At 38.6% G+C, this 144,179-nt stretch overlaps 1 long non-coding RNA gene across 1 annotated transcript; it reads left to right on the forward strand.

Annotated features, from left to right (window-relative positions):
* The first annotated feature begins 37,531 nt into the window (after positions 1–37,531).
* Positions 37,532–120,003, forward strand: LOC145987135 (uncharacterized). The gene is made up of 3 exons (XR_014441623.1): positions 37,532–37,630; positions 110,342–110,473; positions 119,902–120,003. It is a non-coding gene; the product is annotated as an uncharacterized LOC145987135 (long non-coding RNA).
* Positions 120,004–144,179: the final 24,176 nt, after the last annotated feature.

The raw sequence follows: 144,179 nt of genomic DNA on the forward strand, positions 1-144,179 counted from the left end.
AATATCCTTGTGAATTATATCCAAAAGCTCTCGATGTCCGAATGTCAGGATTGAGAGATGCTTCAAGTGTACCCGAATTAGGATATCAACCAGAAGCACTGCACCCAGTGCAAGAAAACGATGACTTTGTAGAGATTAACCAGATCTCGGTGAAGAGAAATTTCGCACTAGAAGATTTGACGCACACAGACAAATACAAAAGTACGTCAGACAATCTTAGGAACATATGCGAAGCAAAGAAGCATAGTCATCAACAACATGATTCAAATGAACGATTCGGTGATGTAATGTTGCCCTCAAGCAACGAAGATACCAGCATTGCTTCTCACGGTGAAGCAAGGGCTGAATACAGTAATATACAGAATAAAATAGAAGTCAGCCAAAGAGAAAGATTGGTTAATAAGAATTCCGATTTTGAGCATTTGAACAATATTGCTGATCAAGACCACAGCACTACATCAAAGTTACAACTTGACAACGATGAAGCAGAAGATCTTTCATTTGCGGAAAGTTTAAAGATGTTGATGGATTCGTGTAGTGAATTAAAAAATGACATAGAATACAAAATGACAGAACATCCAACAATTTCCAACATGTTGCTAGTAGTTGATATGCTGAGAAAGAAGGATATTGACACCCAACTCGAATTCATCTCGTTACTAGATGATCTTATGAAACTTACGCTAACACTTGGACGTGCTGTCGCAGAAAACACACAAAAAATTGGACAATTCGAGAAATTTATTTTTCCTTACCCGAAATATACTCCGAAAAGAATGACAAAGAAAAAGCAAAGATTTTCTCGGTTTTCGAAGTATTTCCCTTCCAACAAGTCAGTCACATCCTCAACGCCAGCAACGCTGCAAAAGGGGCTTAGTTGCAGTACACTGAGTAATGAGGAAAATGAACAATGGGAAGAGCAAGATAGTGAGGAGACAGGGAAAGATCTCGGAAGTTCATCGATGTATCATGAAGAGTTGGAGGGTAATCGTCATGAACTGTCGACAGAAAATTTACGAGGAAGTCTGGATTCAGATAAATCCATGTTAACCGGATTAGGAAGTGACTGTAGTTATGATCATAGTAACGATGAAGTAGCAGAAGCATCACATCAGAAAGGAAGTTGTAAGGAAAGCAAAATGCGTAAAGATTATGTACAAAATTCATCTAATAAAAAGTACAAAGACTACCAACACGATCACACACAAGGTAGAATATTTTCAGGTAAAAACTGCCTTTATCAGCAGAAGTTCAAGTCATCAGGGGCAAATTCAGACTTTGAAACTTCAGCTGCTTACGAACCTGTGTGCCCGGAGTCAAAGCCGTACAAATGCAACAAACACCAACATCTTACTAAGGAAGAAACCGTATTTACTACTCATGATGATGATAATTATGTCATTGTGGGCAAATCATGTAGTAGGAAGATAAACGGGACAATGCGAGGAGTTCTTAAAAACAGATTATCGCAGGAATTACTAACTTCACAATATACAGACTTACTTCAGAAGAACAGAAGTGAAACTTCGGATGAGAATGAGACTAGATCCGTAAAACACCCAGAGGTGAAAAAGCATCGAATGACATTAGGGGGTGTCTATTCGCTGCAAAGTTCATCGACAGGACACAAGTATTTTGAAGATGACAGTTCTCATCAACCGAAAGAATATTTGCGAAGTGTGGATGCAGATAAAACTTCAGTGATCAGTTTACAAAACTACGATAGTCTTGAACCATATCACAGTAACGATGAGGAAGTAAAAGAGACAGTAACATCAAAAAAGATGACAGATTGTATCAAAGATGAATTGCGTACAGAGATAGATCAAGATGAATCTAATAATAGGGAGAAGTCTAACTATGAAGATGATCATGCACAAGGTAGAATAATATCAGGTATAAACTGCCTTTATCAGCAAAGGTTCAAGTCATCAGGGGCAAATTCAGACTTAAAACCTTCTGTTGCTGAAACACCTGTGCATGTAACATCAACAGAAACTAGAATGGAATCAAAGATGCATGGGGTGGATTATAATAACTCATATCAACGCAAATGTCGAACTGAGGGAAACTCCACCATTACAACCGATGATGATGTTGCTGATGTCATGGTAGACAAATCCATTAGCAGGCACATGAACGTGACAAAGCAAAGAGTCCAGAGAAAGGGTTTATCGCAGGATTCAATGCCTTTACAAACTACGGATTTTGTTCAGAACAACAGGAGTGAAACTTTGGATGAGAACGAGTTTAGATCTGTTAAACGCACCGGGATGAAAGACCATCGAATGGCATTAGGGGGTGTCAATTCGTTGAAAAGTTCATCAACAGGTCATGAGTATTTGGAAGGTGACCGTTCTCATCAACACAGAGGAAGTTTACGGAGTCTAGATGCAGATAAAGCTACAATTACCAGATTACGAAATGATAATAGTCTTGAACCTTATCACAGTATTTCCATCATTAGTACAGATGATGATGTTGCTGATCACTCTTTTGAGTTCAGATCTGTTAAACACACAGGGATGAAGGAGCAGCGAATGGCATTAGGGGGTGTCAATTCGTTGCAATATTCATCGACTGGTCATGAGTGTTTGGAAGGCGACTGTTCTCAACAACCGAAAGGAAATTTACTAAGTCTAGATGCAGATAAAACTTCAATGAACGGATTACAAAACGACAAAAGACTTGAACAATATCACATGTTCTATGAGGAAGTCATAGAAGGGGAAGAAATATCAACAAACAAAAGAGATTACAGTAAAGGTGAAATACGTAAAGATTTAGATCAAGATGCAGTAAATACAAAGGACTCAGACTACGGAGACAAGAACGCACAGAGTAGAAGAAATTCAAGTACAAGAAGCCGTCATCCGCAGAAGTTCAAGTCATCGAGGGCAAAATCAGACTTTGAACCTGCAGATGTTGAAATACTTGTGCATCTGGAGTCAACACAGAATGTACTGGAATCAAAAACCAATGCAAAGGATTCTTCTAACAAATATCAACGCATACTACATACTGAGGAAAAGTCTGGCCCAGCTGCCGATAATAATGCTGAAGTTATTCAGGACAAGAATTTGAACGTGACAGAGCGAGACGTCTATAGAAACGAGTTGTCACAGGAAACTCTGGTTCCACAAACGACGATGTTCATTCAGAATAACAAGATTCAAAATTCAGATAAAAGCGGGATTAGTTCTCGTAAAAATACTGAAGGGACGATAGGACGAAGGATGGCATTGGATGCTCTCCATTCATTGCCTCGTTTTGACAGTGATGTCCAGCCTGGAGTACAGACGTGTATCTATACTCTCCGACAGCAAGGGCATCATATTTCTCGTTTCAGAAAGAACTTGTATAAAATAACTAGTGACCAGCTTGGGTGTCAAGTTCTTGAACAACCATTGCCTAAAATTGAAAGTCTGAAAGGAATCTACGATGATGCCGGAAGAACACGTAACAGACAAAGGGCACTAGTGACAGTCCATACGTTGCCACCTATCGAAAAGGCTGACAGAAGATTGTATTCTTTAATGACCGAATTTAAGAAAAAAGAAAACCTGGACGTATCTCAAACAGTACAGAAGGATGACCAGATTCACCGTGATGATCAATATCACCCATCACAAGCAGATGCAGGTCAGATAGGTAACATGCACGAGAAGTCTAAAACATTTACCACTGGCACCACCTTGAGAGGTGAAGTACAAAAAATATCTTTGAAACCTTGCCCTAATGAAGGCACAAAAGGTAGCACACATGGACCATCTTCCATTACACCTATTATGAATCCTGTAAGTCAGGTCGGGAAGAAAATTTATCAGAAGTACAATGCCTTGCAATCGAACAAGAACGAACCTTCTTCCGTCGGTCTGGAGAAGAAAGATGATGGTGACAGAAATCATGTACAACAGGAAAGAACAAGCGAAGACATTTATGGTGTGACAATGATAGAATCATTAACTCCGCCAGCAATAGATGAAAAGATTTTTGATCTCGTCCACCACAATCTACACAAATTCGGAGCAAATTCTGATAGAAAGGGATATGTGGAAAATGAGACAAATTCGAATGAAACTTTCAGTGTTGAATTCGACATACCAGGACTAGTGCCTCTTGGTACGAGCTCTGATAACGCAGCAATGAAACCGAAGAGTTTCTCTTTATCAGACCTTCACGCAAGAAGCAAATGTGGTGAACTGTATTCAGGAAGGATTCCCTTGCATCCGCTGCGAAAAGATGAAGGTAACAAAGAGGTGCTTTCTATAAAGACTGATCCGGTGGTTAGACGGAACACCTTCAGAGAAAAACAGTCGCCAAAAAGGTATGAAAGTGCATCGAGGATTATAAGGAACGAGGAAAGTGGTGCTACTAAGAGAGACTCGGAGCCACTCCAAATGTCGCAACCAGCAATGAGTAATAACCACAAGGAGGACAAGGAAGCTGCAACAGACATTAGAGACAAAGATCGCCAACCGAGAAGGACCACACTAAGGAGCATCTTGTGCCCTTGCTGCAATGCAGTATCGAGTCCGGAAATGGCTCGAAAGAGCTAATACGCTCAAATATATATATATATAATAGTGATGTGATTTCAAGCATGTGATGCCTTCTTCCCACGTGCAAAATGGTACTACACTTTAGAATCTCTGAATGATTTATAGATGAAGCTACAAGTGAAATTACAAATGATGATGGATTAAATTTTTGTTACTTTATGGAATTACATTTGGAACTGTTCCTCCTAGAGGGAAATGTCTAACGGTGATTAACATGTGATGTCTCTTCCCATGTGTGCATAAGTTATATAAGTTTGGAACCTACATGTAGAAAATTGTATTGAATGTTGTTGACAATAAAAGTTAATTACTCAGATAAATGTTATTGCAATTCATAAACTTACTTTTGAAGGTATGTAGTGTTTTTATTTCAAATGGTGTCCTTATTCATGTTGCAATGTGGCAATATGGCAATGTGGCAATATGGCAATGTGGCAATATGGCAATGTGGCAATGTGGCAATATGGCAATGTGGCAATATGGCAATGTGGCATTTTTCGTTTTATTGATGGTTTTTTGTACATTACGATAAGAGTAATGAGGAAAATGACGTTTATATGATAGGACAAACATCCACATTCTGCTCACCTATTGCAATATGGAACAATAATGTCCATATAATATAAATTGCCTGGTTCGAGCCAAAGTCAGGCCTGGATATTGGTATTTGTCTCATGGCTCATTTCATCCTTCATATTCATCGAGGTTAACCCACGTTGTAAAAAAGGAACTTAAAATAAACAAATAGAAATTTGAATAATCTGTGTACCAATTGGTGTAGATCGCTTTATATAGTCTCCACCTACATTTTCTTGGCCCAAATAACTCTGTTACAGTTACACATTTTATAGACTAACTCACCTAACATGTTTTATGCATGAATTGCAAGAAAGCTGTTTTTGCACGGATAACAATCAGGAAAATATCAAATTATAATTATTTTCAATATAACAATGTAGAGTTAAGTTAATTAAATTCTAAATTTATTTTAACTTCTAATTTATACATCTTCATTTTTCTCAGCAAAATGGAAGCTGTGGCATGTTCAGGCTGAGTGCCTGAGATTATATGCGTGTATTATGTGGTACATGTTCTAGAAATAAATACACTTGGGGTTGCGATTTAGTTGATGAGAGTGTAACATTTTTCTATGTTCATGTATCTGGAAAGAGCTTAGGGGACTCGGGCCCTCTAAATTTGTCACCTCACTCTAGAGGAATTAGGGTTCATGATTTCTCGCATGTGAAATGATACATTGTGGCCCCAATATAACCAGGGAAATAACATTAATTGAAGGGCTCAGGTGTAAAACATGGTAAGTGACATTCAAGTCATTTATGAGTTCATTAAGACAAAAGGCTATTAGAAGGTATACTGTATATAAATTGTTTTCGTGTTGTGTTTACCAATTCCACAAGGCTTCACTGAGTTCAATGCAAATTGTATGAGCTGGCAATTTTACTCGAAAATTGAAGAATGGCACATTTTACTTTGTAACTCAAAAATTGCCAAAATGTCACTTGCCATGTTTTACACCCGAGCCCTTCAATTGATATTTTTTTATTGAGTATTCAACACCAGCTGCCGCTTCAAAACATGTACCTCACCTGTTAGTAGGGTGGAACAGGCCTGGTCAAAGCAAACTATTGTAGGTGGCAGCACTCCTGTTGTGTCCCCATGCTTTTGGTGGGCATTTGTTCTTCCATTTAAATACATGGGGAATTTAATGGTGAACGTGCTGTTATTAAATAAAATTGCATGTTGAATTTCATCTTATCCTCAGAAATTATGTCGGAACATGATAGATAAATAATCAGTGCTGTGAACCTAAGATTTATAATAAGACGATCGTTAACAACAGAAATGATATAGGAACTCAAAAAGCGTTAAAATTTTCACAGCACTTGTTTACGCCACTTGCAATTATCACAATTTAAGTTCATTATTCTTGTGAATCTGGTAAAGAATAATACATAATAATTCCACGAGACTGTACTTTTATTGTTATAGTTGTTATTAATAATTGACTCCTTTATTTATGTGTTATAATACTTTTCCTCATGGCTAGTAAATATGGTTCTCTATTTTATACATACATACATATTTATCGAGAAGAATACTTATTAAAAAAAATATTTTATATTCTGTTTCATCTCTCGCAACCTCTAGGGCTTTCTTATTTACAGGAATCATAATTTTAAAATTGTTGTAACCCAAAACAAAAGGACGTAAATACGGGGGGAATGTATTCTTAATACAAAGAAAACACGTGTTAATATAAAGTTATCGGATAGGGCATAGTTTATAATAAAAAATAAATATCATGCGCTTACTCACTCAATACATTTTTTCTTTGTAATTTGGTGAGTTTCTCCCATTCCTACTCTCGCCGTGGAATTACACCTATTCGCAAATCGTAACAAGAGAAAACATAAAAGCTTAGTGTAAAGATCTAAATTTATGTATTACAGACCCATGGCAGCTAGGGCGACCAAAATTACGTCAACTTTAGCCCGTCTGAGCTACCCTGTCGTTGCGCTTTAAATATATTAATTCTTAGGTTCAGGAGAATGTAATTTTCGGAAATTTATAACGTGCAACATAATCTTCAATGTTTTCTAAACACATTTTTGTTATCGGTTTACACGAGAAATCGTAATCTTCGTTGAAAATAACGTTTGAATAGCTATCTTATTGCGCTCCAATATAAAGCTTAGGGCAACCAGATGACGAGGGAAATTCTTTAGGGACACAAGCATGGAGGCGTCTCTAGCGGAAAAGTTTCCCAATAAACAGCCAAGTTAGGATGGAACCCGGAAGTAATTACTACAGAAATGACGTTTGGGGGTGTTGTACATCTACTTCAGGTTAACTACTAGCCAGAATGCCAAAACCGTACACCTTGGGGAACAATAGATATCCAAGGAACAATAAGAGGGACTAAATAGGCTTTGTCATGAATATTTTGTAAAATACGTTTTGCCACAAAACCTTATCAGAAGGTTATTAGATATCCATACATTGTATCAGTAGCTGAAATGTTACATTTCAATGTATGAATGTATAATAGACCGTAAAATTTGTATTTTAGAAGTACTGGATGGCGCGTAAGTTATCTTACACATTACACATGGAAGTAGTGACGGAATGAGGAAACAATATCGAATGAGTTCGGCGATAGGCCTAGTGATATTTCGAGATCACTGATAGGTTGGGGTGCTATGCGATTTTGCCTTATGGGGAATGGTTAAGGACATGGTGTGCTTCTCAGAACCGACAGACGCAGTGTCATTATGACTTATAGGGTGCGCTGAAATTCGGACCACCCTGTATTAAAGTGAAAAAAAAATGTAGTGAAACTTATATGCTGGTACGTTGTAACATGAATGTTTTGAAATGTTTGAAGTCTATAGGAAAATATAAATTGGCAGTGGCGGGGGACACTTGACCCCAACCCTCCACCAAAATTTTCAGCTTCATGAAAATTTACGGGTTAAAGGTAATTTTTTTTAACCTCCTGGAGAATTAGGTAAGGAGTATTTTTTAATAATTTTTCAAATGTAACAATTATCAAAATTGTCGTGGATCATATTTGTTTTGGTTCGAAAGCTTTCTGATTCTGTCCTCGAATGTTAAGCATGCTATATGAAACAGACTGTGTGGTGCCGGTGGTTCAATGGGTAAGATGCTCTTTTTGTGTCCAGCCCCATATTACTGGGTCTCACTTGCTAGCTGATAAATGGATGTACTGTTACACTTGTATGTATTCGGGTGAACTATGGTAACGAATTGTTCTGGGTGATGGAGATGAAACGTTGGAGGACATTAAAAACTTCACATTTCGTAAGAATGTGCTGAACATTTAAAATAACATTAACTACAGGGAAGATCCGAGGGTCCAGTTCTTTCAGCTAATGACTATTGACGAGACGGCCGTGTCCAATGAGAAGCGGATTTAGTATTATCCTATCTCTGCCTTAGAGACCGTGTGAGGAACGACATATACTAGTGTAAGGTGTGACAGGGTGGAGTTTGTTCCCCTTTACCCCAGCCTGCCAAACACCAAGGAGGAAAGAGCCGAACACATTCTGAAGGTCCTGGTCGATGCAAAGTGGAAAGCACTTTGCTATCTCCATCAGCAGACTTTGGCAGCACCAGAAGCTGCTTCGTTGCCTTTGATGACCACACTGACAGAGAAGGACGCTAACCGTCGAAACATTTACTGCAGTGTAGGGTGTCCGGAGCAGAGTGGTGCCAGACTATAGAGCACACTGAAGGAATCCTAATAAATTAGGACTCTCTGCAAAGTGTGAACATCAGTAATGTACAGCGTCTTTAGTATTGTACACAGTTCTGCCATGTAAATAGAACAAGCAGGTTGTAAAGCAAAACTGTAACTGTGAGAGTTGACAACAAGGCACAACCCACTGATTCAACCGATATGGACTCATCCGTACAAAAACAGTAAAATTGGTGTATTATGATGGATACTCTAAAAACCTTAGGTTCTCCTGCCTTTGGGAGAGTAATTATGAGACATGTTAATGGGATATGCAGGCATTTCCCAAGTAGAGAGGGGCGGAAAAGCGGAGAGGCACCAACACCAAGTTCTGAGCTCATCTGCATGAACACAGAGTAGCCTTGTGGCACGAGGATGTTTGCGGTAGACAGTCAATACTCTTTTGTCAGATAGGTTGGATGGAATCGAGCGCAGATGGTGGCAATGATGGAGACAACGAGGGCTTCGATACCTCCCTAAATAAGTACACGACTGGACCGGTACGAATTCACAGGAACACAGATGAATAGCAGCACAATGAATAGCTTTGAGGATGCGAAGTTCAGAAAAACGGGCAGTGGAATGCACAACACATCCACAATCGAGCTTCGACCTACTTGCCCCGTCTAGTTCGCTGCACTTATTGACTCTCTTTGCACCGAAGCTTCTAGTTGGTTACACGGTGCAACACCGAGTCGTCTAGTTCCTTGATTTGGAGTCAAGTAGTGTATTTGGTGTCTGCACTACGTTCTGGGTCGGTGTATGTGTGGTATTGTCACGTGGTGAGTTCTAACTAATCAAATGAACGTATAAAGCAACAGACAGGCATTTGTTGAATCTTCTGCACTTTAACACAGCTTTCCGTCTACGTGGTTGAACGTTATTTGCTTTCACTACCCTGACACTGGAATACACCTGCACTACACCGAGTGTCAAAAAGTGCAGCGAACTAGACGGGGCTAATGAGTGAACAAACTCGAAAGACAAAAATGCGATCAGAACCCCAAGATGCGTGACTTAACAGTGGAAAAAGTTCTGAACTAGCAGACAAGAGTACTTCAACTGGTAAAGTTGAGATTGACAGGGGCCGAAATTGGGGAAGTGCTAACCACGAGAAAGTACGCATATGTTCGAATGGTTTGAGAAGTTAAAAAACGGTTGGACAAGTGTTAAGCGCGAAGGAACAGCAGAATCGCCATTCACGTCTACTACTCACGGCAACAGTGAGCAAGTCCGTTCCATGATTCTGACCAACGAGTAACCATCGATGAAGTGGCAAGTCATCTGCGCATTAGTCCTCTATATTGTGATGCAAGTCTTCGGCAAATTTCGGTCACTGATACACCTTCAGACCACCAAAGAGAGATTACTCATCGCCGTTCATCTTTGGTATAAATGGAGGGTGGCAATGTAAACATTGCCAGAATAGAAAACAATAATTGAAGACTAAAATTGGTAAACGATGTAAGTCCCAAAATAATTCAAACACCGTTTTCCACGTTAAACTGTGAAATGTACCATGCTTTATAATGTGGTAAACGTGAAAAGTGAATGGTAGCCCTTTACGTAGTTCAAAGGGCGCGTAAAGAGGTCACTAGTGTGAACGTTCTTACTGGCTGATGTGCTGAACGATTCGATTTCCCAACACTTTCGCTTTTGGCACTTACAATGTTTACCACTTTTAGTCCTCAATTGTGAATCTTAAAAATACACTAAACCAACAACAAATGCACACTTCATTGACATGCCTCCATAGAAAGCAGTGTGGACAACCTAAAATATTACGGCAAGAGGGCGATTTTCTACGTGATGCACGGGACATTCGTACATGGTAAAATGAGTCTGGTATGCTGGTTATTAGATATTACACTGGTCTTTCATATTCATTGTTTTAATACTGGGTGGTTGTTTACCATATGCCAGGAAATATTTTTTTTTTTTTCAAATTAACAATGCAAAATCAGGTAAATAAGCTATGTGATGCACGGGACTCAGAAACACATGTGAGAAGCACATAGTTGTTTTTAATTAAATATTTATGTGATTTGAAGAAGTTCCAGGGTATCAAATTTAGACACCGTTTGCTACAGACTTTGTACTACAATATGCAATGACCAGCATTTTTATATTTATAAAAAACAATTTTTAATATTTGTTTTCCCTTGTGTAACGCACGGGGCATTTAATATGTGATGTACGGGACATTTCTATCCCTTATGTTGTCACTCCACTGCAGGCAATGTCTGGCTCCATAAACTCTATCAAAAGGTGGCAACACTTTTAAAGTGGATTTGGTATTTTAAGCCTGTAACCTCATAAATATATTCTAGTATATGTTATTGAATTCTGCATAATTGTATAGCAGATTTGCAGATAACAGTGTAGCACTAATCTCCTATATCCTGTACATTGTTCACAGATGCTTCAATTTTCTTGGGTGAATGTCAGACATACCTTGCGTGTTTAGATATAAGGTTTAATGTAAAAATCCCGTTACTTGCATTGTAGTGTTACTTGCTATGTTGGTGCTCTGTATGAAGCAATTGATTCAAAATCACAGACCATCACCAATATTGATGAACATATTCAGAATTCCAAAGTAGAAGAGAAGTCCTTGTTTTTGCAAGAACTTTGTTGGAAATACAGAAAAACATTAATCCGGAAGTATTTTACAAGTTCACATATGCCGGTCGTTGATTTGGATTTCAAATTCTTAATGGCAGCTTCTACTTCGCTTACGCGGATGTTGCGCAAACTGAAAATATCAAGTTGTTCGTTAGAAATTGCTATTTTCAGATTATTTACGTCATATTTAGCACTTTCGGCTGCGTACACAGAATGAAAGAAAATTTTAGGTCCAGTCCGATTAGCCTTACTGTGCACAAAGTGGACTTGAAAAACATCAACTCCATAAGTGAGTCTCCCCTCGTACCATTAAACAGCAAATCGTGCTTTGGTAGTTACTTAAAGCACCACGTTGCCACATGAAGCAATTTACTGTCGACCTGTAACTATAAAACATCTTCTGTAGAAATAATTTTGGAGTAATGGGGAGATAATGTAGATTTGATCTGATTAAAAAAAAAATAGTGCCGCTTTTCTGTCACTTTTCGCTAATCGCGATGATGAGGATGAGTGATGGCATGATGAGAAAGATTATAAGAGACACTCACAAAGTACAGAAATGTTCAGGTCGGGATTTGAATCCTGGATCCCTGGCGTCGTTATTTATAGGGACAATCCAAAGGTCAGATAAAAATATCCAAACTGGAGAAATATAGGCACCTCCCAGAGACACTGTAGAAAATGCATAATTTTTGAAAAAGTAATTGCTTTTTAACCGTTTGTACCAACGTTGTACAAACTCACGAGTTTGAAAATCTCAAGTTCGGATCATCTTCCATTGCACCAATCTGAATGACATGGCAGTCCGTGCAAATCAAGTCAAGGGTTATCTCTGGATAGTAGCTAGCCTGGAAGCAACCACTTCAATTACACTCACTCACTCACTCACTCTGTAGCCTTCTTAAACCCAAAGGTTCAAGGCTGCAGCAACACATACTTCCATCTGTCCCTATCTTGAGCAAGATCTATATACTCTTTTCCATCCCTACCGATTCCCTTTAGGTTCATCTCAACGTTGTCCCTCCATCTTCGTCTTGGCCTTCCTACAGGTCTCTTACCATCAGGTTTCCCAACAAGAATCCTGTAAACTCTTCTTTCCTCTCCCATTCGTGCCATATGGCCTGCCCACCTAAGTCTTCTTGATTTACTTAGTCTAATAATATCTGGACATGAATACAAATTATGTACTTCTGAATTATGTAACCTTCTCCACTCACCTGTCTCCTCATTTCTTTCAGGTCCAAATATTTTCCTAAGGATCTTATTTTCAAATACTTTCAATTTATGTTCCTCTTTCAACGTAAGGGACCAAGTTTCACATCCATATAATACTACAGGCAAAATTACTGTTTTGTATATTTAAACGAAAAGACAAAAGTTTATGAAGAGAGAAGTAACATGCATTTCCTGAATTAAGCCTACTTTTTATTTCCTCTTTAATATAATTTTCATTTGTTAATATTACTCGTAAGTGTTTGAGTTTGTAAACTGGTTCAAACGAGTTGCTACCAATAATTAGATTTTGATAATTAACTAACACTTTGTTTCGGCCTGTAAACATATATTTAGTTTTCTCTTTGTTAACTTCCAAACCTATCTCTTTAGCAGTTTTGAAAAATATTTTAGCATTATTCTAATTGTATTTATATCATCCCCTAATAAGTCTACATCATCTGCATATGCTAAGAACTGAGTCACACCATTTAATTTTAGTCCTTCGTTAGTTTCTTTTACCTTCCTAACAGCATATTCTAAGGCAAATTAAAGAGCAATTGAGATAATGCATCTCCTTGTTTTAACCCATCATGAATTGTAAATTTGTCAGACACATTAATACCCACACGAATTTTACTTTGTGTTTCACTGGTGCATACTTTTATCATACTAACAAGCTTCTTAGGTGTTCCAAACTCTACTAATATATTATATAATTTATATCTTTTGACCGAATCATATGCTTTTTATTTAAAAATCAATGAATTAGCTGATGGATCAAACCAATTACACGCTCCCATTAAACCCAAATATTTATTTCTTTAACGAAACTTCACACGGGAGGCAAATGTGGTGCACCATATACAGAAAGTATCTCCTTTCACTTGCTGTGAAGGATTTCTGTAACAAGCTGGTGCTCTCTATAGAGACTTATCCTGTGGTTAGACCTTCAGAAGGAAACAGTCTCCCCAAATGTATGAAAACGAATGGAGGCAAGTAGGTTCGAGTCAACAAGCAACTAGCAATAACTACAGAGAAACAAGGAAGCTGCAACAGATGTTAGAGACATAGACCGCCAACAGATGCGGACCACGCAAAGTAGGATCCTGTGTCCTTGCTGCAATGCAACGTCTAGTCCCGAAATGGCTCGAGAGAGCTAATCCGCTACACATATGCTCATAAAATGAACATTTGTTAATAGAGCTGCTCCTTAATTTGAGAAATATTTTTAGTTATGTGATTCTAGGCATTTCAAGTATTCTTCCCACGTGCTAAATTGTACTACACTTTAGAATATATGAATGATTTACAGATGAAACTACATGTGGAATTAAAAATGAAGATGGATTACATTTTTGAAAATTTATGAAATTATGTTTGGAACTGTTTTTCTTCGATGGAAATGTCTAGTGGTGATAGGCATGTGATGTCTCATCTCACATGTGCTTAGTTATGTAACTCTGAAATGTATATTCTCCACAGGCTTTGAATTTCAGATATCTAAGAACCTTTGACTGAATACGTTCTAGTTTATGAATTAAGTCTATTTGAGTGGGATTCCAGATTACTGACGAATTTTCTAAGTTTCTAAAAGCGTCGTTAGTAACAGTTTCAATATGTTTATTAAATTTGAGCTTGGTGTCGAAGGTCACTTAGAAATCTTTAATTTCATTTTTGCGCGTGATTTGTACATTTTTAATACGGTATGGAAATACACAAGCAGCTTTGCGTTTTGTGTAAGTGACTACGCTGCATTTTGTTGGGTTAAGATCCAACTTGTTATTTTTACACCAAGAAATCACTCTGTCTACATCTTCCTGTACTTTCAAATTCCTGTACTTTCAAACATTCTTCATACGTACTTATTTCGTGGAAAAGCTTAAGATCGTCGGCGAACAGCAACTTTTGAGAATTTTGTATGCAATTGGTAAGTCGTTCATAAGTAATAAAAACAAAAGCGGTCCCAGATTGGACCCTTGGGGAACACCAGAAATTGGCGTGAAGGGACGACTTTTGATTTTCCTGTATATTACAGTTTGCGTTCGGGCTAAATATGAAGCGAAGAAATTTAAAATATTCAGTGAAATATTGAATGATGCATTTTCTGTAGTAATATATCATGCTCATTTTTGTCAAATGCCTTAGTAAAATCGGTGTATATTGCATCGACTTGTCCTGTGTTATCCAGTACATTGCATGCGTAATGGGTAAAGTTAACTAAGTTTGTTACGGTAGACCTCTTTGGAGTTAATCCATGCTGATAGAGAGAGATAACTGGATTGACGTGTGCTAACATCCTCTTGTAAATGATTTGTTCAAATACTTTAGCAAGACTAGAAAGGATTGCTATCGGTCTATAATTTTCTAAGCTTGATCTTTGGTGAGACTTGGGGATAGGACAGACTGACGATGTTTTCCATCTTCAAGGAAAAGTATTGGTATCAAGGGATATTTTAAAATATCGCAACATCCTTTTACTATATATGGTGGTATGTTGTCGGGGCCGGTCGTTGATTTGGATTTCAAATTCTTAATGGCAGCTTCTATTTCGCTTACGCGGATGTTGCGCAAACTGAAAATATCAAGTTGTTCGTTAGAAAATGCTATTTTCAGATTATTTACGTCATATTTAGCACTTTCGGCTGCGTACACAGAATGAAAGTAAGTTGCAAAGGGATTCGCGATGTCATTTTCGTCTGTCAATATGTCTGCGCCGACTTTAATAGCTTCGCAGTTTTGATGGAACTTTTTACTTTTGATATAGGACCAGAATCGAGAAGGGTCAACACTTATCTGTTCTTCAGACTGCTTTATGCAATTTGTGTGAGCTAGAGTTATGTCTTTCTTAACCTGTGCGCGGAGCAGAAGGAATTTTTCCCTATGGTATTCTTTGTTTGTAATACTTGTCTTCCATTTTAACCTGTGGTAAGATTTAGCTTTAATTTTTTTCACTATAGCAAGGGTAAACCAGCACGAATATGTTGAGTTGTGTAACTTTTTAAGGGGAACGCACTCATCAAATAAGTCATAAATTAATCCGTAGAAAATATCAACAGCTTCATTTACGTTATCGGCGCTATTTATTCGTTCAATCCGTTTGTGATACCAAACTGTAGTGTTTTGAATATTCGGCTTTCTTAAAATTGTAGGTGGAAATGTTTTGTTTCGACTTTTTATTTGATTTATTCGATGATGAAAGCTGTTGGCAATAAACGTTAATTGTATAGAGAAGTGTTGTTTTCGCCATTCGTAAACTTAATTTTGAAGGCATGTAGTGTTTTTATTTGAAATGGTGACTTAGTTTCATGTTGCAATGTTATTTTTGCTGCTTTTCTGTACATTGCGTTAATGGTGACAATGTTGATCGTGATTTTTAGATCGAAGGACAAACACCCACACTCTAGTTTCCTATTGCAATATGGAACAATCTATATATACTGTATAAAAATGGATGTATTTGTGTGTTTGTTTGTTCCGGCATAACTCTCGAACGCCTGAAGCGATTTCAACCACACTTGGTACACGTGTGACATACAATCTGGAAAGAAATATTGTGGGGGTAAGAAAACCCTAGCATTCCTAGGGGTGGGGATAGGAGGGGTGACATATAAAAATAATCGACAACGACCGATATTAGTGTGGAATAAATAGTTTTCGGGGTCGCTACGATGAATAGTGACACTCCCAATGCCGTTCAACTCCAAGTTCATCACCTATCGGGATAGAGGGTGAGAGGAGTTGAAAAATAAAATGTCAAAAATGACCTAAATTAGTGTCAAATCCATAGTTCTCGCAGTCTCTAAGCTAATTGGTGACATTCACGATGACCAAACTTGGTACACATATGACTTACAATCTGGAAAGAAAACACTGTGGGGGCAAGACACCCCTGGCACCCCTAGGGATGGAGGTGGAAAGGGGTGACATGTAAAAATAATCGAAAAATACCGATATTAGTGTAATCCATAGTTGTCGGGGTTGCTAAGATGAATAATGACACACCCAATGTCGTTGAACTCCAAGTTTATTTTACACTATACTTAGAATTCATTATATTCATGTCTAATAGAAGATTGGGATAAATAAAAACCCGTTCAACGCCGGCAATCAGCTAGTATTGCATATAAAATTGCCTGGTTCGAGCCAAAGTCGTTACGATTTCGGCAGGTTGATACGTTCTTGAAGCTTAGACGCGTCGTATTATTATACTATTAATATTAACTTAATAATACTCAGCGGTGAACGATGAGACTCAGTGAAGTACACAGACTCCTCTCAGGTACAGGGATAGTGTTAGGGAAAGACAATATTCACAGCACAGAGAAATAAAACCACATTACTGCAGTATGTATAAACTGAAAGGTCTTATTCTTTATTTATTGCAATTATAATGCAAATGTACTTGAGACGGAGGCGAGGATTTCGCTTTGTCGATGAATTGACTCAACTAAAACGCATAAACTCAATGCGTGGCTATCGGCAAGCCTATGATCACATATAGATAGCTTGCGCCCCGAACTACCACACCAAGAGATATGCAATGATAACTGAGCCAATATTTGCTCCTTAGCCTTTTATTTCCAAATTAATCCTTAGGCTAGCTTTATTATTTAACGTAGAATGCTTGCAGTATTGTGCATATCATCAATGCATGGCTATCGGCGTACCTATGATCGCATAGGCCTAGCTTGCGCCCCGAACTACCATACCAAGATGTATGCACAACACCGAGGAGTTATTTTTAATTTTAAAAGCTTCGTCGATCCGTGGCGAGAAAGTGTGATGATTCTTACGCGATATCCTCGCTTTTATAATATTTTCGAGAACACAGATTAAAGTACAGATGAATCACTCACTATCTACAAAAGGATACTATCAACAAAACTGACATCTATACATCCTTAGAAATACAAATTCGTATAGTGCACTCTTGCAAACATGAAGATACATTAAACTACTCATAACAGAGCATAAAATACAATAAACATTAAACAAAAGATATACATTAGAAACAAGGTGCATTATTACATATAATAACAAAGAAATTACGCTTTCTTTTACAAAAATAAATACATTAGTGACATATTTTCTACTGGTGACGTCACATAAAAATGTGGATCATATCAAGGTCAGGAGGTGATGTAATCAGTACCACGATCCTCCCGCCTTTACCCTTCCTCCTAAGGTTGCCTCCAGATACTCCGTATATTAGAGACTGGGTGAATCCCAGAGTTATTAGCATGAGATCACGTTCGCGGGTCTCGTATGTCGTGGTAAACAGGTAAGTGTTACTAACTTGACGAAAGTTTCCTTCATGCACTCCCCATCGGGACTTGACTCACACTGATACTAACATGTCCTCCTCACATCATCGGGAGTCGAACCTTGGAGCCCTTGAATACAAGGGAAATTTCCTACTCCAGTTCCTACGCAGGTCTCTTTCTAGCTGTACAATAACTACATGAGGGTATTACCGAAGTAACGATGCTCTAAAAGGCATCACTTAATACCATAGATATATTGTATGATGCGTATTATGCGTAGAATAAGGTAAAAACAGAGGCAAACAATCGAGAGTGTTCTTCAAATTAGGTCATCTACATATAAGAACATAGACACGAGAATTTCGAAAGCTTTGAAGTCGACTTTGGCAGCAAAATCTCCTTCAGTGAATAAGGTAAATTATAAGATTTATCTAGATATTGAATATGGCTTCAAGTATCACATGAATGGAATGCGTGGGAGTTTCTGTGAGAGACGTTCCCAAGGCATACAAACATTGGAGATGAAGTTAGGTAGTGTGAGTGCGCCGTGTTAGGAAATCTTGGATAATCAGTTAATGTCGAAGGCACCATCATACAGTTACATACTCTAGTATGTGTGAGAAACTGATATATGTAACTTGCACGATCTTTTCACTACTTAAAATGGAATGTGGAAAGCATTCCAAACATGATACTATACACAGGAATGATATAAATCGACATGCATCAAGATCTAGCAATCAGTAAAGTTTCAAAGAAAATCAAACCTCAGAGACGAATCCGCACACACACACACACACACACACACACACATAACTAAATGCATTAACTGAAACAAAAAATACATAAATTCTGTATCTCAGACGAAATGAGATGCAGGAAGGTACGTCAAAAAACGCATCAATCAATGCATTATTCCAACAAAGTAAAACCTTAATAAAAAGCAAGAAAAAATTTAGGATTATACATTACTTGTTCTTTACCTGTAGTTTCACGTAGAACTTGTAATCGAGATTCTATTCTGTAGGTCTAAATATAATAACAATGGTACTTTATTACCATGCAATATTACAGATTCCCTTTTCCATTTTACCTATTTCTATTACTCTTCGTTTCTACAGAGTATTTAGCTCCATTTTTTGTAAATTTGTTTTGGCTTTTGCTAATGATAGGGGTCGAACCTCCGACCCGGTGATTACCGTTCCTGACCATCTCTTCGTCTTAACACAAACATCAAAAAGTCTAACCTACTAACAATAGCCTACTTCATTTGTTATTGCATTGGGTCTTGGACTAACGATCATACAAAATACAAATTCACCACCGATGATTACAGGTTCGAGTCCTGGCATGGGCCTTGGTGTTTCTATGTGGGTGTACCTTCCTCAATTGCAATTATTATTCTTCGTCGGTGCGACTTGCCAAAGGTGTCAGAAAAGCAACAAACAAATTCAGATTGGATAATTGCGACTTACTTGGTTTCATACGGAGGAAACGTTGAAAAAGGAATAATTTAAGTAACTATTCGTATGTAAATTTTTAATAATAGACCAACGTAATGTTCCCATTCTGATAAGAAGGTGGTTGAGTAAAATGTAGATAGAGTTTAATTCCATTATCTTCCTAATTCCACAATCGCTAGACTTCGAGCACAAAAATGGGGAAGCCGCACTTTCCTGAATTCGCCAGTGCACGGGTTGGTTTGTAAAGTCATGGACACTTGTGGGTTGTAACGATTTCATTGAAAGTTAATTGGATTGTTACAACCCAGACAAGTCTGTGACTGTACCACAACTGATGTTCCGTAATTCACCAATGTCAAGTCCACCAAAACTTTCACCAGGTTAAACCATGAGGCACCATTTAGCACCAGTCACCAGAGCTGACGCATCAAGATCGCAATGCTACCAGGAGGAAGGAACGTTACTAGAGGCAATAGTCAAAATAGTAGAACGCAAGAGACACTCGCTTTTACTTGTACAGGGTTTATTCTGACTAAATATATGTTAACATAACAGTTTCTACATATATAGATATTCTATATTGTGACTCGATCTCATCCTACTTATCAGTATGGAGACCATCTAAGTACCAGGAGGAGAGGCTGATAAGCCTTACCCAGAAAAAAATGAGCCAGCAGGCTGACATTTTTAGGGTATCCTGGTCAGTTTTTCAATGTGTAATGGTGCAAAAATCGACTTTCCATGATTTAGCTTCCCTTTGTTTTACAGGTCCAAAGTGAAAAATGGCAGCACCTCTAGACAAGTTGCATGACTGTTACGCTGACCTACTAAGGCTTTCAACTGTTGCCCCATCCAACTTATTCGCCTGAACTTGCTCCATCTCACTATCATCTGTTTCCCATCTGAAAAAACACCTAAGGGGACAACGATTGTAGAGTGTTCAGGAGGCAACTAATGCTGCAAATTAGTTGTTCCACCAGCAGTCAGTAGATTTTTTTTTATTTGCAGGGACTTAAAAGCTGCGGGACAGATGTCGCAAATGCATTGACTTCCTGAGCGAGTATGTAGAATAGTATGGCAGTTACAGCTTCCGAGATCAATTTTTCTGGGTAAGGTTCACAACTTATCAGCCTCCCCTCGTAGCACTCTACTTAGATCAGTAATCTCTTACCCTCTATGTACGGAGTAGCGGCGAATTGGACAGCAGGGCGAGCCAAGCAGCAGTCAAAGGAGTCAAGTCTCCATACGGGATGTCGATCAATAACAAAACTTAGAGTATTCAAGTAAACGTTGAGCCTGGTCATAATACTAAGCACATCTTTGATACCATCTATCCATGTGGCTACTTTGGTTATCAGCCCATTCTGGAAGAAACGGGCTTGCAAGCCTTGGGGGAAGTTTAGTGGTAATTTGGTCTCCTTTTAGGGAGAGAGAAATATGATTTCATGGTCCCAGAATATCCATGGTCAAAGTTCTAGCTTTGTCCATCGCAACTTCCTGTCCTCAAATCTTGGCCTCAGACTCGGCAGTAGTACCCAGAGGAAGGTAAGGGTTGCAACTGATTCAGACAATTGTGTGTGAGCTGAATACGTCATCCTACTTCTTTCTAAGCCACCGCCCTCTTATGTGACTGGCAGAAATCTGCCCGTCACAAGATGACATTATCTGCTTTTAAACTTGTTTTGATTCACAATACCTAAACTGTAGAGAATTTCCAACAGAATTTGTTGCACTAAAGTTCAATAAATTGGAAGCAGACATGTTCTGTCGATATCTTAAAGCGGCACTACGCCTACACTTGCAGGCAAAACAGGGGCGTAACTAGGGTAGGGCACACGGAGCTGCCTCCGAGGTAAAGGTGCCCCAACAGGCTGGAAGACAGTGAATTTTTCTCATTTCCTTTTTTGTTAGACTGGCCCGTTGCAGGCACATTATAGCTAGTGACGTGTGAGACCCAAAGATGGTGATTTCATAGAGTTGAATGTCTGCAGTAATTAAACCATGATTTCCCACTATCCTAAGCAAAGAATGCCAGTGTGGTAAAATTACAGAGGAAATTCTTAGAACCAATGATAAGCCAAGCCCGATAGCAGAAGAGGAATAATCTGAAGCCTGTATCTACGAGACTTGTCCGTAAAGTAAAGATACAAACACATTTGTACGTTAGGGAAAAAAAGTGTGGGTCGTTACCCCCACACCCCCTATACGCCTTCATGGCGTTGTGCTATGCACAGGGGAGCACTTTATCTTTTACTTTACTTTAGGGGAAAAATGTGTACCAAAGTTGGCACCACTGGCAGTAACCGTGATCCATACGACGAGGATTGGGAGTGAGTCGTCAGTGCATCGCTGAGTCTTGTGCGAGGAACACGCGTTGGAAATGGCCACGGCGATACCGAATGCCGCCAAGTGCGAAATGCGCGCCGTGATCAGGTTTCTGCAGGCATAACGAAAGCGTCCATCGGAGATCCACCAAGAAATTGTGACTGTGTACTGGAACGTAACGAATCGTCAAAATGTGGCGAAATGGTGCCGTGCCTTCGCAGAAGGTCGACGTGATGTTCATGATGAAGAGAGGAGTGAGAGGCCGTCCGTGATCACTGACGACCTTCGCAATCGTATTGAAGCAGAGGTGCCTGCGAATAGGCGGGTGACAATTCGAGAATTGTGTGTGATGTTTCCTGACAGTTCGAAAACCACTATTCCTGAAGTTGTGAGTGGGTTAGGGTACAGAAGGTTGTGTGCACGCTGGGTCCCAAAACATTTGACTGACGAACACAAAAACAAACGACTGGGATATGCACTGGACTTACTTCTTACGCAGAAGAGGGAGATGCATTCCTGGACTCCATTGTGACAGGTGATGAAACATGCGTGTTCCACCATACGCCTGAATCAAAGCAGCAGTCACTGCAGTGGCGCCATACCCATTCTCCACAAGCCAAAAAATTCAAAACGTCAATTTCAACCCGCAAGCTGATGGCAACCGTTTTCTGGGATCGCCAAGGCTTCCTGCTGGTGGAATTCATGCCGCCTGGAAGAACGATTAAAGCTGAAACCTTACGCCAGACTTTGAAACATCTTAGACGTGCAATTTAAAACAAACGGAGAGGCATGTTGTCAAGTGGAATTCGCTTTATTCATGACAACGCCCGCCCCCATGCAGCGAATGTCACCAAGGATCTGCTTGCACAGTTTCAATGGGAGATCCTTCATCCTTTTCACTTCCATTCCTTTGATTTCACGTCTATGGTAAGTGAACATGCTGAACATAAAATTCTCTGGATAATAAAAAAAATGAATTCCTGTTTATCACTATCACCTTATCCACTAAAGTTTTCAAAGGTTCTTCGAGGTACCTTGCCAGCTTAATTACCAGACACAAGTGCCTAGTGCCATCATGAATAAATCATATTGAGCTTTCTCCAATTGTTTTCAGCAAGTGTGGAAATGGTAGCTTATTGAAATGCATGAGACGAATTGACCACTGTAAAGGTCTTCCAGTATGACTCTCGACGAATTTTATGAGTTTCGGACTGTAAGCATATATTTAGTTTTCTCTTTGTTAACTTCCAATCCTATCTCTTTAGCAGTTTTGAACAATATTTTAGCATTATTCTAATTGTATTTATATCATCCCATAATAAGTCTACATCATCTGCATATGCTAAGAACTGAGCCACACCATTTAATTTTAGTCCTTCGTTAGTTTCTTTTACCTTCCTAACAGCATATTCTAAGGCAAAATTAAAGAGCAATTGAGATAATGCATCTCCTTGTTTTAACCCATCATGAATTGTAAATTTGTCAGACATATTAATACCCACACGAATTTTACTTTCTGTTTCACTGGTGCATATTTTTATCATACTAACAAGCTTCTTAGGTATTCCAAACTCTACTAATATATTATATAATTTATCTCTTTTGACCGAATCATATGCTTTTTTGAAATCAATGAATAGCTGATGGACATTTTGATTATATTCCCACTTTTTTTCAAGTGTCTGTCTGATGTGAAAAATTTGATCTGTAGTTGATCTGTTACGTTTAAATCCACGTTGATAATCACCTATAATTTCATTAGCATATGGTGTTAGTCTTGTTAAAAGAATGTTAGACAATATTTTGTATGTTGTTGAGAGTAGAGAAGTTCCACGGTAATTATTGCAGTTCATTTTATCACCTTTTTTAAACACAGGAACAATTATGGATTCTTTCCACTGTTGAGGGATTTCTTCTTTATGCCATATTAAACAAATTAATTTATGAATTTGATATATTAATGAATTTCCACCATATTTAATTAACTCAGCTGGTATTAAATCAATGCCAGGTGCTTTGTTATTCTTTAGCCTTTTAATAGCATCTTTAACTTCAGTCAAGTTAGGTTCTGGAACTAAAGGTTCTGCTGTGTGTACTTCATTTACTTCTGATTTATCTCCTACATGTACATTTAAAAGGTCATTAAAGTAGTTCTTCTATCTATTTAGAATATCGCTTGGGTCAGCTAGAAAATCACCGTCTTTATCTTTTATCAAGTTTACTTTAGGTTGCCACCCCTTTCTAAACTCATTTACACCTTTATATAAATCTCTGATATTTTTATTTTTGCTGTTTGTTTCAATTTCGTTAATTTTGGTTTTCAAGTAATCTCTTTTTTTACTTCTAAATGTGCGGTTAACTTCTCGCTTTATTATATTATAATTGTTTAGATTTGTATCATCAGAGTTATTTAACCACCTAACTCTAGCCTGATTTCTTATTTCTATTAGATTATGACATTCATTATCATACCATGGATTACTTTTTCTCGGTTTATGGTATCCTATACTTTCTTTAGCTGCTGATTCTATTGCATTACGTATGTGCTCCCGATTCTTATTTACGTCTGTTTCATTTATATTTTCATCATCATTTAAATCCTGCAAAACATCAAATCTATTTGATAGTTTAATTTGGTAATCTTTCTTAATTCTTTTATCAGTAAACTTTCCTGTATCAAATTTTATAACTTTTAGATTTTGTTGCTTATGATTCATCACTGAGAGTCTTTCTCTTAATTTAGCAATTACTAAATAATGGTCACTGACACAGTCAGCACCTCTATGTGTACGAACGTCAATTATACTAGTATGCCTTCTCTTATCAATGAGAATATGATCTATCTGATTATGAGTTTTACCATCTGGAGAAGATCAGGTATATTTATGGATATCTTTGTGTTTAAAAGTGGTAATTTTCACAATTAAATTCTTTGGTTGCAAAAGTAATCATTCTTATACCATTATCATTACTTAATTCATGAAGACTTTCTTTACCAATCGTGGGTTTAAATGTCTCTTCTTTGCCAATCTGTGCATTACAGTCACCTAACAGAATTTTCATATCATACTGAGAAAATTTATCAAAGACCTGTTCTAACTCTGTATAAAATCATCTTTAGTATTATCATCTTTATCTTCCGTTGGTGCATGTATGTTTATTAAAATAATTTTACACCACCTACCTTGTAAAACAGCATACGATATCCTATCATTAATAAATTTGACTGTTTTAAGAGCCGAGATAATTCTATTATTTATGAAAAATCCTGTTCCAAAATTATGATTTTCAGTACCACCATAGAAAAAAGTATAATTTTTAGTTTTACAATTCCCTTCTACTGGCCACCTAACTTCCTGGACAGCTACTACATCTAATTTATACTTAACTATCTCATTAACTGTACACTGAAATGCCCCAGGCCGGTAAACGCTCAGAACATTCCAGGTGCCTAATTTAATATCCTTATTCCTAATGTAGATCTTATCCTTAGTCCAGGGACCTCCCAAAGTAGTCCCCACCCGGAGATCCGAACGGGGGACTATTTTACCTCCTGAATAACATCCATGGCCGTATATTGATGTTTCTTGACATTTATTTTTACAGAGGCACAAGGACACCTAAATCTTTAATCTTTGATGTTGAAACTATAGGCAGAACTGTAATAAAGTGCACGTGGCAACTTTTAGCTCCACTAATTCAAATACGTCGGCGACAATCGTTCGCTCCTGCAGTAGCTAGCAAGTGGACTATCTGAACTTCAACTCCCCTCCTCTCCTCTTTCTGTACACCAAATCTCAAATTTCTCTATTTCACTGGATCAGGTAGATTATAAGAAAGCTAATTTATTCATATTTTTTCCGTCAATAGAATTACACGTGTTGAATTTTAGTTAGTCAAGTGCAATTTCAACCGTATTATTTAAAAAGGAAAGCTTCAAGCCCGATGAGGCGAGGTGAGAAATTGAATAAAATTGATGATTTTCTTTCTGCGTACTTCTGGAACAAAGAATCAACTTTTGCACTCTGTATGTTTTAGAATTTCGTGAAATCAAGTACATGCTCGTCCACTGAGGCGAAAGCGAAATTCCCTTTTTGAGGGTGCCCGCCCACTGCCAGAGTAGGAAGGGACAGTTCTCGCTTATGGATTTACAGTATAGTGCCTTGTAAACACCGAAAACAAATATTTCATGATTTGTTAATATTTTATGAATTCATTTAAAACTCATCATTTTGTCATGTACGTATAAAAAGACATTATTAAAATATCAAAGTATATATGCATATCATAATACACATATTCTTACCAGACACTTATCTAGGACTGTATTTCGGAAGCCATGGAGACTCCAAATTTTCTCTTACGAATTTCACTCATCAATTTGATTTTCATTTGACAGTAAGATTACATTCATTTTGAGCGGCTAGACTGAGCACTTAGCAATTTTTTAATTATCATTTTAAATTCTCATTCTCTCAGTACCTGCCTCTAATGAAACACGATTCCGCCCATCTAAAGTATGAAGTTAACATGTTCATACACATTATAATGATCTTCGTAGTAGCTTGGTATGATACTCAGTATCACCTGTCCACCTGCTCCTAGACTGTGGCATCGCGATATCTCTTAGTTTATGGAGTATACGCCACTGGACAGATGTATAGTCCTCTCCAACTGAGAAGTGCCATAAAATATCAATTGTGAATATTGAGGTGTCAGGTTTCGTTTTACCACCTATAAGTGTGGATATAAAATGAGGGACTTCCCTTGGGCACTGCGGGTCATAGTGAGTTCAGAAATTGACGCGTATGATATCGACGTGGGAGGAAGTGTTCAGTGTTCCTCGCTGAAAGTAACATCCCAGAATTTGCCCGAAGTTCCAGAGGAAAACAACAAGAAACAAATCGCCCAAGATGGTCACCTACAAGAAGTGATGGTTAGCAATACTAAGGTTATTGAATTTTCTATTTACAGTCATGTCATATTAAAATTACAGGAATTCTAGTATCCTAGAAGCTAAAATGAAAGAAAATGCTGATAGCTTCGGAGCTATAATAGCTGAAAATTCCAGCAATATGGAAGCTAAAAATTCCAATTCATACATAATTTTCTTTTAAAGATATATTAGGATTTCCAATTGCAATTTTTTGGGCTTTGTTGTAGTCTTCATATTTAATGCTTTATTGTAATTATAATAAATAATAATAATTCAGGAAAAGATGACAGAAAATTATAATAGCCTGGAAGCTAAAATGGCAGATATTTCCAGTGACCTAGAAGCTAGAATCTATGCAAGGATTACTGAAAATCTGGAAGTTAAATTAAGCAACATTCCAGCATTTTTTAAATTAAAATGCAGCAACGTCTAGTGGTCTGGAAGCGAAAATGCAGGAATATGAGATAGCCTGGAGGCTAGGTTGCGAGAGAACTCCAGCAATTTAGTGTGTAAGCTTCGTGAGAATCTAGATATGTTGGAGCACAGATTACAACTGAAATGTGAGGAAAGTAGTCAAATTTTTGAGTGCCGGTTGGGAACAAGAGAAACTGCCCCAGAGTTGTTCACAACTTGGTGGCGTCCAATTCAGAAGTGGGACAGAGAATCAAACACCTGACTCTGCAAATGTCCTAGAGACAGCAGAACATTAAAGGAAGCCTTGCAGCCGAAATAATGAGCTTGCGTCAAGCATGTCAGGCCTACACTCAGCAGCTGGAATCTAATTCAAGGAAACGGTTGGTTTGTTGAGTAAGGAGACTGAGCAGTCCAAGGAGAACTTCCGAAGGAAAAAACACTGGGACATAGAATAGTTTTATGCAACACATGTAGAGATATTTTGAAAACCAGGTGGACACGGGGACAAATCAGCTGAGACAAACTCTGAATTCCACTATATGCACACTAAGGCTAATCGGTACTGGACCTACAGTTTAAAGTGGGATCCTAACCACTATGAGCCTCCACCGGGTATCGAACCCGGGACCCCTTGAATACAAGGCGACGATGCTACCACTGCTCCATCGAGGAGGCCCTGGAGTGAAAGAATGATATCGAATCCAAACGAGGTAAGATCCCTTTAGGCATGCGTCGCATTTGCAAGGAAGTGGCTCAGATTTCAACTACGAGTACTTTAAGCAAGTTGCTACTCTCCAGTAAACCAGGGTTAGCACATAGCTTCCAGGAGGTTTGAATCCCGGCCTTAGCATGGATGTTTGTGAGTGTCCATTCATCAATTTCATGATATCATCCTTCGGGAAAGGAAAGTATCTTCGGTCAAGTGAAGATAAGTACGTTCAAACTGACACATATTAATTTTGTGGCCGCATTAAGAAGATGGACCTAATGGGATGTATACATTGCTAAAGAGCTTCCTGTAGTTTCTCATTTGAATTCCGATGACATAAAGGAAATGCCGATGACCTCAATACCGATGAGACAGCAATTGCTCTCGCTTCGCATGTCCAGCACAAGAAGTTGAGAAACTGTTTAGAATAGTGAGCGATGATTCATCTTCTGTTTGTGGTGAAAGAGAGAGATAACTTGATATAAGGAAGCGATTATCATCCCATGAGAAGAAATAAGAAAATTGCACACAATGAAAGAAGTAAAACATCAGAAGAGGTGAGACAGGCCTCTCCGATGGCGCAATGGCAGCGTCGTCTGCTTGTAATCAAGGGGTCCAGGGTTATAAACCCGGTGGAGGCACATGGTGGTTCGGATCCCACTTTAAACTGTAGGTCAAGTCCCCATTAACCTTACTGTGCATAAAGTGGACTTAAAACTCCAAATCAATCAATCAGAAGGGGTGAGACAAGTTGATGGTGGGTGAGATGGAACCCGCTGGCACACCCCACGTAATCAGTTATGGGTTCTTGTAACCTGCAGCATTGCACCACTCTCCAGCTACACAAAATAGGCGCGAACGGATACATATTAGTTTGTTTGCATTGTTCGTTCAAATCCACGTTATACACATATAGGATAATCAGGACTGGACCTATAGTGTGAAGTGAGATATCCGAACTACTATGCAATGCGCATCCACCAGGTATTGAACCCGCAACCTGATTACAAAGTAACGACGTTACCACTACGCCACCGGGGAGGCCCTAAAATTCATATTAGTTTCATTCCCAAAATTGTTTTTAGCTAGAACCACTTTATAAATACTTACATTTCTTTGCAAAAAAGTTGTAGTTTGCATCAAGAGAAGAGCTGTACTATCTTTATTTTGAAACATGATAAATGTCTCTTGAGGAGCGCTTAGAAATCCTTCAAAAGGGCTGTAATTTCTTGTAACATGTCGTGTTTTAGTATCCTTACGCAACTTTCGTACCGTATGTTCTTGAATTTATGAGAAACAAATCTGCCTTTATTTTTCGATACATTATTTTTAAATGTTCTGAGCGTCTGCCGCTCCGGTCGGGATACAGTGAGCACAAAACGCAGAAGGGAGTGATGGACGACCAAAGACACACTCACGCACATAAGCGACTCTACCCTGGCATAAAGCTGCCACAAAGAAGTAAAACTTCGGCCAAAAATCCTTCGCGCACCTTTCCCTTCATCCGTTCATGCTTCGGGCTCCGGCTACTGGACACGCGCGGGTTCGAGTCTCCTGGGGAAAGCGTAACAACTTTTTCCCTGAGATTTGGGCAAGTGTATGGGACCGGTGGGCACTCGCCATCGCACAGTGGGCCAGAAATTTGAAAATGGGGATAACAATCTGAATTGGTGAATAGAGATACTTTAGGCTGTCATAATACTTAGATACATAAATAACATAAAATTATTCAAATTCTGTAGTTATTCGCATGATAGCAGTGCAAAATAATAAAGTAACATGTTGTGTACAAAGAATGTCCTGTGCTCATGTACTGAAAAAAACTGGAGTTTGATATGTCGCATAACATCACCGATATGAAATTTCTCTATAAAATCATCAATGGAAAATTAAGATCTGAATTTCTACTTACAGAATTCAACTGCAGAGTTCCCTCTCGATCGACCCGAAACACTGAAATGTTCCACAACTCTACCGCTAGGTTTTCCCTTATACAGCGCGCTGTATCCCACAGGCAGCCTCAGTTCTAAACTACCCACAAACATAGACATTTTTGTCCCTGAAAGTATTTTCCGATCTTCCCTAAAAATGAATATGTAAATCTTTGTTTGTTTCCTTCTTTATGTCTTATGTTTATATTTAAACTTTCTTGTTTTCACCTAAAACCATCTTGACTTGTTCTTGTTATTTGTTAGAGTTTTTAGTGTAAAATGGCCTTAAAAGTGCTTTATCTGAAACTTGGAATAAATAAATAAATAAAAAATCCTGTGCTTTTTGACATGAAGACACTACCAAATGGAGCCGCGCTGCTCCAGTCGGTAGAGCGTCTGACTACCAAGCGGGGTCTCTGGTTCGATTCTCGGGTGAGTGACCTACGGTTGGATTTTTTTCCTACCTAGTGCCTGCATAAAAGCAGCTCGGGTTTACACAGCATGTAATAAATGTGTTTCCAGAGGCAAATGGGAGGGAAGAGGGAAAGGGGGGGGGTGTAAGCGTGGTGTTGATCGCATTACCTCCACAAATGACCGAGATCGTGAATATGTGGAACCTCCACAATCCTCCATGTCCCTTCATGGCACGGTGCAGTGCACACGATGATTTTCACCAATCTTCCACTACGAAATTAATTTTACTAAAGTGCATTGTGTTCATATACTGACTGAGATAAACCTTAACCCCCACTTTCACTGTTAGTAGTGGATAGATTTTCAATTGGTCAGTCAGATTGTTGGGGTTCATCTGACACACTGTGATGTCGAGCAAGCGAGTGACGTCATCTTATAGCGTACATGATTTCTTATCAGGCAAAGGCCGAAGGCTTGATGTTAGTGGATCAGATGAGATGGGCAGATGATGCATAAGATCTTCGTTGGAAGAAATTCGGGAGCTCTCGCGGGAAAGTCGTTCTCGATGTCCTTGATTCTTGCTGCTTGAACCTCCTCAGAGAGCTGCCTACTGGAAGAATAGCTTGTGCTATGGCATCTGGACAGTGGAAGATCTTGTGTATACCATCGGGAATATACCAGAAATATTATGTTACAAGAAATTTAACGTTTCCAACGCATATTCACGGAAACTGTGAACGTTCGTACGGTGACTCGAGGATTGTATTTAAAAAAATAGTTGCATCGTTTGATTAACACTTCGTTGATGCCTGTGATTTACACTGACTTTTTAGGATCCTGAAGGGATTGGTGTTATGTATTGCCATCACTAGAAGAACCACTACCATCTTGTTTAGGCTTGTCAACGAAAATGCCCATGATTGGATTTCTCCTGAACGTTCGATTTTCGAGCTCTCGATTTTGCTCAGTCTTCTCCACCAGCCTGGCCCCTCTTCAATTCGATTCGATACGACGTGTCAAGGAGGAAGTCAAGAATCAAATCCATGCACGTAGGATTGACAGTCAGAACTGTGTATTGGTCGCTCTTTGGGTGATCTTGTCAGATTTGTTTTCGTTTCTGTCGGCCAAGCGTCACAAATGTAACACACGTGAGGAGATGATGTACTGCTCGCTTTGTTGCAAACTAATGTATGAAAAACTGTCAGATTTTCCCGATTGCCAGCTAAGAGATATGTAGGACAGAGATCCTGTATCTGGTCTCCAAGGTATTCCGATTCAGCCATGTTTACGTTAAATACTGCGTTTTAATGCAATTCTACACTGCTGGCCAAAAAAAACGGACACTTGCATTTTTTGTGATAACGCATAAATTCGGATTCGAAGGCTAAGTAAATGTTGCAGAAATTATTGGAAATACGAAAACCTGATTATATTCAACAGAAAACAAAATAAAATTTATATTTAATAAATAAAATTAGAATAAAAACGAAAGTTACAGATAACTACCAATGAAAAAAGGAAATCTTAGCAATATTTTTTTTAATATTGCTAACTGGTAGTTGTTGGGTATATAAGGTGTCTCATAGCGGGTGTTACCTTCCCCGGCATCAATTACAGCTTGTAACCGCCCTGGCATACTTCGAATAAGGTTGGCAATCACTTCTGGGTCCATTTGCTCCCATTCTTCTTGATTAGCACGTCTTAGCTCTTCAATTGTTTCTGGAACTATTGCGAGGTTTCTTATATATAGTTTCAGTTGATCCCAGACGTGCTCTATCGGGTATAGGTCCGGACTTTGTGGTGGCCATTCTAATCGCGTAATCCCAACTTCGTCCAGGTACTCCGTGACAGTATTCGCAATGTGAAGATGCGCATCGTCATGCTTAAATACAAAGTCCGGGCCTATGAATGGTGCATATGGTACTACATGATCTGTCAAACATTCTGTAATATACCTGCGAGCTGTCATTTCCACATTCTCTACAAAAACCAACTCTATACGTCCACGTAAAGAAATACTACCTACCCAGACCATGGCACTGCCGCCTCCAAAGGGTGTTATTTCAATGAAACAACATTGGGCATAACGCTCATTAGGTCTTCTATACAAATGTTCACACCCGTCTGATGAACGTAGGTTGAATTTTGACTCATCGGAGAATAAAACCTTTTCCCATTGCTACACATTACAATGTAAGTGCTGTGTAGCAAATTCCAGTCTTCGCTTCCAGTGACGTGCTAACAACCTGGGACGTCTAGCCGGCCTCCGAGTTGATAAACCACTTTCATTTAGTCTTCCACGAACTGTTCGTGAAGAAACGGCAGTTCTATGAACATTTCTCAAAAGCTGTGCCACAATATTTGAAGTCGTACGACAGTCTCTTAAGACTATGATACGCATGAAACGATCTTCCGTGCTGTTGTGCATCGTTTCCGACCAGAACCCGGTCTTCTACCATAGAAACCAGTTGCATCATACCATACAAGAGCTTCATAGATAGTACTTTGTGCTATATTTAGCACCCTAGCAATATAGGGCACACTACGACCATCATCACGAAGAGCTACTTCTTTTACTACCTCTTCACGTCTTATTATTACACCATTAAGCCTTGTTTCCATGATATGAAAAACTCAATATGCTGACCAAGGCAGAAATTTATTTCATTTTAAAACATTTACTAAACGTAACTTTTCAACCTTCTAGCAAGGTCTTGTTCAGACTCTGTGCCAAATACAAAAGAAACAATATACAAAACAGGAAGATATATAAACACAAAAATCACTCCCCTCCAGACACGAGATTATTATAAAGTTGTTTCTGGAACATTGCAGCAGGTTCCCTTGTCAACTGGACTTTCACCTGACAGGCGACTTAGATAAACATTTCCATTTATCTGCAAAGTTGTTGGACTCTTTATCTCAGTCTCTTTTTCCTTTCTATCTTCATTCCTCTTCCTTCTTCTCTCCTCTTTCGCTCTTGTCCTTTCCACTCTTTCTAACACCTTCTTCCATTCTTGTCTTGTCTTATTCTCCTTTTGGACATTGTTAAAAAAAGAGAATGGGAGAATACATTATAGGAGAATGGGATAGTGAAAGGGTAGTGAAGGCGCTGGAAACCATTTGGTATAACGGTTACAGTAAAGTGAGGGATAAAATAATGTTAATGAGTGAAGGACTGAATATAGGCACTAGCCAAAGCTTAGCATTGGTTGAATTGGTTATAAATGAATGATAAAGAAATTGGTAGAAAAAGGAGGTGACAAAATAATTCTGTTTTGCAGATATGTGGACGATTGTTTTGGCATATGGAAGGGAACGAAGAGGCAGCTCGACATATTTGCCAAAGAAATACAAGATGAAGAAACAGGGATATTGTTGAAATTAGAAATAGACAACAAGATAAGATACCTAGATATTTTGATGGGAAGGAAGAGAGCACAAGAAATTGAAACCGCTTGGCATCAGAAGTGTGCAGCAGGGGTATTCTTCCACAAAAGAAGTGATGTAAGTGAGGTGACAAAAATAAATAATATGGAGGATAGAATCAAGAAAATGTGCACGAAGGAATGTGAAAAAGAAGGAAACATAAATAGGCTTTGAAATCAGCTGGAAATGAATGGCTACGAGAATGAGGATAGACTGGACATAAACGGAAGAAGGAAGAAAAGTGGCAAGTGAGAAGATGAAGAGAAAGAAAGAGAGAGGTAGTTTGGAATAAGGAGTATGGGCAAGACCACAGAAAAGATATGGAAAGTGCATAGGAAAGCGAGCATTAAAACTTACAGGAAGGGAGGGCGAAGCATCTCAAAAATAGCTAAGAGTGCAAACAAGAAAAAGGAAAGCAGAGAAGAGGAAGGGATTATCTACGAAATTGAAGTGTAAAGAATGTCAAAGTGTGTACATACGACAAACGAAAAAGAGGCTGAAGGCAGGTTGAAACAACATAGGGATGATGTACGACTTAAAGTGAGAGAGAAATGCGAAAATTAAGCACACGAGAGAAACAGGACATGACATAGAGTGGGTGGAGGCTAAGCAGATAGGAAGGGAGAAGAGAGTACTAGTGAGAAAATGGAAGGAGGCCAAGGAAATAGAGAAGAAAGGAGAAGAAGACACAATAAACTGGAATGGGGGACTCAAGATAAACAAAGAATGGAAGAAGTTGTTATAAAGAGTGGAAAGGACAAGGAAGGAGGAAGAGGAATAAAGAAAGAAAGGAAAAAGAGACTGAGATAAAGAGTCCAACCACTTTCCAGATAAAGGAAATGTTTATCTAAATCGCCTGTCAGGTGAAAGTACAGTTGACAGGGGAATGCCACCTGCTGGAATGTTCCAGAAAAATACTTTCTACCAGGCTGTCCCAGAAGTCCTGCACCATCAGCACACTGAGCTCCAAGAGGTGAAGTTTTCGAGGGTAGGTGGCGCCACCGGTGAAAGGCTGTTGGCAGGCATAGAGGACAGGTTCGTGGGATCAAGTGAAGGCACGCACAGCATGTGTAGCGAGTGTTCCCGTAAAGTTAAAGGGGGTCCGATTAGTGAGGACCAAATTGCACTTCGTGCAGTGCTACGGTTTTTATGGGAAAAACGACTAACAGCAAAAGCGGCAGCGGAGGAAATTTGTCGTTTGGAGAACGAAGAAGTGGTGAATCGATCGACAGCTTCCAATTCGCTTCAGGTGATCTACGCCTCGCGGACAAGGCCCGCACGGGGTGACCTCCGATGGATATTAACGACTCTCTGCAGGGTGCTGTGAATGCTACACCACAATCCAGCACACGTGTGTTAGCCAGAGTGGTTGGGGTATCCAAATCGACAGTAACCGTCGCTTGCATGGCATGGATTACACCAATAAACAGCCCCGACAAAGTCCGCACGAGCTGACAGAGGTGCAGGCTCAGCGCAGAGTTGCAATTTGCCAGACATTGCTACAAAACCCGCATGATCTTGGCTTTTGGAGGAGAATTGTGACAGGAGACGAGTAGTGGGTGTTTCTGAAAACCCTGATACACGTAAGCAGTGAGTGAAAAGAAGACAGGAGGCCATCGTCCATGTGAAACCGGACAGATTTGGGAAAAAGCTCATGCAGAGTGTGTGGTGGAATATTGACGGGATTGTCCATTATGAGTTTGTTCCAGAAGGTCATGCTGTAACAGGTGAACTGTATTCTGAACAATTACGCCGAGTGTGTGCCATTCTGAACGGGAAATACCCGGCATTAACAAGGAGGAAGAGGTTACTGCTGCAAGATGACAATGCTCCAAGTCACCGGTCTCGAAGGGTGACCAACACACTAGCTGAGCTTGACGGATTTCAGTTGTTACCTCATCCCGCCTATAGTCTGGAACTTGCTCCATCGGATTACTGTTTGTTTCGCTCTTTCTCACATTTCCTGTGTGGTCGGCACGTCAATTCATATGATGAGGTAAATTCTGCCTGTCGTGAGTTTTTCAATTCTAAGCCTGTGCCACCTGGTATCGCCATCAGATTGAAATGTTGTCACAGAGATGGGTGAAGGTAATTGAACATAGAGGTCTGTACTTTGCTGAATAAAGTCTGTCTTTGTTTCTAATATTCTGTGTTTCATTTTCGCCCTTGTATGGTGCAGGACTTCTGGGACAGCCTGGTAATAATCTTGTGTCTGGAGGGGAGTGATTTTTGTGTATATATATCTTCCTGTTTTGTACCTTGTTTCATTTGTACTTGGTACAGAGTCTGAAGAAGACCTTGCAAGAAGGTTGAAACGTTACGTTTAGTAAATGTCTTAAAATAAAATAAATTTCTGCCTTGGTCAGAATATTGAGTTTTTCATTTTAATTCTCATTTTCAAGCTAAAAAACTTACAATACACTTGTAAGGAAAACACCAGAAATGACAATGTCAACAATAACCTGTTCCTATGATTACTAGGACATTAAACAAAATAACATCAACAGGAATTGAAAATAAAGTAATTAAAACAAAATTCCATGAAATTGATTTTGAGCCTCCTAGGTGTTACAAATAAGTAAATACGAGTAAATAAATAAATTAATAAATAATAAACGGAAAAAAATATGGAAAAAGTTTAATAATGAATGTTCAATTGTTCAATACTTAACTGAGAGCGTAATTCACAAGCAATTGCAATTCATATGTTAAATATTAAGGTGTTCGGTTTTTTCTTGTCCAGCAGCATATTACAATGCAGGCATATTTGTCAGTGTGAATCCCAATGCAACTGATATTCTTCTTCTATTTCGTAACTCCGAATAGGAACGAGTTGGAAGCCAGTTTTCTCTTGGTTGCTTTTATAAGACCCATTGAATCATTCGGCATAACCATCTTCATCCCCAAAATTTTGAAAGTGAAACGGAAGAAACACAGATCACTGTAACTCAGCTGAAAACTGCAGCTTCTGAACATGCTTGTATAACAATACCCACAATTCAGTAAAACAATTAATACTCTACTCACAGAAAGTATTTACCTTGACGATATGTAGAACATGTGCCACAGAAGCCCACACAGATAACATTCTGATAATTCAATACCAGTCTAAATGGGTGAAACTGTGCGAGAGAAGTCTGTGAAATTACATTCAACAAATGTATGGGTTTTGCACACCTTAAATAATCATTTACGTTAACACCTGGATGGAACTTTTTACGTTTTGAGGCAGACCAATCATGGTTTAAAGGCTCTGCTCTAAAGTAGGAATTTCAATTTTTGTCCCCATTTTAAGAATTCAGGCGCACTGTGCATCGTGAGGAAATTGGGGAGCTACGAATGAGTAGTGTCACCCGGTCATTAAAAACCTAGAGCAACAACTGAGGTTTCGCCGTATTGACCACACGTTACCCCGTAAATGGTTGGATGATATTCCACTTCGACAGGTAGGAGAGGAGTGAGTCCGGCACTCGGTAGGTATGCCCAGGCCCTCAGGGAGATAGCGTAGATTTGATCTGTTTCTTTTTTATGATGGATGGGCACTTTTCTGTCGCTTTTGGCCAATCGTGACGATGAGAATGGGTGATGATAAGATAAAATGGATTATAAATAATACTAAGAAAGAGCAACCATGCCCGGGACGGGATTCGAATCCGGACCCCTGGCTTTGTTACAGTATATGGAAAATCCAAATGTCAAATACTCAGATAAAAATATACCAAGATATCACAATATCCTAAGTGAAGAAGTAGGCTATAGGTACATACTGGACATACCGGACATCGAAAACTATAGAGTTTTAACTTCTTATGCCTTCCTTCGAGTGAAAGGGTTAATCAACACAGTGTAAACCAATCAGGAGTCAGTAGCGCTGCAACAACGCTATTATAATACGTAACAATTATTCGCAAATTACCTGTTACCATGGAAAACAACAAAAATCAGACCATTGGTCTAAATTGATTTCATCGCAGGTACGTTTCTTAATGAGCGATAAATCGAAGTTAATAAGAGAAGATAATCTCAAGAAGGAAGCAAAACTTAGAGAAGAATGGAGCCTAAAGGTAAGTGGAGTCACAAATAACAAGCAACATCAAAGTGCATTGTACTTTATTAGCTGGGCAAAAAAAAAAATAACATTGTAGCTTCCAGCCATAGTAAGGCAGTATGAAGTAGCACACGCATGTTTAAGGTTAGATTGGTCTTAATCTTATTATCTTTAATTTTTTTAATTGGTGGCTATAATTTACCTTTATTTAATATTTTTCAGCATTATTTGTGGTTTATTTTTATTCCTTTGTTTACAGATATCAATAAAAATTACCAATCCATAGTACATAAAATAGTGACATATTTCAAAACGGAACAATTTCATGTGTGTACTTGAAACAGTGTTCTGAGTTATAAATGACGTTTTGAGTCACTATACTTCATATATAATCTAGTACTAGCAAGTAAAATTAAATTTTTATATTTGAATATAAATAGGGAGGGGGAATATCGATAGGATTTTTTTAAGGAGGGATAGATTCATAGGCCGATCTAAATTTTCCTGGGGAACACAAGCATTTGCTGTAATGTTATAAACACATACATTAGGGTGGTCCAAAAATTTTTTTTCCGAATTTAATTTCGCACAGTTGCTAATTTTGTCCCTTTCCCACGAACATATTTTACTGAAAAAATTCAGCCCAATTGGATAATATTAAAGGTCGCTCAAGCGACATGAAGTTTTGCCATAAGTATGTACAAAATGGACATGGAATATAAGTGACGTTTAGAGCACTAAGAAATTAACAATGAAATTGTACTATTTGTACTATGAAATGAATTGTTATCACAAAATACAATTATTTACTACAGAATTGCAATTTATTTGAAAAATATATTAGATAAATTTAAATATTCCGTTGGAGTTTATTTTAAAATGAACTTCTTAAAATCCAAATTCAATCGTCTGTAACGTGACTTCTATGGTACCTGATGACCTGAATTAGACTAACCATTTCACTTACTTTTCTTGTTATTTACTCATTAAAGTTGCATATAAGAGGCACTAACCATTCAAAAGTATCTTTGACAACCTTCAGTGCCAACGATTGCATTGACTTCTTAGAATTTGTGAAAGACACTCCAGCTTTTCGGTTAATATTGGAACCTGAAATCAACATTAGCTGGAAGCAAACATAAGATGCAAAGGGAGGCTGAATTCATCAAATCAAGCAGACCCTTTTTTCTAAGCTTTGGGCGTCTGTTAGTTTCATGCATATTGAACTCCAGTTTTCATCACAAGCCTTAAGACAAGTTATTTCTTGCTTTCCTTGGAAGATACCTTATCTCTTAACCAGCTCTGCTCTAAGATACCGCAATTGGGCCTCACAACTTGTTCCTTGTAGTATGTGGATGTGGTGTATGCAAGCTAAATGCAACAAAATTCTTGCAATACACTGTTCTAACAGAATGCAGACACCTCTCATCGTTCTTGTCATAGAAGCTGTTGCATCGAAACTCACGCACACAAATGTCATGAAGCTCCTCTCAAAAGAGCAGCAAGTTGCTGCAGGTTTTTTCTTTGTACCTCTCCTGTTCCAGGTGCTACCTTTGCAGCAGCTAATATTTTGTCAATTTCATAACCTGTAACAGGTACATATCGGACGTCTATCCATAATTCCTTTAAGCTTCGTTTGATTTGTTCGATCATTCATTAACGTACTATAGTAGTTGTATTGATACTATAAGCAGCACAACAAATGATGAGCCCCCTCAGATTGATTTGCCCATACTTAAAACAATGGCAAATCGGGCATATGCCCCAATCGGCCAAGTGTGGAACCCTGTCTAATCCAAGATTTTTTGTAAAAATGCCCTGACACTATAGTGTACAAATGATGAGCCCCCTCAGATTGATTTGCCCATACTTACAAAAGTTGCATCAGCCAGATTTTTTTCCATAAACTTGTCAAAAATTGATATTTTTTGGCTATACCTGAAATTAAGCCAAAAAGCTATATACACACACACATACACACCCATATACACACATATTTACTTCCAATTTAAGTTTAATTGGACCCCAGCCTCAACTTGCATATCCAATATTAAAACAATGCAATATGCAGAGATCTTCTAGAATTGCTCCGTGACTCTCTCATTTCTTATATTATATGTTTGCATGTTTCAAGTAATTCTCCTCTGTGTCAGTGTGTGCAATTCCCGAGACGGTAGTATTGATTTTTTTGCTTTGCATGTTCTCCTCAGCGCCAGTACTTACAGAAATTCCCGAGTATTTAAGCTTTGATGCAATATTGCATCAGCCAGTATTGTGAGAGTGGCTGAGGAGAACAGATGTGTTTTTACAGTGCTCCTCATACTTACAGACCTGTTTGATTTAATATGAATATTAAATATATATTGTTGCCTGATATTTGTTACATCTAGTTTGTTTGTTGTAATCCACTCTTATTTAGGGTCAGGCTTATATTTGTCCCAGCTTGTTATACAAAAATCAATACATAATACTCAGTGCTGGGTCATTGCCATTCAAGATATGCATGTTCGTGCAGGTATTTGCGGAAGGTCAGTGTGAATGAATATTTATTCTTTTTTTCCACTTGTGGGCTATTGGCCTTACAACCTGTCATAAGATAAGCATAGAGATTAGATTTAAAACCCAGGAAATTTTATATAAATACCAAAGCCAAAAATATTAACACACATACACACATACACACACACACACACACATACACAGCACAGTGCTGAACCCAACTGATATTTTTATCCAGCATAGAGTTTTGAATTGAAGCCCAGGAAATATATATAATAAACCAATAACAAAAAATGCCGAATCAAAAATATTGCAATCAGTGTAATAAGAATATATCCAGCCCCAATTGGGCCAGACACCAAAGGAATTGTAACCCAAACAAATGCAGAACTCCCATTAAAATATGCCCCAAATGCAATAAAATATTTAGCAAGGCTTATTTCAATAGACATGTGGGCTCTTGCTCTGCACAGTCATCAATATTGCCCCCACAACCATCCACATCTGGTCTGAAAAGAAAGCATGAAGCACCTGTTAATGCTGGACCTGCAAAGCAGCTATGCTTTGCACCTATCCATAGCAGTTTTAATAGCCAATTAAGAGATTATCGGTTTGTATCAGAGCCAAGATGTGGCATTAACAATTTTTTGAACAGTGTAAATCCTGATCTGCAGGCAATTCTAAATGCACAAAATGGCTCTTATAAGCTGTCCCTCAAATTGTATACTCAATATAAGAAACCAAATGGCACAAAATTTACACAGCCCCACATAACAGAAACTGTACCTGTATATTCAAATGCAAATTTAGACAGAATAATAAGCAGGTTGATAGATCAATTAAATATTAAACACTCTGAATTTGCAGCAAAAGAGTCTGGATGGAGCCTATGCGGCTCTCCACACAAGTTATATGTTAATATTTCTGAATTCAGCCCATTACAAGGATCTACATATTTGCCATTACCTGCCAATATTAAAAACAAAACAGCTGTGGTTAATATTGAAAATAATGATGAAAAATGCTTTTTGTGGTGTATTTTAGCTGCTTTGTATCCAGTTTCAAGGAATCCTCAGAGAATAAGTTATTACAAACAACATGAACACTTTTTTGACGATGCAATGGAGGGTTTAGAATATCCAATGTCTGTTCAGAATATTGATAAATTTGAAAAAAGAGCCAGGGATATGAATGGCAAACAATTATCTATTAATGTATTCATTTGTTCCACTGGCCGTGGCAATTGCTTGATAGAACCTCTCAGAATCAGTACAATTGATGATGATTCTGCTGTCCCGATTGATTTGCTCTTAATTGAAGAGGATGGCAAATATCATTACACTCTGATACATAATCTTGAAGCTTTAGTGAGAACACAACTAGACAAATCCAATATAATATTCAAGTTGTGCAGAAGATGCTTAACTGTATTTGATGGTCAAAAAATGGTAAATGGGGTTCGGGAAAAAAATGCAGAAATTGCAAAAAACAAGTTAATTGAGCATCTGAAATACTGTAAAAATCATAAACCTGTTCATATGGTGATGCCTAATCCAAGTGAAAATGCAAAATTCAAAAAGTTTGAAGCCTTGTTGGAACACCCAGCATATATTGTCTGTGATTTTGAATCAAATCTCAAATCTCTTGCATTCTGCAATCCAGATCCTGAAGAATCTTCAATTACACCATACCAGCTACATGAACCTTCCAGCTTTTATTATGTGGTTGTACAGGATGGTGTTGTTACTAAAAAAGATTCATACATGGGGCCAGATGCCATCAAAAAATTTGCACATAGAATAGAAAATGAGTGCCATAACATAGCATCTAACATCTTATTAAAATCAAAACCCATGTTGCTTTTAACAGAGAAACAGATTGAAGATTTCAACAATGCAGAAAAATGCCCGGTGTGTGATTCTGAATTTTCAGATACAAATATCAAGGTGAAACACCATTCTCATACAGATGGTAAATTCTTAATGGCCCTGTGTAATAGCTGTAATATTAAGATCAAGAGACCAAAATTTGTCCCCATATTTTGTCATGGAGCATCCAATTATGATTTCCATCATCTGATCAGATATGAGGGGTTTGACAAGCAGAATTTAAATATTTTAGCTGAAAATGATGAAAAATATATTGCTATTAGCAAAATAATTAAAGTTAATGGTGTTCCTATTCACATAAGATTTCTTGATTCTTACAGAATTTTATCAGCTAGCCTGGCCACACTGGCCACTCAATTATCTGATGATCAATTCAAAATCACATGTGCCTTGTTTCCAAATCAGGACCTGAAATTAATTAGGCGGAAGGGTGTATATCCATATGACTATGTTACAGATTTTTCTAAATTTGATGAGTGTTCCCTGCCACCAAAACAACAGTTTTACAGCAAAATCAGAGGATCTGGAATCACTGATGATGATTATCACCATGCCCAATTGATGTGGAACAATTTAAAATGCCAGACATTTGGTGATTATCACATGGCATATTTGAAACTTGATGTGACCCTCTTAGCTGATATATTGCAGGCATTCAGAAAATCTTCTATGCAAAATTATAAACTGGACCCAGTGTATTTTTACAGTGCCCCGGGCCTAGCATGGTCTTCAATGTTTTTGAACACTAAAAAGCATTTGGATCTGATCCAAGATCAAAATATGTATCTGTTTATGGAGAAAGGTATAAGAGGAGGGATGGTGCAATGTTCTCAGAGATATGCCAGAGCAAATAACAAATATATGCGTGATTATGATCCAGCACTGTCATCAAATTATATATTGTATGTGGATGCAAACAGCCTCTATGGTCACGCTATGATGGATAAATTGCCATATGCAGGGCTTGAATGGGTCGAAGATTTCAATATTGAAGATCTTAAGGACTTTGATGACAGTAATTATGGCCTATTCTTAGAGGTTGATCTGACAATTCCAGATAAGTTACACAACAAATTTTCTGATCTGCCCCCAATTCCTGAGGTTCAGTGCTCACCTGGCTCTAAACAGAGGAAATTGATGATGACACTGGAGCCAAAACAGGGTTATGTCATATATTATAAAAACCTCCAGTTCCTGATGCATCATGGTGTTCAAGTAACCAAACTTGGCAAAGTTTTGAGGTTCAGGCACTCAAGATGGTTGAGAAAATATATTGATACAAACACAGAGCTTCGAACATCTGCAAAGAGCCAATTTGATAAATCTTTGTTTAAATTGATGGTCAATTCTGTGTATGGCAAAACTATTGAAAATGTCAGAAAACATACCGATGTTAAAATAATTACTGACCCCAGCCTGAGCAAAAAATTGGTTGCAAAGCCTAATTTCAATTATAGAAGAATTTATGATGAAAATATGGCACTTTTCAACATGAAAAAACAAAAATTAAGTTTGATAAACCTATTTATGTAGGGGCTGCGATATTGGAATTGGCCAAATTACATATGTTAATATTGTATTATGATGTGTTGAAACCTTTTTATGGTGATAGTGTAAAATTGATGTACATGGACACGGATAGTTTTGTTCTTGATATTAAAACAGAAGATGTTTATAAAGATATGACCCAGCCTGAATTGTTTAAATATTTTGATACCAGTGAATTGCCAGGCCATTTGAATATTCAACCCCACAACAAAAAGGTGCCCGGCAAGTTAAAAGATGAGACACTTGGTGATGTTATTGTGGAATTTGCTGGGTTAAGTGCCAAGATGTACAGTTTTAAAACATGTAGTGGTGTTGCTGCTAAAAAGGCCAAGGGTATTGGCAAAGTAGCTGTGGAAAAAGAGCTTAAATTTGAAGATTATAAAAATTGCCTCAAATCCCAGAATTTAATCAAAACATCAGAATCCAGAATCCAGAGTGTGGATCACTTATTGACTAGCAATATTGTAAGAAAAGTGGCTCTGGACCCACATGATGATAAGAGATGCATTTTATCATGTGGCATACATACTTTACCATGGGGGCATTGTGATTTGAAAAGTGGGAATCAATGCCCAAACACAGAGCATGATTTGAAATAAATAAACATGCCTATGAACTTATTTGGGTTTAAAAAACAAGGTATTATGGACCTGCCAACCCCACAACCCTCTTCTGATATGCTGTCTAAACTGAGTGCTTTGTTAATTATTCATCTGAACAGCATACTTACAGATATTGATGATGAAACAGGCAAAATATTGTACATATTTAACAATAATTTAAATCATTACCAATTACCTGTAGGTGGGCAATTGCAATTTATTACAACTCCTGAGGGTGATGTTAAAATTTCAGTAGGGAGAAATATTTACAGAATTAAGCACTCAAACATGGTTTCTGGCACTGTTTATACTGTTTCTGCTGGTGACTGCTTATATATTGAGGTCCCTGGATCCTATGATAAGCTTATACCTTTTTTATAGAATTAAGAATCAGATACTCTATAATAAATAACTACTAAAACAAAAATGCCTAATGATATTTTTGGCCATACAAGACATGAAGATCACAGTGATGAGATTTTGATGCTTGATGTCAGAGTCAAGAAATTAAGAAGTGATTTACAAGCTTTACAAACTACACTCAATGCCAGTCTTCAATTAGAAATTACAAATTTGCAATCACAATGCATGGACCCTCTTCTTAAAATTGATTCTGAACTCAAATTGCTGCTTCAGAAATATACTGACCTGGCCACATTGGATAATTTTCAAAGTTTAGAAGAAGCTGTTGCAGCTCTTCAAGCCAAATTTAAGACCCAGGCTAACAACTCTGAGCAATTGAAACAACAATTAGAAGAGCAGATAAATAATGTCCAGGCACAGCTCCAAACAATTGTCAAAAGCATAAAATCACAAGAAGATTTTGATCTAGTGATTTCCACTCTAAAGGAACAGATTCAGTCACTCCAAATACCTAATCTGGACCCTCTGAACAATGCCATAGCCGAGGTTAAAGAAAAAATTGAGACACTTGAAAATTTTATGAACAATTTGCCATCTTCTGATGCTTTGAATGCAATAACTCGGAGTGTTGCAAATATTAAGCTGCAACTTGAAACATATGAAGATTTTGGAAAAATTCAAAGTTCCATAACCCATCTTGAAGGTACAATAGCAGCAGTGCAAAGTGATTTGGCAAATGTACTTGAATCCAGATTGCCTGGGATTGTAGATACCCTTGTCGGTGTCCAGCAACAAATCACAAAGCTTGAAAACCTCAACACTGAATCTGAACTGTCTCATTTTCATCACTTGATAGATGATATCCAAACAAAACTTGAAATTTTACAACAATCCACACCCTCTCAGGCAGATATAGCCCTGCTCCAAAATGCCATGCAAAATGTGGCTGATGCTTCTGAATTAAACAATGTGAAATTGGCACTTGAATTTTTACAAAATACAGTATCAAATCTGCCTACATCACAGGAACTTAAAAATATTAAGAGGGCAGTGAATCGCATATTGAAATCAGAAGATATCAAGAATATCCAAGCAGAGATCAAACATCTCACTCAGACAGTGGCCACTCTACCAACCAATCAACATATTAATGAACTGCATGCCCTGTTTGAGGATATCAGAAGACAGGTCCATGATCTTACAGCTCAAAATTCAAAATTGGCAATTGTTGAAAATTTGCAACAAATTGTAGCTAATATCAAGCAACAGCTAGGGACCATGGAATCCAATCAAGCAAATGCTCTGTCTGTTTTTGCCACCCAGCTACAAGAAATTGTGCAACAATACAAGAGACTTGCTGTGGACATAAAAATAAAGCCAGGCCATGATGATGTTGTTAGGACCATCAATGAGCACCTTGAATCTGTAACAAGCAGATTGCTCACAGCAGAAAAGGAAATAACAGGCATAATTGAAAATCCTAAACATACAGTAATTCTTGAATTGTACAGCATCCCCAACAAAGAATATGATTCTCCATTTACACCAGGTGGCAAAATATATATGCTGTCCCCTGCACAATTTTATTATCAATTTTTTGTTGGGGGCACATTGAGACCAATCAAGATCAAATATTGGCTTCAACCACAGGCACACCACTACCCCACCTTATCAATAACAAATGCTGATAACAAAGTGAAAATCACCAGTGTAGAATTAGAGGATTTTACAGACCCCAATACATTGGAAACAGCCTATGTTGAAGATGATGGCTCTTTGGAATTTAAAATACATATTGGAGACAAATTATATTTAGAAAATCCTGCAGTCTCAGCTGCTGAACACCCTATAGTTGCAATATTCTTGTTTACATATTATGTCTAGACAAATTATTGTTGATGAATTACACAGACAGGCCAGACATAATTTTAAGAGACTGCCAGTAGTCACAAAAGGCATAGATGATTTATGGCAGAGCGACTTGATTGAAATGGCAAGTGGGCAGTTGAAAAACTTAAACAAAATCAACAAGGGCTACAAGTATCTACTCACTGTAATAGACACATTTTCAAAATTTGCCTGGGCTGTGCCACTCAAATCCAAGACTGGGGCATGTGTTACAGAAGCCATCAGGACAATCATCAATCAGAGTGGAAGATCCCCGCGCTATTTGCAAACAGATAATGGCAAAGAATTTTATAATTCAGTGTTTCAACAATTTATTAAAAGCCAGGCAATAAATTGTTGAAACACTGAATTATAAAATTCTTTGCCATTATCTGTTTGCAAATAGCGCGGGGATCTTCCACTCTGATTGATGATTGTCCTGATGGCTTCTGTAACACATGCCCCAGTCTTGGATTTGAGTGGCACAGCCCAGGCAAATTTTGAAAATGTGTCTATTACAGTGAGTAGATACTTGTAGCCCTTGTTGATTTTGTTTAAGTTTTTCAACTGCCCACTTGCCATTTCAATCAAGTCGCTCTGCCATAAATCATCTATGCCTTTTGTGACTACTGGCAGTCTCTTAAAATTATGTCTGGCCTGTCTGTGTAATTCATCAACAATAATTTGTCTAGACATAATATGTAAACAAGAATATTGCAACTATAGGGTGTTCAGCAGCTGAGACTGCAGGATTTTCTAAATATAATTTGTCTCCAATATGTATTTTAAATTCCAAAGAGCCATCATCTTCAACATAGGCTGTTTCCAATGTATTGGGGTCTGTAAAATCCTCTAATTCTACACTGGTGATTTTCACTTTGTTATCAGCATTTGTTATTGATAAGGTGGGGTAGTGGTGTGCCTGTGGTTGAAGCCAATATTTGATCTTGATTGGTCTCAATGTGCCCCCAACAAAAAATTGATAATAAAATTGTGCAGGGGACAGCATATATATTTTGCCACCTGGTGTAAATGGAGAATCATATTCTTTGTTGGGGATGCTGTACAATTCAAGAATTACTGTATGTTTAGGATTTTCAATTATGCCTGTTATTTCCTTTTCTGCTGTGAGCAATCTGCTTGTTACAGATTCAAGGTGCTCATTGATGGTCCTAACAACATCATCATGGCCTGGCTTTATTTTTATGTCCACAGCAAGTCTCTTGTATTGTTGCACAATTTCTTGTAGCTGGGTGGCAAAAACAGACAGAGCATTTGCTTGATTGGATTCCATGGTCCCTAGCTGTTGCTTGATATTAGCTACAATTTGTTGCAAATTTTCAACAATTGCCAATTTTGAATTTTGAGCTGTAAGATCATGGACCTGTCTTCTGATATCCTCAAACAGGGCATGCAGTTCATTAATATGTTGATTGGTTGGTAGAGTGGCCACTGTCTGAGTGAGATGTTTGATCTCTGCTTGGATATTCTTGATATCTTCTGATTTCAATATGCGATTCACTGCCCTCTTAATATTTTTAAGTTCCTGTGATGTAGGCAGATTTGATACTGTATTTTGTAAAAATTCAAGTGCCAATTTCACATTGTTTAATTCAGAAGCATCAGCCACATTTTGCATGGCATTTTGGAGCAGGGCTATATCTGCCTGAGAGGGTGTGGATTGTTGTAAAATTTCAAGTTTTGTTTGGATATCATCTATCAAGTGATGAAAATGAGACAGTTCAGATTCAGTGTTGAGGTTTTCAAGCTTTGTGATTTGTTGCTGGACACTGACAAGGGTATCTACAATCCCAGGCAATCTGGATTCAAGTACATTTGCCAAATCACTTTGCACTGCTGCTATTGTACCTTCAAGATGGGTTATGGAACTTTGAATTTTTCCAAAATCTTCATATGTTTCAAGTTGCAGCTTAATATTTGCAACACTCCGAGTTATTGCATTCAAAGCATCAGAAGATGGCAAATTGTTCATAAAATTTTCAAGTGTCTCAATTTTTTCTTTAACCTCGGCTATGGCATTGTTCAGAGGGTCCAGATTAGGTATTTGGAGTGACTGAATCTGTTCCTTTAGAGTGGAAATCACTAGATCAAAATCTTCTTGTGATTTTATGCTTTTGACAATTGTTTGGAGCTGTGCCTGGACATTATTTATCTGCTCTTCTAATTGTTGTTTCAATTGCTCAGAGTTGTTAGCCTGGGTCTTAAATTTGGCTTGAAGAGCTGCAACAGCTTCTTCTAAACTTTGAAAATTATCCAATGTGGCCAGGTCAGTATATTTCTGAAGCAGCAATTTGAGTTCAGAATCAATTTTAAGAAGAGGGTCCATGCATTGTGATTGCAAATTTGTAATTTCTAATTGAAGACTGGCATTGAGTGTAGTTTGTAAAGCTTGTAAATCACTTCTTAATTTCTTGACTCTGACATCAAGCATCAAAATCTCATCACTGTGATCTTCATGTCTTGTATGGCCAAAAATATCATTAGGCATTTTTGTTTTAGTAGTTATTTATTATAGAGTATCTGATTCTTAATTCTATAAAAAAAGGTATAAGCTTATCATAGGATCCAGGGACCTCAATATATAAGCAGTCACCAGCAGAAACAGTATAAACAGTGCCAGAAACCATGTTTGAGTGCTTAATTCTGTAAATATTTCTCCCTACTGAAATTTTAACATCACCCTCAGGAGTTGTAATAAATTGCAATTGCCCACCTACAGGTAATTGGTAATGATTTAAATTATTGTTAAATATGTACAATATTTTGCCTGTTTCATCATCAATATCTGTAAGTATGCTGTTCAGATGAATAATTAACAAAGCACTCAGTTTAGACAGCATATCAGAAGAGGGTTGTGGGGTTGGCAGGTCCATAATACCTTGTTTTTTAAACCCAAATAAGTTCATAGGCATGTTTATTTATTTCAAATCATGCTCTGTGTTTGGGTATTGATTCCCACTTTTCAAATCACAATGCCCCCATGGTAAAGTATGTATGCCACATGATAAAATGCATCTCTTATCATCATGTGGGTCCAGAGCCACTTTTCTTACAATATTGCTAGTCAATAAGTGATCCACACTCTGGATTCTGGATTCTGATGTTTTGATTAAATTCTGGGATTTGAGGCAATTTTTATAATCTTCAAATTTAAGCTCTTTTTCCACAGCTACTTTGCCAATACCCTTGGCCTTTTTAGCAGCAACACCACTACATGTTTTAAAACTGTACATCTTGGCACTTAACCCAGCAAATTCCACAATAACATCACCAAGTGTCTCATCTTTTAACTTGCCGGGCACCTTTTTGTTGTGGGGTTGAATATTCAAATGGCCTGGCAATTCACTGGTATCAAAATATTTAAACAATTCAGGCTGGGTCATATCTTTATAAACATCTTCTGTTTTAATATCAAGAACAAAACTATCCGTGTCCATGTACATCAATTTTACACTATCACCATAAAAAGGTTTCAACACATCATAATACAATATTAACATATGTAATTTGGCCAATTCCAATATCGCAGCCCCTACATAAATAGGTTTATCAAACTTAATTTTTGTTTTTTCATGTTGAAAAGTGCCATATTTTCATCATAAATTCTTCTATAATTGAAATTAGGCTTTGCAACCAATTTTTTGCTCAGGCTGGGGTCAGTAATTATTTTAACATCGGTATGTTTTCTGACATTTTCAATAGTTTTGCCATACACAGAATTGACCATCAATTTAAACAAAGATTTATCAAATTGGCTCTTTGCAGATGTTCGAAGCTCTGTGTTTGTATCAATATATTTTCTCAACCATCTTGAGTGCCTGAACCTCAAAACTTTGCCAAGTTTGGTTACTTGAACACCATGATGCATCAGGAACTGGAGGTTTTTATAATATATGACATAACCCTGTTTTGGCTCCAGTGTCATCATCAATTTCCTCTGTTTAGAGCCAGGTGAGCACTGAACCTCAGGAATTGGGGGCAGATCAGAAAATTTGTTGTGTAACTTATCTGGAATTGTCAGATCAACCTCTAAGAATAGGCCATAATTACTGTCATCAAAGTCCTTAAGATCTTCAATATTGAAATCTTCGACCCATTCAAGCCCTGCATATGGCAATTTATCCATCATAGCGTGACCATAGAGGCTGTTTGCATCCACATACAATATATAATTTGATGACAGTGCTGGATCATAATCACGCATATATTTGTTATTTGCTCTGGCATATCTCTGAGAACATTGCACCATCCCTCCTCTTATACCTTTCTCCATAAACAGATACATATTTTGATCTTGGATCAGATCCAAATGCTTTTTAGTGTTCAAAAACATTGAAGACCATGCTAGGCCCGGGGCACTGTAAAAATACACTGGGTCCAGTTTATAATTTTGCATAGAAGATTTTCTGAATGCCTGCAATATATCAGCTAAGAGGGTCACATCAAGTTTCAAATATGCCATGTGATAATCACCAAATGTCTGGCATTTTAAATTGTTCCACATCAATTGGGCATGGTGATAATCATCATCAGTGATTCCAGATCCTCTGATTTTGCTGTAAAACTGTTGTTTTGGTGGCAGGGAACACTCATCAAATTTAGAAAAATCTGTAACATAGTCATATGGATATACACCCTTCCGCCTAATTAATTTCAGGTCCTGATTTGGAAACAAGGCACATGTGATTTTGAATTGATCATCAGATAATTGAGTGGCCAGTGTGGCCAGGCTAGCTGATAAAATTCTGTAAGAATCAAGAAATCTTATGTGAATAGGAACACCATTAACTTTAATTATTTTGCTAATAGCAATATATTTTTCATCATTTTCAGCTAAAATATTTAAATTCTGCTTGTCAAACCCCTCATATCTGATCAGATGATGGAAATCATAATTGGATGCTCCATGACAAAATATGGGGACAAATTTTGGTCTCTTGATCTTAATATTACAGCTATTACACAGGGCCATTAAGAATTTACCATCTGTATGAGAATGGTGTTTCACCTTGATATTTGTATCTGAAAATTCAGAATCACACACCGGGCATTTTTCTGCATTGTTGAAATCTTCAATCTGTTTCTCTGTTAAAAGCAACATGGGTTTTGATTTTAATAAGATGTTAGATGCTATGTTATGGCACTCATTTTCTATTCTATGTGCAAATTTTTTGATGGCATCTGGCCCCATGTATGAATCTTTTTTAGTAACAACACCATCCTGTACAACCACATAATAAAAGCTGGAAGGTTCATGTAGCTGGTATGGTGTAATTGAAGATTCTTCAGGATCTGGATTGCAGAATGCAAGAGATTTGAGATTTGATTCAAAATCACAGACAATATATGCTGGGTGTTCCAACAAGGCTTCAAACTTTTTGAATTTTGCATTTTCACTTGGATTAGGCATCACCATATGAACAGGTTTATGATTTTTACAGTATTTCAGATGCTCAATTAACTTGTTTTTTGCAATTTCTGCATTTTTTTCCCGAACCCCATTTACCATTTTTTGACCATCAAATACAGTTAAGCATCTTCTGCACAACTTGAATATTATATTGGATTTGTCTAGTTGTGTTCTCACTAAAGCTTCAAGATTATGTATCAGAGTGTAATGATATTTGCCATCCTCTTCAATTAAGAGCAAATCAATCGGGACAGCAGAATCATCATCAATTGTACTGATTCTGAGAGGTTCTATCAAGCAATTGCCACGGCCAGTGGAACAAATAAATACATTAATAGATAATTGTTTGCCATTCATATCCCTGGCTCTTTTTTCAAATTTATCAATATTCTGAACAGACATTGGATATTCTAAACCCTCCATTGCATCGTCAAAAAAGTGTTCATGTTGTTTGTAATAACTTATTCTCTGAGGATTCCTTGAAACTGGATACAAAGCAGCTAAAATACACCACAAAAAGCATTTTTCATCATTATTTTCAATATTAACCACAGCTGTTTTGTTTTTAATATTGGCAGGTAATGGCAAATATGTAGATCCTTGTAATGGGCTGAATTCAGAAATATTAACATATAACTTGTGTGGAGAGCCGCATAGGCTCCATCCAGACTCTTTTGCTGCAAATTCAGAGTGTTTAATATTTAATTGATCTATCAACCTGCTTATTATTCTGTCTAAATTTGCATTTGAATATACAGGTACAGTTTCTGTTATGTGGGGCTGTGTAAATTTTGTGCCATTTGGTTTCTTATATTGAGTATACAATTTGAGGGACAGCTTATAAGAGCCATTTTGTGCATTTAGAATTGCCTGCAGATCAGGATTTACACTGTTCAAAAAATTGTTAATGCCACATCTTGGCTCTGATACAAACCGATAATCTCTTAATTGGCTATTAAAACTGCTATGGATAGGTGCAAAGCATAGCTGCTTTGCAGGTCCAGCATTAACAGGTGCTTCATGCTTTCTTTTCAGACCAGATGTGGATGGTTGTGGGGGCAATATTGATGACTGTGCAGAGCAAGAGCCCACATGTCTATTGAAATAAGCCTTGCTAAATATTTTATTGCATTTGGGGCATATTTTAATGGGAGTTCTGCATTTGTTTGGGTTACAATTCCTTTGGTGTCTGGCCCAATTGGGGCTGGATATATTCTTATTACACTGATTGCAATATTTTTGATTCGGCATTTTTTGTTATTGGTTTATTATATATATTTCCTGGGCTTCAATTCAAAACTCTATGCTGGATAAAAATATCAGTTGGGTTCAGCACTGTGCTGTGTATGTGTGTGTGTGTGTGTGTATGGGTACGCAGATATATTCTTCTTAGGACCGGCGTATCTTTAAACACCTTTCTTAATGGGACCAAAAAAAATGTTGGGACTTTTTGCCGGTCCCAACAGGGAAAAGGCCATTTCGAGACTCCTGAGACCCCTTTCGACATGTACGCGAAGTATTTCGAAGGTACCAAAAAGTTCATTTTTGTTGGATTAGTGTTTATGTGGCTGTGTTACACTCTGCCACCTGCTGGTGAAAGTTGGTACCTTCAAGGCTGTGTAAAACTGTGGTGTTTAATCGCATCCCTTGGTACCGTGAAGTGTGGGTGTGTAAAATCTTGGATCTATTTCGCATGTATTGGTACCGAACATCGCAGGGGGTTGAGAGGCAAGGAAAGGTTCGTTCGGCGGCCGCCGGGCTTCCCCGCTCGCCTGGCCGTCCTGTTGCTCCCGAGCTGGCAATGTTGCCAACTTAAAACTTTGGAACCAAATCTGTTCTTCTATTATACTTTATTCCTATACTCGAACAATACTCTACAAATGTGACTGTTGTATGTCCCATAACAAATTATCAGTTGGTTTTAATATAACACTAGTAAATGCACTATAAATGCATTTCTAAAGCACATTTTCTTCCATTGCCAAGAAACAAATAGCAGAGCTTTCAGACTTTATTGGTAACATCTCGTTACTTGTTTCGGTCATGCTGAAGAAAAATGAATTGATAACGAAATAATAATAATATTTTTTTTAAAAGAAATAAGAATGGAGATTTCTGATCAAAAGTGACAACCGACGGGGCAATAGGGGTGGGGGGTTATATCGAAGTGACAAGTGACACAGGTACCTTAGTCTATATGCAAGTCTTCTCATATCCGCCAACAACAGACCAAGACGACATGATGCATAACATTCATGGAACTTTCAGACCGAACTGGAAGGCGACAAGTGACACGTATCGCTTTGAGACAATTGCAACACTAATGAATTCAACATTTCGAAACAAAGCAATGTGACAAGTTGCACGTCTCGCTTATTGCTTCTGTGTTGCACAGAATGGGCAGTTTTATAAATATCGTGAATTATGTCGCATCGGTCTGGTGTTCGGGCTTTCGCATTTTAATGATTTCTGATAGACTAAAGTGGTCCGTGTGTCTTGTAACTTGTCACTTCGATGTGAACCTTAATTGTCACTTGCCGCCGTTTTGTGATACTTGTTCCCTGTAGCTTCGGTTCGAAGTCTCCCCGTAAGAAACCATTCAACGCGTGGGCACGACCCCAGACGGGAGAAACACGGCAACGCTCATTGCGAGAAACACGTAAGCGACACATGTTGTTTGTCGTGTCGCATTGGTTCGAAAACGACGCACGGGTCCCGGGTTCAAATCCTGGCCTGGGCATAGATGTTTGTGAGTGTTTATTCATCAATTTCATCATGTCATCAGTCATCCCCATCTTCGCAAATTAGTCAAAAGTGGCATAAAAAGCGAAGTAAAATATAGCAAAATAGCATTGGTTCGAATGTTTCATTTATATTTTATCGAATATTTCATATATATAAACGCTCATATTAAGAATAACAGTGTGTACAAACTAAGGGGTTCATACCGAAGTAACAAGCAACACGCATCTCTTAAGAATATAAGCAAGCATTCAGTGCAGCTGCGCTACCAGAAGACGCCACCAGATTAGAACGACGCAATGCGACTCGACATGTGCACCTTGTCATGTCACTTCGAAACGTCACATATACTTTTGAGTGTTTGTTTCCAAGTTATATGCTTCGCTTCTCACTTTGGTCTGGAAGCTCCCTAAACTCGTACAGGATTCGAACACAGAATCCACAGTGTAGAGACGGAGACAAGTGTTCATACGTCTAAAAGCTAAGTGCTTGGTCTGAGTCCTTAACTTCAATGTAGTTCTTTTTCTAACGACCGTGTTTGGCAACACTGTTGTTTTATGCGATCCACCTCTGCGGCCACTGCGCCGTGCATGAGTTGTTTTGCTACGTTGCCACACTTTTTGTCGTCTTCACTTCCCGCCCTCTCTGCTTAAAGTGCGACTTGAAAAGTTGATAAGCTCCTCACCTGACAACGTTGCGGGGGAACACAAGTACGCTCCCCTCTTGCAGAAAACGATCACCGCGACCTGCCAAGCTGCCTGTTATCACGTTCATCTATCTCTCCATTGCGTATCAGCTTCACAAAGCAGGAAACACATCATTTCGTATGTTGAAGTTGATAGAATTCCATTTAAGTTACATTCTGTGTCCTGCTCTTGTTGTCGTGTTGTTTTTGTGCGAGTATTCAAGAGAAAATATAAATAGATAACATACAAATTCTTACGCAGGGATATTCGAATTATTATATGCGTATCATCCTTAATGCACATTCTTACTTACATAAAACAACAGAGAGGACACTGAAATAAGGGCATCTTTGCTAATGTTCTACAACAAACAACTTTGGGGAAAGGGGAAAACCTCGAGTAGAAAACATTGATTTTATTCCTTTATGATAAATAATGCCTGGAAACTACACATGTACTTACCATCTACGATCATAAAGAAAATATTAATTCCATTAATTTTAAAATGACAAGGTAAAAAAAAACAACTATATAAATACTCTTCCCGTTACTAAACGTGAATAATATGTAGATGTTTATTTGATTGAGATTAAAATAAATTATGTAATAAAATAAAGGGCCAACAAAAAATTCAGTTTTAGTGAAAGGAAGCGTGTTCATTTCCTTAGTGTGGCTTTATTGAGACAATATTTACGAAGTTACACAAACAAGTGTACTTAGGGGAACAGCGAAGCCCTAGGCAGAGGTTATGCCATTAAAATGTGTGTGGGCGAGTGCTACAAAAGGTAAAGTTCTTTCTTGTGCATCTTACGGTGCTACCTTTCAAGCAGAAGATATGGCTCCACACATTCTCGATCACGGCCGTACTGCGGGTGATATTGTCAACAGCACGCTCCGTTGAAGGGATAGTAAAAAATGAAAGCTATGTAGCTAAACTTCCCCTTAAAACGGTATATGCGGTGGAGCCATATAGTGGTTCGGAACCCACTTTAAACTGTGGGTCCAGTCCCGATTAGCCTAACTGTGCATAAAGTGGAATTAAAACACCAAATCAATCGATCAATCAATCAATGCGTACTGTCTGGCTGCCTTAGCCGAGACCATGGACGGAAGTGCGCATGCGCCAACCGGACGCGTTCAGTGGCTAAATAGGGGTGACGGAGCTTTGGACAGGAAGCGGGTTCCTTGAAAATCGTCTGCTGTAGAAACAGCAATGAAGTTTCAACGTAGTAACATCGCCGCCAAAATACATACAGAGATGTTTACGAATTATGTAAGCCAGTCATATACTATATCAGCAAACAGAACATATCAGGAAAGTATTCATATCGTCACATTAGTAGATAAACTTGTTTGTAAACCAGTAGCTTTATTTTAGATCATTCGATTAAATTGATCTTCTTAGTAAATATTATAATTAGCCCAAATGTACACAACATTAATCAGGAGAGTATTCAATAATAATAATATTGTTGTATATAGTATTATAAATATAAATGTAGTAACTGAATGGCTTGTGACATTTTCTAGCATAACGAGGGTGTTTTGTAGAATGTGCAACAGGAGCCAAAACGTCCTAATTTTCCTCATTCCACTTCGAAACGGTTTGTTGCGAAATGTAAGAGCCATCACAAACACAACACAGAAAGCGGTAATAAACACAACAAGCGAACCCACGTAAGCGAAATACCACAGGATAGTTTGGCGAGTGCTTCTCCCTGCTTCCCCTCTCGCGTTTGGAATCGTCCTTTCCAGGTAGTTTCGTCTTCCTTGGACGGACTGTATATGTTCTCATTCAGTAAATTCGACTCTATTGTAGCTGCCGGCCCTCGTGGCGGAGTGGTTCGCACATCGCGCTACGTCACCAGGGGTACCGGGTTGGAATCCCGGCCTGAGCGTGGATGCTTGTGAGTGCCAATTCATCAATTTCATCATATCATCACTCATCCCCATTTTCGCAAATTAGCCAAAAGTGGCACAAAAAGCGAAGTAAAATAAAGCAAATCAATCGATCAATCTATTGCAGCTGACCTTCGTGGCGGAAATGTTAGCACAGCGCATTACGACGCTACTTGGGTGTTCCTTTGTGGGCGCTCTTCATCAATTTCATCGTATCATTACTCATCCCATCGTTTCGTCTGGACAAAAGGGAAAGAAAAGCGACGCTAAATAATAATATTCAAATCAAATCAACTGTATTGTATTAATTTTTTTTTTACCTTCCGGTCTGCATGAAGGAGTAGCTACGAAGCCAGAAGCCCTAATTTAGAATCCTTAGTAAGGCACAGATATACCATTGTGTTCGTTCTTTCATTTATTTCTGCATTCCACCATTAATGCTCATTAACGATTAACCGAAGAAAAGCAATTCAGATTAACGTTAAAGGCTATACGTTGCATTTTTCTGTCGCTTCATTAATGTTTACCATTTCACTATCCCAGGGTATAATTTTTGTTAAGCAACGTAAGGAATATTTACATTCGAGGCAATCCAAGGCATGGGAAGGGATAATAAATTCAAAATACCGTCTTTCGAAGCGTCACATATATTTTATGCAGTTGTGTTTGTACGTTGAGCATTTTATTGTTAGTTGATTTAGTTTATTTAACGTCGCATTTCTACCATTTCTGGCTAATTGCGAGGTTTCAAATGAATGTTAGAAATGGATGAAGGGACAAACATATAACGCAAACCCCACAGAGGATTATACTGATTTTGAATCCAAGCGCTAGAACCTCCTCCTTCTGCACAATGCAGTCGAGGTTGTACTACGTGGAAGAGATGTTGACATTTGGATTAATTGAACATTTTATTGTATTATAATTGTCAGATATACAATGTTACAAAGTAACACACTGTATCTAGGAAACTGTAATATATCAAGAGACAGCCACTCGGGATCACAGGATCATAAAATATTCTGACAGCACTAAACTTAACTCTCCTAACCAACTAGCATGTTTAATTTTTACAATTAGAATTCTAAACAGTGGCGACGATTAGGGGGAGCGAGGGAGGCTGTTGTCCCCTTATTTATGCCACTTTTGCCCTCACACTATGCTAAATCTTATGCACGAAAGTAAACTGTTTTTGCCCCCCCCCCCCAGTTTTGGAACCCAATCGCCGCCACTGATTCTAATGACAATTCTACGTTGTTAGGTTAGGAGAGGAGATTTAGGGCTCTTAGCAACCAATTTTCGCTTCGTGTGCACATCGCACTGCACCACGTTCTCCGCTCTCTTGTCACTGCTGTGTGCCGTATTCTATGACATTCTGATATTGTCATCGGATTTCTTACAACTTTTCTTTCAATCCTCGATTTTTATTGCATACAACAATGTGTACAATATTCACGATGACAACTTGCCTACTGCTGCATTTGCAAACTGGAAGTAACAAAATGCAACTAATTTTTACTGCTGTAATCTAATTTTGTATTGGTATAATTGTTACTTTCCCTTGCTCATCCCTACTCTTCGCGGCCTCTTGTCCGGCCTTCGAGGCGCCAAGCATTCCTCTCATGCTTGTTTCCCTCTGAAGTTCAAATGCTATGGAAGAATAAAGCTTTGAATTCAAAGCATTTAGAAGGAAAACGTTTAAGTAAATTTTGTATTTTATTCTAACGATATTAATATAAATAAATAAACTACATAAACATGTGTAGAATAAGTTAATTATTTTAGATCAACAAGTTACTTTTCCTGGATATTCAGGTAAAGAACTAAAGAGTTGTTGCAAGTCACTACCGTCAACATATTATGCGCCGCTCAGTGTTGTGTTTTCTACCCTATGGCTACACCGAACAACCGATTGGGAATTTTAGGTTTAAAATGAAAGCCTTAACCTCCAAAAGTATCATATTAATATGAATGATTAATCTTAGAAAATGAATAAAACACTTCAACAAAGTTTTAAACTATATAATTGTAGTTCTAAAAACCTACCGATTAAATTCTATTCTTACACAAATATCCATACTTTGAAACATATTTTTATAGAAAGAAATCACGGCTTTTCAACAACACTTTTAATGTCAGTTAAAATATAATGATATTTTCAATCACTTATTGACGCATATTCGTAACGTAATTTCCTGAGAAATATGGTGTGAAAAGATTAATTCCCCCACTTCTAAAGGTTCGATTGATTGATTGATTGATTGATTTGATGTTTTAAGTCCACTTTATGCACAGTAAGGCTAATCGGGACTGGACCTACAGTTTAAAGTGGGATCCGAACCACTTGTGCCTCCACCGGGTATCGAACCCGGGACCCCTTGATTACAAGGCGACGACGCTACCACTGCGCCATCGGGGAGGCCTCTAAAGGTTCGACACTGTGGAAGAGTGCGTTGAGTGACCGTACACTCCGAGTTCGAGTCCCGTCAGCCTGGACGAGACTGTTTTGTGAGTGTCTCTTCATCCATTTAACATAATCGTGATCCATCGTCGTGAATAGTCAAAAGTGGAAGAAAAGCGACGTAAAATAAATATGAAATACAAATGACTTCTAAACAACACTGGCCTGGAAGACGACAAAGCTTCGTATTGTCCATAAACTCCACAAATGAATCTCCCCTCCCCCCACTTCCCTTTTAAACAGGGCATCATTTGGTGGGGTTATAACTGTACAAATATAAGACATAAAATAGAACAAAGTTGGTTTCAGCGGTGACCAGTGGCAGAGCAGCAGCTCCCTCAATGCAGGGAAGGGGGAGGCTAGGGACCTGGAAATGTTTTCTATGCCTTCAAATATTGGATAACTTCAGATACATATTTTTTTACGCTAACAAACCGGTCTAAATTGTCCGTTTTAACCCTAAATTGAGTGAAGTAAATTTCCTCGGTCGGTTCACAAGGAGAGCTTCCTTCATATTGAGTATATATGTTCTAAAATTATACTTTCGACAGAAGCAAAAGTTTAATGGTGTGTAAAGGGTGTGTCGAATTGTGTTGTTCTCTTTGGCGTAGAATTCTCAACCTACGGCTCTATGAATGCACAAATTTTAAACAATATTCACTGTACAACTTCCCTAACTGAATGTAATGTATTCGCTATATGTTATACGTCTAATAATAATAATAATAAATGCATGTTAACTGAATCAAGTCTTTCTCGGTATTAAGTGCCTTCGATCCCCAATAAATCTTAAATATCGATCTTTATGTTGAGACGAGAACAAAAAATGCAGCTTTTTATGTGTTTTTCAAACTATGCTCACTTCGACATTCTGTAATTAAAAAACGTGTGGTCCAATCGTGACGAAATTTAAATACGTAGCTCTATTGGTTAATTTTTAATTGGAGTTCAAACTCGAGTCTCCATAATGTTTAACCCGACTGTAGACAATCATTCGCTCTCAGGCCATATGACCTGAAAGCAGAGAAAACAGGAATGGCATAGTCTCCCTTCTTTCCGTACTTTCAAGCGGCAACCCTTGAATCAGCCAAGAACGGCGTCACCCACCCCCTCCCCTCCCTTGACGTCCCCTCGCACTCAAGCAAGAAGCACAGTGTCATCGTGTTTGTACCTTCATAATTTTATCATTCCACCTCATTGTCTCGATTCAATCACGAAATAGACCAAACAAAAAAATAAACAAAATAGAAATAGCTATGTAGGGAACATTTTAATTGAGTAGGTCGCCAATTCGTTCAAAATAATGTGACGTGTAGAAACGTTTATATTACAATCGAAGCAAGCAAGAAATATTTTTTTGCAAAATTGAGGGAAAAACCGGCAATTTTGACCAAATATTTAGTCTAAAATTTCTACTAAAGTAAAAAGTCGTTAACCGTAAGTGGCTGCTGGGAGCTCAGAATGTAATCTTGATTTATTTGGGAGATGCAGAAAGTGCCTCGTCTGACCACCCACTTCCTCCAAGCACAAAGTGTGCCTGTATAAAATGAGTTGGCATAATAGTCCTTCCATTAATACTGGCCATGGTTTGATTGCACATATCTCTCAGACATCTGTATTTAAACTGACTTGCAAAAGCGTTTTAGCATGATTTTTCTTTTACATTTGTTGAACAAAGAAAACTGGGAAACATTGTTAACTTTTCGACCATTTCTTACATTAGCCTTTTGATTCCCAAGGCCATTTTCACATGTAACCCCCTTGGCCCCGAGCCGATTTTGAGTAAAATGTAGAGTTTCAATTAAATGAGTATAGATCGGAGGCTAATTGCCCTAGAGAGATGAGTGATATCCCGTTGTACGCGGAATGAACCAGAGATTCAGACTATATGAAATTTATGCAAATTTGGCGTATATGTGGCGATTAACCCGATAGGTACAAAATGGGTGTAAAATAGAAATACACTGGAACTCTTAGTTTAGGGTTGACATTAGCGATGCATGACAACTGTAAGCACATACATTCGTGTATTAGACGACCAAGATTTGAAATGTATGCTACTTTTCGAAGAATTCAATTGCCACTTTTTGCACAGAAAGGCTATTCGAGACTGAACCTACAGTCTAAAGTCGAATCCGTACTACTGTACCACGTGTCCCTACAGGTATCAAACCCACGACCCCTTGAAGACCACAGCAAAAAGTCCTTTTCCTATATACAGTGAACGGCAAACATTATAGCAGGCAAAATATCCATAGTTTTTTCCATTATTTACTTTCCCAGGCAGGGCTTTTTTAAGAAGCTGTATTATTATTATTTTTATATATTATTTGAAGTAGGGTTACACTTAAGCTTACAGTATTTTTACACGGGAAAATCACATTGAGGAACACAGAATTAATTAACATAATGATTAGCAATTTGTCTATTTTTACATTTACCTTAGATTGTGCGCACACCACAGGAATTCTGCATTTATCGCAAGTTACACAGGAAGAGCGAGAGAAACCTGCGAAGTGCTTCTACAGATAACATCTAAAGTGGTTTCCCCTCATCCCTTGTCTGCGAGGGCGAGGGACTTAGTGGGCATGGTTGCCACTGCCTCAGAAACACATGCAGGTCGTGTGGGAAGAGAGAGAACTAAGAACGCCCCCTCCCGTGTTCTCTCTGCATTGCTTCACGAAACGTATAACAGAAATATTCTCAATTTAAACTGTGTAAACCAACTTTATGCTTTCATGTTGAAAAAATAACGTTATTTAAAAGCAGCGAAGTTAAGCATAAAAAATGAAGGTCTGGCAACCTTAGATAACGATAGAAGAGAAGCAAGATCGCCTGGTTGTCCTGTCTCCTGGTTGCAACCTCATACGTTGCAAACGCAAGCTGCACAAAATGAAAGCTCTTCGGAAAAAAGTTTAGAAAACACTTTTTTTTATAATCAATCGGTCTACAAACCGAAGGCAATAGCAATTGAATAGAATGGTCATATTTCCACGGAACAACTTTACTTTTCACTCTATATTTTTTTTGTCTGAGAGCGTACCGGTGGTGGTGGGGGGGGGGTCTGTATACTCCCCTAATACATGAGCAATATTCAAAGAACTTTAAATGCAGTATTCATTAATTCATTCATTAAGTATAGGTTATATACACGTGACTTACAAAGTACGAAATTACCTTGCATATAATTTTGTTGTGGATTTGTCACATTTTACATTGTTATAACAATTTTCTTCTGCGATAAACAAGTGCTTAGCTTTCCTTAAGCTGTCATTGAATATAAGTCAACTGAGGGGAAAACCGAAATCCTCAGCATTGTACCAACATGTGACACTGGCGACACGACACAAAATTAGATAAACTTCATAATACAACGACCTCGTACTCTAAACCAAACCAATGCAATGCTCAGGTTATAATACCAATAATATGGCTACCGTTTCAAGTATATTTTTTTTTTTGTGAAAGTATTGTGGATTGTGTGGATTAGTACGAGGTGAAGGTAACTAATTTGTACCGTCTGGTTAACCACGACGCGGATATGAGAGGGCGTGCAGAACGGTAGAAACGGGATATTTCCTGAAAGTTATCAAAGGTTCTGGTAAAATAATCGTCTGCAATAAGTGAGAAAGAATTTTCCAAAGGGCGGAATCACAGCCTGATTTCCTGAAATTGCTGTTCTCTGCTTGCTTTCCTATACTCAATAATATGCAACTCACTATCACTACAATTCACGAATGTTGAAGAAAAGAAGATTTAAATACGATAAGGCATTTTGCCACCCAAAACTCGTGCACCCCAAGGTCCGGGCTGAGAAGTTAACTTTAGGTCCAGCGCTGAGTAACTGAACGTAAAACTAAAATTACAGTCAAAATAAATTCATTAAATGAAGGGCTCGGGTGTAAACCACGGTAAGTGACATCTTACCATGTACATCTTACCCGTACTATCTTACCAAAATGATCAAAATGTCACAAACAGTTCAATCTGTTCTTTATACTTGATTTTTTGTGATTTTCTTGTCACCTGAAGTGAAATGAAGGAAGGTTTTTTCACCGTAACACTGGATTGCTCAATATCCCTCGAAACGATCTCCTCTCAGCGGATGATAGTGCATGAGAACTCGTGGGAGCGGAGGGGTCCAAGGGCAAGGTGCAACGGGTGTATTTCCCCAACAATCTCTCTTTCAAAAGATCATTAACAGATCTGCAGCAAAAGCAACGTATTCACAATTAAAGTGAAACAAGAAAGGACAATAAATATAAGAATGAAACCTAATTGATTTATATTAATAGAAAAACTAAACACAATGTTTCAAGTGTTACGCCGACATCCGTGGCGGAGTGGTTAGCATAGCGTGCTACGACGCCTGAGGTTCCGGGTTCGAATCCCGGCCTGGGCATGGGTATTTGTGAGTGTCCCTTCATCGGTTTCATTGTATATCAGCCATTTCAATCTTCGCGATTAGCCAAAAGTGGCAGAAAAGCAAAGTAAAATAAACCAATTGAATCAATCAATCTTCCATTATAAAACAATTTCAACAATTTTGAAATTAATTCACATCTTTAACCACTTAGTACAGAAATCAGTTTGCTACTTGATGCAAATCTGATATTTATAAATGTAAAAAGATAATTGCTTTAAATGTATTTAATAATGTTATTTTTAAATATTTAGTGATTTTGTAATTAGTAATGTTGTATTTAATTACGTATACATATTAGCGCGCACGTGCGCGTAGATTAAGATCTTTCCCCCTCAAACAGTGATTTCACACCATGTACACGAAGCAAAAAGAAGAAGAGTCAGTATTGATTGATTGATTTGGTGTTTTAAGTCCACTTTATGCACAGTAAGCCTAATCGGAACTGGACCTACAGTTTAAAGTGGGATCCAAACCACTATGTGCCTCCACCGGGCATCGAACCCGGTACCCCTTTATTACAATGCGACGACGAAGAGTCAATATGATGATGTTACACCCATATTCTGCCTACCGTTTCAAAGATACGGGCCTCCCTAATTGTTTCATTCACAGCGCTGTCGCTTTGTAATCAAGGGATTCCGAGATCGAACCCTCATGCCTGCTTGGGGTAGATTGATCAGAGGCTCGAATCCCACTTTAAACTGTAGGTCCTTCCAGATTAGCCTGTCATGCAAAACGTGGACTCAAAACAAAGTTAAACCACAGATGAATGTGGTTTGACCAAAGTTTTGCTTTGACACGTAGGCTATATTAAACGATGAAACAACATTGAACCCCCACCCTTCACTCATCCGTTTTGCTTTGTAGTTCGCATGTATTGACTTCAATTATATCCTACTTAAGTGGATGATGGACCAAGTTTGATGGACAAATATTACCAACGATGGCAAAAACGAAGTACGTAGTGACTAGCAGCTAATGCAAACGCAATTTTGCGTCTGTAGCTTTTCCGACCGGGGGATGAGACTTCCTGGCGCCATTCTTTACTCCGCTGACGCTGCCAGCAAGGGAGGCCACGAAGCAAGTTGTACAGAATTAGTTATCGCTTGTGGCGTTCTGAAAGCCCACTGTGGAAAATAAAGGAACCCACCAAAGAGTGTTTTCTTTTTACTTTGTACAGTCAACAGCAAATAAATGGTAGGCAAATTGTCCATTGCTTTTTTCATTACTTTTTATTCTACATCCTGTGTTGTTTTAAGGAATGACACTATGTTGGTTCGATGCAGGCATTGTTCTCTGATTATTGACGTCATTATTTCAATTCAGTATCATCACATTGTGTAATACAGACTGAATGAAAATGGTGGTGGACAATTCGCCTACTGTTTCTTTCGCCGCTGAGTGTACAGCAGAACTGTTAAATACATTTATAAAATGATCAGAAAATATTTTAACTTTAGATCAATTCGTCTTTTCTTTAAAAAAAAAATCAGCCTGAGGCTATCCAACTACTCTTCTTTAGCCAACAAATTTAAAGACGCTAAAAGCATGAAGGTTGTACAAAATTATGTAACGAGATTGCTAATTTGAAGCAAGTATATATGATAAAATATTTTGAGACTCTTTTAATGAACGCAAAGCAATGTCCATTTTCTGCAGCGACCAGTTTATTCGTCCAAGAAACTTATGTAAGTTAATTAGATAACTAACCACTTCTACTCGTTCCTTTGGGCCGGCCCCAGAAGGCAGAGTGGTTAGCACATCGCGCTACGACGCCAGGGGTCCCGGGTTCGAATCTAGGCCTGGGCATGGAAGTTTGTGAGTGTGCATTCATCAATTTCATCATGTCATCACTCATCCTCATCTTCGCAAATTAGCCAAAAGTGGCACAAGAAGCGAAGTAAAGTAAAGCAATTTAATTAATCAATCGTTCCTTTGGGGCAGGTAGGAGTATCAGTTCAGACGCGATTGAGTAATGTGGAACGGCTTCACCCCTAAATAAAACCGAGACGCAGTGCGATAATATTTTCTTTCGCCCTTCTTTCGCTTAGATGTTCGACTGTGCATTATGGCAATTGCCAGTGAGTCACTGATAAAGTAAGAACATAAATATGAAGGATAATGGCAGGTTGACGTGTGAATATACAAAATTATTGCTTTGGAGTACCTAAATGTAAAATCGTCGCGATTAAGAAAACAGGAAGAAAAGCCACGTAAAATATACAGTGCGTTCAATTTAAAATTGAACCCACCGGAAAAGCATCATGAGAGTAAGTATTAATTTCCTTTTCTATTTCCTTGCCTCTTCGTTCCACACCAAGCTACGTGACTATTCAGCCGTCGTGTTACCATTATAAACAAACAAATGCATTGTGTTAGGTATTCGTAAAGGGGGGGACTGCGGTACAATTTTAAATTGAACGCTCTGTATCAAAATAACCGAACATAAATAGTTGTTTATTAACTTTGGATTTTCGTTTTGTGTTGCTTGCAAATTTAGAAACAGTACCTGAATACTTTCTTCCGAAAGAAGCACTGCACAGGCACACAGCCTCCACATGTGTGCATATGTATAAATGTGTGATTAGAAAATAAATATGAATGATAAGAAACGTTATACTTTTTAAAGATGGTGGAGTTATTGATTTACCGTTACTTGAAAATACCGGAATCTCAGGTATTGGCAACACCGAAATATCGATATATCGAAACGGTACCTTCGCTATTTTCCGGTACTTTCTGCATCTTCGAAGTAACCGGTATTTCGAGATATTGAACCCCGGTATCTAAAACTCACTCTATACTCGTGATATTCTGAGACTGACACTTGCAAGGTATAAGTTTACTCACCAGCACTTGCCCGACCCTGTGGCCGGGTGGTTAGAATCTGGGCAAAGCATGTCAAGCTGTTGATCACGTGGCCTCGGGTTAGAATCTCGACCGTCCCCCAAACTTTACGTTGGAGAGAAAGGAATTTCAAATGGGCGCGGTAGGAAGAGAACCAACGAAACGCACGCATTCATGTAATAAAAAGATGTTCATCTAAAACGTTGTTAAATGTTTAAAAACCCATACTTGACTGATCGAAATCAAATTATTTCAAGGATGGGGTCGACTTCTCACATGATCACTCTTTTGGTTTGCCTCTAATTGTGGTCATCCATTCTTAACATACTCATTTCTTTATTCCATTGATTTTGAAGTGGAGATGAGTGGAGTGTCAGGAAATTTCGTTAGAGGACGCAGTTGTAGGGGCAAAAAGTGCCAAAATTTGGGAGGAGGCAATTACCCCCACGTCCCCATAATCGCCGCCACTGTGTATAATCCTATTCTATTTAATATTATTAATAATAATATGTTAATGTAATTGCCCTTGTTCACCAAGAAGTGATTCCATGGCTGATGGTTACTGTGGCACGATATTAAGGGAGTAGCCTCGGCTGGAATCTACGATGGAGTTATTTTTTATGTAATCCGCTTCGTGAGCTAATTACTTCATTTCCTTGAGGTTAACTTGCTGGTGTATATAATGCACCGTAAAGCAGGCAAAATTAAAAAAAAATATATCCTGAAATGGTTGCATAATCGGGGTATATTTAGTGCTGCTGAAACTATTGATTAATTTTGTTTATTTAACTTCGCTTTTCTGCCTCTTAATTGTAAAGTTGAGGATGAGTGATGATTGATTGATTGATTTGGTGTTTTAAGTCCACTTTATGCACAGTAAGGCTAATCGGGACTGGACCTACATTTTAAAGTGGGATCCGAACCACTATGTGCCTCCACCGGGTATCGAACCCAGGACTCCTTGATTACAAGGCGAAGACGCTACCACTGCGCCATCGATGAGTGATGATATAGCCTAATGAAATTGATGAAGAGACTCGCACAAACACCCATGCCCTGGCCAGGATTCGAACCAGGGACCCCTGGCGTCGTAGCGCGCTGTGCTAACCACTACGCCACGGAGGCCGGCTGCTGAAACCCTCGATATACGGGATCCGTTATCTGTACTCGAAAATATGGCCTCTAAATATCGATATACTGAGAACCGACATTTTCGGTATCTTCGGTAACCAACATAAAGTACTCTCTTTAATTGTGACATTCATTTATATCTCGTAAGGTTGAGTAGTAGAGGCACTAACGTTAGGACCTACGACAATATTTGTGCGCGTCTGTATTTATTTTCTCTCATCTACCAACCACTTCGACTCATTGTTATCTTTGCGATAGAGACGGCCGAAACACACCCGCTCTAGTAAAGACGATTTTATTATTATCACTATTAATATTATTATGGGTTCTATATATTCTTATGTTGTGTATGTTCTTATAGTAGTGATTATTCTAAGCAAAGATCCTCTTAAAGGACGCAAAGTGTTCACTCAAATATTAATACATTTTGTCAAAATGTTAACAATTCGGCATTAACAATGCTTTAAGTTGCAATTGATTTTGTAATGTTTAAAAATGTTATAAAAATAAAGATCTGCCTCTTAAATGAGGAGTTCAATGATGCATGGATTCAACAAACACAGAAACGCTCAGGTCGTTAGAGCTGACTCAACTTTTATTCATTTTTATTATTTTACTTCACTTTTCGGTCACTTTTGACTAATCGCGACGATGAGGATGAAGTTGATGAAGTGACACTCACATCCATGCCCAGTCCAGAATTCGGAACATTGGACGCCGGGCGACAAGTAAATCGTGTTCACAACCGTTGACTTCGTAGTAACCATTTATCTACTCGTCATTAAATGAACACTGACGTCATCAAAGCTGCTACCCTCGAGATATAAATAACCATCAAGACTTAAGTTTCGGTTGTGATACGTTGTAGACAGTTGTTGCTTCATTCTGCGTGCAACATTTCATCGTAACTTAACCCCTCGATTTCAATGCACCGTGCTATCGGACACGCTCTTCTTTTCAACATTTCACTCATTAAGTCCTTATTTATGTTGTAATTTATATAGGGTAACCGTACTGGGACAGTCCCGTTTGAGAGGCGTGTCCCGGTCGTCCCTTCGATATTATTTAAAAACACTATTTGTCCCGTTTTATAAAAGTCTAGGTGTTAGCTTGAAAACCAAGTATAAAGTTGAGACATTTCATGCTAAAAAAAAGTTGTATTGTTTTGCGTGTGTTCTGTTATTTGTAGAGCAGTGTATAAGCATGCCCAAGAAGCGTACATGCAGTTTCAATAGGGACTTGGTACAAGACACAAACCAGAAACTCAAATGGCAAAACTCGCTTCAGATGTGTGGGGTAAGGTTTTCAAGGAGATTTATAAACGGTTGATGAAAAAATATAGCTGCTCTCAAGAAGATTGATTGTTCTGATAAATACTTCTTGCACTCCTCAACTTTTGCTTAGGGCTAACATCAAAGGTTGATCAGAAGGAACCAGAAATACCGTGTAAGTCAGACCGAGATTATAAAAACGACAGTTCATATTTCAAATAATAATAACGATAGTATAATTATAACAATAATTTTATAATTAGGCCTAATTGATTCTTCAGGAGGGGAGGAGGTAAACTGATCTTGGGTTGTCCCGTTTTTGGGCCAAAATATTATGTTCACCCTACTACTAGGTCGCCAAAATATCTAGCTTCGGGGCTCTCATTCCATTGTAATTATCATACTCTTACCATGAAAGGTCTCCCGCGTATTATCCGCGGTTCCGGGTTCGAACACTGGTCAGAGTTCCAAAATTTGGGTGATGACTCAAAAGAATGAATATAGTTCGGTAAACTTATTAAGGACGATCTGGCTCCTATTGAGAAAGTCTGATAACAGCGGCGAATGGGACTCAATGCGCTCAACGAAGAACCCATTGATAGGCTTTGGTCTTCAAAAGGCTGTTGACTCCATGGCTATGCAGAGCACCTGCGTTACATTGAAAACTGAAAACTTGCATTACGTGAAGTCAAATTAACAATTTTGTAATAGCAATTCTGAAGTAATAAGCATAATCTTGAGTTTCGGGTCATAGAAACAAATGTTCAGAGTGTGAGCGAGCAAATCAATTGTTACTAAATACATGGTAAAAAACAGACAATTTGGTCCAAATTGAACAAAGTATATTTTGTCCCAATCCTCCATCCCCGGTCACGTCCCTTGTCTTGTATGTATACGTGTCAGTTAGAAACCGAATTCATTGCCTGTGTGCTCACTGAAGGTCTGCTTGAGACGATTCCCGACACTTTGGCGCCAGCGGACAGCTGGGTCGCTCGGAACTGGCTTTTGTCGCGGGCAAGATTCGAATGGAAACAGATAACTCTGCTAGTGATTGTTGCAGTCTAATTCTCGAATGAATATTTCACTTGCTCTCGTTGCCTTCACGAATTCTATTTAAAGCAGCCCAATAAATCAAAGAACGAAATAGCTATATTGGGAACCTTTCAACAACTCTCATATTCGCAGCCAGAATATTTTACAATAACAGGTGTTAATTGTATTTTTGACTGTAAACACAAGAATCTAATAAAAATCTTCCCACATTTTTCATCACGTTTCAATGAAGTCAAAAATTACAATGTTCAAACTTTCTTTTAATACTTTTCTAGTTATCCAAGTTACAAGATGTGATTTCTCAATGATAACTTTGTTGCAACATTAATATATTTCTGTCATTGTAATCAGAATTTCTTAGCTACAGTATAGTAAACGTTCATGCAACTTCCCACTCTTTAAAATGATACACTTTTACGTGAGGTGAGATACCGCCAACATAAGTTAGGATTTGAGGAACAGAAACGGATGACACGCTCACTCAACAAGAGGCCTTGCATCAGTGGTGCTTTCAAATCTGGGCCGAATAACAATTACAAAAGTCAGATCAAGTTTACGCCATAGATTAAGCTGATGCACTCGTATCCGGACTGAGATTTTCTGTGGTTTCTACAAACGACTGCAGGCATAGCACCTTCGTCGTTGGCTATTATTTTTCAAATATTCCTAAATCAAGTAATTGTCCAAAATAGTGGACATTAAGTGAGATAGGAAGTGTGTGCTCTAACAGCTACATTCGTGCAACGATTTAATACATTTTATTTTACCTTTACATGATTCACATTCATATATTCCACACCTTTCTGACAATTAATATTATAATGCAATTTCTGAAGTGCAATAATGAACGTGGTATGGTGTCTGACTATCACGGGGTGACCTACCTAGGATTTTATTATTAACTAATTCAATACTTCGAATCAATATTTAGCCATTTGCAGTTTTTTTATGACAGGTCTGCTCATGAGAAACCGTTGAAGGGAAAAGTGAACTGTGCACCGTATCCGACGAAGAGAAAGAAAACTGTTCGTGTTAACTAACTAACTCCTTTATGACGAAGAATATTTTTTATAGGATAAATCTCTAACATGCCCAAGTGTACGTATTCGTTTAGGTCTCTGGTTTGAATGCTTATTTAGAAAAATAAATAACAGAAATAAAAGTTTCATCGATGTAATTAAATGTTACAAAGATTACAAATGTTATAAATTTCATCCTGTCATCACTCATCCTCGTCGTCGCGATTAGCCAAAAGTGGTAGGAAAGCGACGCTAAATAACAAAATCAAATCTTTCCAAGACCGCGAACACACAACCAACATCCATACATTGAAGAAACTGAATAGCAGCAACATTTCCTTTAACGCGTGTGTATCTTTATTTTTTCCCTTTCACCCGAGTACTGCAGTGTTGCCAGTTTCCTTCAGTGCTTCATTGTCAAAAGGTTTAACAACGATAAATATTACATCTCTACTTTCGATGTGTGAGGTTCGTGATGATACAAATGCTCAGCACTGAATAAAGATGATGACCGTGCTGAACATTTTGGCAACGCAGGAGCAGGATTGCATGGTAAACTGTTGATTGCTCCCTTACTGTTGAAAATTATGCAACAGCGCCAGTGGATTGTTCTTATCTTGGTGAAGCTACTTTTCTTGGGTGGATTTCTAAATCAAATCAAACTTGGGCGAATATACGAGTTATTCACTTCATTCGCTGCTGATACGTTTTCGCCTTTCAAGTAAATGCAGGAAAAGCACGCCTTGTGTGAAAAGCTAAGAGCATTAAAAACGTGTCCATTCGTCCCTCCCCCTCTCTGTAAGAAAGCAATATGAATTACTTCCTTTGTTCTCTTCACCCCAAATCCATTCAGTTAACCATGTCAAACACATTACAAGACCTGTTCTCGGTGGTTGACTGAGGACGGAATAGGCAGTAAAATGTTACAAAATGAATGTTTGACCCATCTTTCAGAGCTCGAAGACGAGGTTACGAAGTATCTTTGCGAAACTTTTCTTTGGCTTGTTCAAAGTATTTACTGGTGATTCTTTACTGCAAAGATTACTGTGACTGTGTTTGCTTTATCATTTTTATTTCCGTCATGTCATGATCGGAGCATCGAAACAGTCGAATGGTAAGGGCCTAACATATAGGGCCTCCCCGATTTAGTAGTAGTAACGTCGTCGGCCTGTAATCAAGGAGATCCGGGTTCGATACACGGGAGAGTGGTTCGGATACCATTTTTAACTGTAGGTCAATCCTGATTAGCCTATCTTTGCATAAAGTATATTTAGAACTCAAGTTAGCGCAATCACAGAACATTTCGGTTTCTTGAAGGCAATTGGGGAGCTACGTGGACTAGCAGGTTCCGATCGAGAAAACCAGATAACAGCGGCAATGCGATTCGATGTCCTGACCACGTGTCAACCAATGAGGAAGTCTATTAACGGACCGTTGTTATTGAAGGAACCTTTTGCCACGGAGTTAGTTCATCGTAACTGTTACGGAGATAATTAATATATAAATTGAGAGGGTAAATATTAACAAAACAGGCTGTTATAGTAACCACTACATCGGCTTGTATTATGTTCACGCTAAACGGGTTTAAATTCTGTTACTGGGTGATAGACCAGTATTATGATATGCAAGCTGCGAAGTTATGTAACAGTGGCGTATCTAGAAGTAGTTTTAGAGGGACGTAGTCTTATTTTTGATCAACTTTCCTTTCAAAACACGTAAAATATAGGAAAAGATGGCAGGATCTAGGAGTGGTAAAAATGACTCATAACTCCCTTATGCTCACATTCCTTTACTACATTTATGTGCACGCCACTGAAAGTTGGTGAATACAGACCCCAAGTGGAGAGGGTTCCTTATTAGCGATAACAGAAGCGGGGTGTAAGGGATGATTTTCCTGTAAGCACCAAAATGCCAACCCCTCTCCACGTATTACACCCTGTACTCAGCAAAGGGGGGAGGGTTGCCACTAAGCTATCTTATGCTATAACCTAGGGTCGCACATAAATGAGACCCTGAAGGGGCAGAAGTGAAAAAGACCATCGACTATTTTCTTAATGTTGTGATAATAGCAGATTAGACCATGTCATATCACTTTTACCTGCTTATTTTATGAATGAAGGTAGAAGGAAGGAGTTCCTAGCGTTTAAATAAGTTCTTACATGATGATCCTATTTCCAAAGGTCACGTCATATAAACAATATGTACAATTTTATTGCTCGAATATAAACAATTGTTCCTCGTAAAAACGAATGTAAACATTTTAAATGCCAATAATTAAAAGTCAAGTGAAGTGGAGGGATACTAACGGTCCAAATCAACATCCTTGTTTCTTAGTTAATTCGCGTCCATTGTGGCTACCGTAATGTAATGTTGGTTTCTGTTCCTTTAGTGCGTGTGCAGTATTAGTGTGGTATGGGGAAATGCATATTGAAAGTGGCAATTTTAAAAGAAACTGAAATTTACTGAATAATTTATAATCAGACGTGTCTATATTTTAAAGTTTACAAGTGTTATTAATACAGAGCACGCAATTAGTGGAAGTGAAGTACCATGAAAACAAAACGGTTAATAATAATAATAATAATAATAATAATAATAATAATAATAACAATAATAATATCGACAGTGTCTAAAACAAGGGATAGTCCAGGAGCCCAAATTTTATAAATCCCACTCTGCCTGGACTACAATCAGTCTGTATTGCGCACTGTCCATACGTATTTGTTATTGCCTGCGCATCAATTACAACCTAATTTTCGCGATTGGGTAAAAGAGACAGAAGGGAGAAGTAAAATAAATCAAATCAATCAGTAGAGAAAAAAAGTAAAATCCTCCCCTGTGCTTTGTACCACGCCATGAGGGCATATACGGGGTGTGGAGTTGGGCTCCACACTTTCTTGGTCACAGCCGAAGACCTGGCCGCCCCCAGAGTTTCCTCCAGATACCCACTTTGTACGACGCTGGGTGGGCGCCAAGGCCGCTTGAACAGGTGGAAAAAATCCCGGTTCTCCCTCGCCTGGTAGTCAGACGCCCTGACGACCGAGTTACCGCGGCAGTATAAAACAGCAGCAAATGGCTGTACCTTTCTCACATTGAGGATTCCTGTGGCAAGTCTCCCATATAATACGAAGGTTAGAATGAACGATGAAACAGACTTTTGGAACAAACACAACTTCTATCCAGGATACGAACCTAGGAGACAGAGTTTTGTAGTGCGTCATGCTAACATTTGAGCCACAGAGCCGAACTGAAATACTTTGTAATTGGGCGAGTGATTCCCGACACTTACACGATACAACTGGGAAGATAAAAAAGGACTGTTGCATTGGCGCCTTGAAGTCTGCGCAGAGCATTCAACCATATCAGTTACAATACCTCAACTTGATTTCATGGTTTCAAGGTGAATACTATGTTGTGTTTCTGCCGTACAACTTATAGATTTGCATCAATAACCTAGTGTTAATGCGCAGGGATATGTGAAAAATGCCAACGTTGGGATATCCGATAAAATAAAAGAAATGATAATTCAAGGATCGTGGATTAAGGGTGTTGCTTTGGTAACTGGCTGCCGCAATTATAACTATAGCAAATTGAACCTTTGTAATTAAACTCGCCTAAATATTCTTGGTAAATTGTTTTGCATCTCCATACAAATTATTTAAACCCATCGTTTCTCAACCTATGGGGCGCGTCCCACTGCTGGGTCCCGAGACGGCGTTTGATGTGTTGCGAAGTCGGGCTCGAAAATTAATTTATTGTGTCTCATAAAACTCTTATATTTAAATTACTAAGATATATTGCTTTAACAATTCAAATTTAACCCGTGTTGTACGTACATACTCTAAACTCTGCATGTGTATTATTTACGCTCTACCATTGTTTTTTACCGGCATCTCTCAATTTCAGCATGTGTTATTAGTTAGACTATAGTAAATTAGTGTTTTAAATTACATATTTACTTTTCTAGAATGAAGTATGCGTAATTTCTTAACGCAAGTGTAAAGGAGGGTTTCTTAAAGAACTCGATGTTAGCAAAAATATGATTATAAACTAGGTGCACACCCCTTCAAGTAATTCTGCCAGCGCCCATTTTTATGGGTTCCGTGAAGCGTAATATCCTTCAAGATGGATCCCGGGCTGAAAAAGGTCGAGAACCACTTATTTAAAGATAATATATATTTTGAGTTTGAAACACCACAGAGGGTGAACTGGCGGTTTTTGAAGGACTGATGAATTTGCCGCATTATTCCTACAAGCGAATGGGTGGGGATATGTGCACAAAATGTAAATACTCGTATTTAAAACGCCAGTAACAATAAAGAAATAGAGAGGAAATTGTTTTCAGCACTCTGTCCTCAATATTTTGTATGCATATACATAAGAAGCACGGACTTGAAGTTTCTTATGTCATAAATGAACAATTATGTGCAACCCTCCCCTCCTACCACCAGAAAATCTTTGGCACTCTGCTACCAAGGGACTCTACCATAACTTTGCGCTTTTAGTCAGAGGAGACGTTTCTTCACACATTCACTGACATACTAGTCATTCACGAAAATCTACGCTCTTGAAGGTCATTCCCAATCAGTGACATTATGAATAGAAATGCGGAAATATAGCTCGCACACTTTGAAACAGTGTTCATTAAGAATAACCCAGGAAGCTTTCACGTCGAACGGTGCTGAAACTTAGTTCACGTCAAAATTCACGTCTTGTCGAATTGTATTACTTGTCTCCATCTGTCTCCACATTGCGTGAATTTTACCGTGAACCAATCGATCACGGTTAAGCTCTGGCAATTAGTAATATTTTATTATTACTGCAAGAATTGTCCATTACTGATAGGCCTAATACGTGAATTTCATTCCATGCCCGTTACCTTTATCATTTTATGAACAAAAGCAATTCAGAAACATTGGTAGGGATCATCCACAAGGAACAATGTAATTAATTTTATTTGTAAGCAAATATTCACAGTTGAAAATTTGATATACAAGAAATGGTGGGCCTGTCCCTCTGGGAATCCAGTCTCAATCAACTTTTCTATGAGCAAGTGAACTATGAAGAAGAACGCTGTTCCCTCGTCATAGTACAGGATCACCGACCTGTGCTCGGAACGAGGCATCGGGGCTGATACTTTCTCAATTTCACTAGGCCACCCAATATATTTTTTTAAAAAATTGAGACGTTTCGGCACAGGCGAAAGTATTAGATTTCCCAGTTAATCCGCCCATGATAAATGTACATTGCATAGGCTATTTTACGCTTAATGGAGAGAGTTTCTTCTATCTCTGGGTCTCATTTTGGTTATTTGACGTTTCTCTTCACAGTAGAATGATGAAGTAATGCCATAATAATCGCACAAACACAATGAATCGTCACATTGTTATAAAAATGGCAGCGTTCAACGTTGGCTTCGATTTAGGGGACAGTTGCTCCCCATTTTTTGCCTCCGCACTATGGCCTCTTAATGCTATAGCGGAACCTCGAGCAAAACAACCTGCGCAGACCCGCGAATCCTGTGCACCGTACCCCCGCGAGTAGAGGAGGGGGAGGGTGGGCCATGCTTCCTTATGGCCCGATGTGGAGGGAAGAAGGAGAGCTGAGCGGGGACTTTTCGTCCCAAGGTTTTTTCCTTGTGGTCGATCTATAGGCCTTGTCTACCAAGAGAGAATAAACTTTCCTTGTCCCCCCCCCCCCCCCGTTTGGCACCAACAGTTGCCAAAAGGCCACCACTAGTCGTAAACATACACTTGTGAGGTTCTATCTATACCCCTTAAAAATATGTTGTTCAGCCCCCCCCCCCCCCCCGAAAGAAATTTCTGGATACGTGCCTGATTGCAAGCTTATTTTGTGTAAGTAAATGTTTTCTTTTCCTTCCCTGATTCCTGCTCTCTCCTTACCCTTCTCCAGACTTCGAGGTGCCATGCACTGAGACAGCCTACAAAAACATTCTTCCAAAACTTGTTTCTGTTCGACGCTCAAATGCTAGGGGGAATAAGGCATTAGATCGCATCGTTTCTCAACCTATGGGGCGCGACTCACAGCTGGGTTCCGAGGGGATGTTTGGTGGGTCGCGAAGTCGGGCTCGAGAATTGATTTACTGTCTTAAAAATCTATTAAATTACTAATATATATTGTTTCATCATTTTAAATTCAACCCGTGTTGTACGCAGTCTACATTTCTGTTATGTGCACCCTACCATTGCATCTCTCAATTTCAGCCTTTTAAATTATATATGTATGGAACTTTTCTAGAATGAAGTATGTGAAATTTGTTTAAGCAAGCGTAAAAGAGGGCTTCTTAAAGTACTCGATATTAGCAAAAATACAATTATAAACTGGGTGCACACCCCTACAAGTAAATCTGCCATGCTTGTGCGTCCAGTGAGGTGTAGTATCCTTCAAGGTTGATCCCGGACTGAAAGTGGTTGAGAACTACCTGATTAGAAGTTTCAAGATGGCTGTCAATTAAAGTCAGCGCCAGGGTGCAGATGCAGTCCTGGAGGGCTTTAAGAGCAAATTTGGAGAAAACCGAATGACATACAGTACAGACAGATGGCTTTATCAATTTTCTGAAAATTTATCCAAATGCTGTTTATACGGCTTTACTAAAAAAACACCTCGTTACGTGTTGCCGAACGACGTTCATACATTGCTAAACACATTATTAGAGTTCAGAGTCAAAATTATTTTGTTATGCGATTCAGTGTTGTAACGAGGCTACAAAAAGCGATTTTACCTAGGCCTGATCATCGTATATTAATTTGAGAATGTGACTTCTCGTCGTACTGTCCACTTGCTTATGCCAAATCACAGGAATGTAAAAGCTTTAATAAGAGAAATTGGGGGGGAAATTATCTCACCCAAACGAATTTTTGAAGCATTAGGTCACTGTAACATCTAGAAAGAATAGATTTGGTGATTATAACTTGCCTCATAATTGCAAGACAAACTACATCGTTGAAAATTAATATCACTGTCGAATTATCAAGAACGATTGATTGATTGATTTGCTTTATTTTACTTCGCTTTTTGTGCCACTTTTGGCTAATTTGCAAAGATAGCGATGAGTGATGGTATGGTGAAATTGATGAATGGACATCAAACATCCATGTCCAGGCCGGGATTGAATCCGGGGCCCCTAGTGTCGTAGCGTGATGTGTTAACCACTCCGCCACGGGGGCCGACTTATCAAGAACGAAACAAGTTTTAAAATATTATATTTCGTATGTGGAAATACTGCATTTGCCCCCCCCCCCCGGTTTTGTAACCGAATCGCCGCCACTTAAGCACAAGAAGACCAATTCAATGTTCTCATGATGGACCATACACACATATTGTAATGTCTCCCTTGTCGTCCGTTCGCACACCTATGAGAAGGATTGTTACTGCTGCGGCTTTCCATACAAAGTGTGATTTAGAACGGTCTTCTTATCCTGAACAGGTATTGAACTTTTGAAAGATCCTAGGTGATTACTTTGTAGTTCTGCCTCTTAAGGGAGGAGTTGAATGATGCATGTATACAATTGATGAATAACCCAACACACAGAAACTCTCAGATCGTTATACTTGACTCAACTTTTTATTAATTTTTATTATTAACTTCACTTTTCTGCCACTTTTGACTAATCGCGACGATGAGGATGAAGTTGATGAAGTAACACTCACATCCATGCCCAGTCCAGAATTGGGAACAATGGGAGCCGGCGACAAGTAAATCGAGTTCACAACCGTTGACTTCGTAGTATCTTATTCTACAGACAAAGCCGTTGATCCCCGTTTATCTGCTCGTCCCCCCTTCGAGTTTGCGTGATCAAAGGTTTATTTACCGGTGGGAGCTCGAACATTTCCGTCGTTTGAAGTTCTGACCACGTGTTAACCAATTAACAGGCATTTGTTATACAGGGACGTCTTGCCACGGAGTTTATGAAAAAATATAAATATGCTGACCAAGGCAGTAATTTATTTTATTAAAAACATAAACTAAACGTAACGTTTCAACCTTCTAGCAAGGTCTTCATCAGACTCTGTATCAAGTACAAAAGTAACAAGATACCAAAAACAGGGCATTATATACACAAAACATTACTCCCTCCAGACTAATAGAAAGTTGTTTTGGAACTTTCTCGCAGGTGGCTTTCACTATACTTTCACCTAAAAGGCGAAAAATATATACTTTCATATAGAATGTGGATTGGGCTCTATATATCACGCTCTTTTTCCTTCATTTTCTTCCTTCTCCTCTCCTCTTTCTCTCTTGTCCTTTCCACTCTTTCTAACACTTTCTTCCATTCTTTGTTTAACTTCAGTCCCCCATTCCAGTTCATTGTGTCTTCTTCACCTTTCTTCTCTATTTCCTTGGCTTCCTTCCATTTTCTCACTAGCATTCTCTTCTCCCTTCCTATCTGCTTAGCCTCATCCCACTCTATGTCATGTCCTGTTTCTCTTGTGTGTTTAAATATCGCATTTCTCTCTCTCTTAAGTCGTACATCATCCCTATGTTGTTTCAACCTATCTTTCAGTCTCTTTTTCGTTTCTCCTATGTACACACTCTGACATTCTTTACATTTTACTTCGTAGATAATCCCTTCCTCTTCCTCTTCTCTGTTTTCCTTTTTCTTGTTTGCATTCTTCGCTATTCCTAAGATGCTTCTCCCTCCCTTCCTGTAAGTTTTAATGCCCGCTTTCCTAAGCACTTTGCATATCTTTTCTGTGGTCTCCCCCATACTCCTTATTCCAAACCACCTCTCTTTTTCTTTCTCTTCATCTTTTTCTTTCTCTTCCAATTCTCCCCTTCCTCTTTTCTTCCTTCTTCTGTTTATGTCCAGTCTATCCTGCTTCTCATAGCCATTCTTTTCCAGCTGTTTCCATAGGCTATTTATTTTGCCTTCTTTTTCACATTCCTTCGTGCATATTTTCGTTATTCTGTCCTCCATATTCTTTATGAAATTTCTTTTTGTCACCTCACTTACATCACTTCTTTTGTGACAGAATACCCCTGCTGCACACTTCTTCTGATGCCAAGCGGTTTCAATTTCTTCTCCTCTCTTCCTTTTCATCAATATATCAAGGTAGCTTAACTTGCCTTCTTCTTCTATTTCAAGTTCCAATAAAATCCCTCTTTCTTCATCTTGTATTTCTTTGGCAAAAATGTCAAGCTGCCTCTTTGTTCCCTTCCATATGCCAAAACAATCGTCCACATATCTGCAAAACAAAATTATTTTGTCACCTCCTTTTTCTATCACTTTCTTTTCCCATTCATTCATAACCAATTCAGCCAATGCTGGGCTTAGGCTAGAACCTATATTCAGTCCTTCACTCATTAACATTATTTTATCTCCCATTATACTGTAACCGTTATTCCAAATGGTTTCCAGCGCCTTCACTACCCTTTCACTATCCCATTCTCCTATAATTTCCTTTCCCATTCTCTTTTTAATAATGTCCAAAACGTGTTCCCTCTTGATGCTTGGGAACATACTTTTTACATCTAAGCTAAACATTGTCGTCTTCATCTCATTTAACTTAAGTCCTTTTATGAGGTCTACTGCTTGCTCACTGTTCTTAACTGCTCTGCTTTCTTGCTGTGTTACTAACACTTCAATAACTTTCTTTAATTTCTTTTCCAAGGGTTCCAAAATATTGTTTCTGCAATTCATTACTGGTCTTAACTTTATCTCCTCTTTGTGTATCTTTGGAAAGCCCTTCAAACTTGGTAGTCTTCCTGTCTCCTTTATGCATTTCTTGAATCCACTCCTCCTACAGTCTTGTATGACCCTTTCTTTTATAGTTTGTTCTTCTTCTGTTCCACAAATCTCCTTATATCCATTTTCTTTTAGGTCTTCAAACTTCCTCTCGTACCATTCTCTTTCCATCACCACAATTGCTCCTCCTTTATCTGCCTGCTCTATCACCACATCATTTCTTTTCTTGATTTTCTTTATCCCTTCCCTTTCTTTCTGACTCAAATTATCTACTTTTCTTTGTTTTCCCATTTCTTTCTTCAGTATGGCTGCTGTTCTTCTTCTAATCTTGTCTCTAGCTGGTTCTTCTTTTATATGGAGTACTGCTTCTTCAATGTCATATATAACTTCCTCATAATCTACATTTCTTTCTTAAACTTTGAAACCTCTTCCTAGTTTTAAAAAAGCTTCCTCTTCTTTTGATAGGTCAACGTTCCCTATTACCACAACTCTTCTTCTGGTATCCTCTTCTTCTTCCTCTTCTCCCCTTTCTTCTTTCCATCCTAGTCCCTCTCCCTTCTTTTTCAACTTTATTTGTATTTTCTCTCTAAATTTCTCCTGCCAGCTTTTCATTTCGTAAAATGTATATTCTCTCGTAAAAATGGTGAGACCATCTTCAATAGCTTTTTCAATTCTTTTAAGGTTCTCCTTTATTATTTTTATCTCCTTTCTTCTTGCCCTTATTTCATTCCATATCAGTTCTTTTTCCATTTTCTGAACCAATATCTTCCATCTCCTGGTATTGCAAACCACTCCCTTCTTACTTATTTTTAATCCTTTAGGCGCTGTGCCTCTCTCCAAACATTTTCTCAGAAACTTCTCTTGTTCGTCTTTGTGTATTTCTTTCCTCTTCAAGTCCTTCCAGTTGTTAATTTTCCTCATCAGCCTTGGAAAATGTCCAATTATAACACCATTAAGCCTTGTTTCCATTATTATGAAAAAATATAAATATGCTGACCAAGGCAGTAATTTATTTTATTAAAAACATAAACTAAACGTAACGTTTCAACCTTCTAGCAAGGTCTTCATCAGACTCTGTATCAAGTACAAAAGTAACAACTTTCTATTAGTCTGGAGGGAGTAATGTTTTGTGTATATAATGCCCTGTTTTTGGTATCTTGTTACTTTTGTACTTGATACAGAGTCTGATGAAGACCTTGCTAGAAGGTTGAAACGTTACGTTTAGTTTATGTTTTTAATAAAATAAATTACTGCCTTGGTCAGCATATTTATATTTTTTCATAATAATGGAAACAAGGCTTAATGGTGTTATAATCGGAGTTTATTCATCATAACTGTTATGGAGATGATGAATAGATAAGATGGGCGGCAAAATATTAACAAAACAGGCTAATATCCTAACCACTAGATCAGCTTGTACTGTGTTTCACGCTAAACAGAGCCGAATTCTGTCACCGGGTGATTCAAGCGTGTTACGATGTGCCAGCTGCAAAGTTATGTAACAGTGGCATATCTACAAGGAGTTTTAGAGCAACTATCCTAAAAAGAAACGCCAAATTTAGGAAAAGATTGCACGATCTTGGCGTGGTAAGAAATAACTCATGCTCACATCCCTTTACTACATTTATGGGTACGCCACCGAAAGCGTGGGATTTCCTTATGTAACGATAACAGGAAACGGGGTGTAAGGCATGACTTTCCTGCAAGCGCTTCTCTTCCACGTATTACACCCTGGACTCACGGAAGGGTGAGCGGGGGGTTGCCACTAGGCTATCCCAGGCCATAACCTAGGGCCGCACAAAAATGAGACGTACATGGAAGAAGTTTCTAGCACTTAAATAAGTTCTTACATCATGACCCTACTTTCAAAGGTCTCGTAATAAAATAATATGTACAATTTTATTGCTCGAATATAAACAGTTGTTCCTCGAAAGAACGAATGTAAACATTTTAAATGCCGACAATTAAAAGTCAAGTGGAGGGATATTGACGGTTGAAATCCTTGTTTCTCGGTTCGCGTCTGGTGTGGCTACCGTAATGTAGTGTTGGTTTGGTTTCTTTTAGCGCGTGTGCGGTATTAGTGTTGCATGGCGAAATACATATTGAAAGTGGCAGCTTTAAAGAAAAACGAAGTTTAATGAATCATTTTTAATCAGATGTATCGATATTTTAAACTATAAAAGTGCTATTAGTACAGAGCATGCAATTAGTGGAAGTCAAGTACCATGATAACAAAATTGTTAATAATAATTATATTAATGTCGACAGTGAACAAAACAAAGTATATCCTAAGGGCCCAAATTTTATAAATCCCGCTCTGCCTGCACTACATTTTGCAGACAAAAGGGGTTTTGGCGTCTAAACTCACAATCAGTCTGTGTGTTGCATACTGCCTACTTTGAAACAGTGTTTGTTAAAAAAAACAAAAAACAACGAAACTTGGTTCACGTCAAAATAGAGGCCTAGCAATCTTTGTCGAATTGTATTCCTCGTCCCCATCTGTCTCCATATCGATGGCGGGGCAATCGTTTCACGGTTAAGCTCTCGCAATTAGTAATATTTTATCATTACTGCAAGAATTGTGCGTTAGCTTTCCTTTCCTTTATGCTTACTTGTGAAATCTCGATTTTTTATTTCAATTTCACTGGATTTTATAGTTTTTATTCTTATTTTTAACATACGTATATTGTATTTTAACCTGTTCAAAATATGTAACTTGTTTCTCTAATATGTAGACTTGAAACACGACCAATTTGTACTATTTTTATACCTTACTTAAACCTGTTCTTCCAACAAAAATGAATTGTGTTATTTAAGTCACGACTTTACAATCTTAAGATCTGTAGGAATTGAACAGGAAAGGGTCTCAAATTACATTAGCTTTACCTTTTATCGGCTACATTTGAATTGTACCTATTCTGGCTCAAGAGGAAAAGACAGAAGAGGATAGGTGCCAGTCAAAATGTTGAATGAATGAGAATCTGACCAAAGAACCCTTGCAGAAGTATTATACGTATAAGACATGATTGCATGCATGAAACCATTGTTTAACAAAATAACTGCAGTTAAGACTGGAAGAAGTTTTATATTATCCCTAGCTTATCCCTGGCGTACAATAAACGTAGACAGACTACTTACATAAGGGAGGCCTCAGAGGCCCACACATTTTCTTCTTCTTTAACATTAAAATTCAAGAAACAATTTTTTAAATGAATCATTTCTTCCTTTGTTGTTCATATAGCTGCAGTTATACGTATAATATTGCACGAGTGTCACACACAAATTTTATCATTCACTAAACCTGAAAATAACATGTTAATGTTGAATCAATGATTTTTTTTTGTTTACATATGAGCAGTTCAATAGCTGTTATAATAATTACATTAATTACCATAATTACCAACCAATTGTACACTGTTACAAGGTACACAAGTACCTTGGCGGAACATATATCTGTATGGGAGCTGATAGGCCCTCAACCTAAATTTTCCTCGTATGTACATTACCTTCATCATTTTATGGACGAAGGTAATTCAGAAATATTGGTAGCGAACATTGTAATTGACTTTAATTTATTTTCATTTTTTTATACAAATATCAACAGTTGAAAATTCGATAAAAAAGAGGTGGTGGGTTTGGAGTCTCTCCCCCCCCCCCCCCGCCCATCACGTGTAAGCTATTGCTAACAAATAAATCATTTTAATTAAGAGCGCGGGGGAAGGGGCTGTATTGAAACTAAGTAGGTTATCCACAAAACAGTAGGTATCCTGGCTCCCACGGCAGTCCCGTGGATGATCTAAGGTCAATTTTTTTCCGGCCTTGTCCATGCATAAAACGGCTCTGGAGCTCACCCAGCCTCAAACAAAAGGGTGCCTAGGGTTAAACTTGGGGGGGTTAAAGGCGGCAAGAACATGCTGCTGATCACATCACCTCCAAATTGGCATAGATTGAAGAGTATGTGAGGGTCTACACGTTTCTTTAGATAGTCTGGTGGTCCGGTCATTGCTACGAGACTAAACAAAATGCTGAAGGACTACATTTAGAATATAATCGTTATATTTGCTTTGTACCTTCAACCACTGCCACGAGCATTGTAGGTGCAATGCCTATCAAGTGCTTTTTCCGAGATCATGGCGGTGGAAAGTGAACCACTGAGCCTCTAACCCGGGGGGGGGGGGGGGGGAACGGTGGATCGCATCATGTGATACCGTTACCACTACGTCATCGGGAACAATTGCAATAGCGGAGAGCAGTCACACTATTACCCCATCTTTCTTTGCAGTTGACCTTAATTATTTGTGCAGTGAACTTGAAAGAAATAGGGAGTACTTATTTCCCAACTAACTGTCCCATGCACACGCCACTGTTGCTTGGGCTTGTTCACTTAGAAGCGAAACCGAAACTCGAGCTCTCTAGCACACAAGTGGCGATACAACTCCAGACGGATTTGCGCCAGGGACAGAGAACGGTTTAGCAACTGAGGTTCGGTTGGAACTTGCATTTCTACAGTCGTGGCTTTGTTCCACTGCTTTGGTTGCGATGAAGTATTTTGACAGCTGTCTGTATTTCGCTGCAGAGTTGTTGCAAGGGGTAATAAAAGAATGTTAATGCTAGTATTACCTCGTGTGATATAACATGGATTATTATCTCTCTTTGGATAAAATTAACAACGGCAAGATAGCAAAGTATTTAATCAGAAATCAACAAAATGAATACAGCATTTACTTGTCTTTACCTTTTGATGTATTACCAAAGGAATTAGCTGTCTTTGTTTTTAAATACTGCCGATACTGTGTTTTTGGAGCTGTGATTATGAGTCGCAGTCATAGCTGCGATATATAAAAGAAAGTTTAGATTACAATTCTGTTGAAGTAGGAGAATATTTCGTAAGTAACGAAAGCGCTTTGCTCATATCAGAATAGCACCTTTCAGTAAACAAAGGATTCATTGATTGACTTTGTGTTTTAAGTGCACTTTATGCACAGTGTGGGTAGACCTACAGTGTAAAGTGAAATCCGAACCACTATTTGCCTCCACCGGCTATCGAAGCCAGGACCCCTTGATTAAAATGCGACGACGTTACCACTACGCCAACAGGGAGGTCCCAGTAAACAAACAAACGCAATACGAGTACAAAGAAGTGTAACAATGTAAAATTTACTTTCTCTTGTTCTACCTACTAAACACCCGATATCATCACACATTCAAACACCATCCCTAGTTTTGGTTATCGTCAATATTTCCTTGCACACATGAAGCAAATGAAAATTGATATGTCAAGGCATGGTGGTGCGTACGGGGGGTGCCAGTGGGGTCTGAGTGCCCTCTCATATGTCCTCAAAAAATAAAATATGTAAAAACAACCATTACAATAATGAAAATAATGTCCCCTGCGTTGCCTCCAAATTTGAATGTTAACAGTTGGGTCGGTCGAGAGTTACAACTGGGGCCTCCCCTCTGTTCGATACCCTGCCCTGTGGAGGCACATAGTGGTTCGGATCCCACTTTAAACTGTAGGTTCAGTTCCAATTAGCTTTACTGTGCAGAAAGTGGACTTAATAAAATACTTACCAAATTCAATCAATCAATCAGTCGAGTTAGAGCCGGTAGGGTGAAGAGACTTGCAGCCAAAGCTGGAACCCATCTGGAGAGATGACCTTTCGTTCGGGATTCACAAGAGATGAGAGGAAATAATTAAATGCTTGTCGAGTTTCAAACAAATGATGTTGACTAATACAATAAAATACAATGGTAACAATACCCACAATAGTTTCCAAAATGATCTACGTAATCTGTACGATGTTTCTAGACGAGAAACATTCTACTTGAGAGCAAACAGGTTTCAAAGTAGACTTCGATTGATTTGATTTATTTAACATCGCATTTCCACTACTTTTGGGTAATTGCGAAGATGAGGGTGAATGGTAATACGATCAGATTGATGAAGTAACAATCACAAACCTACATGGACGACACAACCCAGGCACCAGAGCCTCGTTAGTCTGATAAATACAGTTCAGGGTCAGACTCCAAGACACACATTTTGGCGAAGTACAAAATAATTTTAACTATATTCTTCTTATTATTATTCAATTTGTTCGACATAGCATGCAGTTTTTCTTGCATAACAATTGTGTTACTGAATTCTAATTAGATTTTTTATGTGTAAATATTTAGCGTACTACATACTGCACGAGAAATTACTCTACTCGATTTATATAGGGCCTCCTTAATCTGTTTTTCGGGGGGGGGGTGCAAAACTGATATAGCAGTCACCGTTTTGCTGTTGTGTATTAACGCTTTTCGTATAGTAACATTATCGGCCTGTAATGAAGATGTCTCCGATTCGATTTTCAGTGGCGGCACATATAAATAGTGTAAATACCGTCACAACTCACAATAATAGGAAAAGCTGTGCTAAGGTGATAATGCATACCCATAAACAATAAGGTCAAATATTTATCTTCATATACCTAATGGTTTCTGTGAATGGGGAGAAATGAACGCATGACAATTAAGCTAACACTGTCCAGATAGGCAACTGAAACACCCCTTAACACTCCCATGCATGCATATGTGTGTGATGGGTAGGGAGAGGAGAGCGTATAGTTTAGAATTCTATTACTTACGTGTTTAAGTGACATTTCAAAAGCTGAATATCTGTTCCTCAGCATCATGAAACATGACCTTGAGACTCCGTATCGTATCGTTAACTAAATAAGGACGGAGAAAAGGATGGTAATTGGACATTATTGGTTGTTTTGGTGTACTTCACTTTTCTTTTCTGCCACTTTTGACTAATCGCGAAGATGAGGATGAGCTCTGGATTTCTCCCTATATTTTAGTCGCAATTAGTAACCGTGCACAGTTTTTTAAAGTAAACGCTTCCTCCACAACTACATAAGTTTGAGTAGAAAAAAATAGTTACAAGGAACACAGACATTTGCTAGTAAAAAAAGCGTGATCTGCGCGCTTTACAAAAGTACTAGCAACATTTTTTCTTGGTAATTAACAAATCACCCAACTTTTTAACGGCTACGGCCACTAGGCCTAACTACATATAACAAAGCGTCACAGATTCAACTACAGTTTCTGCCTCGATCGATACTCTCATCACGGGAATTTAAACGTCATTTCTACAGCAATTATTTTCTCAAAAACCACGACAGTGCAGTTATGCAACGTGTGTGTATAAATTCCAGGCACAGAAGATCCTCCATGTGGAGATAAAGAGTGTCTGCCAAATGGCAACCTTTGCGGAGAAAGCGGGACGGGACGGATAAAGCCGCGTTTACACCGAATGTTACCTACAAATGTTATCAACATTTTGTTACCAACACGGTTAAGAACAGACATTGCCAACAAATGTTGGTTGCCATAACACTACTTTCACTTTATTTTTGTTAATAACTTTTGTTAACATTTTGGCTGCAAGAAGCCGACTGTGGAGGAAGTTGATTACTCTCTGTGGCAACATGAGTCATTTTGGCGCAACAGAGAAGACAGAAGATTCTGTATGAGACCTTCACTGCGGGCAGGAACTAATTGTAGCGGAAGTGTCCTTTGATCTTTACCGACTTCTAGTGGATAACAACATTTCTGTTTCCAACACGGGAAATATGTTGCTAACGTGAGATGTTGATAAGAAATTCATAAGCGTTTTTCGAAATATTACCAAAATTTGCTGGTGACGTGTGTGACCAACCCCGGTGTAAACGTGGCTTTACAGCATGGATAAATACTGGAAAGTTTCGATACAAAGTTTGCTTTCCAATAGTTTTGTTATCCTGAATTGGTATTGAACTACAGCTAGGATCGTAGCAGTTAGTTAACACACTATTCTGTTCATCATTTGAAACTTTTCAGGTACTAAAAAAGGACATTAACAGTCGAAATAGACGATTACGTTACATTTACATGTAAATGTAATGTAATTGTTTGAGAAATGTTAATTTGTTCGAGCAATAAAACGTAAATAAGAATTTTAGAACTAAGAATATGATTTACATTTATTGATTATAAAGTACATTGATTGAGTTGGTGTTTTAAAGTCTGTTTTATGCACAGTAAAGCTAATCATGACTCGAACTACAGTTTAAAGTGGTATCTGAACAACTACGTGCCTCCACCGGGTATGGAACCCGTCGAACATTTACTGCAGCTCCGCTACCAGCAGATGCAACCAGAAAACAACGACGCGACGGGAGACGTGCACGTTGTCATGTTGGTTCGATAGGTTTGAAAAGTTGCATTTGTTATTGAATGTTTGTTTCCAAGTGACAAGTGTCGCTTCTCGCTTCGCTCGGGAAGCTCCCCAAGACTCGTACGGGATTCGAACACAGGATCCCTAGTCGTAGAACACGGAACCAAGTATTTATACTTCTCAAAGTTAACTGCTTGATCGCAATCCTTAACTACATTCAATTTCAATGTAGTTCTTTTTTTAACAGTCGTGTTTGGCAACACTGATAAGTGAAGCGAAGTTTTTATTCTCGCCCTGCAGCCACGGCGAGACCCTGGATGTCTTCTTGCAACGTTGCTACACGTATTGGACGTCTTCTGTAATCGCTCGCCCCCTGTCTCTGTTGTCACGGTATCTTACGTTTGATCTCTCCATTGCGTAAGTTTCACAAAGTAGGAACTGTGTCCTGCTACCTACTTCGGTTTGTGTGTGTGTGTGTGTTCAAAGTTCAAATATAGAGAGATAACATACAAATACTTAAGCAGAGATATTAGAATTATCATATGCGTATAATGCATTTTCATATACATAAAACAACCGAGAGAACAATGAAATGTACATTTGATGATGGTCCCCAACAGAAACTTTGAGGAAGGAGAAAAACCTCGAGTTGAAGACATCGATTTCATTCCTTTTTGATAAATAATGCCTGTAAACAACATGTACTTGCCTTCTATGATATTAATGAAAATATTAATTCCACTGTAGTAAACACTACTTGCTAGATGGCAAAATAAAATATAAACTATATAAATACTCTTCCCGTTTCTAAACCTGATAATTTACAGCCGTGTATTTGATTGCACTTTATAATTAATAATGCAATGAAGTAAATGGTCACACAGTATTCAGGTTTAGTGAAAGATAGAGCATTCCTTCCCTCGGTGTGGTCTTTATAAAACAATATTTACAAAGTTATAGAAGCAAATGTACTTGAAAGGACAGCTAAGCGTTAGGTAGATTTTATGCCATCAAAATATATGTGGCGACTGCTACAAAAAAAAGTAAAGTTCCCCCTGTGTATGGCACCGTGCTGTGACACCATTCGATCAAATGATATGGCTCCACACATTCTCGATCTCTGCCGTAGTGAAGAAGACATGAATGATCAACACCACGCGCTGATGTAATCTAGGGATCCCGGGTTCGACACGCGGTGGAGGCACATGGCACAGTGGTTCGGATTCCACTTAACTGTAGGTCCAGTCCCGATTACCCCTACTGTGCATAAAGTGGACTTAAAATTCCAAAAATTCCAATGAATTAAAAACCACGCTCTGATGAAGCATTATAAAGGGAAGTCTCCTTGAAACGAACGTATTCATTAGATTCGACTATATTGCAGCTGACCTTCGTGGAGGAAAGGTCAGCACAGTGCATTACGACGGTACGTGGTTTCGGTTCGAATCCCGGTCTGCTCATGGGTGTTTTTTTGACGGTGCATTTCATCATATTATTACTCGTCTTCGTCGTTTGGATTAGCAAAAAGTGAAAAAAGCGACGCTAAAAATAATCTAATAAAATGTATTCACTATTTACCTTCCGGGCTCCATGAAGAAGTGGCTACGAAGCTAAAGCCCTACTTTTGAATCCCGGGTAAGGAATGAATATGTCATCGTGTTCGTTCTGATTCCACCATTAATGCGCATTAACGATTAACCTACTACGTAGAAATACGCTTAAAATAAACGTAAATATACTTCAAGCGGGGTAGGAGAAAGTCTTTACGGACCTTGCCCTTAATAAAAACCTTGATTAGAAAGTGACATCGTTCTTAGTCCATCATTTATATATGTATAGAAAGATTTCAACACTGGGAAATATACAATATTACAGGATTGTAAAAGACAATTATAAAATCACTGTAAAATTTAAGAACGATAAGGAGTTACGAGGATTTCCGAATAATTCGTTCCGAGTAATGTTCTTGTCCTAAAAACTTAGAAGAATCAGGTAATTAACTTGAGGTTTTATTTTAAATCTACTTTATGTACAAATAGGTTAGTCATAGTGGACACCTACAGTTTAAAGTTGAATCATAACACTATATGCCTCCATCGAACACAGATCCCCTTGCTTACAAAGGGACATGTGAAAAATGCTAACGTTGGGATAACCGTTAAAATAAAATAAATGATATTTGCATGATGGTGGATTAAATGTCTTGCTTTAGCTGACTTTCGCAGTTATAACTATCGAAAATTAAATATTTGTAGTTAGGTTCGCCTAAAATATATTGGTTGTTGGTTGATTTGGTGTTCACTTTATGCACAGTAAGGCTACCTAAAATATATTGGTAAAATGTTTTACATTTTCACACAAATGTCAAGTTAATGTACTTGAAGGTTATATGTAGTGTAAGTTTGAGACATCACAGAGGGTGGAGGGGTGGTTGTTGAAAGACTGCTGAATTCGCCGCATTATTCCTACAAGGGGAGGGGGAAACTCTGCGTTCAAAACGTAAATATTCTCACCTAAAACGCTAGTGGCAACAAAGAAAGAGGGGAGAATTGTTTTCATCACTCTGTCCTCAATATTTAGCATGCATGTACTAGTACATGAGAAGCAGCAACTTGAACTTTCCTAAAGTATAAATGAAAAATCTGCTGCTACCAGGGGCTCTGTATATTGGGTTCTACTCGTAACGGTGTTTTCACATGTTGACTCACATGCTAGTCATTCATGACAGTCTGTGCTCTTAGTAGGTCATTCCTAATCAGTGTCATGAATAGATATTGATATTTTTTAACATTAAAATTCAAGAAACTATTTTCTAATGAATAATTTCTTCCTTTGTAGTTTATATTAGGTGCAGTTATGTAATAATTACAATAATTGCAAAATTATCATCATTGAAAAAAAGAGAACCAATTGCACGAGTTTTACACATATTTTATCATTCTCTAAACCTCAAAATAATATGTTAATATTGAATCAATGCTTTTTCTTGTTCACATCACATCACCATCACCTCCAAATTAGCCGCGATTGAAGGGTGTGTGAAGCCCTACACATCGTTTTATCTAGTCTGATAGATAGTATGGTCATTGTTAAGAGGTAAAAGAAAGGTAAAGTGCTTCCCAGTGCTTAGCACTACGCCATGAAGGCGTATAGGGGGTGCGGGGGTAACGCCAGACTGTTAAGAGACTAAACAAAATGCATGACTACATTTAGAATATAATCGTTATATTTGCACCTTCAAGTGTGTTTACAACACGCTCCGAAACGTTTGTCGGAATCATTGCAATGGGTGTGATTTCGCTTAAATAATTGTGGGGGATGTTATTGGCTGAATGTCATACAATGGAAACAGCCGCTGAGGCTGTAATGGTGATCGAACGCCGGACCACGTCATTACATGTGATACCGTTACCACTACGTCATTGGGGACAATTGCGATAGCATACAACATTTACACTATTTCGCCATCTTTATTTGCAGTTGAAGTTAATTTTACAGCGAACTTGAACCATATTAGGAGTACTGTATTCCCAACTAATTGCCCCATGCACACGCCACTGTTGCTTGTGTATATAAGTGTTCACTCACTTACAAGCGAAACCGAAACTCGAGCTCTCAGCGAGACAACTCCAGTCTCTTTGGCGCCTGAAACAGACGTTCGGTGGAACCTTCATTTCTACAGTCGTGGCCTTTGTCCACTGCTTTGGTTGCGATGAAGTATTTTGACAGGTTTCCGTCGTTCGCTGCAGGATACATGCAAGGCGTAACAGAAGAATGTTAATGATATGCATATGATATAAAATGGTGATTATGATTCGGAAATTAATACATGATTTCTCTTCTGCGGAGTGTAAGAATTTTCTCTTCCGATAAAATTAACAAGAACGAAATAGTAGTCAGTAGCTACCCCCTGCCCCCAAAATGATATGTTTATTGTCTCTTTATATATATATATATATATATATATATATATATATATATATATATATATATATATATATATGGTTCTAATTAATTACTTATTTGCCACATACGACAGATGAAATTGACATAGGAATTCGAAGCCGAATTTATTGTGCTAAGAAAATGAGTCGACCGACGTTTAACAATCATTACGTACTTTAACTTTTGCAGGAAGTCATAACCGAGATATATAAAACAACGTCTCGATTATAATTCTGTTGGTTAAAGTTGGATAATTTTTCGTAAGTAACGAAAACGCTTTGTTCGTTTCCGAATAGAACCTTTCAATAAACAAATTGATAGATTGAGCGAGTTCGTGTTTTAAGTCCACTTTACATACAGTATAGTTAATCGGGACTAGACCTACAGTTTAAACTGGAATCCGAACCGTTTTATGACTCAACTGGTTATCGAACCCCCCGGGACCCCTTGATTACAAAGCGACGACGTTACCACTAGGCCAAAAGGGAGTACCAGTACAATATATATATATATATATATATATATATATATATATTATGAGTACAAAGAAGAGTAACAGTGTAAAATTTATTTTCTTTGCTCTATTAGACACCCGATATTAACACACTTTCAAACATCATCTTGTACATATGAAGCAAATTAAAATTGATATGTGAGGGCATAGGAGTGAGAACGGGGGTTGCCAGTGGTGCATGAACACCTCCAAATGCGTCCACAAAAAATTAAGAATGTAGAATCAACCATTATAATAATAATGAAAACAATGTCTCCCCTGCTGTCTCGAAATTTTAATTTTAATGGTCGGATCTTTCTAAACTTAAAGCCAAGAGAGTGAGACGACTTGCAGCCAAAGCTATCCTCTTCTCTAAATTTAAGCTGCTCTTGCCTATCCTCTTCTCTACTCTGCTTCATAAATAATAATAGTGTCGTGAGGCTAACGCTCTCTTTATTCTCGTCAGTTAATTTTTGAACACCCTGTGCAATTTTACTTTCCTTTTCTGACAGTGCGCAGCATATTGGAAAAAAAAAAATCTTCCATGCAACTCAAATTTCGTAAATTCTTCTTCGCTCATTTTCGCGCAAGATTTATGGTACCACTTTTTACAAAAACTACATTCTATTGTCCCCTCATAACAAAGTTCATTGCCGCAACATTCAAGTATTTTATTCCAGCCTATTTCGGCTGTTTCGTCCTGAGAAGGAGAGATCGACGTTCGAACCATGTTTGTACCACTGACCTACTTATCGCTATCTCGCTAATCCCTTAATCCCTTACAGCTGCAACGGAAAAGTCTGCTCCCCCGATCAAACAGTATAGTTTTTTTTCACTTTCTTATGTGAAACACAAATATTTTACACACAAATAATCCTATCTCAACTTATTATTAACAAGATTTCTTAAGACCCCTTGATTACAAGGCGACGACGCTACCACTGAACCATCGGGGAGGCCCAGTACATATTGTGCCAGAATATTTTAAATAGAAGGTATTAATTGTATTTTTGACTGTAAACACGAGAATCTAATAAAAATGTTCCTACATTTTCATCACGTTTTAATGAAGTCAAAAATACAATGTTCAAACTTTCTTGTAATACTTTTGTAGATATCCAAGTTACAAGATGTTGTAATTTCTCAATGATAACTTTGTTGCAACATTAATATATTTCTGTCATTGTAGTCATCATTTCTCAGCTAGGGTGTAGTAAACGTTCATGCAACTTCCAACTCTTTAAAATTATGCACTTTTTGCATGAGGCCCGCCATCATAAATTAGGAGGGAGGAAAATAAATTGATGACACGCTCACTCAACAAGAGGCCTTGCATCAGTGGTGCTTTCAAATCTGGACTGAATAACAATTACAAGAGTCAGAACGAGTTTACGCCATAGATTGAGCTGATGCACTCGTATCCGGACTGAAATTTTCTGTGTCTTATACAGATGACTGCAGGCATAGCAGTTTCGTCGACGGTCAATATTTTCCAAATAATTGCCCTAAATCAAGAAATGTTCCAAAATAGTGGGACATTAAGTGAGATATAATATGTGGCTCCTTACAACTACATCCATACAACGCTGTAATGCACTTTACTTTACCCTTACATGTTTCACATTCATATTATTTATTAGTATTTTTTGTATTAAGAGCTCTACACCTTTCCAACGACATTCAAATCTAAAGTCTTAAAATACCACCATAAAATAGAGATTGTTCATTGTATGCTCGAAGGCTTGTTGCACTACGTCGCTATGTATTAGTAGCGACATGTTTTGTGCTGCCATTGGTTGAAAATGTTCCGTGTGTACGTCGATCCAAATTGTCTCTTTCAAGGTTAGTTGGTAAAACTACACACAATAATAAAACTAGACCGTATATAATTGAGACAGTTAGCTTCTTGTGCTTTTGTATTTGAGTCTATGTTCTGCCAAGACGACACCGTTTACTTTTTATAAGTAATTAATTGAAAGCATTTCTTGTGACTAAGAAATGTCTCCCTATGTTGCTAATATCGGACTCTTGAGATAACAGTGCAGAATAATGGTGTGTTCGTCTCTACCTCACTTTGGTGAAGCCACTTGCTTTATTGCGACATGTTATGAGAGTTTTTTAGTCGACATTCCAAAAAAATGTAACGCAACATCAGTTTACGGTTGTGCTGTCACGGATACTTCTGGGTAGTAATGATTCCGTTGAAAGTTAATAGTGTTGCTACAACACAGAAGTGTCCGTGACTCTACGATATGATTATTTACCAATAATATACTTCTCCCAACTCGGCCTCGAGAACGTTGGTTCTTTTCTCTTTCTTAATCGTGGTTGCGTATTGCAAGGGTGACGTGTTTGTGATATGGAGGTAGCAAGGTGATAAAAAGGGTTATTTTTTATCCTGCGTTTGAGACTGGGTAACTACATGAAGACGTACGATATTTAAACTTCTTGACTGTATGCTTGCTTTTGGTGCAGGTGGAACTCGTTTGTTTGAGTTGGTGTTTTAAGTCCGCTATATGTACATTAAGGCTAATCGGGACTGGACCTACAGTTTAAAGTGGAATCCAAACCACGAAGTGCCTCCACCAGGTATCGAACCTGGGACCCCTTGATTACAAGGCAACGAAGCAACCACTATGCCATTTTTTTTTTTAAAGAATACCCCTAACCGGAAGTATCCCCCTTTTTTCATTATATTCTCAAGATTTTCATTTCTCGGTTATTCTCAATTTTCAGTTTTTCTCATTTGGACAAACACAAATACCCATGCCTTACCCGGGACTCGAACCCGGAACCCCTGGCGTCGTAGCGCGCTGTGCTAACCACTCCGCCAAGGAGGTCGACTGGGCCATCGGGGAGGCCTTAGGTGTACTCGTACCCCTCCTACTTGACTAAGAGATGAACTACCGAAGTAAGAAAGAACCGGGCGTCCGGTAAAAAAGGCGCGAAAACGAAATGCTTGTGGTCTAGGTGGAAGGACGCAAAGATACACCAGCAAACTTCACGGGTGACGTGGAAGTAGAGGTCAGGTGATGAACAGTTACTGTGATTGGGTGGTTGCAAGGAATGAGATTTATAAAACTTTTTATTGTTCGCTCTATTCGCGAAACAAACATTTCTGTACGCTTCACATCAAGTTTATACGTCAATCATTCATTATTACAATTATGCCCTATCTCAGGGGATCCCAAACTTTGTAGTTTTAAATTTTTTCCGCGACGCCCAAGTCAGAATGTAGGCATAGGCCTATCTAAAACTTGCAACGCTAAGTTAGTGTTGTTAGGTTGCTTGCCTTATGTTAAAAAATAAGCACATATTTCATATTCAGAAACAGTGTTTATGTAAAAAGGACTAAATAAGCAAATGTTTGGAACAATCATATCTAAAACCATCAGTACACTAACAAGTAAGTGGCATTTCAGTGAAATTATCGCACCCCGGGGCGCCAAGGAGCACACTTTGGGAACCACTGCCCTATTCAATATTGAATCAGTTTGTGAAGAAATGTTTAATTAAAATGTCCATTAAGACTCACACCATTATATGCTTGGATAGTTTTACCGTACTGGACTTCTGGTAAATTAGCACTTAATTCATATTACAAATAAATTAAATAAGTTACTTTTCCTTTGCTCCTTTTGTTCAAATGTACAGTCTACATGGAACAGCCATCTGAAGCACCACCCTCCTCCCCCAATCTAATAACTCCAACAGAAGTAAATTTTTTGTGGACTATAGTCTCCAAATTCTGTTCTCAACCGGAGAGATAAAATCGTAACAATTCTATTGCGAGTGACCCTTCACAACGATGAGGAAAGTGAGATCCTAGTTCCAGCGAATAATTCGTTTGGGCCCCTTCAGTAGATTATAGTGCACGCTGAATGTGCACAAAAAATATAGTTTCAAATATAATGAGTGGCTTCGCAAATGATCTGCGGAGACTGTATTTGATAAGCATTCTCTTCCTTCCCTGAGGAGAATTGAATAAAACAATGGCTTGGTGTAGCTTTCAGAGGCGAGCGGCACGTGACACGCTTAACTTGCAAACCAGCATTTAGAAAGCGACAGGACAAGTTGCATGTGTCGCTCTGATTAGGCAGTTTTCTCAATACCGTGTTAGCTCATGCGCGGTGAATGTTTGAATTTAAACTAACTGTGCTAGTGTCGCTTGCCGCTTGTAGCTTCTGTGTGAATTCTCCGTGTCGCTTGTCGCCTGTCACTTGTCGTCTGCCGTTTGCAGCTTTTTTGCTTTGTAAGGGAGATTTCACACGAAAGCGACAACCAACACGTGTCCTTTGGAAGCGAACCAGCAGTAATGAATTGAACCTTTCGAACAGAAGCGACACGACAGGATGCAGGTGTCGCTTGTAGCTTGCGTGTCGCTCTGATTGGCCAGTTTTGTTAATACCGTGCATCATGTCGCTTCGTACTTTTGTTCGCGCATGCGCGGTGAATGTTTTGCCTTATATTGAATGGTCTAATGTCTCTTGTCGTTTGTCGCTTTGGTATACAATCTCCATGTCGCTAGTCGCCTGCCGTTTATGCCGTTTAAGCAGATTCCAGACCGAAGCGAAAGCGACAAGCGACAAGCCTCGGTAATCAATGCAACGTTTGGAACTGATACAGCACGGTAAGCTGCAAATATTCCATGTCGCTTGGTTGTGTCACTCAAACTGGCTACTTTATCAATGTTGTGCATCGTGACGCCTCCACTTGTTGTCGTGCACGGGCGGTGAATATTTTAGTCTACAAGACAAAAGGGACCCGTGTCTCTTGTCGATGTTGAAGCACACTGTCTCTTGTCGCCTCCGTCAGAATTCTTCCCCTGACCCCCTTCAAGGAGACTTCAGATCGAAGCGACAAGTGGCAGACGATAATCGACAGGCAACACTGGCATGAACGTCAGCAGGATTTTTTCCAGGGAGGGGCAAGGAAGGTATTTTTTTCCAGGGGGGCAAATAAGCCACAATTTCCCCAATGTTCCCTCAAAAAACATTGCTGAAATTTGAATTTATCATGTTCGTGCATTAAATAACACATTTTATTGTGGCTGAAATGAAATCATATGTGTGAAATATATAATTTTTGGTTGACTTTCATTTTCCAGGGGGGACACGTCCCCCCTTGGCCCCCCCTTCCGGACGCCCATGAACACTGGCGACTTCAATCTAAAGCAAGAAATTCACCGCTAATGCGCGAAAAACCTAATGCATCGAGCCGAAAGCGACATGTGCAGCTTTCCCTGTCGCATCGATGCGAAAGGTAGAATTGATTACTGAGGGTTCACTTCCAAGCGATACGTATCTCTTTTCGCTTGTTACCTATTGCTTTTCGCTTGGTAGCGTGCCAATAAAGTTCACACCGTTGCGGCATGATAGGCCGCACAAGTCTGCTTTGATTTCTGAAATCTTCAAACAACACAAAAAAGTATGCAAAGTAAAAATTAAGAGTCAGCGATTAAGGTAAATGTGATTATTTTCTCAATTCCACAGTGGGGCAAAAACCCCTTAAGTACGCCACTGACTGCGGAGCAGTTAATCCCTTCCTAACTCCGCCGCGAAAGGAACTCTTTCTTTTCCCCCTCCCCTTCCGAATGCTCTGCACCGAGACAGATACGACGCTGTAAAGCGCGTTTCACAACTTATTGCCGAATTCGGTATGGAACGTAGCTGCTTACACACAGGAGGAAATCATGTGACCTACAAGAATTGTGATTGGTTGGACGGGTTTTGCAATATTGATTGGTACCCACAACGGATGCAATTGTATTAAAAATTACAACACGTAAATTAGACAGGTGATATTGGTACCAGGTTCCAACAAGAATAGTAACCATTTTTTCGTGAGGAAAACTGCATAAATGATAATTTTCAAAAACCACGGTGGTATTTGTAATCGCATGCATGGTCTCGACATTTTAAAATGACCTTCATTATGCTAATTTATCAAATTATAGTGGTTCCAACAACATATGTACACTCACTCGGGCCTTATAAGACCACGTTTACACGTATGTGTGTGTGTATGTGTGTTAATATTTTTGGCTTTGGTATTTATATAAAATTTCCTGGGTTTTAAATCTAATCTCTATGCTTATCTTATGACAGGTTGTAAGGCCAATAGCCCACAAGTGGAAAAAAAGAATAAATATTCATTCACACTGACCTTCCGCAAATACCTGCACGAACTTGCATATCTTGAATGGCAATGACCCAGCACTGAGTATTATGTATTGATTTTTGTATAACAAGCTGGGACAAATATAAGCCTGACCCTAAATAAGAGTGGATTAAAACAAACAAACTAGATGTAACAAATATCAGGCAACAATATATATTTAATATTCATATTAAATCAAACAGGTCTGTAAGTATGAGGAGCACTGTAAAAACACATCTGTTCTCCTCAGCCACTCTCACAATACTGGCTGATGCAATATTGCATCAAAGCTTAAATACTCGGGAATTTCTGTAAGTACTGGCGCTGAGGAGAACATGCAAAGCAAAAAAATCAATACTACCGTCTCGGGAATTGCACACACTGACACAGAGGAGAATTACTTGAAACATGCAAACATATAATATAAGAAATGAGAGAGTCACGGAGCAATTCTAGAAGATCTCTGCATATTGCATTGTTTTAATATTGGATATGCAAGTTGAGGCTGGGGTCCAATTAAACTTAAATTGGAAGTAAATATGTGTGTATATGGGTGTGTATGTGTGTGTGTATATAGCTTTTTGGCTTAATTTCAGGTATAGCCAAAAAATATCAATTTTTGACAAGTTTATGGAAAAAAATCTGGCTGATGCAACTTTTGTAAGTATGGGCAAATCAATCTGAGGGGGCTCATCATTTGTACACTATAGTGTCAGGGCATTTTTACAAAAAATCTTGGATTAGACAGGGTTCCACACTTGGCCGATTGGGGCATATGCCCGATTTGCCATTGTTTTAAGTATGGGCAAATCAATCTGAGGGGGCTCATCATTTGTTGTGCTGGTTATAGTATCAATACAACTACTTACTATCCCAGTGCAAGACTAAGGAAAGTTTGTAGGTGTTACAAACTACCTCCCGCACACGTTTTTGTCGATTTCTTGATGGGCAGCTCCCTTGTGCTTCTCTGATAAACCTTACAGTGTTCTTTTATAGCGGGTGTCCCAAAAGTGACACAGTATTTAAATTCTGCATCATTTTTTCCCCAAAGGGTTGTCAGCGTTCTGCAAGGTCACATGTTGTAGTAAAAACACTGCGGTTAGTCAATATGGAGCACTACACGATGGAGGAGCGAGTGACGATCGTTAAAATTCATTACAAGTTCGAACTGTGGGCAAAATACCCGATATTTTCGGTAGGAGGAGTGCCTAAATGAAACAAATGTGCGACCTCACATCGTGCGATTTTTTTCATCTGGGATTAATTAAGTCCAAAGTTTATTCTGTGAGAATAAGAACGATTCCTGAATTGAAAGCAGAAATTCAAAAAGCTATTTACGGCATTGAGACGCAAATATGCGAAAAATTGATTCAGATTTTGTGAAAAGAATTCGAGTGTGTCAAATGCATCGTGGAGGACATTTTTCAGATATCCTCTTCCACATTGAATAGCAATGTTTATCCTCTCAAATAATGTAATAACCTTGGCAACTAATAAACATATAAAATATTTTTATCTTAAATTAAATCTTGCATTTCTTTTTGGACAACTTTCTAGTATATTTCTGGTCATTAGCTGTTGCACTATAACTGCTGTTGGCAATGGGAACTTTCCTTCCGAGAGGTTGATAGAATCTAAGATTGGAAGAAATTCAAAGGAACACTTCAACTCCACCCCCCACCCCCACTTGGACAAGAAAGAAACACAAAAATTTGAAACAACGAATTGATTGGTTAATGAAGTTCATTAAAATATTTCCTTCTACAGGACTTTCTACATTTCTACTTCTTCGCAAATCAGTCCCCTACGTTTGCTTTTCATGAAGCTTTGACTCAAACTGAGGTAATTGGGGAAGTATATGTTATCACGTGTTGTTTGTACACTTGTTTCATCTGTCTAGTAAACTGAATATATCTATTTGAACGCTAAGAATTAATGTATTATGACCCATTTGTTAAAGTTTAATATTAATTTGGTATTAATATAGCTAAGCCACACTGTTTCATACTTAATGTAGCATGTAGCCAGTATGGAACATATTTGAGGGCTTTGAGTGGCCCCTAAATATTTTTATATTGCCACAAAATATTGCACCGAGTATGTCTAGACCGAATGGAACAAAATTAGCAACTATGCGTTGAAGTTGTAGAAAAAAAAATTGACCGTGTACCACCCTAACATACATACATACATGCATGCGCGTGCACTTCGCTACAGTAAGGTCAACAGTGTTGGCACAGAGCATAACTATTACTCCCTCTGTCCCATAATTATAGTCCGGTATGCCAAAATGGTAGTACAGGAATTGCAGACGAAGAGGCAGATGGAAAGCACATGGATGAGGAGAGGCACAGTACATCAGTCTTCAAGATTGTGAAGAGGATAAACGTGACCTTATCGCAACGAGCAAGACATACCGCCCAGACGATTACCAAAAGGAGGCGTTGGTTTCCAACACACCGGTGTGGCACTGTATGGCAATTGGTCTAGCAAGGCACGCTGCAAATCATTAGTAGAGCACTCCTTCAGTGAGTACGTGTGAGAAGAACAGCCATGAACACACAACCCATGATAGGAAGCGACAGGGGTAGCAAGAACCTCACGGACAGTAAACGACAAGCAGTGTACGATTTTTACTTTGAAAACAGTACGGCTGGGGTAGTGAAGAATGGTCACCAAACCATTAACTGTTACCAAAGATGTTTACCGGGACATGCTCATCAACAAGTTAATCCCAGCAATAGATGCACAATGGCCTCGTGGACTGCGCGCAGGGAGAATCCAGGTGTCCGTTCAGCAGGACAATGCGCGTCCGCATATCGTTCCCAATGACCGCGCCTGCATGGATGCTGCAGCGACCAGTGGAATCACTTTGGATCTCCTATGCCAACCGCCAAACAGTCCGGACATGAATGTTTTAGATCTGGGGTACTTCCGGGCAATTCAGTCTCTCCAGCATCAGGCAGCTCCACAAACTATTGATGAGTTGACAATCTTTGAAAAATCTTTCTATGATCTGACACGCGACAAGCTCAACAACATCTTTTTCACTTTGCAGTCCTGTCTCATTGAAATTATGCACCTTCAAAGGTGGGGACAACTACAGGATTCCCCATATGCAAAAAGCACACTTGAACCGACGAAACGTACTGCCATCTCGCTTGGAGTGTCCTCGAAACATTTACGACGAGTCTAGAGCAGCACTACATCTAGCTCGTTGAGGGGATGACAACCTTCCTGGACCAATAATATCTTTCGTTTTGATGTTTTATTTTGTCGAACTTCTTGGTCACTTTGTATTGATCCTGGATTGATTACTTTTTATTTAGGTTTTTTTGGATACTTGATCGGCCAATTTGTACTGATCCTTGAGTTATAAAGTTGTATGACTCATTCCCGTGTTTCATTTTCTTCTTCTGTATACACCAATGTCACAGTTTGAATATCGGACAATTATTAAGGGACAACAAACAAAGGTGTACCGGACAAAAATTATGGGACAGAGGGAGTACAAATTAATTCTCTTAACTTTTGGCTTGTCATTATTTCTTCCGGATTGCCTCAACAGAATATCAACCGGCAAGCGTCCAAAGTTCGTCCTTTTCCGATATGGGGCCATCAACATTCTCTCGCGGCCTGTTAGCAAAACATCTGCGTAGTATCACCACCTTGGCAATGCCATTAGAAACCCGAAAAATACCCCGGTGACCTTCAGGGATCCAATAAGAGGGGACGTTGTGTGGAGACAAAGATGGCTTTCCAACCCCTAAGGTCAGGAAGAAAGCAGGGACTGCCATCGCTCAGCCTGCTGATGCACGATTAAGTGTCCAAGTGTACTGTATACTGTCAGCGATGTATCATATCAACCAAGCTAGTTAAAATTTATATTCATAAATAAACTATAAAGTTTCAAAACACAGGAGAAACACAAAAATATGGTAACTGGCATACGGGTGGTATATTCTATGTGAAGATAAACGTTTCCAAACGTTCGGTCTATTAAGAAAGCTAACAAGTCCATGAACACATCCGCCAATTACGGTTGGCAAAACTCACAGTCCGCGGTCACACTTTTTCAAGTGCTTTGCGAGGTGAAAAGTTATGGCTTTTTAGGCGGGTGAATTTCTATTGTTTTGCTTCAATAACCTTTAGTGTTTAGTGTTTACTATTTACTACGGAAAGAACTACGTGGTGCCAAAGTGGATTTATGAATATTACAATGTGTGAAAATCTTGAAATTTGTTTCAATCATCCGCAATCATCTGTTGCATTAAATACGTTTTACAACAGACCAACTGAAATTCGAGAAAATGAACAACTGCGGCAGGACATTCATCTTTCCCTTAGACGTTATGGAAACAGTATCAGGTAGAGTTCTAATTTTTTCATTATAACGTACCATGTAGAAGCAATGAATTCTTGGTTTTCTCAATTTTTCGGCATCTGCTTCCCCAACGGAAAATGTCACCGCACGCCACTGCATACATGTAAGCACACACATATGTATATATTATGGATGTGTGCATGTAGAGATGTACATCAATTATTGGAAACATTTCGTTTCCATAAATATTGATGCTACGTAATATTTTGTTGACTTCTTTATGTTAATAGACAATATTAACATACTCTATCACGTATTGCTGATGTCGATGCTACGAATTCTCTAACCTATATGTATGCGACCACATGACAAGAATTCACGGTTCACATTGGCGTTTACTTCTGTCAGAGAACTAAAATAACTTTACTAGCAGTGCTAATATCTCGGACAAAATTTACAAATTATTTTGTCATGCAAACGCTTCTAATAAGCAACATATGTGCGTGCGGTGATAGCTAAGGGTTCACATCGATTTTGAATAAATCAATGTCCCGGACTTTTCCAGGTATTCATTATTTAAATAACATTCCAGACGATTGTATTGCGATTTAACTTTCAGTAAATAAGCGTTACATTTAAGCTTTGGAAGTTTATCATATAAATCAGTTTGTTCAACAATATTGAAAATAATTGAAAAATATAAATAAAGAACGTCTTTACAGGGTGTCACAAAACTCTTTCAACAACGCTTGGGTGCTGGTAGATATCATAAAAACAAGTAACTTTTCCCTATAAAGTTTACCTTGCATGCGCTTAGATTCTGCGCTATAAGCGCTTAAAATCTATCCTGTACGTATGCAAAACAACACACAAACGCTTGCTCTGACATAACTACCAGGGGCACGTGGCAGGGTTGCCACTAGCGTTCCTCGTTAAGAAACACGACTTCAAAACAACATCTTGGGAGTCTTGGCTGAGCAAGATCCAAAACATTAATGATACTTGTGATGTTGTAAGAAGCATTGACAGTATTTATAAACTGACCAAAACAAATAATGGGCAGACTGAAATCATTCTAAAATATCTCCATAATTGATTGATTTGGTTTATTTTAGTTCGCTTTTCTGCCACCTTTGGCTAATCGCGAAGATGAGTATGATATGATGAAATAACAAACGACACCAATGTCTAAGCAGGATTTAAACCCGAGACACCTGTCACCGTAGCGAGCTGTGCTAACCACATCACCACGGAGTGTTTCGTGTATCATGCAATATCAACAATAGCAAGGGACACGTGAGATAGGGGAAATCCACGAACGAACAAATGTAAACATGATGTGTTTGCTGCATCGTTTCGAACACGCAGACTGTATTGTTATTGCAATTTATTTATTAGAAAATTGTATACTAGCTCTATTCCGAATCGAGTTTGTTATAAAAAGCAGGCAAACCTCAATGCTGAAGAGAAACAAAAAATTCCGGCAAATGAATATTCTTGAGTCACTTCGGTGACTGAGTACGTTTAGTAATCAACACATGATCTGAATTGAATTCAATTCTACCAATGAGGAGTATGCATAGGCCTAATTAAGGGGAAAATATTTGCTCTCATTCCCGTTTGCACCAATGTTGTACCATGTCGCAAGTTTGAAAATCTGCATGTCATGGTAATCTTCGAGTTCGGATTATATTTCACTTCAATCTGAAAGGCATAGCAGGTCATGCAAGTCAAGGAACCTGGAGTTCAGTCTAGGATAGAAGCTTGCCACTAAGCAAACGCCGGAAAGGCATATAAATGGATGTCCGTGATTGGTTAGATATGTTGAAAATGAGCGGTTCTACTCGTGGTGTTTCTAAATGATAGAAACAATTTCGTTGAATGTTATTTCTAGTTTTTTCTAAATAGTACAAACAATTAATAATAAATTGAAATGAAAATTAAAAATATTTAATAAGAAGAAAAATTAGACTTTTATGTTTTCCTTTTGAGTGAAAAGGTGAATACACGCAATGGAAAAGAATCAGATAGAAATTAATAGCGCTGCAACGATGCTATTATAATGCTCAACAATAATCTACAAACTAACTGTTACCGTGGAAAACGACAAAAATCAGACCATTGGTCTTCACTGCCTTCAACAGACGTACTTTTTTAAAGCAGCCTATAAGGGAAAGTTAATAGTAGAAGAAAATCTGAAGAAGGAAGCCAAACATAACGAAGGATGCAGTCTAAAGGTAAGTGGCCCCGGAAATTACTAGAAACGCTAGCCCAGTCTAGTCCTCTGCACCTATTGACTCTCCTTGCACTCACGTGTCTAATAGAGTCTATTGGAAAAGGTTCCAAATTATTCTTTCTTACAAATTCAAAAATGGTACCAAACCTTCGTACAAAAAATTATAGCCCTTTTGAATGATTTTTAGTTGCACGTCAAGAGGCCTATTTATATCGTATGAAAATAAAGATAGTACAGCTCTTCTCTTGATTCAATTTGCAACTTTTGTGGAGCAATGTAAGTATTGAAAGTGGTTATAGCTAAAAACAAATATAGTAATGAAACAAATATGTATACGTGCGCACGCATGTGTCATCAGTGGCGTGCCCAGGATTTTCGAAAGGGGAGTTACATATATTGTCTTAGTTAGTTCTCATGTTGCCACCGTTTCATGGCTTTGACGTTTGAAGATTTATGATCCCCATTGAATTTTCAGTTATTCTGTTGCATTTTCTGTTAACATGTAAAGTAGTTAGTAGAAGAAGCAAACAACAGGCAATAGTAAGCCACCGAGCATCAGAGAATTTTCTGGACTTCTTGCTTCATAGACGGGTATCGCTCTTACCATTGATGACAACTTGACATAGTTTGCTGAAGGCATGGGCGTCGGGAAGGGAAGGTGCAAGGTGGAGCATGGCTTCAGACTACAGACCTGGGTTTTGACCCGTCAATCATCGAAAGCCCACGGGTAACCGGAAGACCTTGCAAGACCAAGCTCGCTTATCTTTAGCGAAGGCTCATTCCGCTTTTACACCGTCTCCAGATACATGAGTTACGCAGTCACCGTTGCCAACTTTTAGATTCTAAACTGGTCAAGGAGCACTTAATTTCTTCATCACGTTTATCAATTTGAAATTGCAGACATTTATTCCTTGGTAGAAAGCATTTGTATCACTCACAAATAGTGGCGGCGATTGGGTTCGAAAACGAGGGTCCAAGGTGCAAGAATGGAGGGGGAGAAAGGACAGTTTAATTTCCCTTGGTAAATTAGGTTAGCGTGGTGCGAAAGTGGCAAAAAGATGGGCGCAACTGCCCCCTCTCGGCACCACACCTAATCGCCCCCACTGCTGACACCTTTAAAAAGTACGAACCTAGTTTCGCAAAAAGTGCCATCGTAAATATTTTGGAACATTGTGTGACTGGTGGTTGTTCTACATTAAACATTTTTTGGGGTTTGCTCCCCTATTGTAGTGTCGTTGCCTTGTATTCAAGGGGTTCCGGGTACGATACCCGGTGGAGACACTTGGTGGTTCGGATCCCACTTTAAACTGTAGGTCCAGTCCCGATTAGCCTTATTGTGCATAAAGTGACCAAATAAATTAATCAATTAATTGAACATATTTTCTCTCAGGTTTAATTTTGCCAATTCAATATCCGAATTATTTGCCCAAGATATACCCCCCTGAACACAAGGGCACGGTGGTCCATAAAATGGAATATGAAATCAGAATTTGCATTATAAATGGTTTTCGCATATTGTCATCTCCTTCAATAATCATCGCTGGCTCATGCTGTTGCTAGTTATATAGTTCTACAGACCGCATTGATAGTAATACGATGCAAAATATAATCGTTAACTTTTGTCTTCATACGGGTGCAAATAGGAAGCAGGCAATGCTATTTACACATTTCAACAAACAACCGACGTAAAAATTTAACCGACAGAAGATTTAAAATTTCAAAACCAGAAAAGTTACATAAAATGAACAACACACAAACCTAATTCAAGATCTTCAAAACAAATTTGGAAAATTTGTGGTAGTCGGTTTGACATAATAATTAAACTAATTTGAGAAGTTACCAAATCTTAGTTCATACTATAGTGGCGTAGAGACATATCGCGAGGCCCTGGGCGAGATTAGAATGCAAGAAGGCTCCATCCGTTATTCAAATTTGAAATATCAATGTGAATCGATACATTTCATCAAGGTAACGTCAGCAAATTGTCATATTTATATAATAGCCTAATAATAATAATAATAATAATAATAATAATACATTTCGGACGGGAATTATATTTAATAGTACGCGATAGAGAAATTTAAACTTGGCAGAGCCTTCAGTAACACGCTGCTGGAATTTTCATTAACCAAACAGTAGTAATAGCACGTTTTTAAATATGTTCTTTAGGCGGTAAGACACAACTTATGCTAAACGTTGTTTCTAAAAGAATCTGAAATACTACAAACTAAGAATCTTTAAATAGTATAACGTAATGAGTCGTTATTTGTTTCCTCATTTCAAAATTTGCAGGACTTAAATGTCACAAACCATGGCTTAAGTAGAAAATATCGAAGGATACACATAAAAGGTCGGTGCTTATTAGAGCGGGGGGAAGGGCTAAACCACAATCCTGTGTAGGGGCCCAAAATATCTACCTACAAGCTCTTCGACACAATCGGCTTCAACATCAACACGTCTTAAAACGATAACTATTTTCCCCATATGTGTGAAATCTTTGGTGTAATTAATTGATACAGCTAATTTGACTTTTTTTAATTAGCAATTTTTACTTTGTTTCATATTAATTGTACCACTTATTTTTTTTAATTTTAGGACTTATATAAAAATAATAGTTGTGAATCTCATTTGATTATGTTGTTTCGTCTTAATGTTCTTGTAATATTAAATATTTGACGCAGTGGCGTAACAAAATCCTAAAGTAGGACTACGCGTCCACAACAAACAATTTTAGGTCCCTCCAGTAGTCAGACTCTTCAAGGACATTTACGTAACTACTTAAAATGGCTGGTTGTAGCTACACTTACATTAATAATTATACAAATCGTTGCTCTACCTGTGGACTTTCACATATTACAACATATCTTTCTTTGACATTTATGTATTCAAATACTTATATATCCCCTCCCCAGCTCCTCATAACAGCTGTGTGGATAACAATAATGATTTTTATTTATAATTGTTGATATATTTTATTTCAATCGATCCTTTTTTATTTAAAAAAAAACAAATTAAAAATTTCTTGCATGTTTTTTGACACCGTACACATAGAATTTTTTTTTGTAGAAAGGCTTTTTCTGATAAACGGCCATGTCAAATATTTGAACAGTTTGATTAAAGGAAATAAGAAGTTACATGTAAATACGCATTTCTCTGTTTCTGGAACTGAACATAATGAACCTAAAATGAAAAATGTTCGTTGAATGTGTTAATGAAACTATTATAATTTCAGTAACGTTTTTTAAAGTGAAAAAATATTCTGGATGTACTTTATAATTTTAACTTACAATATTTTTTACAGTCTTTGTAGCCGAATTTTAGTGTTTTCAATGATAGTTAGCCAAATATCAGCTACCATATTTATTTACAGTTTAATGATAATTACACAATTTACGTTTTAACATGATTAGTATTCTGTTTATTATTATATTTAAAGAAATGTGCCATTTTTGCTTATAAAAATTATTGAATGTTAAATCAAGGGAAATTTAAGTGTTTTTTTTTTCAGATGACATATTACATTTCTTTCATATGAGCTTCACCCCATCAGTACATATATTTTGTTTCCTTCGTTTTCTTTCTTAGAGCTTATTAAACACTATTAAATCATTAATGTACGTTCACAAAAAGTGATTCTGATATCTACAAATTTCTTGTGTACATTATTCTGTAATTTTATTGAAAGTGATTTCAATAAGTGATATTTTAAAATAGAATTCGACAATTTGAATTTTTATTTAAATCAACCTGATTTAAATGAAACCACCTTCATTAATAGAAAGATGGCTTCTGGAAGCGAATGACATTTTTATGTTATTTTATAGTTATGCCCAATGCAGTATAAAAATTTGATGGGGGGCTCCGTTCGTGCACCACTGATTGTTAAAGAGTCTCTCTCTGTTTTAGGTACAAAGGAAGCTAATCTATCTGCTGAGGCTTCAAAGGAGCTTCGGAGACGACGGAAGATGCAACTTGCCATCGCAGCTGCAAATGCTAGCTCCTCATCATCATCATCCGAGTCATTCGCTGCAGAGCAAGGTAATTCATCTCTTAACTGAATATCAGGGCATTGGAGTCGGGGCAAGTGGAGAATCTAGTTTTGAAATGAGGGGGATATAAGTATATTTTTCGGGTATTCTAAATGTATATAGTACCAAAATATTCATAAATTGTGTGGGTATCGTGAAAAATATAGGATAAATAACTGGGGCAATATTATTTTCACGTCTTGGTGAGGATAGAAGGTAATACTCTGCCCTCTCAAGCTGCCGGTGGACTGTAGAGCTTCATTTTACAGTCACAGACACCTTTTGGTTGTTTCGCAGCCATTGAAATGGCTACTAAATCTTCTTGGAAAAATAATTAAAAAGGAGTTCCTTCAATAATGACAACAGTTTCTAACTTCAAAAGCAACATACACTTCCTTCCAGGGCCAGTTTTAATAAGGACATGGTACAGTACCAGGCATCCATCTACGCAATTCCGCATGCACGCACGTAAATTTGAAACTTTGATTTCTGTATTCTTAAAACTCATTACATGAAGGCTTTGGTTTTCCTTTACAAAGTTAGTATTCAAGTGAATTTTGCACAATGTTTTATTTACGGTATATAAAGTGGTATTATAAGAAAATAAATACAAGTTCTCCACATACAGAACATGTTATGTGCCAGGTGGTAAACAAATTGTATTATGTTTATTATACTAGGAAACAGATTTTTAGGTGCTAAAAAAGAGGGATTTAGGACCATTAAAACTCCATTTTAGCACTTTTAGGAACTTTTAATAAATTAATAGCAGTAATTATTAATTAATAATAACTTTATGATACAACTAGTTTTAGATGAAATTTGTATACAACTAGTTTTAGATGAAATTTGTATACAACAAGGAACTATTTTTAGTGCATTGCATTATATTATTTGAGTATAAGAAAATATAGTGTGTCCAATACAAAATCTTCATCATATTTTGAAGTATTGCACCACCGTATGCTTTTCCATGTTCTTCGTGATGAAGTTCTTCCAGTTGTCCGTGAGTAGGCACCTGTACAGTCATGGACACTTCTGGGTTGTAACAATCCCATTATCTTTCAATGTGTCTGTGGCTGTACATGGAGAACCTTCTCTCCATGCCGCAGAAAGTTATTGGTGCAAACTTCATGACTGTAATGCAGCTGATTGCCAAGGCAGATTTCGGGCTCAGCGAGGTGTAATGGTAACATGGTCGCCTTGTAACGAAGAGATTGAAGGTTCGATATCCGCTGGAGGCACATAGTGGTATGGATCCTCCCACTTTAAACTGTAGGTCAAGTCCATATTAATTTATCTGTGCATAAAGTGTGCTAAAAACAAACTCAACCTCAAAACTCAAACAGCATGCAGGTTTGAAGTAGTCTTCTCTCCTTAATGAATAGCCTCTATACTAGGGCAGTCGTAGTTTCCGAAGAATCCCTCACATTTCACCTAACTGTTGTGTTAATGAGGGAAACAGGCGACGTGATTTGTCATTTGCTGGGTTGCCTTTCCTACTCGTGACAGCAGGCACTCAAAATGGCCAATCAGATTGAGGTATTCTTGGATACTTCATGTGTTCTTACACTATTGAAGGCCGGGAATAATGTCGGGCCTGTTTTAACAACTGAATGATTTTGTACCTACGGTTTAAACTGGGATTCTAACTGCTGTGCAATCTGCCTCCACTAAGTATCGAATCCTAGGCACCTTGATTAAAAGATGACGACGTAACTGCATCATCGGGGCTGCTCTGAAATAATTGTAAATAGCACGCAAACATCTCTACCTAATAAATGCACAACTTACTAGTTGGCCACCAACTTGAATTAGGTGCTGTACACAGTAAAGGTTAAATCAATGTATAATATTACATATTTCCTAAAGCGATTGTGTGTGTTCTTGTTTGCCCTGGTGCAATACGATAGCATTCAACATTCAATATAACCGATAGAAAAAGGATGTTATTATTCACTATGTACAGGGTGTCCAGGCTAGAAGTATACAAGAATTACTGATTCTAATGCGAAAACTACTCCTTATATCGTCTCGTAGTGAAGCTCAGTCGATAGGTCATCGATTCCAGATTTCAGTAGTCCATTTGTACTATCAGTAAAGCTGTTGAGTCACGAATGTGCACAAACAGCATGAGAACAGTTCTCAACACGACGGCCATCAAGAGTCAGAGATTTTACACCAATAGATTTTTTTTCCAAGGGCTTCACGATTTAGGTGATTTGAGACAGTGTATCGTTGCACTAATAATGCCTCAAATGTGGGTCAACACTTGGCAGGAGCTTGAGTATCCTTTGGATATCTGTCGAGCTACCAGTGGTGCCCTCATTGAGGTACACCAGCGTACATAAAAACTTTCCGAGTTACTTTGAACAAAAACGAGAGAAGAAATTTAAGAAACTTTGCAGACGCTAAAATATATGTGTATTTTAGTATACCCCTAGCCTGGATACCTGTATATACATATACATATACTTATACAGGGTCCTTCTTTGCCCTTTGGGCACCTGAAGGCAGCAGGCTTCACGTTTTACGAGTTACAGTTACAAATACAATCAAGCACACTAATTGTCACGGGGGATGTTGGAAATGTTGTCCTTGAGCATCCACTCGTTTTTGGCATGGTTTTAGGAAATTTGTAGGCCGATCCCAGAGATTTGTTTTAAATTTTATGCAATAATAGGCTAACGATTTGTCATAAAATGCCTTCTCTTGTTCCTTGGCCAGATAATGTAGGCATTTATGTTTAAAAACCGTATCGTGTCATTTCTGAGTGGTATTGATTGATTGAGTTGGTGTTTTAAGTCCACTTTATGCACAGTAAAGCTAATCGGGACTGGACTACAATTTAAAGTGGGATCCGAACAACTATGTGCCTGAGTGAGTGGTATTCATGTTTCACAAGTATAGTGCTCTTTTGTGACTGTTTTAGTCACAAGTGCTTCTTTCGAAGATAACAGCTTCTTCGGTGCCTAATCCATGAAAATGATGAAAAACGTTCAGGACGTTTAGTTTGATTTGATTTCATTTTTTTTTTTACTTAGCTCTTTGTGCCAATTTTGGCTAATTTGCAAAGTTGGAGATGAGTGATATGATGAAATTGATGAATGAACACTCACAAACATCCATGTCCAGGCCAGAAATCGAACCTGGAACCCCTGGCGTCGTAGAGCGATGTGCAGAACGTTAGTGCCTATTTTGTATTTTGTTCTTATTTGCCTGCTTATTTTGAGAGTTTTAGTGCCTATCAATCCTTATCCTGTTTATAAGCTCTTATTTAACCTCCCTTAGATTTCTAATAGCGATGACCGTGGATGGTGTAAATAATATAGGACACTGAAAAGTATCATATAAAAATTATGTAATTAAACTTGCGAGAATTCTATAATGATGAAAACTTTTCTTAATCGCAGAGACTATATTTCTAAAAAGAAAAAATATAACAGGCAAATTATTGCGTGGGTTTGAGCCCCACGGGCTCATTTAAGTTGGCGCCACTGGCACTGTCCCCTATTTTTGTTTCACTAAACTACAATCATTTCTTTATGCTGAGTGTACTTCTGGCTTCATGGCAATACTGGCGTCGAAAGCGTAGAGACGGGAAGGCACGGCCCTTAATAATTGAGAAAAAAATTTTTGGAAGGTGGCAGATCTGACTCTCAGAGATGCCAATTTTTACTGTAATGATAATCTATGTTATGAAAATTATAGCAAATTCATTCCTGCAACAAATACAGTTACAATCATTAAAGTGTCAATTACAATTACAATCAAAATAAGCATGTACCTTATTACAAGAGATGCTGGAAATGGTGTCCTCCTGCATCCACACATTTCTGGCATCTTTTCAGGCAATTTTCATTTTCACGCAACAGTTCAGCTTCAGAAATTGCTTCAGTTCTCTGATGATATTCTCCTTCAGTTCTTCTAATGTGTGGGTTTGTTGCAGAGACTTTATTTTTCGATTTCCAACATAGATAAAAATCGCATACAGTGAGATCAGGGGACTGTGGGGGCAACAATCCTTTGCTAATAACCCAGTCTTCAAAAATTTCCTGAATGAAATCCAACGACTCTTCAGCTGAGTGTGAGGTGGCAGAGTCTTGTTGGAAAACCCTGACTGGCATTAAAAATATCAGTTATTTGTTCAAAGAATTGTGTGAGTATGTCGTCACTGTATCTTTGTTCATTTATGGTATTTTCATAAAATATGGGCTCTATAACTCCGTATGCATTTACTGCTCACCAAACACAGATTTTCTGGTGGAGTTTTGTGTATAAAATCGGGTTTATCTGAGCTCCAATACCTGTTATTCTGTGACACAACATGGCCCCTTAATGGAACCATGCTTCGTCAGAGAAGAATATTAAACGTGGATCAATTACCCCAACATTAACATTCCCAATATTCCAGTTACAGAAATTTACCCAACTCTTGTTATCGCGTGGTAGCAGTTCCAGGACATCAGTGACCTTGTACGGTTTCACTTTCAAAAATTTGGTAGCTCGCCATGCTGTTGTTATGGAAATTCCTATTTCCTGTGCAAGTCTTCTGAGCAATTTTTAAGGAGTATGTTTTAGTATGTTTTAATCTTTCTCTGACTTCGTCCAATTTATCCTCGGTAAGTACACGCCATTTTACACTGTTCGCTTCTTATCGAGAATAGATCCTGTTTCCCTGAATTTGTTCACAAGGTAACCACTTTAAAAATATGACTGAACTGAGATCGTGAAGTTACTGAAATGGAATGGGGTTAAGGAAGAAATTCACAAGTTATGCGCAAAGCCATATGTTTCAGTTGCCACTCTTGCGCCGCGAGCTGTTAGGCATGTCTTGTTACCAAAGCTCCGCAAAATTTCCTAAAAACATGCCAAAAAGGTGTGGATGAACGAGGACAACATTTCCAACATCTCCCGTGAAAATTAATATGCTTATTTTGAATGTAATTATAATTCTGAGAACTTGAAGTCATTTCGAAGCTAGCGGTTTCCATAGCAGAGATATCGAACGCAATTTGATGGGAGTTGACATCCGGGCAGCTGCCAAGCGTGCCGCCATCAGGTGCCCAAAGGGGAAAGAAGGACCCTGTATAAGATGACCCGGCGGAAGATGGAAGTTGAGGAAAGATGAAAGTCATGTAATATTTCGTTAACCTGTAACTTGATGGCAGTAATGTCCACAGTCCAGTGTGGTGGCATCCATGTGATGGCTAATGTTGTGAATGCGTTTTATGCTGAGTTTAATAAGTGTCAAATCAAAAACTAAAATCTTTGAACGTGGTGAGTACATGTATGATAATATTTCATTGTCCATACATAATGTTCAGCGGTCAATGTATCACATAAATTTTAATCTAGCCATGATATTTTGCCACGTGTTCACTTGTTAACACATGGTAGCTTGGAGCATTATGGCAAGCTACGTATAGCAAAAATATATCGTGGTGACATCATCCTCCAAATTTTGGGGGAAGATGGAATTTAACTATGTATTAATTCATTACATTTTTCTGCAATTAATACTTAAATAATTAAAACTGATATACTCAATGTGTTCAGAAGAATCCGGACACCCATCTGAAAATGAAGTACAAGTTTGGGCTGCCCTGTGTTGGGAACACTGGCAGGCAATATGGTGTTGGCCCACCCTTAGCCTTGATGACAGTCTTCAATCTCGCAGGCATACTTTCAATCAGGTGGCATAAGTTTTCCTGGGGAATGGCAGCCCATTCCTCACGGAGTGTCAAAATGAAAAGAGGTATCGATGTGGGTCAGAGTTCTAGAACAAAGTTCGCATTCCAAAACATCCCAGAGATGTTCTATGGAATTAAAATCAGGACTATGTGCAGACCAGTCTATTAGTGGGACGTTGCTGTCGTCAAACCACTCCCCCACAAGCCCTGTGGGGGCTTCGTCGTGTTGAAAGACACAGAGGTTTTCCCGAACTGATCTTTGACGGTAGGCAGCATGAAAGCGGTGAAAATGTTAATGTAAGATTGTGCTGTAAAGCAACACGCAGCCCCCTCCAGGAGAAACATGACCACACTGTAACCCTGCCACCCCCAATTTCACCATCGACACTAAATAGGCTGGGAGATGTCGTTCACCAGGCATTCACCACACCCATACCCTACCATCGGATCACCACATTGTGTACAGTGATTCATTACTCCACGGAATGGTCTTCCAGTGTTCTATGGTCCAGTTTCAATGCTCCTTGCACCACATGAGGTGGCATTTGGTATTTGAATGTATGATGTTTGGCTTATGGGCAGCTGCTTGACCATGGAAACAAAGTTACCACACCTCGCGCCTAACAGTCACGGTGTTTGGAGTAGACCCTGATACAGTTCGGAATTCCTGTGTGATGGTGGTGATGGATGATTGACGATTGCAACGTTCGACCCTCTTCAACACTCGACGGTCTCTGGAGGTCAACGTGGGAGGTCGACCTGCACGCTTTTGGTTTGCACACGTTCCTTCACGTTTCCACTTCACTATAACATCGGAAACAGTGGACCTAGGCATGTTTAGGAGGGTGGAAATCTCGCGCATAGACTTCTTACACAAGTGGCATCCAACCACCTGGCCAAGTTGAAAGTACGTGAGTTCCTCAGACTGTCCCATACTGCTGTCTCTCGCTGTCTGCAGACTACTGACCATGTGTTCCACATGGTAGATGGCAGTACTGTTTCGCCCTATATGATAAACACACATTTTACGGTGTGTCCAGATACCTTTGATCACTTAGAATACATAATATTTTTATCAATTCATTAACTTGATTAGAGTATAATGTGCATTTTGTTTTAATTAATTCACATGAAATTCACATAATAATTAATATGCATTCCAATACGGAACATTCGGAAACCGAAGCCAACAGCTAGAAAGAAAGACTCTACTGAAGTACTGACAAAAAGGTTAGAAATGAGAAGGAAGAAACCCGTTCCAAGAAAACAGAAAGGGAAGAAGGTCCAGAAGAAAAGGAAAAGGAAAGTGACTTCGTGATAATTTTCCTCGTCCACTTCAGTTCAGAACATAGACTAGAGTGAATGACAATAACATTGATGCAAACAATGACTTTATGCTGAATGTAATAAATTCTTTTTTGATAAAAATGGACGAAAATGTGCATTACATTAAATTGATGGTTACATGAAATTTGCGGCAATGACAATTCAAATTGTAAAAAATGCTAAACTAAATTATGTTATATTCTTCAGTACTCCATGTCTCAGGATATGTTCAATTTACATTGCATAATGTATATTATACACTGTAACACAAAGTGTTCAATTTACTTTGTTCTTCTTTCTAATATTGCAAACCGTGTATTGTTCCATCTTCCCTGTGTTAACTCCAATATTCCACATTCACCTTTTAACATTTAATATGATTAATTATTACATTTCCAGTAAACAAACAATATATTGAAATATATTTATGTTTTCCATTTTCATGTTAACGTAACTGTTAACTATGACATTTTTCACTGAGTTTCTTTCCTTATATATATATATATATATATATATATATATATATAAGATAAAGAGGGGTCACTGTAAAAGAAAATAAGTTCTATTTGAAATGAAACATTTCGAGAGTGGAGGGTGTTAAAATTGATGGTTCTAAAATTGTGATTACAACTTTAAACTATCCTATTTTAACAATAATCAGGTTAAAAGTTTTAGTGTGTGATGTGTACCATTTTTTTTATTGGTCAATTCAGAACTTGACCCCTTACAGTCTCACTGTCACTGAAAAACTTTCTGATGACCCTGCAATATGCACAGATTCATGAGGGGAAATATATACCAGGTGGTTATAATTAAAGTGACGGTGTTCAGAGTGGTACAGCACGGGCTGTAATGAGAGTAGCAGTCTGAAACTTCGTAGATATGCTAATGAAGCAATGCGCTCGCGAATTATGCAAAAAAAAGTTCCAATTCTCGCCACCAGGGTGAAAAATGGCGCTGTAAGCAATCAAAACGTGGAATTTTCCGCAACTTTGACGTCAAAGTCGGTGACATTGCCTAACCATTGTGTGAGCTCCCTGGTTGTGGTTGGTGACGCTTGTTGCTTTTTCCTTTAGTAATGTTCATGTAATTCAAATAGTGAAATTGTAGCGATATTTTATTACAAAGAGTATTGTTTTCTGCGATTTATAGTGTTTTTCCCATAACTATACCAAGTTTTGACTGCTTACAGCGCCATTTTTACCCTGGTGGCGAGAATTGGAACTATTTCTTTTTTTGCATAATTCGCAAGCGCATTGCTTCATTAGCATATCTATGAAGTTTCAGACTGCTACTCTCATTACAGCCCGTGCTGTACCACTCTGAACGCCGTCACTTTAATTATAACCACCTGGTATATAGTTTAGAACTAGTGCAGTGGTTCCTAAACTTTTTCATTTCACGGTGCCCTTGTGTTTCAAGATTGTTCAGCAGCGTCCAAGTCCCTATCTAACAATAGCAACGCTCAATTAGTGTGGTTAGGGTGCTTGCATTAAGTTAAAAATAAACACACATTTCAAATTTGGAAACATTTTATATTTAAAATGTTATAAAAACCATGTATAGCCTAAGAAGTAAATGCCATTTCATTTAAAATATTTGAACATTTCGCAACGGCCCTGTAAACCAGACAGCGTGCCCCAGGGTGCAGAGGTGCACACTTTGGGAACCACTGAAGTAGTGGTTTAACTAACAATTTCCTCCTCTCATGCAGATATGCACAAGGAACATTTTCTCTCATACTTTATCAACATCAAATTTTATGAATTTGCGCTTCCCTTAGCTTTGATTTTACGCTTTCAGAAATGTAACTGCAAGATAAATTAACAAAACTTAAAAGAAAATATAATTCCTCCCTGTCGACCAGTTCACCCCTTACAGGGAAGAAAGATTCTAAATCAAAATGTTCTTTTTGTTGCTATATATGGGTATAAAAAACATTAATGAGCTCCCACCAGGAATTATATCCCCCACTTCTGTCTTATACTCATTATCACTAGTGTTACTGTCTGCTAATCTACAAATTTCTATAAATTTCAAATCTATAAGAAAGAAAAGCGTAAAATTTTATTTCACGCTTCAAAGAGCTTGAATCCAATATATGGATCAAATATTCGACATTACATTTAATGTTAATATTTTCTTAAAATGTCTCTTTTTTTCTGTTCACTTAAAATTTTATCTCAATGTTCATGCGCAAATCGAAATTTTCTCTCATGTGACACCACTACACGAAAGCGACAGACAAGTCCTCCTGCTTCTATCCCACCTTCTTTGCAACCTTCTTATAATGCTACAGTACCGCAGCTAGGTACTGGTATATAATATTACTTTTCTACACCAGTACAGAATGTAACCAATACGAGCTTTCAAAGGTAAGTGGAGAATCTTTCATTATCTCTTACTTGTTCTTGAACAGATGAGAGGAGAACGAACCGCAAGTACCCTCAAGAAGCTAGAAGTTCTCTGAGAAGGAAGACTCAAATACAATTACTCCCTGACCGTAAGACCTTCTCTGACACGGTTTACAACACACAGCTGAAATCATCGACAAAAGGTAAGAAGCCTTTCTCTTCAGACCCAGGCTGTCCTGGAGTGCTCAATGCAGAAAACACGAGACACCGGTACAGGATGCTGGCTAATGAAGCACCGGGTGCAACACTTTCTCCTCACAATCAGAGGCACATGGCTGCTGGTGACAGAATCAACTCTGGATCCAGCAGTTCGTTATTCATCCCAAGGCAACCACAAGGGAACACTACACCCCATCTATTGATCAACCAGGCTTCCAATCAGTCGAAGCATTACATGATACTCCCACATGGTGAACAAAGCTGCCAAGACGAGAGCAGTTATTCAAGTTCACTTGAATCTACTCCTCGAATCCATGCACAAGGCGAGGAAAATATTTCAAAGTCTACGCAGCGAGAACTTCAATCAAGTCACTCGCGTGTGGCCTTCACGTGGCCTTCAACTCGCAGTCAGAAGCATTTGGCTGCTAGCGAAGAAAGCAGCTCTGGAACCAGCAGTCCCCTCTTCGTCCCAAAGCGACCACAGGACTGTCCGTTGGACAACGTGGCTTCTAATGAGTTGCAGCACCAAATAAACATTTCAAGAGGAGTGGCACCAGGAGGAGAGCAAAGAATCAATTTCCCTCCAATGCTCTCCTCGACCGTGTCAAGAAAGCGAATACATGATTGCAAAGACTGAGCAGGCAGAAGCTCAACGAGGTTTCAAACATATGATTGTTTCCAGTGAACCTCGTTTAAGGAAAGGACAATATCCTTGTGAATTATATCCAAAAGCTCTCGATGTCCGAATGTCAGGATTGAGAGATGCTTCAAGTGTACCCGAATTAGGATATCAACCAGAAGCACTGCACCCAGTGCAAGAAAACGATGACTTTGTAGAGATTAACCAGATCTCGGTGAAGAGAAATTTCGCACAAGAAGATTTGACGCACACAGACAAATACAAAAGTACGTCAGACAATCTTAGGAACATATGCGAAGCAAAGAAGCATAGTCATCAACAACATGATTCAAATGAACGATTCGGTGATGTAATGTTGCCCTCAAGCAACGAAGATACCAGCATTGCTTCTCACGGTGAAGCAAGGGCTGAATACAGTAATATACAGAATAAAATAGAAGTCAGCCAAAGAGAAAGATTGGTTAATAAGAATTCCGATTTTGAGCATTTGAACAATATTGCTGATCAAGACCACAGCACTACATCAAAGTTACAACTTGACAACGATGAAGCAGAAGATCTTTCATTTGCGGAAAGTTTAAAGATGTTGATGGATTCGTGTAGTGAATTAAAAAATGATATACAATACAAAATGACAGAACATCCAACAATTTCCAACATGTTGCTAGTAGTTGATATGCTGAGAAAGAAGGATATTGACACCCAACTCGAATTCATCTCGTTACTAGATGATCTTATGAAACTTACGCTAACACTTGGACGTGCTGTCGCAGAAAACACACAAAAAATTGGACAATTCGAGAAATTTATTTTTCCTTACCCGAAATATACTCCCAAAAGAATGACAAAGAAAAACCAAAGATTTTCTCGGTTTTCGAAGTATTTCCCTTCCAACAAGTCAGTCACATCCTCAACGCCAGCAACGCTGCAAAAGGGGCTTAGTTGCAGTACACTGAGTAATGAGGAAAATGAACAATGGGAAGAGCAAGATAGTGAGGAGACAGGAAAAGATCTCGGAAGTTCATCGATGTATCATGAAGAGTTGGAGGGTAATCGTAATGAACTGTCGACAGAAAATTTACGAGGAAGTCTGGATTCAGATAAATCCATGTTAACCGGATTAGGAAGTGACAGTAGTTATGATCATAGTAACGATGAATTAGCAGAAGCATCACATCAGAAAGGAAGTTCTAAGGAAAGCAAAATGCGTAAAGATTATGTACAAAATTCATCTAATAAAAAGGACAAAGACTACCAACACGATCACACACAAGCTAGAATATTTTCAGGTAAAAACTGCCTTTATCAGCAGAAGTTCAAGTCATCAGGGGCAAATTCAGACTTTGAAACTTCAGCTGCTTACGAACCTGTGTGCCCGGAGTCAAAGCCGTACAAATGCAACAAACACCAACATCTTACTAAGGAAGAAACCGTATTTACTACTCATGATGATGATAATGATGTCATTGTGGGCAAATCATGTAGTAGGAAGATAAACGGGACAATGCGAGGAGTTCTTAAAAACAGATTATCGCAGGAATTACTAACTTCACAATATACAGACTTACTTCAGAAGAACAGAAGTGAAACTTCGGATGAGAATGAGACTAGATCCGTAAAACACGCAGAGGTGAAAAAGCATCGAATGACATTAGGGGGTGTCTATTCGCTGCAAAGTTCATCGACAGGACACAAGTATTTTGAAGACGGCACTTCTCATCAACCGAAAGAATATTTGCGAAGTGTGGATGCAGATAAAACTTCAGTGATCAGTTTACAAAACTACGATAGTCTTGAACCATATCACAGTAACGATGAGGAAGTAAAAGAGACAGTAACATCAAAAAAGATGACAGATTGTATCAAAGATGAATTGCGTACAGAGATAGATCAAGATGAATCTAATAATAGGGAGAAGTCTAACTATGAAGATGATCATGCACAAGGTAGAATAATATCAGGTATAAACTGCCTTTATCAGCAAAGGTTCAAGTCATCAGGGGCAAATTCAGACTTAAAACCTTCTGTTGCTGAAACACCTGTGCATGTAACATCAACAGAAACTAGAATGGAATCAAAGATGCATGGGGTGGATTATAATAACTCATATCAACGAAAATGTCGAACTGAGGGAAACTCCACCATTACAACCGATGATGATGTTGCTGATGTCATGGTAGACAAATCCATTAGCAGACACATGAACGTGACAAAGCAAAGAGTCCAGAGAAAGGGTTTATCGCAGGATTTAATGGCTTCACAGACTACGGATTTTGTTCAGAACAACAGGAGTGAAACTTTGGATGAGAACGAGTTTAGATCTGTTAAACGCACCGGGATGAAAGACCATCGAATGGCATTAGGGGGTGTCAATTCGTTGAAAAGTTCATCAACAGGTCATGAGTATTTGGAAGGTGACCGTTCTCATCAACACAGAGGAAGTTTACGGAGTCTAGATGCAGATAAAGCTACAATTACCAGATTACGAAATGATAATAGTCTTGAGCCTGATCACAGTATTTCCATCATTAGTACAGATGATGATGTTGCTGATCACTCTTTTGAGTTTAGATCTGTTAAACACACAGGGATGAAGGAGCAGCGAATGGCATTAGGGGGTGTCAATTCGTTGCAATATTCATCGACTGGTCATGAGTGTTTGGAAGGCGACTGTTCTCAACAACCGAAAGGAAATTTACTAAGTCTAGATGCAGATAAAACTTCAATGAACGGATTACAAAACGACAGTAGACTTGAACAATATCACATGTTCTATGAGGAAGTCATAAAAGGGGAAGAAATATCAACAAAGAAAAGAGATTACAGTAAAGGTGAAATACGTAAAGATTTAGATCAAGATGCAGTAAATACGAAGGACTCAGACTACGGAGACAAGAACGCACAGAGTAGAAGAAATTCAAGTACAAGAAGCCGTCATCCGCAGAAGTTCAAGTCATCGAGGGCAAAATCAGACTTTGAACCTGCAGATGTTGAAATACTTGTGCATCTGGAGTCAACACAGAATGTACTGGAATCAAAAACGAGTGCAAAGGATTCTTCTAACAAATATCAACGCATACTACATACTGAGGAAAAGTCTGGCCAAGCTGCCGATAATAATGCTGAAGTTATTCAGGACAAGAATTTGAACGTGACAGAGCGAGACGTCTATAGAAACGAGTTGTCACAGGAAACTCTGGTTCCACAAACGACGATGTTCATTCAGAATAACAAGATTCAAAATTCAGATAAAAGCGGGATTAGTTCTCGTAAAAATACTGAAGGGACGATAGGACGAAGGATGGCATTGGATGCTCTCCATTCATTGCCTCGTATTGACAGTGATGTCCAGCCTGGAGTACAGACGTGTATCTATACTCTCCGACAGCAAGGGCATCATATTTCTCGTTTCAGAAAGAACTTGTATAAAATAACTAGTGACCAGCTTGGGTGTCAAGTTCTTGAACAACCATTGCCTAAAATTGAAAGTCTGAAAGGAATCTACGATGATGCCGGAAGAACACGTAACAGACAAAGGGCACTAGTGACAGTCCATACCTTGCCACCTATCGAAAAGGCTGACAGAAGATTGTATTCCTTAATGACCGAATTTAAGAAAAAAGAACACCTGGACGTATCTCAAACAGTACAGAAGGATGACCAGATTCACCGTGATGATCAATATCACCCATCACAAGCAGATGCAGGTCAGATAGGTAACATGCACGAGAAGTCTAAAACATTTACCACTGGCACCACCTTGAGAGGTGAAGTACAAAAATTATCTTTGAAACCTTGCCCTAATGAAGGCACAAAAGGTAGCACACATGGACCATCTTCCATTACACCTATTATGAATCCTGTAAGTCAGGTCGGGAAGAAAATTTATCAGAAGTACAATGCCTTGCAATCGAACAAGAACGAACCTTCTTCCGTCGGTCTGGAGAAGAAAGATGATGGTGACAGAAATCATGTACAACAGGAAAGAACAAGCGAAGACATTTATGGTGTGACAATGATAGAATCATTAATTCCGCCAGCAACAGATGAGGAAAAGATTTTTGATCTCGTCCACCACAATCTACACAAATTCGGAGCAAATTCTGATAGAAAGGGATATGTGGAAAATGAGACAAATTCGAATGAAACTTTCAGTGTTGAATTCGACATACCAGGACTAGTGCCTCTTGGTACGAGCTCTGATAACACAGCAATGAAACCGAAGAGTTTCTGTTTACCAGACCTTCACGCAAGAAGCAAATGTGGTGAACTGTATTCAGGAAGGATTCCCTTGCATCCGCTGCGAAAAGATGAAGGTAACAAAGAGGTGCTTTCTATAAAGACTGATCCGGTGGTTAGACGGAACACCTTCAGAGGAAAACAGTCGCCAAAAAGGTATGAAAGTGCATCGAGGATTATAAGGAACGAGGAAAGTGGTGCTACTAAGAGAGACTCGGAGCCACTCCAAATGTCGCAACCATCAATGAGTAATAACCACAAGGAGGACAAGGAAGCTGCAACAGACATTAGAGACAAAGATCGCCAACCGAGAAGGACCACACTAAGGAGCATCTTGTGCCCTTGCTGCAATGCAGTGTCGAGTCCGGAAATGGCTCGAAAGAGCTAATACGCTCAAATATATATATATATAATAGTGATGTGATTTCAAGCATGTGATGCCTTCTTCCCACGTGCAAAATGGTACTACACTTTAGAATCTCTGAATGATTTATAGATGAAGCTACAAGTGAAATTACAAATGATGATGGATTAAATTTTTGTTACTTTATGAAATTACATTTGGAACTGTTCCTCCTAGAGGGAAATGTCTAACGGTGATTAACATGTGATGTCTCTTCCCATGTGTGCATAAGTTATATAAGTTTGGAACTACATGTAGAAAATTGTGATGAATGTTGTTGACAATAAAAGTTAATTACTCAGATAAATGTTATTGCAATTCATAAACTTACTTTTGAAGGTATGTAGTGTTTTTATTTCAAATGGTGTCCTTATTCATGTTGCAATGTGGCAATATGGCAATGTGGCAATATGGCAATGTGGCATTTTTCGTTTTATTGATGGTTTTTTGTACATTACGATAAGAGTAATGAGGAAAATGACGTTTATATGATAGGACAAACATCCACATTCTGCTCACCTATTGCAATATGGAACAATAATGTCCATATAATATAAATTGCCTGGTTCGAGCCAAAGTCAGGCCTGGATATTGGTATTTGTCTCATGGCTCATTTCATCCTTCATATTCATCGAGGTTAACCCACGTTGTAAAAAAGGAACTTAAAATAAACAAATAGAAATTTGAATAATCTGTGTACCAATTGGTGTACATCGCTTTATATAGTCTCCACCTACATATTTTTGGCCCAAATAACTCTGTTACAGTTACACATTTGATAGACTAACTCACCTAACATGTTTTATGCATGAATTGCAAGAAAGCTGTTTTTGCACGGATAACAATCAGGAAAATATCAAATTATAATTATTTTCAATATAACAATGTAGAGTTAAGTTAATTAAATTCTAAATGTATTTTAACATCTAATTTATACATCTTCATTTTTCTCAGCAAAATGGAAGCTGTGGCATGTTCAGGCTGAGTGCCTGAGATTATATGCGTGTATTATGTGGTACATGTTCTAGAAATAAATACACTTGGGGTTGCGATTTAGTTGATGAGAGTGTAACATTTTTCTCTGTTCATGTATCTGGAAAGAGCTTAGGGGACTCGGGCCCTCTAAATTTGTCACCTTACTCTAGAGGAATTAGGGTTCATGATTTCTCGCATGTGAAATGATACATTGTGGCCCCAATATAACTAGAGAAATAACATTAATTGAAGGGCTCAGGTGTAAAACATGGTAAGTGACATTCAAGTCATTTATGAGTTCATTAAGACAAAAGGCTATTAGAAGGTATACTGTATATAAATTGTTTTCGTGTTGTGTTTACCAATTCCACAAGGCTTCACTGAGTTCAATGCAAATTGTATGAGCTGGCAATTTTACTCGAAAATTGAAGAATGGCACATTTTACTTTGTAACTCAAAAATTGCCAAAATTTCACTTGCCATGTTTTACACCCGAGCCCTTCAATTGATATTTTTTTATTGAGTATTCAACACCAGCTGCCGCTTCAAAACATGTACCTCACCTGTTAGTAGGGTGGAACAGGCCTGGTCAAAGCAAACTATTGTAGGTGGCAGCACCCCTGTTGTGTCCCCATGCTTTTGGTGGGCATTTGTTCTCCCATTTAAATACATGGGGAATTTAATGGTGAACGTGCTGTTATTAAATAAAATTGCATGTTGAATTTCATCTTATCCTCAGAAATTATGTCGGAACATGATAGATAAATAATCAGTGCTGTGAACCTAAGATTTATAATAAGACGATCGTTAACAACAGAAATGATATAGGAACTCAAAAAGCGTTAAAATTTTCACAGCACTTGTTTACGCCACTTGCAATTATCACAATTTAAGTTCATTATTCTTGTGAATCTGGTAAAGAATAATACATAATAATTCCACGAGACTGTACTTTTATTGTTATAGTTGTTATTAATAATTGACTCCTTTATTTATGTGTTATAATACTTTTCCTCATGGCTAGTAAATATGGTTCTCTATTTTATACATACATACATATTTATCGAGAAGAATACTTATTAAAAAAAATATTTTATATTCTATTTCATCTCTCGCAACCTCTAGGGCTTTCTTATTTACAGGAATCATAATTTTAAAATTGTTGTAACCCAAAACAAAAGGACGTAAATACGGGGGGAATGTATTCTTAATACAAAGAAAACACGTGTTAATATTAAGTTATCGGATAGGGCATAGTTTATAATAAAAAATAAATATCATGAGCTTACTCACTCAATACATTTTTTCTTTGTAATTTGGTGAGTTTCTCCCATTCCTACTCGCCGTGGAATTACACCTATTCGCAAATCGTAACAAGAGAAAACATAAAAGCTTAGTGTAAAGATCTAAATTTATGTATTACAGACCCATGGCAGCTAGGGCGACCAAAATTACGTCAACTTTAGCCCGTCTGAGCTACCCTGTCGTTGCGCTTTAAATATATTAATTCTTAGGTTCAGGAGAATGTAATTTTCGGAAATTTATAACGTGCAACATAATCTTCAATGTTTTCTAAACACATTTTTGTTATCGGTTTACACGAGAAATTGTAATCTTCGTTGAAAATAACGTTTGAATAGCTATCTTATTGCGCTCCAATATAAAGCTTAGGGCAACCAGATGACGAGCGAAATTCTTTAGGGACACAAGCATGGAGGCGTCTCTAGCGGAAAAGTTTCCCAATAAACAGCCAAGTTAGGATGGAACCCGAAAGTAATTACTACAGAAATGATGTTTGGGGGTGTTGTACATCTACTTCAGGTTAACTACTAGCCAGAATGCCAAAACCGTACACCTTGGGGAACAATAGATATCCAAGGAACAATAAGAGGGACTAAATAGGCTTTGTCATGAATATTTTGTAAAATACGTTTTGCCACAAAACCTTATCAGAAGGTTATTACGTATCCATACATTGTATCAGTAGCTGAAATGTTACATTTCAATGTATGAATGTATAATAGACCGTAAAATTTGTATTTTAGAAGTACTGGATGGCGCGTAAGTTATCTTACACATTACACATGGAAGTAGTGACGGAATGAGGAAACAATATCGAATGAGTTCGCGATAGGCCTAGTGATATTTAGAGATCACTGATAGGTTGGGGTGCTATGCGATTTTGCCTTATGGGGAATGGTTAAGGACATGGTGTGCTTCTCAGAACCGACAGACGCAGCGTCATTATGACTTATAGGGTGCGCTGAAATTCGGACCACCCTGTATTAAAGTGAAAAAAAATGTAGTGAAACTTATATGCTGGTACGTTGTAACATGAATGTTTTGAAATGTTTGAAGTCTATAGGAAAATATAAATTGGCAGTGGCGGGGGACACTTGACCCCACCCCTCCACCAAAATTTTCAGCTTTATGAAAATTTACGGGTTAAAGGTAATTTTTTTTTAACCTCCTGGAGAATTAGGTAAGGAGTATTTTTTAATAATTTTTCAAATGTAACAATTATCAAAATTGTCGTGGATCATATTTGTTTTGGTTCGAAAGCTTTTTGATTCTGTCCTCGAATGTTAAGCATGCTATATGAAACAGACTGTGTGGTGCCGGTGGTTCAATGGGTAAGATGCTCTTTTTGTGTCCAGCCCCATATTACTGAGTCTCACTTGCTAGCTGATAAATGGATGTACTGTTAGACTTGTATGTATTCGGGTCAACTATGGTAACGAATTGTTCTGGGTGATGGAGATGAAACGTTGGAGGACATTAAAAACTTCACATTTCGTAAGAATGTGCTGAACATTTAAAATAACATTAACTACAGGGAAGATCCGAGGGTCCAGCTCTTGCAGCTAATGACTATTGACGAGACGGCCGTGTCCAATGAGAAGCGGATTTAGTATTATCCTATCTCTGCCTTAGAGACCGTGTGAGGAACGACATATACTAGTGTAAGGTGTGACAGGGTGGAGTTTGTTCACCTTTACCCCAGCCTGCCAAACACCAAGGAGGAAAGAGCCGAACACATTCTGAAGGTCCTGGTCGATGCAAAGTGGAAAGCACTTTGCTATCTCCATCAGCAGACTTTGGCAGCACCAGAAGCTGCTTCGTTGCCTTTGATGACCACACTGACAGAGAGAAGGACGCTAACCGTCGAAACATTTACTGCAGTGTAGGGTGTCCGGAGCAGAGTGGTGCCAGACTATAGAGCACACTGAAGGAATCCTAATAAATTAGGACTCTCTGCAAAGTGTGAACATCAGTAAAGTACAGCGTCTTTAGTATTGTACACAGTTCTGCCACGTAAATGGAACAAGCAGGATGTAAAGCAAAACTGTAACTGTGAGAGTTGACAACAAGGCACAACCCACTGATTCAACCGATATGGACTCATCCGTACAAAAACAGTAAAATTGGTGTATTATGATGGATACTCTAAAAACCTTAGGTTCTCCTGCCTTTGGGAGAGTAATTATGAGACATGTTAATGGGATATGCAGGCATTTCCCAAGTAGAGAGGGGCGGAAAAGCGGAGAGGCACCAACACCAAGTGCTGAGCTCATCTGCATGAACACGGAGTAGCCTTGTGGCACGAGGATGTCGGCGGTAGACAGTCAAAACTCTTTTGTCAGATAGGTTGGATGGAATCGAGCGCAGATGGTGGCAATGATGGAGACAACGAGGGCTCCGATACCTCCCTAAATAAGTACACGACTGGACCGGTACGAATTCACAGGAACACAGATGAATAGCAGCACAATGAATAGCTTTGAGGATGCGAAGTTCAGAAAAACGGGCAGTGGAATGCACAACACATCCACAATCGAGCTTCGACCTACTTGCCCCGTCTAGTTCGCTGCACTTATTGACTCTCTTTGCACCGAAGCTTCTAGTTGGTTGCACGGTGCAATACCGAGTCGTTTAGATTTGGAGTCAAGTAGTGTATTTGGTGTCTGCACCGTTTGCACTACGTTCTGGGTCGCTGTATGTGTGGTATTGTCACGTGGTGATTTCTAACTAATCAAATGAACGTATAAAGCAACAGACAGGCATTTGTTGAATCTTCTGCACTTTAACACAGCTTTCCGTCTACGTGGTTGAACGTTATTTGCTTTCACTGCCCTGACACTGGAATACACCTGCACTACACCGAGTGTCAAAAAGTGCAGCGAACTACACGGGACTAATGAGTGAACAAAGTCGAAAGACAAGAATGCGATCAGAACCCCAAGATGCGTGACTTAACAGTGGAAAAAGTTCTGAACTAACAGACAATAGTACTTCAGCTGGCAAAGTTGAGATTGACAGGGGCCGAAATTGGGGAAGTGCTAACCACGAGAAAGAACGCATATGTTCGAATGGTTTGATAAGTTAAAAAACGGTTGGACATGTGTTAAGCGCGAAGGAACAGCAGAATCGCCATTCACGTCTACTACTCACGGCAACAGTGAGCAAGTCCGTTCCATGATTCTGACCAACGAGTAACCATCGATGAAGTGGCAAGTCATCTGCGCATTAGTCCTCTATATTGTGATGCAAGTCTTCGGCAAATTTCGGTCACTGATACACCTTCAGACCACAAAAGAGAGATTACTCATCGCCGTTCATCTTTGGTATAAATGGAGGGTGGCGAGACATTTGTACCCTGTAAACATTGCCAGAATAGAAAACAATAATTGAAGACTAAAATTGGTAAACGATGTAAGTACCAAAATAATTAAAACACTGTTTTCTACTTTAAACTGTGAAATGTATCATGCTTTATAATGTGATAAACGTGAAAAATGGCTGGTAGCCCTTTACGTAGTTCAAAGGGCGCTTAAAGAGGTCACTAGAGTGAACGTTCTTACGGGCTGATGTGCTGAACGATTCGATTTCCCAACACTTTCGCTTTTGGCACTTACAATGTTTACCACGTTTAGTCCTCAATTGTGAATCTTAAAAATACAATAAACCAACAACAAATGCACAATTCATTGACATGCCTCCATAGAAAGCAGTGTGGACAACCTAAAAATATTACGGCAAGAGGGCGATTTTCTACGTGATGCACGGGACATTCGTACATGGTAAAATGAGTCTGGTATGCTGGTTATTAGATATTACACTGTTCTTCATATTCATTGTTTTAATACTGGGTGGTTGTTTACCATATGCCAGGAAATAAAATTATTTCTTAAATTAAGAATGCAAAATCAGGTAAATAAGCTGTGTGATGCACGGGACTCAGAAAAACATGTGAGAAGCACATAGTTGTTTTTAATTAAATATTTATATGATTTGAAGATGTTCTAGGGTATCAAATTTAGGTGGCAACACTTTTAAAGTGGATTTGGTATTTTAAGCCTATAACCAAAGTAACCTCATAAATATATTCTAGCATCTGTTACTGAATTCTTCATAATTGTATATCAGACTTGCAGATAACAGTGTAGCACTAATCTCCTATATCCTGTACATTGTTCACAGATGCTTCAATTTTCTTGGGTGAATGTCAGACATACCTTGCGTGTTTAGATATAAGGTTTAATGAAAAAAAATCCTGGTACTTGCATTGTAGTGTTACTTGCTATGTTGGTTCTCTGTATGAAGCAATTGATCCAAAATCAGAGACCATCACCAATATTGATGAACATATTCAGAATTCAAAAGTAGAAGAGAAGTCCTTGTTTTTGCAAGAACTTTGTTGGAAATACAAAAAAAAAACATTAATCCTGAAGTATTTTACAAGTTCACATATGCCGGTCGTTGATTTGGATTTCAAATTCTTAATCGCAGCTTCTACTTCGCTTACGCGGATGTTGCGCAAACTGAAAATATCAAATTGTTCGTTAGAAATTGCTATTTTCAGATTATTTACGTCATATTTAGCACTTTCGGCTGCGTACTCAGAATGAAAGTAAGTTGCAAAGGGATTCGCGATGTCATTTTCGTCTGTCAATATGTCTGCGCCTACTTTAATAGCTTCGTAGTTTTAATGGGACTTTTTACTTTTGATATAGGACCAGAATCGAGAAGGATCAACACTTATCTGTTCTTCAGACTGTTTTATGAAATTTGTGTGAGCTAGAGTTATGTCTTTCTTAACCTGTGCGCGGAGCAGAAGGAATTTTTCCCTATGGTATTCTTTGTTTGTAATACTTGTCTTCCATTTTAACCTGTGGTAAGATTTAGCTTTAATTTTTTTCACTATAGCAGGGGTAAACCAGCAAGAATATGTTGAGTTCTGTAATTTTTTAAGGGGAACGCACTCATCAAATATGTCATAAATTAATCCGTAGAAAATATCAACGTTATCGGCGCTATTTATTAGCGTCCAATCCGTTTGTGATACCAAACTGTAGTTTTGAATAGTCGGCTTTCTTAAAATTGTAGGTGGAAATGTTTTGTTTCGACTTTTTATTTGATTTATTTGATGATGAAAGCTGTTGGCAATAAACGTTAATTGTATAGAGAAGTGTTGTTTTCGCCATTTGTGAACTTAATTTTGAAGGCATGTAGTGTTTTTATTTGAAATGGTGACTTAGTTTAATGTTGCAATGTTATTATTTCTGCTTTTCTGTACATTGCGTTAATGGTGACAAAGTTTATCGTGATTTTTAGATCGAAGGACAAACACCCACACTCTAGTTTCCTATTGCAATATGGAACAATCTATATATACTGTATAAAAATGGATGTATGTATGTGTTTGTTTGTTCGGGCATAACTCTCGAACGCCTGAAGCGATTTCAACCAAACTTGGTACACGTATGACATACAATCTGGAAAGAAATATTGTGGGGGTAAGAAAACAGTGGGGATAGGAGGGGTGACATATAAAAATAATCGACAACGACCGATATTAGTGTGGAATAAATAGTTTTCGGGGTCGCTACGATGAATAGTGACACTCCCAATGCCGTTCAACTCCAAGTTCATCACCTGTCGGGATAGAGGGTAAGAGGACTTGAAAAATAAAATGTCAAAAATAAGCTAAATTAGTGTCAAATCCATAGTTCTCGGAGTCTCTAAGCTAATTGGTGACATTCACGATGACCAAACTTGGTACACATATGACTTACAATCTGGAAAGAAAACACTGTGGGGGCAAGACACCCCTGGCACCCCTAGGGATGGAGGTGGAAAGGGGTGACATGTATAAATAATAGAAAACGACCGATATTAGTGTAATCCATAGTTGTCGGGGTCGATAAGATGAATAATGACACTCCCAAAGTCGTTGAACTCCAAGTTTATTTTACACTATACTTAGAATTCATTATATTCATGTCTAATAGAAAATTGGGATAAATTAAAACCCGTTCAACGCGGGCAATCAGCTAGTATTGCATATAAAATTGCCTGGTTCGAGCCAAAGTCGTTACGATCTCGGCAGGTCAGGAGGTGATGTAATCAGTACCACGATCCTCCCGCCTTTACCCTTCCTCCTAAGGTTGCCTCCAGATACTCCGTATATTAGAGACTGGGTGAATCCCAGAGTTATTAGCATGAGATCACGTTCGCGGGTCTCGTATGTCGTGGTAAACAGGTAAGTGTTACTAACTTGACGAAAGTTTCCTTCATGCACTCCCCATCGGGACTTGACTCACACTGATACTAACATGTCCTCCTCACATCATCGGGAGTCGAACCTTGGAGCCCTTGAATACAAGGGAAATTGCCTACTCCAGTTCCTACGCAGGTCTCTTTCTAGCTGTACAATAACTACATGAGGGTATTACCGAAGTAACGATGCTCTAAAAGGCATCACTTAATACCATAGATATATTGTATGATGCGTATTATGCGTAGAATAAGGTAAAAACAGAGGCAAACAATCGAGAGTGTTCTTCAAAGTAGGTCATCTACATATAAGAACATAGACGAGAGAATTTCGAAAGCTTTGAAGTCGGCTTTGGCAGCAGAATCTCCTTCAGTGAATAAAGTAAATTATAAGATTTCTCTAGATATTGAATATGGCTTCAAGTATCACATGAATGGAATGCGTGGGAGTTTCTGTGAGAGACGTCCCCAAGGCATACAAACATTGGAGATGAAGTTAGGTAGTGTGAGTGCGCCGTGTTAGGAAATCTTGGATAATCAGTTAATGTCGAAGCCACCATCATACAGTTATATACTCTAGTATTTGTGAGAAACTGATATATGTAACTTGCACGATCTTTTCACTACTTAAAATGGAATGTGGAAAGCATTCCAAACATGAATCTATACACAGGAATGATATAAATCGACATGCATCAAGATCTAGCAATCAGTAAAGTTTCAAAGGAAATCAAACCTCAGAGACGAATCCACACACACATAAATAAATGCATTAACTGTAACAAAAAATACATAAATTCTGTATCTCAGACGAAATGAGATGCAGGAAGGTACGTCAAAAAACGCATCAATCAATGCATTATTCCAACAAAGTAAAACCTTAATAAAAAGCAAGAAAAAATTTAGGATTATACATTACTTGTTCTTTACCTGCAGTTTCACGTAGAACTTGTAATCGAGATTCTATTCTGTAGGTCTAAATATAATAACAATGGTACTTTATTACCATGCAATATTACAGTTTCCCTTTTCCCTTTTACCTATTTATATTACTCTTCGTTTCGACAGAGTATTTAGCTCCATTTTTTGTAAATTTGTTTTGGCTTTTGCTAATGATAGGGGTCGAACCTCCGACCCGGTGATTACCGTTCCTGACCACCTCTTCGTCTTAACACAAACATTAAAAAGTCTAACTTAATAACAATAGCCTACTTCATTTGTTATTGCATTGGCTCTTGGACTAACGATCATACAAAATACAAATTCACCACCGATGATTACAGGTTCGAGTCCTGGCATGGGCCTTGGTGTTTCTATGTGGGTGTACCTTCCTCAATTGCAATTATTATTCTTCGTCGGTGCGACTTGCCAAAGGTGTCAGAAAACCAACAAACAAATTCAGATTGGATAATTGCGACTTACTTGGTTTCATACGGAGGAAACGTTGAAAAAGGAATAATTTAAGTAACTATTCGTATGTAAATTTTTAATAATAGACCAACGTAATGTTTCCATTCAGTTAAGAAGGTGGTTGAGTAAAATGTAGATAGAGTTTAATTCCATTATCTTCCTAATTCCACAATCGCTAGACTTCGAGCACAAAAATGGAGAAGCCGCACTTTCCTGAATTCGCCAGTGCACGGGTTGGTTTGTAAAGTCATGGACACTTGTGGGTTGTAACGATTTCATTGAAAGTTAATTGGATTGTTACAACCCAGACAAGTCTGTGACTGTACTACAACTGATGTTCCGTAATTCACCAATGTCCAGTCCACCAAAACTTTCATCAGGTTAAACCATGAGGCACCATTTAGCACCAGTCTGCAGAGCTGACGCATCAAGATCGCAATGCTACCAGGAGGAAGCAACGTTACTAGAGGCAATAGTCAAAATTGCAGAACGCAAGAGACACTCGCTTTTACTTGTACAGGGTTTATTCTGACTAAATATATGTTAACATAACAGTTTCTACATATATAGATATTCTATATTGTGACTCGATCTCATGCTACTTACCAGTATGGAGACCATCTAAGTACCAGGAGGAGAGGCAGGTAAGCCTTGTAAAGGGTTTGACCACTCGTCCGGGAGACCGAAGTCCCCAGTTCGAGGTGCCAAACTACTCTACCGCTGGTCCGTAGGTTCAGGGTTCCGTTGCCGCCCGATTGGACGGTCGTCGGTCCTTGGTTCGCGTCTCCGGTTAAGGAAACACGATTCCTACCACCAGCTAACGGTTTAATTCCAGGTTCGTGTCACCGGGTCGGTTATTTACACCTCCGGCGGTAAGCCACGTCGTGCATAAAGTGGTGCTGTTATTCATTTTATAGCAATAATAATAATAATAATTGTAATAATAGAAAACTATAAATCTTCTGGTCAATGGAGACAAGCTAGGACAAACTCAGGACTAAAACCAAAAATATCGACCATACGAGGATATACATCTATACATATATAAATGAATCAAGAACACCTGTAGGATAACGAATATATACGTGTATTCGGCAAATATGAACACAACAATGATAATATAACACATTACTTGTACATATCCCCCCGCTCTCATTCCATCATGCACTCACACACACACACACGCTGCAGGGGTGAACACAATATACCATTACATGATAAAATATCTAACCGCCTCTTTGGTTTATTTCCAGTGTACCTTCGAATTTGAGATTTCTATTAGCCCCTTAGGCTTGCTTTCAATGTAAATAAGCGCGGCCAGCGCTCTGTCACGTATGAGACGCGATTAGCAAGGCGTCATAGTTACCAAAAGTAAATAATAATTGACATTACACTTGTTGAGGCACTATGCAAAAAGAATAAGCATACACTAAATGAATGACAAGAGGAAATTAACTTGATTACAAGTACACGAGTGCTGATAATACAAACGACTGTAATATAAACTAGGATATATTAAAAATGATTAAGTTGGCTATATTATTTAGTACCTAGTTTTCTAATACCTATATATATATCAAAGAGCACGGTAAAAGTCAAATAATTAATTATATAAATACTCGGCGCGAGAATAGGAAAACAATAACAAATAGTGGGCCTTTTACATTTATAGAATTTCGAAGGGTGAGCGAAATAGGTTCTTAATTTTTGAAGATTTATAGTACTTTTGATTTGATTGGCCAAAATAATTAGTAATTGCAGGCAACATTGTTCGATTTCATCTCGCTTTGTGTTATGACGAACCAGTGGCGACGTAGGTGGACAAATGTTCACTCTCACACATAAAGAGAAAACTGGAGGATACTATACCGACTCAATGGCGGCGTGGTCCTCGCTGATGTCAACGGTCCTCGTTGCGGCGTCCCGACGACACTCGTGGCTAGGACAGTCTGTCCTCCTGGCGGGCGAAAACTGTCTCTTCGGTTTAGACGTAAGATTAATTTTTCTTCCCTTTTCCATCGCGGCGACGAAGATGGGCGGAAAAGCACCTCGCTTCCATCTGTCTGCTCGGGGCGTTGCATCCGATCATGGCTTCAATGGCCGTTCGGGGATACGCAGGGCGTCGGGTCGTCTAAGGGCGGACGTCGTTTCATCTCTCTCTCTTTCTTCATCTCTTCTCTTTTTCTCGACGTAACATCCGTCTCACCGTTGTGGTACTGTCGTCTCTCATCTGGGTTGGCAATGCGAGTTGTCGTTGCGGCGTGGCTTTCCTCTCAGACGCCTTTATGCAAGCGTCGTGGTGCGGTTCTCTTGACTTAAGGCGTATACTTAAGCAGGCGTCGTGGTTTCTTCTCTTGGCTTCATGGCAGCAGTAATCGGAAACCCGAAGGTCCCGTCTCTCTTAGTTTTCAGCCGCCCATATTGATTCAATGTCCCTCCTTACAAAAAAGGGGAAAAACACGACTGGAGCACGTGAAACACGTAATTAACACGACCTCAATTCCTGGCACTGTCACTGTGATCACCACTCACGACAATTAACACGACGCGGTCGAAAAGTTAAAACAAAGCAAAGTTCCGTATCTCGCGGAAAGTGACGCGGAGATGGTGTTCGGTCTGAATATGGCGCTAAACTGTGTCGGTCCTCTGGAGTCCAGGGGTATTTAAGGAAAACTTGAAACTTCAAAAATCAACCGCCTCGCAGTTCGTTAGCTTAGAAAAAATGCTGGACGGTGGTCTTTCTTCCAGGCTCGTCGTCCACTTGGGGGGTTTGGGGGTGAAGGAAAAAAAACAGAGCAGTCCTCACACGTGTTGCGACAGAACTCCCCCTCGGTCGGCAACTAGGACGTTCTTTCCATTGCTGGACAAGTAAAAGTCACCCTTAGTGTCAAAAATTCCACAACTCGCTATTGTTTTCCTACCCTCGCCGTCTAGAACCGAAAATCCAAGAAAAGCCAAAAAGCACAACTGGCTACAGAAAGTTGTTAAGAGTATTTACGAAATTCTAAAATACACTCACATAAACTACAAAAAAGACTGGTGACAAAAGTAATTGTCACAGCCTTACCCAGAAAAAAATGAGCCAGCAGGCTGAAATTTTCAGGGTATCCTGGTCAGTTTTTCTATATGTAATGGTGCAAAAATCGACTTTCCATGATTTAGCTTCCCTTTGTTTTTCAGGTCCAAAGTGAAAAATGGCAGCACCTCTAGACAAGTTGCATGACTGTTACGCTGACCTACTAAGGCTTTCAACTGTTGCCCCATCCAACTTATTCGCCTGAACTTGCTCCATCTCACTATCATCTGTTTCCCATCTGAAAAAACACCTAAGGGGACAACGATTGTAGAGTGTTCAGAAGGCAACTAATGCTGCAAATTAGTGGTTCCACCAGCAGTCAGTAGATTTTTTTTTATTTTCAGGGACTTAAAAGCTGCGGGACAGATGTCGCAAATGCATTGACTTCCTGAGCGAGTATGTAGAATAGTATGGCAGTTACAGCTTCCGAGATCAATTTTTCTGGGTAAGGTTCACAACTTATCAGCCTCCCCTCGTAGCACTCTACTTAGATCAGTAATCTCTTACCCTCTATGTACGGAGTAGCGGCGAATTGGACAGCAGGGCGAGCCAGGCAGCAGTCAAAGGAGTCAAGTCTCCATACGGGATGTCGATCAATAACAAAACTTAGAGTATTCAAGTAAACGTTGAGCCTGGTCATAATACTAAGCACATCTTTGATACGTACCATCTATCCATGTGGCTACTTTGGTTATCAGCCCATTCTGGATGAAACGGGCTTGCAAGTCTTGGGGGAAGTTTAGTGGTAATTTGGTCTCCTTTTAGGGAGAGAGAAATATGATTTCATGGTCCCAGAATATCCATGGTCAAAGTCCATCACAACTTAGTGCCTTCAGTCTAGGCCTCAGACAAGGCAGTGGTACCCAGAGGAAGATAAGAGTTGCAACTGATCCAGACAATTGTGTGTGAGCTGAATACGTCATCCTACTTCTTTCTAAGTCACCGCCCTCTTATGTGACTGGCAGAAATCTGCCCGTCACAAGATGGCATAATCTGCTTTTAAACTTGTTTTGATTCACAATACCTAAACTGTAGAGAATTTCCAACAGAATTTGTTGCACTAAAGTTCAATAAATTGGAAGCAGACATGTTCTGTCGATATCTTAAAGCGGCACTACGCCTACACTTGCAGGCAAAACAGGGGCGTAACTAGGGTAGGGCACACGGAGCTGCCTCCGAGGTAAAGGTGCCCCAACAGGCTGGAAGACAGTGAATTTTTCTCATTTCCTTTTTTGTTAGACTGGCCCGTTGCAGGCACATTATAGCTAGTGACGTGTGAGACCCAAAGATGGTGATTTCATAGAGTTGAATGTCTGCAGTAATTAAACCATGATTTCCCACTATCCTAAGCAAAGAATGCCAGTGTGGTAAAATTACAGAGGAAATTCTTAGAACCAATGATAAGCCAAGCCCGATAGCAGAAGAGGAATAATCTGAAGCCTGTATCTACGAGACTTGTCCGTAAAGTAAAGATACAAACACATTTGTACGTTAGGGGAAAAAAGTGTGGGTCGTTACCCTCACACCCCCTATACGCCTTCATGGCGTTGTGCTATGCACAGGGGAGCACTTTATCTTTTACTTTACTTTAGGGGAAAAATGTGTACCAAAGTTGGCACCACTGGCAGTAACCGTGATCCATACGACGAGGATTGGGAGTGAGTCGTCAGTGCATCGCTGAGTCTTGTGCGAGGAACACGCGTTGGAAATGGCCGCGGCGATAACGAATGCCGCCAAGTGCGAAATGCGCGCCGTGATCAGGTTTCTGCAGGCATAACGAAAGCGTCCATCGGAGATCCACCAAGAAATTGTGACTGTGTACTGGAACGTAACGAATCGTCAAAATGTGGCGAAATGGTGCCGTGCCTTCGCAGAAGGTCGACGTGATGTTCATGATGAAGAGAGGAGTGAGAGGCCGTCCGTGATCACTGACGACCTTCGCAATCGTATTGAAGCAGAGGTGCCTGCGAATAGGCGGGTGACAATTCGAGAATTGTGTGTGATGTTTCCTGACAGTTCGAAAACCACTGTTCCTGAAGTTGTGAGTGGGTTAGGGTACAGAAGGTTGTGTGCACGCTGGGTCCCAAAACATTTGACTGACGAACACAAAAACAAACCACTGGGATATGCACTGGACTTACTTCTTACGCAGAAGAGGGAGATGCATTCCTGGACTCCATTGTGACAGGTGATGAAACATGCGTGTTCCACCATACGCCTGAATCCAAGCAGCAGTCACTGCAGTGGCGCCATACCCATTCTCCACAAGCCAAAAAATTCAAAACGTCAATTTCAACCCGCAAGCTGATGGCAACCGTTTTCTGGGATCGCCGAGGCTTCCTGCTGGTGGAATTCATGCCGCCTGGAAGAACGATTAAAGCTGAAACCTTACGCCAGACTTTGAAACATCTTAGACGTGCAATTTAAAACAAACGGAGAGGCATGTTGTCAAGTGGAATTCGCTTTATTCATGACAACGCCCGCCCCCATGCAGCGAATGTCACCAAGGATCTGCTTGCACAGTTTCAATGGGAGATCCTTCACCATCCGCAATACAGCCCCAACCTTGCACCCAGTGACTACCACCTGTTCTTGTACCTCATGAAAAATCTTGGTGGAAAACACTTCGCCGACGACGATGAAGTCAGGGAAGAAGTCACAACTTTGTTCCAGATGCAGGCAGCGCATTTCTACGATTCAGGAATACAAAAACTTGTTCCGCGTCTGAACAAATGTTTGGACAATGTGGAGAAATATCCTCTGTATCAGTGTATGAAGTGTAACTTTACTTGATTTGTGTCTTTACTTTCCGGACAAACCTCGTATGTGGAATCTAAAGGATCTCATAGTTTGTGTCTAATTCCTTTAGATAAATCTCAGTAATATTTCCATATAATTTCTTCATGGAATTCAGGTCTGCTATCCGAGAGGTCATACCACCACGCAGAGCATTGGTTCTGGAATTTCATTCTCTTCTCTTTCCGTAAACTGCCGAATCGCTACCTGAAGAAGTGGAATCGTTCTCTGTGGCGTCCCCTTTTAATCTACGTGTGGTTGCGCCGCCCCGAAGAGACCTCAGAAGGATTAGAACGTTCATTGCTGGTCTAACCGAGTTAGCTTTGGTTCACTGGATTGATTGATTGATTGATTTGTTTTATTTTACTTCGCTTTTGTGCAACTTTTGGCTAATTTGCGAAGATGGGAAGAAGTGATGATATCATGAAATTGATGAATGGACACTCACAAACATCCATGCTAAGGCCGGGATTCAAACCTCCTGGAGCTATGTGCTAACCCTGGTTTACTGGAGAGTAGCAACTTGCTTAAAGTACTCGTAGTTGAAATCTGAGCCACTTCCTTGCAAATGCGACGCATGCCTAAAGGGATCTTAACTTGTTTGGATTCGATATCATTCTTTCACTCCAGGGCCTCCTCGATGGAGCAGTGGTAGCATCGTCGCCTTGTATTCAAGGGGTCCCGGGTTCGATACCCGGTGGAGGCTCATAGTGGTTAGGATCCCACTTTAAACTGTAGGTCCAGTACCGATTAGCCTTAGTGTGCATATAGTGGAATTCAGAGTTTGTCTCAGCTGATCTGTCCAAGTGTCCACCTGGTTTTCAAAATATCTCTACATGTGTTGCATAAAACTATTCTATGTCCCAGTGTTTTTTCCTTCGGAAGTTCTCTTTGGACTGCTCAGTCTCCTTACTCAACAAACCAACCGTTTCCTTGAATTAGATTCCAGCTGCTGAGTGTCGGCCTGACATGCTTGACGCAAGCTCATTATTTCGGCTGCAAGGCTTCCTTTCCTGTTCTGCTGTCTCTAGGACATTTGCAGAGTCAGGTGTTTGATTCTCTGTCCCATTTCTGAATTGGACGCCACCAAGTTGTGAATAACTCTGGGGCAGTTTCTCTTGTTCCCAACCGGCACTCAAAAATTTGACTACTTTCTTCACATTTCAGTTGTAATCTGTGCTCCAACATATCTAGATTCTCACGAAGCTTACACACTAAATTGCTGGAGTTCTCTCGCAACCTAGCCTCCAGGCTATCTCATATTCCTGCATTTTCGCTTCCAGACCACTAGACGTTGCTGCATTTTAATTTAAACAATGCTGGAATGTTGCTTAATTTAACTTCCAGATTTTCAGTAATCCTTGCATAGATTCTAGCGTCTAGGTCACTGGAAATATCTGCCATTTTAGCTTCCAGGCTATTATAATTTTCTGTCATCTTTTCCTGAATTATTATTATTTATTATAATTACAATAAAGCATTAAATATGAAGACTACAACAAAGCCCAAAAAATTTCAATTGGAAATCCTAATATATCTTTAATAGAAAATTAAGTATGAATTGGAATTTTTAGCTTCCATATTGCTGGAATTTTCAGCTATTATAGCTCCGAAGCTATTAGCATTTTCTTTCATTTTAGCTTCTAGGATACTAGAATTCCTGTAATTTTAATATGACATGACTGTAAATAGAAAATTCAATAACCTTAGTATTGCTAACCATCACTTTTTGTAGGTGACCATCTTGGGAGATTTGTTTCTTGTTGTTTTCCTCAGGAACTTCGGGCAAATTCTGGGATGTTACTTTAAGCGAGGAACACTGAACACTTCCTCCCACGTCGATATCATACGCGTCAATTTCTGTACTCACTATGACTCGCAGTGCCCAAGGGAAGTCACTCATTTTATATCCACACTTATAGGTGGTAAAACGAAACCTGACACCTCAATATTCACAATTGATATTTTATGGCACTTCTCAGTTGGAGAGGACTATACATCTGTCCAGTGGCGTATACTCCATAAACTAAGAGATATAGCGATGCCACAGTCTAGGGGCAGGTGGACAGGTGATATTGAGTATCATACCAAGCTACTACGAAGATCATTATAATGTGTATGAAAATGTTAACTTCATACTTTAGATGGATCGAATCGTGTTTCATTAGAGGCAGGTACTGAGAGAATGAGAATCTAAAATGATAATTAAAAAATTGCTAAGTGCTCAGTCTAGCCGCTCAAAATGAATGTAATCTTACTGTCAAATGAAAATCAAATTGATGAGTGAAATTCGTAAGAGAAAATTTGGAGTCTCCATGGCTTCCGAAATACAGTCCTAGATAAGTGTCTGGTAAGAATATGTGTATTATGATATGCAGATATACTTTGATATTTTAATAATGTATTTTTATACGTACATGACAAAATGATGAGTTTTAAATGAATGCATAAAATATTAACAAATCATGAAATATTTGTTTTCGGTGTTTACAAGGCACTATACTGTAAATCCATCAGCGAGAACTGTCCCTTCCTACTCTGGCAGTGGGCGGGCACCCTCAAAAAGGGAATTTCGCTTCCGCCTCAGTGGACGAGCATGTACTTGATTTCACGAAATTCTAAAACATACAGAGTGCAAAAGTTGCTTCTTGGTTCCAGAAGTACGCAGAATCAAAATCATCAATTTTATTCAATTTCTCACCGCGTCTCATCGGGCTTGAAGCTTTCCTTTTTAAATAATACGGTTGAAATTGCACTTGACTAACTAAAATTCAACACGTGTAATTCTATTCACGGAAAAAATATGAATAAATTAGCTTTCTTATAATCTACCTGATCCAGTGAAATAGAGAAATTTGAGATTTGGTGTACAGAAAGCGGAGAGGAGGGGAGTTGAAGTCAGGAGCCTCCGTTCAGATAGTCCACTTGCTAACTACTGCAGGAGCGAAAGATTGTCGCCGACGTACTTGAATTAGTGGAGCTAAAAGTTGCCACGTGCACTTTATTACAGTTCTGCCTATAGTTTCAA

This window comes from Lepisma saccharinum, chromosome 4 (genome assembly GCF_977018435.1).
Source record: "Lepisma saccharinum chromosome 4, izLepSacc3.1, whole genome shotgun sequence".
NCBI lineage: Eukaryota > Metazoa > Arthropoda > Insecta > Zygentoma > Lepismatidae > Lepisma > Lepisma saccharinum.